This window comes from Hordeum vulgare, chromosome 7H (genome assembly GCF_904849725.1).
Source record: "Hordeum vulgare subsp. vulgare chromosome 7H, MorexV3_pseudomolecules_assembly, whole genome shotgun sequence".
Lineage (NCBI taxonomy): Eukaryota > Viridiplantae > Streptophyta > Magnoliopsida > Poales > Poaceae > Hordeum > Hordeum vulgare.
Window position 1 is genome coordinate 210388700 of NC_058524.1, and position 144179 is coordinate 210532878.

Here is a 144179-nt window from a genome sequence, read left to right on the forward strand (position 1 = left end):
TCTCTATTGCCGCCGATGAGCCTCGCTGCCCTATGGCAAGGGGTTGACAACGAACCCGACAAGTGCGGTCCATTCATGAGTCTCTCGCACTCCTCCCACTCCTCTCTCTCTCATTGGCCCCCGGGCCCGCCCGTCAGGTTTAAACCTGGTGCGGCGTGGATACCCGACTCGCCTGGGCTGGTTGGCCTCTGGACGGACCCAACTGCTGGCCGACTCTCGCCCAGGCACTATGGCCCTTTTCCTTTTTTTGTCTTGCTAAATTCCAACATAAATGAATATTTATCCAAATCCAAATATTCTTCTACCTAAAATCTTGTAATATCATGTAGTATTTTATAATGCCACTTGTGTAATTTTCACACAAAGTTTGAGGCATTGTTTCATTTTAAAACCCTGTTTAGGGCATTTTAACCTTCTGTTAAAATGTTTTTTCATAAATTTTTGCACTTCAAAAATAAATCCCAACAATTTTCACAATACCTATACTCACCCTAGTATTTTTCAAAAATAGGTTGACATTTTTCTTAGTGTGTTATTTTTCCTAGTTTTGCCGTTGTCTTATTATTTCTGTTATATTTGCAACGTTAGATTGTGTTGTTGACGAAGGGCTTGGAGCAGAAGACTTTGAAGACCCTGGAGACTTTGTTGAGCCAGGCAAGCAGCCCTTTGACCATGCCTGAGAAACTATTTTTATGCATGTCATGTAGTACTCCATTCGATGCTCCTTGTTGATATTTGCACTTGGGCATGACTCTACCTTCCTATGAGGGTTGTGCGGGTGGGAAGTAGTTAGGGAGCAAAGTAGTTTCTGCGCAAATGGGATGGAGTATGCATGGTGTCGGGAAGGAAAGTGATTCCAAAGGTTTTTATCAAAAAACCCGTCGGGTGCCACTAATGCCCGATGGAGATGGTGTGACCTAGATAGCCACTTGAGAAAGAAGTGGTGTACCGAGGCTAGTGAGTGTCTGGTTTTTGAAATTGGATTGGTTTAAGTTGCCCTTACATGTACAACCACGATACTCCTTATGGGATGGGGCTTTACTGATTACTATGGTTGGTGCTAGTAGAGAGCCCGCATTACTAGTGGACAGAGTGACGTGGTCACTCTCGAGACGGGGTCGTGCCGAGAAAGGACGACCATGGGTTGTTTTCACAGACACTAGGCACACCGTTGCATGCCCTCATGGATGATACGTGTGATGTACATCACGAGGGGTTGTCACCAATGAGTGGACTCTTTTCTAGTATCATCATGGGAAAGGTAATGTTTGGGTACTTACCTCAGGTATGATAAATACCGCGAGTCGTGGAATGACATGAAAGTTTCCATAGTCTTGTGGGTAAAGTGTGCAACCTCTACATAGTGTAAAACTATTTGAATAGCCGTGTCCATGGTCAAGGAAAGTTGGATGGCCGATCTTGGGCTACGTCCATGTTTACCAAACAGTGTGCGTGTGTCTGAGAAAAATGATACCTGAGCTAAGTCGGACGACTTGGCATGATGGGTGAACATGGGATGTTCAACCCTCAAACGATATTGATATCTCTAACATGTTCACATGGATATCGCTCACCTCATGATGCATGCACTCACGAGAAGTTGATCATGTCATTGCACTCGAAAATCTGCTTTCCGCAAATTACCTGTGAGTGTTATACCATGCTTTATTATTGCCTTGTTCCACAACATGGGTTGCTTGCGAGTACATTCAAAGTACTCATTGGCTTGCCATTGGTTATTTATTTGGCCATGCATGGAAGAGCTGGAATATGGAGAAGAGTTCGCTGGTGACGAACATCCGAACTAGGACGCTTCCCAGAGAGAATGCTTGTATGTTAAGGCAAATGGCATGGGTTCACGCTTTCGTTCAAGATTTCCTCTGCTAGTTATGTTTGGTGTGTCGGCCTTCGAGGCCCTATCTATGTAATACTTGACCATAATGGCCCCTATTTGCATCAGACGGTATGTATGGATGTAAGACTCTTGTAATCCAGCTTCTGTGTGTTCAGTGTGCATTGATCTCTAGGAACACTATACACGTGCATGGTGATCATGACTTATAAGCAGGGGTCCCCACAGCGCTGGTAACAGAGCCATCCTGACTACAGGAAGCCTTAGTTAGCATGGACGTTAGTTAGGATGAACCCATTTCCAAAAAAACATACCTAGCATCTATACTTAGGAGTTTCTGCACTTCCTGCCTCTTCCACTCTATTTTCAAAAGCTTTACTGACACCCTCCCCTTAAACCTTGTAGATGGTCGTTGTACCCGAAGACCTCCTAGCGGATTTCCCCTACTCCTTGAGGACGGCTTGGAGAAGTGCGAGTTCTGCTGATCACCTGTTTTCCTCTACCACGAGCACTGGGTTGATGCCACCATGAAGGAGTCCCACATTGATCTGGTCGTGAAGGGAAATGACTCCCCCCACGAGTTGGTTCTTTGAAGGACCACACCTGGAGACTCTGGCATTAGCAGTTGAGACAGTTACGCGGAAGGCGCTCATCCACCTCCGAGACATCATTCCAGAGATGGCCGACGAGTTGGCTAATCACCACTTCCCTTTCAGGAAGATGATGTTGGCAAGATTTGGAGGTTGATCCCATCCCTAGAGGATGGAACACCGCTCAGGTTCCATACCTACTTCAGCCTCTCCACCAACACTCTATCTCACAACCTGATTAAGGAGTCTGTGAAGCTCCGCAAGGAACTTCACCACACCCGTGAGCTACTCCGATGAGCCAAGATGAAGCCAGACAAGATCAAGAAGGATGGAGCCTCCGAGGGACAACCTGCTATCGCTTGCAAAGGAGGAGTAGCCCCAGCTAGACATGCATCCACATGTCATCATTGCATCAGTGCAAAGGAGTATCGTGCGCTCTTCACCGCTCCACGACGAAGCATCGTCGGGATGGACCTCCCAGTTCTCCGGTCCCCTCGACGGGAGACGATGCCCATACATATGATGACTAGGAGGAAAACCTAGAGGAGCATGAGTACGAGACTGAGCACTTCACTACTTGAGTCTGAGAACACCTAGGGTTGGATAAGTTATGTATCCCTCATGCGAAGTCGTGTCCATGTAATGGTTCATATGAAACCATGAGTTCTTGTTGTTTGTTTTACTGTTTGTGTTTGGATGCAAGTCGCTCTTTTGCCTTAGGCAACATGTAAGCGACTACATCGCCTATCTTATCTTAATATTATGTGTTTGGTCTTTCGACCTTTGATTGTCACACTTGCACTATACCAACCCCCTTAGGCATGTTTTCCTCTTATTGCCATTTCTTTCATCTATTCAAGTTGTTTGACTTGGCTGCTCCAAGCAGGATGGTGACCTCTACCCGCACCAGTACTTTTGGAAACCCCAACACCGACAACTCTAGCCAGCAGCCGGGGGCCGGTGGGTCTACTCAAGCTGGAGTCACCAGGATCAGCCACAAGGCGACCTTCCCCCGCCACCGCCTCCACCGGAGAACATGACCATAGCTCAATTTCTCCAAGTTCTCTGGGAGGAACGCCAAGCCAACACTGCCGCTATCGAGCAGATGGCTAAAGTTCTTGTGAATAACCAGCAGCAAGGCGGGAATGGCAATGGTCATTCCACTATGTCGAAGTTCATGAAGAGTTCGCCCCCGACCTTCACTGAGACAGATCAAGCTTTGGATGTTGATGACTGGATCCGCACCATCGAGGACCTCCTTGCATTAGTCAACTGCAATGAGGATCGTGAGAAGATTCTCTATGACCCTCACTGCCTCAGAGGTACCGGTAGATCTTGGTGGGATGGATTCAAGGTCATGCAAGGCAAGCGTGTGATCATATGGGCTTATTTCAAGCAAGGGTTTCGCACTGCCCACATCCCTTCTCGGATTATGTCCATCAAGAAGCGGGAATTTCGAGCGTTGAAGCAAGGAAGTGGTCGTGTCAAGGAGTACCTGCAGAATTTCAACCTCTTGTCAAGATATGCGCATGATAACGTCAACACTGAGGCAGCCCAGATAGAACACTTTGTTGGGAAACGTATCATGGGAAACAAAAAAATTCCTACGCACACGCAATACCTATCCATGGTGATGATCATCTACGAGAGGGGAGAGTGAATCTACATACCCTTGTAGATCGCTAAGCAGAAGCGTATATAACGCGGTTGATCTAGTGGAACATCTTGGCGATCCAAATTGAAGTCCATCCTGCGATCTCATCACGATCCGTCCCACGATCCCATCATGATCGTTCCCGATCTAGTGCCGAACAGACGACACCTCCGCGTTCAGCACACGTACAGCTCGATGACGATCTCCACCTTCTTGATCCAGCAAGAGGGGGCGGACAGGTAGATGAGTTCTCCAGGACGGTGGCGTGGTGGTGGTGGTGGTGGTGCTATTCCAGCAGGGCTTCGCCTAAGCATCGCTGAAACTAGAGGAGAAACAGATCTAGAGAGAGAGAGAACATCACATGGTTGTTTTCTGTTGTCTCTAAAACCCTCAAAACCCTTAGTATATATAGGAGGAGAGGGCTGCGCCCTAGGGCTGCCCTTTCTTCCCTTACACAAGGAAGAGAGGAGGAGTCCTCCTCCAATCCTAGTAGGAGTAAGATTCCTCCTTCCCACTTAGAAACTCTTTCCACCTTGTGTTTTTTCCTTCTCAAACCTTATGGGCCTTAGTGGGAACTTATTCCAGCCCACTAGGGGCTAGCTTATCTCTTCCCACAGCCCATGAGGCCCCTTGGGGCGTGACACCTGATGACCCACAAGTGTAGGGGATCTATCGTAGTCCTTTCGGTAAGTAAGAGTGTCGAACCCAACGAGGAGCAGAAGGATCTGACAAGTGGTTTTTAGCAAGGTAATCTCTGCAAGCACTGAAATTATCGGTAACACATAGTTGTGTGGAAATAGTAACAAAGGTGCAGCAAGATGGCCCAATCCCTTTTGTAGCAAGGGACAAGCCTGGACAAACTCTTATAGGAGGTAAAGCGCTCCCGAGGACACATGGGAATTTTCTGTCAAGCTAGTTTTCATCATGTTCATATGATTCGCGTTCGCTACTTTGATAGTTTGATATGTGGGTGGACCGGTGCTTGGGTGCTGCCCTTACTTGGACAAACCTCCCACTTATGATTAACCCCTCTCGCAAGCATCCACAACTACGAAAGAAGAATTAATACAAAGTCTAACCATAGCATTAAACTAGTGGATCCAAATAAGCCCCTTACGAAGCAACGCATAAACTAGGGTTTCAGCTTCTGTCACTCTAGCAACCCATCATATACTTACTACTTCCCAATGCCTTCCTCTAGGCCCAAATAATGGTGAAGTGTTATGTAGTCGACGTTCACATAACACCACTAGAGGAAAAACAACATACAACGCATCAAAATATCGAACGAATACCAAATTCACATGACTACTTATAGCATGACTTATCCCATGTCCTCAGGAACAAAAGTAACTACTCACAAAGCATAATTATGTTCATGACCAGAGAGGTATTGAATAGCATCAAGGATCTGAACGTATAATCTTCCACCGAGTAATCCAACTAGCATCAACTACAAAGAGTAATTAATCACTACTAGCAACCTTACAAGTACCAATCGGAGTCGCGAGACGGAGATTGGTTACAAGAGATGAACTAGGGTTTGGAGATGAGATGGTGCTGATGAAGATGTTGATGGTGATGAGTCCCCTCCGATGAGAGGAGTGTTGGTGATGATGATGGCGACGATTTCCCCCTCCGGGAGGGAAGTTTCCCCGGCAGGACGATCCTGCCGGAGCTCTAGATTGGTTCTGCTCAAGTTCCGCCTCGTGGCGGCGGCGATTCCTCCCGAAAGCCTCGTCGTGATTTTTTCTGGAATGAAACCTTCCTTATAGCAAAAGAGGGGAGCCAGAGGTCCAACTGGGAGCCCACAAGCCCCCTAGGCGCGGCCAGGGGGGGTAGGTCACGCCTAGCAGGCTTGTGGCCTCCTGGTGGCTCCCATCTGGTACTTCTTCCACCCGGTATTTTTTGTAAATTCCAAAATAAATCCTCGTTGATTTTCACGGCTTTTGGAGTTGCGCAGAATAGGTATCTCAAACTTGCTCCTTTTTCAGGCCAGAATTCCAGCTGCCGGCATTCTCCCTCTTCATGTAAACCTTGCAAAATAAGAGAGAAAAGGCATAAGTATTGTACCGTGAAGTGTAATAACAGCCCATAAAGCGATAAATATCAACATAAAAGCATGATGCAAAATGGACGTATCAACTCCCCCAAGCTTAGACTTCGCTTGTCCTCAAGCGGAAACCGAGATCAATAAATATGCCCACATGTTTAGAGAGAGAGATGTCGACAAAACAAGATATGGACATGCACGCATCGTGATCAGTTGGAACAACAATATCATCATATCATCTCTTATGCTAAAGTGATAATTCCTTCACAAAGTAAAGTATGGATCAAGAACCTTATTGAGAATTAACAACCAATAGCCTATAGTCATTGAAGCAATTGCAATTTATCATAACATCGGAAAGAGTCAAATAAGAGCTTGTAAAGCAAATCCACATACTCAATCATCCTTTTCTCTTCTACAATTGCTACAACTCACGTGGTACTCATGAGATCAAAGTTTCAGTCGGACACAGAGAAAGATAGGGGCTTATAGTTTCGCCTCCCAACTATTTACCTCGAGGGTAATGTCAACAATAATAATTCATGAGTACTTACTTCCAAGTTGACATATGAATATAGATCTTTCCCTAGCATATGACGTTAGCCAAGATAAAGGCAAAATAAGGAATTGGTGTAGATCACCATGACTCTTCCAAGGGCAAAAAGTAAAGGTACAAGATATGCCATTCGCAGAGGGAAGCAGACGTTGTCATGCGCTTTTGAGGTTTGGATGTGTGACCTCTTAGTGTGAAGGAACGTCACTTTATATTGCCTCCTGTGATAAAGAACTTTATTATGCAGTCTGTCGCTTTTATGTCTTCGTCATCACAGGTTCGTACAAAGCTTATTTTCCACACACTAATAGATCATACATATTTAGGGAGCAATTTTTATTGCTTGCACCGATGACAACTTACTTGAGGGATCTTATTCAATCCATAGGTAGGTATGGTGGACTCTCATGGCAAAACTGGGTTGAAGGTTTATGGATGCACAAGTAGTATCTCTACTTGGTGCGGGAGTTTTGGCTGATATGGGGTGGAAGAAATTGTCATATGGTAAGGGATCTCTAGTCATATAATCATTGTTCGGAACCAAGCAAACATAATTCATTATGTTGTCTTCCTTGTCCAACATCTACTTCTAAGCATGTAATAGTTTAGTGAGTGTAAAATCATAGATGGTGTCAAAGACGATATGTTTATATGTGAACCTCTCCTTCTTTATTACTTCCTATTAATTGCAACAATGACCAAGATCTACGTTTGTCCACCCACAACAAGTTTCAATCAACATTCTTTTTATATGTGGAGTCATCACTTCCCATAAGATCATTACATGATCTTTCATGCTTTTGTTCTTTTATCATTCTTTTCTTTCAGATCATGGCATGAAGCAAGGCCCTTAACTAAAACACTATTTATTATATGACTCACGAACTCGAATACATCGGGGGTGACACAAAGCAAAACTCAAGCCTAAAACACTGAGGACTTTATTCTACTAGAGAAAGACAAAACCAAAAAGGATCGAACTAAGAAAAGGTAAAGGCAAAAGATGTGATGGTGATACGATACCGGGGCAACTCCCTCAAGCTTGGCACAAGCAAAGGGGATTGCCCATACCCGTGCTTAGTTGTCTTCCTTCGGAGGCGATGGTGGTGGAGTTGTTTTGTCTTTTGATTCCAAGAGGGCCATCAATCTTTGATTTATACCTTGGAGTTCTGTGATATGTTTCTCCAGCAAAACAACTTCACGGGTAAGATAAGTATTATGAACACGAGTTATTTCACATAACCTCAAGAGCTCGATCAAGGATGGAGGTAAAAGGTGGAGGTAGGGTTGAAGAAAATCCTCTTCCTCAGCTTCTTCCTTATTGAGCACAGATTGCCCTTCGTCCAACGCCGGATTTTTCTCCTTGCTTTTGCCCTTAGTTTCTTTAGGTAGCCTTTCCTTGGCCTCCATGACCTCCATTCTTTTCAGATCAGGATTTACTTCTTCATAGGCTTGAGGAAGATCGTTCTCCCCTACAGATTCCTGAGACGACATCTTGCCTTAAATCTGCGGAAGAAAACAAGCTCGAAATGAAAACAGAGGAAATTTGCGTGATACGAGGGTCAAACCTTTCGGGAGAATATATAATGATTTTTTTCGACCAGAAGGAGTACTCCGCAAGAAAATGGAGTCCGGGAGGCACACGAGGTTGTCACAAGCCCCCTAGGCGCGGCTAGGGGGGGTGGGCCGCGCCTGGTAGTCTTGTCGCCTCCTCGTGCGCTTTCCGGACTACGTTAAATTTTTCTATTTTTCTAAAAATTCCAAAACGGAGAAAAATTCCTAGTGGAAAAGTTTTGGAGTCGGTTTACTTACCGAATCACATACCTCTTCGTTTTCGGAGTTTGAAACAAGCTGATAAATATCCCTTATGTACTCCTCCGGAGTTATGGTATTGATAATATTGCTTTCAACATTTATGGGAGTACCTGAGATATAATGCTTGATTCTTCGCCCATTTACCACTCTCGGAAAATTACCTTCCGTGTCGTTAATCTTGATGGCACTGGAACGATATACTTCCTCAACAATGTAAGGACCTTCCCATTTAGAGAGAAGCTTGCCTGCAAAAAATCTTAAACGAGAATTATATAGCAAGACATAATCACCTACATTGAACTCACGTTTTTGTATCCTTTTATCATGCCACCTCTTAACCTTTTCTTTGAACAACTTGGCATTTTCATATGCCTGAGCTCTCCATTCATCAAGCGAGCTAATATCAAATAACCTCTTCTCGTCAGCAAGTTTGAAATCAAAGTTGAGCTCTTTGATTGCCCAATAAGCCTTATGCTCTAGCTCAAGAGGTAAATGACATGCTTTACCGTAGACCATTTTGTACGGAGACATGCCCATGGGATTCTTATAAGCAGTTCTATAAGCCCACAGTGCATCATCGAGCTTCTTAGACCAATTCTTTCTAGACCTATTGACAGTCTTTTGCAGAATTAGTTTAATCTCTCTATTACTTAGCTCTACTTGACCGCTGGACTGAGAATGATAGGGAGATGCAACTCTATGGTTGACATCATACTTAGCAAGCGTTTTACGGAAAGCACCATGAATAAAATGTGAACCACCATCAGTCATTAGATATCCAGGGACTCCAAATCTAGGGAAAATAACTTCTTTAAGCATCCTGATATAGGTGTTGTGATCAGCACTACTAGTTGGGATAGCTTCTACCCACTTAGTGACGTAATCAACAACAACTAGGATATGAGTATACCCGTTGGATTTTGGAAAAGGTCCCATATAATCAAAGCCCCAAACATCAAATGGTTCAATGACAAGTGAATAGTTCATAGGCATTTCCTGACATTTACCGATATTACCTATTCTTTGACATTCGTCACAAGACAAGACAAACTTACGGGCATTCTTGAAGAGAGTGGGCCAATAGAAACCTGATTGCAATACCTTGTGTGCAGTTCTGTCTCCCACATGGTGTCCTCCGTAAGCCTCGGAGTGACACTTCTATAGGATCTGTCCCTAATCGTGTTCAGGTACACAACGTCTAATAACACCATCTACTCATTCCTTATAAAGGTGAGGATCATCCCAAAAGTAATGTCTCAGATCAAAGAAGAATTTATTCTTTTGCTGGTATGTGAAACTAGGTGGTATATATTTGGCAACGATATAATTTGCATAATCAGCATACCACGGTGTACTACGTGAAGTATTGATGACATTCAATTGCTCACCAGGAAAGTTATCATCAATAGCTTGTGGGTCATCAAGAACATTCTCCAACCTAGACAAGTTATCTGCTACGGGGTTGTGAGCACCCTTCCTGTCGACAACATGCAAATCAAATTCTTGTAGCAAGAGAACCCATCTGATAAGTCTAGGTTTAGCATCTTTCTTTTCCATGAGGTACTTAATAGCAGCGTGATTAGTGTGAATAGTGACTTTGGAATCAACTATGTAAGATCTGAACTTTTCACATGCAAACACGACTGCTAAAAATTCCTTTTCAATAGTAGCATAGTTTCTTTGGGCACTGTCTAGAGTTTTACTAGCATAGTGAATAACATTCAACTTCTTATCAACTCTTTGTTCTAGAACAACGCCAACAACATAATCACGAGCATCACACATGATTACAAAAGGTAAGTTCCAATCAGGTGGTTGAACAATAGGTGAAGTTATCAATGCCTTCTTAAGTATTTCAAAGGCTTCCTCACAATCATCGTCAAAAACAAAAGGAATATCCTTTTTGCAAGAGATTGGTAAGAGGCCTAGAAATCTTAGAGAAGTCTTTAATGAACCTTCTATGGAAACCAGCATGACCAAGGAAACTTCTTATACCTTTGATATCTGTAGGGCATGGCATTTTCTCGATCGCATCAACTTTAGCCTTATCGACTTCAATACCTCTTTCAGAAATTTTATGTCCTAAGACGATGCCTTCATTAACCGTAAAGTGGCACTTCTCCCAATTCAAGACAAGGTTGGTATCTTTACATCTCTGCAATACTCGATCAAGGTTGCTGAGGTAATCATCGAAAGAAGACCTGTAAACGGAGAAGTCATCCATGAAAACCTCAACAATCTTTTCACAAAAGTCAGAGAATATAGCCATCATACATCTTTGAAAGGTAGTAGGTGCATTACATAAGCCAAAAGGCATACATCTGTAAGCAAAGGTACCGAAAGGGCATGTGAAAGTGGTTTTCTCCTGATCAGATTGTGTAACTGGTATTTGGGAGAAACGAGAATAACCATCTAGAATGCAGAAGTGTGTATGTTTAGACAATCTTTCTAGCATTTGGTCAATAAAAGGCAAAGGGTAATGATCTTTCCTAGTGGCTTTATTCAATTTCCTAAAATCAATCACCATCCTATAGCCAGTAATAATCCTTTGTGGGATCAATTCATCCTTATCATTAGGGACAATGGTAATACCTCCCTTCTTAGGGACACAATGCACCGGACTCACCCAATCACTATGAGCAATAGGATAGATAATACCTGCTTCCAGGAGCTTTAGTATTTATTTTCTTACTACCTCTTTCATCTTACAATTTAATCTCCGTTGATGATCGGCAACTGGTTTGGAATCAGGATTGGTTTTAATCTTGTGCTGGCATAGAGTGGGACTAATGTCCTTAAGACCATCAAGAGTATATCCAATAGCAGCACGGTGCTTCCCCAGAGTTTCTAGTAACTTCTTTTCTTCATGCTCTCAGAGGCTAGCACTAATTATAACAGGATATATCTCTTTTTCATCAAGATAAGCATACCTAAGAGTATCAAGCAACTGTTTGAGCTCGAACACAGGATCACCCTTTAGTGGGGGTGGATCTCCAAGTAGTTCAACAGGCAAATTATTCTTAAGGATAGGATATTGTTCAAAGATAACTCTATCTATCTCATCTCTTTCATCCATATGCATATCATTTTCATGCTCAAGCAAGTATTGCTCTAAAGGATCAGTAAGAGGCACAACGATAGAAGCTAGAGCAATAATTTCATCCTTACTAGGCAACTCTGTTAGGGCAGATTCATGCCTAAGTAATTTTGGTGATTGATGACAGTACTGTAAAGGACTAATCGTGTGCATTAAGCTTTCACATAACACATGTCAACGGCACAAGACGATTCGGCACCCTCCGTGGAATAGAAGCACGGTGTCCTCTACGATTCTCTTTCTTTGGTTCGTAGGAACACCGTACTATTAAGAGGGGATCCGTAGTGGAAAGGTTTGGGTGGAATCAATTTCGCATGCACACACTTTATCTCCTTCCCCTTTCCCTGCAACTTTGGAGCAGTTCCCGCCTCTGGTTTATCTCCTCTTGCAAAAAGGTCTCCCAACGGTAGTACCACTGCCCCTAGCGGTAGTACCGTTGGAGCTGGCGGTAGTATCGCTATGCCGGTGGTAGTGCAACCCCTGGTCAGCGGTAGTACCGTTCCAGGAACTTAGTACCGCCTTCCTAGCGGCTGTACTTCGTCAGACTTTTTGCGAAGACTTTCTTGGCGGTGGTTGGCCCGATAGTGTCTCTGCACTACCATGGGCTCAGCGGTAGTACTGCTGCAGCCAGCGGTAGTACCGCTGGGCTCGGGCTGTGAGTGGGAAAACAGTTGGATTCCCCCCACTATATAAAGGGTTCTTCTTGCTCTAGAAACCTACCTTTGACCCTCCCAAGATCCATTGTTGCTCCCTAAGCTCAAAAGTGCCCGACCTCTCTCCCTAGCCAATCAAACTTGTTGATTTCCTAGGGATTGGTTGAGGAGGCCTAGATCTACACTTCCACCAAGAGAAAATTGATTCCCCCCCACTAATCCCTTGCGGATCTTGTTACTCTTGGGTGTTTGAGCACCCTAGACGGTTGAGGTCACCTCGGAGCCACATTCCATTGTGGTGAAGCTCCATGGTCTTGTTGGGAGCCTCCAAGCTTTGTGTGGAGTTTGCCCCAACCTTGTTTGTAAAGGTTCGGTCGCCGCCTTCAAGGGCACCTATAGTGGAATCACGGTACCTCGCATTGTGTGAGGGCGTGAGGAGAATACGGTGGCCCTAGTGGCTTATTGGGGAGCATTGTGCCTCCACACCGCTACAACGGAGACGTACTTCCTGTCAAAGGGAAGGAACTTCGGTAACACATCCTCGTCTTCATTGGTTCCACTTGCGGTTATCTCTAACCTTTACATTGTGTATGCTTTTGTTGTTGTCTATCTCTTACTTGTCTTAGTTATCTTCGTTGGTAGCATCATATAGGTTCACCCCCTTGTTGACATTTTAGAGAACCTTTATGCTGCTAACCCTAACTTGCTAAGATTAATTAAAAAGTGGTCATTGCCTATCCCCCCCTCTAGTCAACCATATCGATCCTTTCAATTGGTATCAGAGCCACGTCTCTTTATTAAGGGTTTCACCACCCGAAGAGTATGGAAGATGATGAGGGAGTTCCCCGTGCGCAAACCGAGGCCATGGACTTGACTTCGATCACAAGGGACGACTTGAATACGGCTATGGCCGCACTCAAGACGTCCGTGACGGACGAGGTCAAGACCATGCGTAAAGAGTTAATTGAGGGAATTAAAAGTTCTCCCGAACCAGCGTTGGTGGTTAAACCCACCAACATAGATTCGGAGGCCAATTCCTCTAAGGAAACGGCTAAAGGTATGCAACCTTCTCCTCCTCTCGAAAATGATGGGAATGGAACTTATGCCTCAGTTCCACCACCCATGGTCTATGGAGGACCGGTTCCCACACCGCGTCTTAACCCTGTTGGTCCTCCTCCTAAGCTTGTAAAGGGTGATTTTGCTAACTGGGTATTTTCTATTAAGTCTCATTTGAATCACAACTCAACAAATTTGTGGAGAATCATCGAGCAAGGCTACTATCCCCATGACCCAAGAAACCTCACTCCAAGAGAAGAAGAGGACAATCAATATAATCACCCCGCATTGTTTATTCTCCAGTCCGCAGTACCACCTGAAGATCTTCCTCACTTGCACCCCTTCACTCTGGCTAAGGACTGTTGGGAGCACATTATGGTGTTGTACAAGGGAAGCTCAAGCATTCAACGGTCCAACTATGAAGTGGTACTTGACAAGGCCGATGAGTTTGTGATGAAGGAAGATGAGGACCCTCGTGATCTCTATCGAAGGGTGACTGCTATTGCTGTGGCTCTCAAGGACCATGGGAGCAAGGATGTGGATGATACATGGGTCAACCGGAAGTTTCTCAAGGCCATCATGCCTTTCAATAAAGCCATGTCATCTGTCATTCGCCAACGACCAGATTTCCACTCCTTGTCTTCCAGTGAGGTGTTGGACGAATTCATTGCAATGTCAATCATGAACGAGACAGCTGACAATGCACTTGCTCGAGTTCGCTCAAAGACAACTTCACCCAACCTTGCATTAAAGACAAAAGCTGCTTCTGAAGAAGAAGAAGAAGAGGATGAGGAAGAGGGGAGCTGCCCTAAAGACACGAAGTATGCTTATCACGAGCACATGGCTCTTGCGTCAAGGTAATTCTGGGGCAACAAGAGGAACTCAAGACCCAACTTCACCAAGAACAACTCAAGTGGGTTCAAATCCAAGCAACGAGTGAGGACATGCTATAACTGTGGTAATGTGAGTCACTTCGTGGCCGAATGTCCCTATGAGAAGAGGGAGTACAACGGGGGCATGCTCATTCGCAAAGACAAAACCAAGTCATTCCCAAACAAGAACAACTTTGTGAAGAAACCCCACCCAAAGGGTATGGTGGCTCTTGAAGAGTACCCCTCCGATGATGATGACGATGACGATATGGTGGCAACTACAACTATCGCCATTGCCACCCCTTCTCCCAAGAAGGTGTCTCTCTTCAACGCCCCCAACGAGAATCACATCGCCAAGTGCCTCATGGCCAAAGGTATCGATCAGGTAACCCCCATCATTAAGACCAACATCGCTACTGCTCCTTCATTGTTGAATTGTGTTGATGATAGTGATGTTGTGGAACTTAATGAGCATGATCTTGACAAATTTCTGTGCACAATCAAGGGAGAACCCAAGAAGCACTTTGTTGCTCTCTTGGAACAACTGGGTGAGGCTAATGACCTCATCGAGTCTCATGAGGAGACCATCTCCGAGCTTCAAGGACATAGTCGTGACTATGCCGATGAGATTGCTGAACTATCTATTGCACTAGAAAAGGAGCGCACTCTTTGTTTGGCTCTTGACGAGTCATACAACGATGACTGTGCTAAAATTCAAAAGAAACTAGATCATGCTACCGTTCTTACTCGTATGCTTAAGTCTGAAAAGGATGCTCTTGGAGTTGGCCATGACAGACTCAAAGTGGAGTTTGACACACTTGACAAGGCTCACAAGGTCTTGAAAGGTGTTCGTTTCTCCCTGAAAGAGTCTCATGATCAACTCCAAGCAAAGCTTACCAAGGAAATCTCTACTTGTCCTCCCTTCATTTTAATTGATAATGCTTGTACAACTAACCCTTGTTGTGAGCATGTACATCTTGTGGAGGAAAATGCCAAGTTGAAGGAGAGACTTGAGAAGGGCCTTGTGTCATGCATCCAAGGCGAGAAGAGCCTGAACGACCTCTTGAGAAATCAAAAGGGTGTGGTTGGAAAGGAGGGACTTGGACTTACATCCAAGTCAAAAAGAAAAAGGAGTTACAGGAACAAACGATCCCCTACCCTCATGGACATCTTTATCAAAGAGGGCGAAGGGACTCAGGAGGTGAACAGGAACAAGGTGGACGATGGTAGCGTCAAGAAGGGCAAAACCATTCCTACCAACACAACCGGCAAACTCAATCCTTCCTATGTTTTATGTCGTGCTGGTGATGGGCATGTTTATGCCAGATTTGTTGGTTCTTACTATGAGTCCATTGAATGGGCTATTTGGGTTCCTAAGACCCTTGTCTCTAACATTAAAGGACCCATTCAAAAATGGGTACCTAAAGCCAAGCCTTGATCTATTGCAGGAGTTTGCTTCCGGTGGGGTGTCATGGTTGCTCGATAGTGGAGCAACAAATCATATGACCGGAAGCAAGGACTTAGTGGTGGATGTGCATCCTTCTCCATCTATGCCCACCCATGTCCAATTCTCCGATGCATCCTCGTCAAAGGTATTGGGATTTGGTAAGGTGGTCATCTCTCAAGATTTATCTATTGAGAAGGTCATGCTTGTTGAGTCTCTTGCCTACAATTTACTTTCGGTTCGTCAACTTGCAATTATGGGTTTTTCCACATTCTTTAATCTTGATATTGTGGTCCTCTTGTGGAGCAAGACTCTTAAAGTAGCCTATGTTGGATATGTCGAAAATGGTCTCTATGTGGTGAACTTTTCAAAGCGACCCACTAAGACTGCGACTTGTCTAATGGCTAAAGTTGATGTGGGCTGGCTTTGGCATCGCCAACTAGCTCATGTCAATATGAGATCTTTGCAAAGTCTCCTCAAAGGGGACCATATTCGTGGACTAACGAATGTGAGTTTTTCCAGAGATCGTGTTTGCAGTGCCTGCATTGAAGGAAAGATTCATGAAACTGCTCATCGTCCAACGACTCTCATTTACACTAAGAGGCCATTGGAGCTTCTCCATATGGATCTTTTCGGTCCTCCATCATTTGATAGTCTTGGAGGTAGAAAGTACTGCTTGGTGATTGTTGATGACTACTCAAGATACACATGGGTATATTTCTTCAAGAGGAAGAGTGAGACTCAACAAACTGTCATCAGCTTTGCTAATGAAGCTCAACGTCAACATGAAGCAAAGATTTTGATGATTAGAAGTGACAACTGCACCGAGTTCAAGAACTACACCTTGGATGAGTTTCTAGGTGATGAGGGAATAAAACATCAATATTCAGCACCATATACCCCTCAACAAAATGGTGTGGCAGAAAGGAAGAACCAGACATTGATGGATGCTGCAAGAACAATGATGGCGGAATTTAAATCTCCATATAACTTTTGGGCTGAAGCCATCAACACAACATGTCATGCGTCCAATCGGCTCTATATCCACAAAGGCTTGAACAAGACCCCATATGAGATTCTCATCGGAAACAAAACCAATCTCAAGTACTTCTGTGTATTCGGTTGTAAGTGTTTCATTCTCAAGAAAGGTGCACGTTTAGCTAAATTTGATTCTAGAGCACAAGAGGGCATCTTTGTTGGTTATGCTACAAACTCTCATGCTTACCGTGTCCTCAACAAGTCCACCGGGCTCATTGAGGAGACGTGTAACATGGAGTTTGATGAAAATAATGGCTCCCAAGTGGAGCAAAGTGGTCTTTGTGATGTAGGTGATGAAATTCCTCCCCAAGCCATAAGAAGAATGGGGATTGGTCAAACACTCCCCATTGAGGAACCCCTTGTGGCCGAAGGAGAAGGACAATGCTCTACTCAAGTGGAGCATCATCCTCACAAGCCCCACACGCTTCCAATGAACAAAGAGAAGACCCTCAACAAGTTGAACAAGCTCAAGTACAAGATCAATTGCCCAAAGATGGTGATGTGTCCCATGATGTACAAGCACTTACCCAAGGTTCCGAACCTGCTCAAGATCAAGATCAAGTGCAACTACAAGATCCAGACCAAATAGAAGCACAAGATCAAGATCAAGAGCAACCACAAGAACAAGGACAAACCAGTGAACCTGCTCAAGTCAAAAATCAAGTTGATCAGGATACTGTCTCTCAATTCCCTTCTACAGCGCCAAAAAGGGCTACTGGTGCCAAGGGAGGTTCAAAACGCAAGGGAAAGAAAAGTAATCAAGTCGATGCTCCCCAGTTATCCAATGCAGAACTCTTGGAGCGTCGAGCAGCCAAGATTGCGAACAAGCTAAGAGTCAAGTCACATCTTATGAAGAATGTGCTTGGCAGTTTGAAAAGGGGAGTATCCACTCGTCAACAGATTTGGAATTATTGTGAGCATCACGCGTTTGTTTTGTATTGTGAACCTCAACAGGTACAGGAAGCGCTAGATGATGAGGATTGGCTTATGGCCATGCATGAAGAACTCAACAACTTCGAGCGTAATCAAGTTTGGGATTTAGTGCCAAGACCAAAGGAGGAACATAATGTCATCGGGACCAAATGGATTTTCAAAAACAAGCAAGATGCCAATGGGATTGTGATTCGAAACAAGGCAAGATTGGTGGCTCAAGGCTACTCCCAAGTCGAGGGTATCGACTAAGGTGAAACCTTTGCCCCTGTTGCTCGTCTAGAATCTATTCGCATGCTGCTTGCATTTGCTTCTCATCATAATTTCAAATTACAGCAAATGGATGTGAAAAGTGCTTTTCTTAATGGTCCTTTAAATGAGTTGGTCTATGTCAAACAACCCCCGGGATTCGAACATCCCAAGCTCCCCAATCATGTGTACAAACTTAATAAGGCACTCTATGGCCTTAAACAAGCCCCACGTGCGTGGTATGAGTATCTTACTGAGTTGTTACAAGATCGTGGGTTTGAAATTGGGAAGATAGATCCCACTCTTTTTACTAAGAGGGTTAAAGGGGATTTGTTCATATGCCAACTATTTGTTGATGATATCATTTTTGGTTCTCCTAACATTTCTTTCAATGAATAATTTGCTGCACTAATGACCGAGAAATTTGAGATGTCTATGATGGGTGAGTTGAAGTTCTTCCTCGAATTCGAGATTAAATAAGGCTTAGAAGGGACCTTCATCAAACAAGCCAAGTACACTCAAGACATGCTCAAGAGGTTCGAGCTCGAGGATGTTAAGCCGGTCAAGTTCCCCATGCCAACAAGATGCAAGCTTGACACTGATCCCAATGGTAAAGCAGTGGACCAAAAGGTATACTCTCCATGATTGGATCCCTCCTTTACCTTTGTGCATCTAGACCCGATATTATGTTGAGTGTAGGGATTTGTGCACGGTTTCAATCCGCACCAAAAGAAAGTCATTATATGGCTGTTAAGCGAATCTTTCGATATTTGGCTCATATCCCAAAATTCGGTCTATGGTATCCCAAAGGAGCAAACTTCAACCTAGTGGGCTATTCTGACTCAGATTGGGCAGGAGATTGTGTGGAGAGGAAGTCAACTTCTGGAGGATGCCAATTCCTTGGTCGCTCACTGGTAAGTTGGTCTTCAAAGAAGCAGAATTGTGTCTCACTATCATCCACCGAAGCTGAGTATGTGGCAGCTGCAAGTTGTTGTGCACAGTTGCTATGGATGAGGCAAACTTTAAAGGATTACGGTGTCACTTGTGACAAAGTGCCTCTTCTATGTGACAATCAAAGTGCTATCAAGATTTCCCTCAATCCGGTGCAACATAGCAAGACCAAGCATATTGATATTCGTCATCACTTCATTCGTGAACACATCAAGCAAGGTGATATTGAGATTCACTTCATCAACACTGAAGAGCAACTTGCAGATATTTTCACTAAGCCCCTAGATGAAGCAAGGTTCCGGGAGTTAAGGCATGAGCTAAATATCATTGATTCAAGTAATGTGGATTGAAACTAGGCACTTTGCACCTCACTATGCATTACATCCTGTTCTAGATGTAGGCATGGACATAGGGGGAGTGTTGTTCTCTCAATGAACTTTCCCTCCCCCCATTATGCATAAATCGATCAAGTCTTTCACTTTGGCCATTACTAAATGTCACTTGTGCTTCAAAGACGAGCGTTGGTCATGAACCCAAGGATAATTCTTCGCAGTGTCATACCTTTGTCTCAAACATAGGTGGCCTCGGCCACCGCCCCCACCTTTCTCTCATATGAAAGAAAGGATACAAAATGACTAGTCAGTATACCTTGCTCGTGTTATCTTGTTATTACACTGACTAGTCGTTGCCCATGTCATTTCCACGAAATCCTATGTCACGTTGTGCCATTTTGAGCGGTACTACCGCCAGGGGTAGCGGTACTACCGCCAGGACCCCAGTGGTACTACCGCCAGGGGGAGCTGTACTACCGCCCGGACCCTAGCGGTACTACCTCCAGGGTGAGCGGTACTACCGCTGGGCATGTACCCCTTGGGCTATACAAAGGAGGGGGAGCCCATTTTTCTTGCCCTATTTCTTCTTCCTCATGGCTCTCCCTTCCTCTACTCCGAACTCCCCCCGTTTGGATCTCTATCTGCGGAGCCCCTTCTCTCCCATGAGTTGGAGGGCTTGCTCCTCTCCTCCTTCCTCCGTCAAGTGCCATGGACGCCGGTAAAGCTCCTCACTTTATTCTCTTGGTTGGTGTTTTCTTGTTCTAGGGTTAGGAGCTTGATGATTTGGATCCATGGCTATGGTTTGTGCTTAGTCTTTGGATGGAACGAAGGAGATATCCTAGGGGAGTTTAGGTTCTATGTTCCATTGCATTTATTTTGACATGCCCTAGTTCTTCATGTTTTAGATCAAGTACTTCTTCTCATACTTCTCTTGGATTCGATCTAAAACTTGAATCCCCTTGACTAGGCGTGTCTCCATCTAGATGTTCTTGAGTTTCCCATGTGTTAGTGCTATGGTGTTTCTTGTAGTGGGTTTATGCAGTAGCCGTGGACCTCTTGAATCAAATCTAGCCGTTCTGATGGGTTTCTTTATATTCAGATCTGAAAGTCAACCCCCTAGCGGTACTACCGCTAGCCTGGCGGTACCGCCAGGACCCCAGCGGTACTACCGCCAGGGGTAGCGGTACTACCGCCAGGAAGATATTTTTCTGTGTGTTTGGCAATGTGTGTTTATTCTTATGTTTCTTTTGACCATTGCCTTGACTCCTCCTGTCGCTCTTTTTGGGTGTGTGTCTTGTGTGTCACAGGTGGTGCTCGCCGCTCCAATCCCACACGTAACACCCAACCCAAGCAGTATCGCTCTTCAGAGGCTCCAGAGGGTTCCACCACCTCCACTCTGAATCCCAAGAAGAGGTCCTTCAAGAAGCGTGCTACCAAGAACAAAGGGATCAACGTTCGCACTATGCCCCCTCGGGATTTTCTGGCATTTCGCACCCTCAATCCCTATCTTGAAGACAAGGCACAGATCAAGAACATCGAGCATGTTTGGTCACAGGATCACCGCATGATCTATCGTGACATCATCAAGCCCTTCAAGAAGATGTTTGTCCCAGTACAGTGGATTGACCTTGCTCACCTTCAGCGTAATCCGGACTACTTTGGTGAGGCGCTCTCCTTGATTGAAAAGCTTGGCCTTAAAGAGATCATCACCTTCAGGCAAGACTTTGATCCAGATGTTGTGGCCCAATTCTATGTCACTCTTCACTTTGCACCCGATGACGTGCGCACCATGACTTGGATGACTGGTACTCAGAAGATGACTCGTTCTTGGGCAGAGTTCATGCAGTTTCTCAAAGTCGACTTTCAGGGGGACGAAAATGCTCTTGGGATGCGTCCTCATGGTCCTGCTCCATCTACTCCCACCCCCAAGGACAGACTGCAACAACATTACGTCAAGAAAGGTGTGCTCCACACGCATCTGGGTATCATGCATCGGGTCTTCCGCAACACTCTTTTTCCCCATATTGGCAACTTTGATGAGGTGCATGGGCATCTAGCTGAGATGCTTCTGCTATGTGAGGAGGCTAGGAGTAAGGATACTGCGCCTCTCGATATTGCCCATGTGATGTTCAATGAGCTCTGGAACTGTATCATGAACCGCAAGGTTCCCATCTACGGGCCCTACTTGTTTGCCTATATTCAAAAGAGGTGGCACGAGGTCTATCTGATAGATCCCTTCCCTATTCAGGCTGACTATTTTGTGCATGATCCTATCAGGCTCCATATCAAAGACAAATGGGCCAACCCATCAACTTCTTCTCAGCACATGGACACGGACACAGAGACTGCTGCTGGAGGAGGACCTGCTTCACAGACTCGCTCTTCTGTATGCCATCTTGGGCAGTGAAACTGAAGGATCAAATGAAGACTCTCTTCTGTATGCAGGCCAAGGGACAATATCAGTCTCATGTGGCCCAGAAGGAGAACCGTCAGAGGCACAAGCATGTCTTAAGGACCCTTGATGTAGATATCTCAAGTGGCTCAGAGGACGACATCACTCCAGAGTCTGATTGGATGCGGGCTCAAGGTTATCAGTGGACTGGGTTTGATGCTGAGGAGGAGGCTTCTGAGGAGGACATTGAGGAGGAGCAGTACGAGAAAGATCCGGATGCCACAGAAGCGTCTGGGGATGATGAAGATGCGGAGTGACCACCTGTGTCGTTAGGTGTGCCCCTTTTTGGTGTCTTGTGCCAAAGGGGGAGAGAGTCTAGGAGCTGGATTTGCGTTTTGATTTAGCTTTGCTTATCTTTATCGTGTTTGCTCTGAACTTGGTTGTGTTTGCTATCTTTGCTTTGTGTGATGTGAGACTTATTTCTATCATATGTTGTGAGTCATATGCTCTTCAATCATCTCTATTATTTATTCTGATGTTCACATGCTATCTACTGTGCAAATCCGGTATTGTGATCAATCCACCAAAAAGGGGGAGATTGTTAGGGCATATTCACGCCTAAGTAATTTTGGTGATTGATGACAGTACCGTAAAGGACTAATCGTGTGCATTAAGCTTTCAGATAACACATGTCAACGGCACAAGACGATTCGGCACCCTCCATGGAACAGAAGCACGGTGTCCTCTACGATTCTCTTTCTTTGAGTCGTAGGAACGCCGTACTATTAAGAGGGGATCCGTAGTGGAAAGGTTTGGGTGGAATCAATTTTGCACGCACACACTTTATCTCCTTCCCCTTTCCCTGCAACTTTGGAGCAGCTCTCGCGTCTGGTTTATCTCCTCTTGCAAAAAGGTCTCCCAGCGGTAGTACCGCTGGAGCTGGCGGTAGTATCGTTGTGCCGGCGGTAGTACCGCCTCTGGTCAGCGGTAGTACCGCTCCAGCAACTTAGTACCGCCTTCCTAGCGGCTGTACTTCGTTGGACTTTTTGCGAAGACTTTCTTGGCGGTGGTTGGCCCGGTAGTGTCTCTGCACTACCATGGGCTCATCGGTAGTACCGCTGCAGTGCTAGCGGTAGTACCACTGTAGCTAGCGGTAGTACCGCTGGAGTGCGAGCGGTAGTACCGCTGCTGCCAGCGGTAGTACCGCTGGGCTCAGGCTGTGAGTGGGAAAACGGTTGGATTGCCCCCCACTACATAAAGGGTTCTTCTTGCTCTAGAAACCTACCTTTGACCCTCCCAAGCTCCATTGTTGCTCCCTAAGCTCAAAAGTTCCCAATCTCTCTCCCTAGCCAATCAAACTTGTTGATTTCCTAGAGATTGGTTGAGGAGGCCTAGATCTACACTTCCACCAAGAGAAAATTGATTCCCCCCACTAATCCCTTGCGGATCTTGTTACTCTTGGGTGTTTGAGCACCCTAGACGGTTGAGGTCACCTTGGAGCCACATTCCATTGTGGTGAAGCTCCGTGGTCTTGTTGGGAGCCTCCAAGCTTTGTGTGGAGTTTGCCCCAACCTTGTTTGTAAAGGTTCAGTCGCCGCCTTCAAGGGAACCTATAGTGGAATCACGGTACCTCGCATTGTGTGAGGACGTGAGGAGAATACGATGGCCCTAGTGGCTTATTGGGGAGCATTGTGCCTCCACACCGCTCCAACGGAGACGTACTTCCTGTCAAAGGAAAGGAACTTCGGTAACACATCCTCGTCTTCATTGGTTCCACTTGCGGTTATCTCTAACCTTGACATTGTGTATGCTTTTGTTGTTGTCTATCTCTTACTTGTCTTAGTTATCTTCGTTGGTAGCATCATATAGGTTGACCCCCTTGTTGACATTTTAGAGAACCTTTATGCTGCTAACCCTAACTTGCTAAGATTAATTAAAAAGTGGTCGTTGCCTATCCCCCCCTCTAGTCAACCATATCGATCCATTCAAACTCTTTTTCATGAGGTTGTCTACCAAACTTGGAGAAATTGAACTCATGTGACACACCTTCAAAGCCAATAGTGAGAGTTTGCTTCTCACAGTCAATATGAGTATTGACAGTACTGAGGAAGGGTCTGCCAAATATGATGGGAAAAAAGCTATCTTGTGTGGTAGCAAGAACGAGAAAATCAGCAGGATACTTCGTTTTACCACACAAGACTTCAACATCCCTAACAATCCCAAAGGGCAGATATTATCTCTATTGGCATGCTGAATAGTGACATCAATAGGTTCTATCTCAACAGGTGCAATATCATCTTTAATTTCATCATATAAGGATTGAGGTATTGCACTAACACTAGCACCCACGTCTGTCGGGACCCCGATCCTAAGCCATAGGAATCCAGCCCGTAACACATCGCATCCCTTTGTGGTCTCACGCACGGTTAACTCCACGGCTGCAGCCTTACCTTAGCCGGGACCGTTTGTGTCTTTTGACTCACGTATGCGATAGTGTCGCTAGCAATCCAATGTCAAAGAACCCGGATCGACATGTCTAGTCATAAACCAAAGTGGCAGTACCGCACAAGGACAGGCATACATGACCCAACAAAGCAGGTGTCGGTCATCAGCGAATGTAGACGAGTCGTAGCAAGCTACAAGGACTCCATTACATCGCGTGACATTTCCCCAAAAGGGGACAGACACAACAGCTAAGAAGGACACATGCCGGTCAACCAATGTGTCCGGAGCAGTAGCGAACTACCAAGGCTCGTTGGACCACAAAGGGGCATTTCCTTGTAAGGAGTGCTACTAAAGTTCACGACTAGGTAATCGAACCCCATACATATCAAGTACGACACACGTACGCATGGCATACCGATATGTATAGATACATCGATGGCATCACAACATAATCATAACCATACAAGCTTTATTTAAGAGGCTCGGAAGAGCCACACACATAATATTACACATTAAGGGTCTCACGACCCATAATAGCAGTCATACAATACAAGCCAGCGGAAGAGTTATAAACTGTCTGGGTACAGACAGAGCAACTAGAAGGCACATGGCCTGACTATACTACAGAGCCGACGTAGGGCCAGATTGTAGCTGGGACACCAGCTACTCGTCGTCGTCGATGTCTACGAAGAACCCTCCATTAGGGTCATTGGCAACCTCTGCAACATTTATTAAGCAAACATGAGTACGAAGGTACTCAGCAAGACTTTAGGAGAACTAACTACTCATGCAAGGTATCAAAAGGTATTGTGGGGTTTCATGCGGAAAGCCAGCATTTGACTCGTGGCTAGACAACTTGCATTTTGAAATTAGTTTTGACAACTTGATTTCTCGCACACGAGTCCACTAACACCACAACAATACACTATCGTGGAGTCATTCCGTCTCCATACGGAAATGCCGTCGACGACACTCATGCTTATCTTGACAATTTTATGAGTAGCCATTGAAGTTATCTATGAACAACATATGTCTCCAAGTAGTCCATATCCGCGGACGCGGGTATTCAAATAGATCATAACCCTGCAGGGGTGTACTTCGTCACACACGCTCCCGCCACTTATCGCCATGTGCACGTCATGCACCTCGGCAACCTTCAAGCAGAAGCCCAGCGAGGGAGTCGGCCACGACCGTTAACCACACTAGTACCTAGTCCAGGTTTATCGCCTATCTGAGAGTAACCCGTACGGAAGTCCGGCCGAGGTTTCCGCCACGGCCTCAAACGATGTGCGCAGGGTTCCCAAGCCCACCATCCGGGTGCCACTTGGTACACCGTGCCACTGCCTACCGCATCACGGTCCACCTCTCAGGTCAGCACCATGCACGGCCTCCAGCATTACTATAAACACCAGAAACTACTTGCAACTCCTAGACCGAGTACTACGCGATTAATAGGCCGAGCGGGGTCATATTTCAGGGCCCAGCATGTGGTAGTATCTAGTCTTGGATTACATACACGGAACTCAGTTCCTAAGGACGGTTCCAATGAAACAACCCGCCATGTACTCCTACACAGCCTTTCACCGGTACCTTTACCAAATCAAGTTCAACACACGACCTTTGCTCACCGAACGCATTCCACATTTCTGTTCATCTCCCAGATGACAGACCATACACAACTCTAAGCATAGCATGCATAGTAGGATAAGGCACATCATAGCTCAAGCAACTACCAGGTATGCTAGGTTGCAAGGTTCGGCTATTTACTGTGACAAGGTTAAGTCATGCAAAGGAAGTGGGTCCAACTATCGTGGCAAAAACAGTTGAAGCATTTGATCCTAATGCAATAACTAGGTGCAGGAGCAAGAACATGGGATTTATCGGGATGATCAAAATGGTTGCTTGCCTTGTTGCTCAGAGGAGGAACGATATCCGTTAGACGGATATTCAGTGGAATCCGGGGGTGCGGAGCCTACCGAAATGAATGGCAACATTCAATAACAATCATATGCAATCAAAATGATGCATGAGCATGGCATGAGAATGCAAAGTGATAAGTTATTATAATCAAGATGTTTTAGGTTTAGAGTTGATTTGAATCACATTCGAATAGCAATTCAAACGGGTATTCTCGGATACTGGTTTAATTGATTCGACCTGATGCTCAGATCAACCTAATGTTAACATGCATGAAATGTCATGTTATGGTACTGATTTATATCTAGGGCAGTGTGTGATCATTGTATTTATAATGAAATTTGGATATTTTTGCAAATTCCATTTATAAAGTGATTAAAGAATTGAATTATTCCTTATTTCACAATTTAGGGTCCTGTAACTTTTTCAAACATAGTTTAAAATAGCATAATCAGAATCCTTGAATTTTTCTGATACTTTTTCATATATAATTTATTTTCATTTGAGTTACAGATTAATTTCTATGATTTTTGCAATTTTTAGCAATTTCCTGAATTAGTTTTAAACTGGAAATTCCATTTATTGCATCAGGCTGACGTCAGCAGGTCAGCCGGCCTGTTCAGGTCAAACCTGACAGGGGGCCCCACTGGTCAGCCTCTCTGGGATTAATCCCGCGCTGACCAGCCCCTAATTGGGGTTTGACCAGGCGTGGGGCCCTCTGGTAGCGACTGAGGGGAGGGTGATTACGCCCTAATGGTCAGCCACGTCGACGACCACCGGAGGGTGGTCGCCGGCGACCAGACCCGCGGCGGAGGGCTCGCCGGAGGCGACCTAGACGGCGCTGCGCAGCACCAAAACGCACGCGGTTTGCAGCTACAGCATGCTCGGGAAGTGGCCGATCTGGCAGGACCATCTGGGGAGGCTAGGGTCGCCGGAAAAGGTGTCGGCGACGAGCCGGAGCGGCAGCCGAAGCTCGGGCGTCATCGGGGGCTTTGAATCAGAGGGATCCACGCTCAGTTCTTAGCTGCTACGACATCTACGCGTCGTCCTGGAGCTGCTGGTGCCATCGGAATGACGAGCTGGACATCGGAGGGCTACCGGCGACGAGCGGCAGCGGCGGTCCTCGTCGGGCTCCGGTGAAACTAGGGCTAGAGGAGGGGATCGACGGGGAAAACCTAGGGAAAACGTCCGCATGCTCACAGGGAGTGCAGAGCAGAGCTCAGACGGCTCAGGGAAGGCCTGGGGGCGACGAATCGACGGGAGAGGTCCGGCGGCCGGAGGAGGAAGACGACGACGTTGCGGGCGTTGCAGGGCTCGAGGAGGCTTCGGCTTCTGCAGAGACGACCAGGGCGACGAGGCAGAGCTAATGGCGTGCTCTGGGAGGGGATCCTATGGCCAGGGGCACGGGCAGCTCGAGCTCGAGCTCGGCTCTAATGGCGGCAGCAGGGAGAAGGAGGGGATCCGGGAGGAGGGGAAGAACCGAGGCGGGGAATGGATAGGGGAAGCTCTGGGGAGCTTATCCCCGTCATCGCCAGCGCGAACCGGCGGCCAGGCAAGCACGCAGGTGCGTGGCCGCGCCGGAGGAGGCGGCGACCACCTCCTGCTGCCTACTGGCGCGAGGGAGGGGACGAGCGGGGAGATGGGCCGGGCCAGGCTTAGGCGACAGGTAACTCTTTTCCTTTTTCTTCAGCTTTTGTTTTTCTGTTTTGCTATTTATTGCTTTGCTAATTATTTCAGCTCCAAAACAAAAAGTAAAAACTATTTTAGACCTCCTGAAATATTTGTTATAATATCCCCACTCATTTCCAAGACTTTCAACATTTTTGGAAAATTATAGTTTCTGATTTCAATTTTTAAATTTGAAACCAGTGGCTTTTGCATTTATTTAAAATGCTTAAAGTGTCAAGAAAATAGTTTTCTCCAATGCTCATTTACTTTCATGATTATTCAGAAAGTTTGAACATTTCTTGAGGCCATTTTGGGTTCATTGATTTTGAACTAGTTGAGATTTCCTTTAATTGAAATGGTGGCTAGGGTTTTGAGTTTTTCCTTTGCCACTTTGTTGTTTTTGTTGAAACTTCTTAGATGCAAATGCAAAGAAGACATGAGCACAAAGCTATCTTGCTTAAGGGTTAGGGATGTGACAACGTCACATAAACCATGATAACAATGATCTCCTATCTTAACAGAAACAACAAGCGTGCCAACAACATGCCTATGTTTGTCTCTAGCATGTGGTTTAGCAATTCTAGCAGCATCTTCACAGAAGTGAATATCATGGCCGTCAACATTGTCGGACAGGAGAACTTTGATAATAGCAATGCTAGGTTCAACTCTAATTTTCTCATGGGGTGTAGGTGTTCTAATGTAGCCCCTACGTATCACAGTTGAAACTTTAGAATGATCCTTTATCCTTACAGGGAAAGGTGGTTTCTCAATGAAAGCACTGGGAACAATAGGATCATTATAAGAGATGACTTTCTCTTCAACTGGATTGGGTTTAACTAAATTGAATTCTAAGGGAGGATGATATTTAAACCACTTCTGTTTAGGGAGATCAATATGAGCATCAAAAGATTCACACAATGAAGCTACTATCTCAGAGTCAAGTCCATATTTAGCGCTAAAATCACAAAAAAGTATTTGTTTCAACAAAGGATTTAACGCAATCAAACTTGAAATTCATACCTGACACCTTACCTTCATCAAACTCCCAATCTTCAAAGTTGCGTTTAATTCTTTCCAATAAATTCAATTTGAAGTCAATATCTCTCTTCATAAAAGAACCGGTACAAGAAGTGTCAAGCAGGGTGCGATCATCATGAGAAAGCCGAGCATAGAAGTTCTGAATGATAGTTTCTCTCGAGAGCTCATGGTTGGGGCATGAATATAACATTGATTTATGCCTCCCCCAAGCTTGAGCGATGCTTTCTCTGTCACGAGGCCAAAAATTATAAATATAATTCCGATCACGATGTACTAGATGCATAGGATAAAACTTTTGATGAAATTCCAATTTCAACCGGTTGTAGTTCCATGATCCAGTATCATCACATAGCCTATACCATGTCAATGCTTTATCCCTCAAAGATAAGGGAAATACCTTCTTCTTGACCTCATCCTCGGGCAAACCTGCAAGCTTAAATAAACCACAAACTTCATCTACATATATTACATGCAAGTCGGGATGTGATGTTCCATCTCCTGTAAAAGGATTAGCCAGCAGTTTCTCAAGCATACCCGAAGGAAATTCATAGCAAATATTTTCAGTAGGTGCAGAAGGTTGAGGAGAAACTCCTTGTGCTTCCGTTCGAGGTGAAGATACCCCGAACAAGCTCCTCAAAGGATTAGTTTCCATAGTGACAAGTGACAATAAATTTTAGCACACTATATAAATGTTTCCTTACCAAATTCCACTTACCAAAGGCGCTTCACTCCCCGGCAACGGTGCCAGAAAAGAGTCTTGATGACCCACAAGTGTAGGGGATCTATCATAGTCCTTTCGATAAGTAAGAGTGTGGAACCCAACGAGGAGCAGAAGGATCTGACAAGTGGTTTTCAGCAAGGTAATCTCTGCAAGCACTGAAATTATCGGTAACAGATAGTTGTGTGGAAAGATGATTCATAGCAAGTAGCAAGTAACAATAGTAACAAAGGTGCAGCAAGATGGACCAATCCCTTTTGTAGAAAGGGACAAGCCTGGAATAACTCTTATAGGAGGTAAAGCGCTCCCGAGGACACATGGGAATTTATGTCAAGCTAGTTTTCATCATGTTCATATGATTCGCGTTCTCTACTTTGATAGTTTGATATGTGGGTGGACCGGTGCTTGGGTGCTGCCCTTACTTGGACAAACCTCCCACTTATGATTAACCCCTCTCGCAAGCATCTGCAACTACGAAAGAAGAATTAAGACAAAGTCTAACCATAGCATTAAACTAGTGGATCCAAATCTGCTCCTGACGAAGCAACTCATAAACTAGGGTTTAAGATTCTGTCACTCTAGAAACCCATCATCTACTTACTAATTCCCAATGCCTTCCTCTAGGCCAAAATAATGGTGAAGTGTTATGTAGTCGACGTTCACATAACACCACTAGAGGAAAAACAACATACAACGCATCAAAATATCGAACGAATACCAAATTCACATGACTACTTATAGCATGACTTATCCCATGTCCTCATGAACATAAGTAACTACTCACAAAGCATAATTTTGTTCATGACCAGAGAGGAATTGAATAGCATCAAGGATCTGAATATATAATCTTCCACCGAGTAATCCAACTATCATCAACTACAAAGAGTAATTAATCACTACTAGCAACCTTACAAGTACCAATCGGAGTCGCGAGACGGAGATTGGTTACAAGAGATGAACTAGGGTTTGGAGATGAGATGTTGCTGATGAAGATGTTGATGGTGATGAGTCCCCTCCGATGAGAGGAGTGTTGGTGATGACGATCGCGACGATTTCCCCCTCCGGGAGGGAAGTTTCCCCGGCAGGACGATCCTGCTGGAGCTCTAGATTGGTTCTGCTCAAGTTCTGCCTCGTGGCGGCGACGATTCCTCCCGAAAGCCTCCTCCTGATTTTTTCTGGAACGAAACCCTCCTTATAGAAAAAGAGGGGAGCCAGAGGGCCAACTGGGAGCCCAGAAGCCCCCTAGGCGTGGCCAGGGGGGTAGGCCGCGCCTAGCAGGCTTGTGGCCTCCTGGTGGCTCCCTTGTGGTACTTCTTCTGCCCGATATTTTTTATAAATTCCAAAATAAATCCTAGTTGATTTTCACAGCTTTTGGAGTTGCGCATAATAGGTATCTCAAACTTGCTCCTTTTTCAAGCCAGAATTCCAGCTGCCGGCATTCTCCCTCTTCATGTAAACAATGCAAAATAAATGAGAAAAGGCATAAGTATTGTACCGTGAAGTGTAATAACAACCCATAAAGCGATAATTATCAACATAAAAGCATCATGCAAAATGGACGTATCAATACCCCTCCACATGGTCCCCGACACCCCTCCCGGCACTCCCGGTACACTACCGATGAGCCCAAAACTTATCCGGTTACCAAAACAGGACTTCCTATATATCAATATTTACCTCCAAACCATTCCGGAGCTTCTCGTGATGTCCTGGATCTCATCCGGGACTCCGAACAACCTTCGGTCACCAACACATATAACTCAACTATACCGAAACGTCACCGAACCGTAAGTGTGCAGACCCTGCGGGTTCGACAACTATGCAGACATGACCTGAGACACTCTCCGGTCAATAACCAATAGCGGGACCTGGATGTCCATATTGGATCCACATATTCTACGAAGATATCTATCGGTTGAACCTCTATGTCAAGGATTCAATTAATCCCGTATGTTGTTCCCTTTGTCCTTCGGTATGTTACTTGCCCGAGATTCGATCGTCGGTATCTCCATGTTGGGGAACGTCGCATGGGAAACAAAAATTTTCCTACGCGCACGAAGACCTATCATGGTGATGTCCATCTACGAGAGGGGATTTCCGATCGACATACCCTTGTAGATCGCGCAGCATGAAGCGTTAAGAAATGCGGTTGATGTAGTGGGACGTCCTCACGTCCCTCGATCCGCCCCGCGAACCGTCCCACGAACCGTCCCGCGATCCGTCCCATGACCCGCTCCGATCTAGTGCGGAATGGACCGCACCTCCGCGTTCAGCACACGTACAACTCAACGATGATCTCGGCCTTCTTGATCCAGCAAGAGAGACGGAGAGGTAGATGAGTTCTCCGGCAGCGTGACGCCGCTCCGGAGGTTGGTGGTGATCTATCTTAGCAGGGCTCCGCCCGAGCTCCGCAGAAATACGATCTAGAGGAAAAACCATGGAGGTATGTGGTTGGGCTGCCGTGGCAAAGTTGTCTCAAATCAGCCCTAATACCTCAGTATATATAGGAGGGAGGGGGAGGGACCTGCCTTGAGGCTCAAGAGAGCCCCAAGGGGTCGGCCGAAGGGGGGGGGGGAGGAGGATTCCTCCTCCAATCCTAGTCCAACTAGGATTGGACGGTGGAGTCCTTCTCTACTTTCCCACTTCTCCTTTTTTCTTTTCTCTTTGATTTTCTTTATCTCCTACGCAAAGGCCCTCTTGGGCTTGCCCACCAGCCCACGAAGGGCTGGTGCAGCACGCGTAAGGCCTATGGGCTTCCCCCGGGTGGGCTGCCCCCCCTCGGTGAACATCCGGAACCCATTCGTCACTCCCGGTACATTCCGGGTAATGCCGAAAACTTTCCGGTAATCAAATGAGGTCATCCTATATATCAATCTTCGTCTCCGGACCATTCCGGAAACCCTCGTGACATCCGATCTCATCCGGGACTCCGAACAACATACGTTAACCAACCATATAACCCAAATACGCATAAAACATCGCCGAACCTTAAGCGTGCAGACCCTGCAGGTTCGAGAACTATGTAGACATGACCCGAGGGACTCCTCGGTCAGTATCCAATAGTGGGACCTGGATGCCCATATTGGATCCTACATATTCTACAAAGATCTTGTCGTTTGAACCTCAGTGCCAATGACTCATATAATCCCGTATGTCATTCTCTTTGTCCTTCGGTATGTTACTTGCCTGAGATTCGATCTTCCGTAGCTTTACTCGTTTACCGGCAAGTCTCTTTACTCGTTCCATAATACAAGATCCCGTGACATACACTAAGTCACATTGCTTGCAAGGCTTGTGTGTGATGTTGTATTACCGAGTGGGCCCCGAGATACCTCTCCGTCACACGGAGTGGCAAATCCCAGTCTTGATCCATACTAACTCAACGGGCACCTTCGGAGATACCTGTAGAGCATCTTTATAGTCACCCAGTTACGTTGTGACGTTTGATACACACAAGGCATTCCTCCGGTGCCAATGAGTTATATGATCTCATGGTCATAGGAATAAATACTTGACACGTAGAAAAACAGTAGCAACAAAATGACACGATCAACATGCTACATCCATTAGTTTGGGTCTAGTCCATCACATGATTCTCCTAATGATGTGATCCCGTTATCAAGTGACAACACTTGCCTATGGTCAGGAAACCTTGACCATCCTTGATCAACGAGCTAGTCAACTAGAGGCTTACTAGGGACATTGTTTTGTCTATGTATCCACACATTCATTGTGTTTCCGATCAATACAATTATAGCATGGATAATAAACGATTATCATGATAAAAGAAATATAATAATAAATAATTTAGTATTGCTTCTAGGGTATATTTCCAACAGTCTCCCACTTGCACTAGAGTCAATAATCTAGTTCACATCACCATGTGATTCTAACGAATCTAACACCCATATAGTTCTGGGGTCTGATCACACGTTGCTCGTGAGAGAGGTTTTAGTCAACGGTTCTGAAACTTTCAGATTCGTGTGTTCTTTACAAATCTTTATGTCATCTTATAGATGTTGCTACTACGTGCTATTCGGAAATACTCCAAATATCTACTCTACTATACGAATCCATTTCACTACTCATAGTTATTTGGATTAGTGTCAAAGCTTGCATCGACGAAACCCTTTACGACAAACTCTTTAACCACCTCCATAATCAAGAAAAATTCCTTAGTCCATTAGTTACTAAGGATAACTTTGACCGCTGCTAGTGATTCAATCATGGATCACTCTCTGTACCTCTCAACATACTTGAGGCAAGGCACACATCAGGTGTGGTACTCAGCATGGCATACTTCAGATTCTACGGCCAAGTCATAGAAGACGACCTTCATCTATTCTCTTTATTCTACCGGGGTTGGGTTTTGAGTCTTACTCAATTTGACACCTTACAACACAACCAAGAACTCCTTCTTTGCTGATCTATTTTGAACTCCTTCAAAAACTTGTCAAGGCATGCATTTTGTTGAAACTTCTATTAAGCGTTTCGATCTATCTCCATAGATCTTGATGCTCAATGTTCAAGTAGCGCAATCTAGGTATTCCTTTGAAAAACTCCTTTCAAACAACCTTTTATGCTTTACAGAAATTCTACATTACTTTTGATCCACAATATGTCAACCACATATACTTATCAGAAATTCTATAGTGCTCCCACTCACTTCTTTGGAAATAAAAGTTTCTCACAAACTTTGTATAAACCCAAAAGCTTCGATCAACTCATCAAAGCACAATTCCAACACCGAGATGCTTGCACCAGTCCATAGAAGGATCGCTGGAGCTTGCATACTTGTTAGCATCCTTAGGATCGACAAACCTTTCCGGTTGTATCACATACAACCTTTCCGTCGAGGAAAACAATGTTTTGACATCCTATGTGCAATATTTCATAAATAATGCAGCAACTGCTAACATAATTCCAACACCTTTAGCATCGCTATGAGTGAGAAAGTCTCATCATACTCAACTCTTTGAACTTGTCGGAAAACATCCTTGCGACAAGTCGAGCTTTTCTTAATGGTGACGTTTCACCATCATCGTCTGTCTTCCTTATAAAGATCCATCTTTATTTAATAGTCCTACCATCAAGTAGTTCTTCCAAAGTCTACACTTCGTTCTCACACATGGATTCTCTCTCAGATTTCATGGCCTCCAGCCATTTGTCAGAATCCGGGCCCACCATCGCTTCTCCATAGCTCGCAGGTTCATTGTTGTTCAACAACATGACCTCCAAGACAGGGTCACTGTACCACTCTGCAGCAGTACGCGACCTTGTCGACGTACGAGGTTTGTAGTAACTTGACCCAAAGCTCAATGATCACCATCATCAGTTTTCTATTTCAATTGGTGTAGGCGCCACACGAACAACTTCCTGCGCCCTGCTACACTCTGGTTGAAGTGACGGTTCAATAACCTCATCAAGTTCCACCACCCTCCCACTCAATTCTTTCGATAGAAACCTTTCCTCGAGAAAGGATCCATTTCTAGAAACAAACATTTTGCTTCCGGATCTGAGATAGGAGATGTATCCAACCGTTTTGGATATCCTATGAAGACGTATTTATCCGCTTTGGGTTCGAGCTTATCAGACTGAAACCTTTCCACATAAGCATCGCATCCCCAAACTTTCAAGAAACGACAGCTTAGATTTCTCTAAACCTCAGTCTATACTGTGTCATCTCAATAGAAATACGCGGTGCCCTATTTAAGGTGAATGCGGTTGTCTCTAATGCATAACCCATAAACGATAGTGGTAATTCGATAAGAGACATCATAGTATGCACCATATCAAATAGGGCGTGGCTATGACGTTCAGACACATCGTCACACTATGGTGTTCCTGGTGGCATGAACTGCAAAACAATTTCCACATTGTCTTAACTGCGTACCAAAACTCGTAACTCAGATATTCATCTCTATGATCATATCATAGACTGCTTATCCTCTTGTCACGACGATCTTCACTCTAAAATAGCTTTGAACTTTTCAATATTTCAGACTTGTGATTCATCAAGTAAATACTCGTGTATCTTCTCAAATCGTCAGTGAAGTAAGAACATAACGATATCCACTGCGTGCCTCAGCAGTCATTGGACTGCACACATCAAAAATGTATTACTCCCAACAAGTTACTCTCTTGTTTCATGTGGCATGATCTGCATGTCTCAAGTGATTCAAAATCAAGTGAGTCCAAACGATCCATTCGCTTGGAGTTTCTTCATGCGTTTTATACCAACATGTATGGTTTGCATGTCTCAAACGTTTCAAAAATGAGTGAGTACAAAGATCCATCAGCATGGAGCTTCTTCATGCATTTTACACCAACATGACTCAAGTGGCAGTGCCACAACTAAGTGGTACTATCATTATTACTTTGTATCTTTTGGCACTAATATTATGAACATGTGTAACACTACGATCGAGATTCAATAAACCATTGAGGGTAATTATTCAAGCAAATAGAATAACTATTATTCTCTTTAAATGAATAATCGTATTGCAATAAACACGATCCAATCATGTTCATCCTCAACGCAAACACCAAATAACAATTATTTAGGTTTTACCACCAATCCCGATGATAGAGGGAGCGTGCGATGTTTGATCATATCAACCTTGGAAACACCTCCAACACGTATCGTCAACTCGCCTTTAGCTAGTCTCTGTTTATTTTGTAGCTTTCATTTCGTGTTACTAATCACTTAGCAACCGAACCGGTATCCAATACCCTCGCGCTACTAGGAGTACTAGTAAAGTACACATCAATATAATGTATATCAAATATACTTCTTTCGACTTTGCCAGCCTTCTTATCTACCAAGCATCTAGGGTAGCTCCGCCTCAGTGACCGTTCCCCTCATAACAGAAGCACTTAGTCTTGGGTTTGGGTTCAATCTTGGGTCTCTTCATTAGTACAACAACTGTTTTGCTGTTTCATGAAGTATCCCTTCTAGCCCTTGCCTTTCTTTGAAACTTAGTGGTTTTACTAACCATCAACTATTGATGCTCCTTCTTGATTTCTACTTTCGCAGTGTCAAACATCGCGAATCGCTCAAGGATCATTGTATCTATCCTTGATATGTTATAGTTCATCACGAAGCTCTCGCAGCTTGGTGGCAGTAACTTTGAAGAACCATCACTATCTCATCTGGAAGATTAACTCCCACTTGATTCAAGCGATTGTCGTACTCAGACAATTTGAGCACACGCTCAACGATTGAGCTTTTCTCCTTTATTTCGTGGACAAAGAATCTTGTCGGAGGTCTCATACCTCTTAACAAGGGCACAAGCATGAAATCACAATTTCATCACTTTAGAACATCTCTTATGTTCCGTGACGTTTCAAAACGTCTTCGACGCCTTGCTTCTAAGCCATTAAGTATTTTGCACTGAACTATCGCGTAGTCATCAGAAACGTGTATGTCGGATGTTCACAACATCCACAGACGACGCTCGAGGTGCAGCACACCGAGTGGTGCATTAAGGACAAAAGCCTTCTGCGCAGCAACGAGGACAATCCTCAGTTTTACAGACTCAGTCCGCAAAGTTTGCTAGTATCAACTTTCAACTAAATTTTCTCTAGGAACATATAAAAAACAGTAGAGCTATAGCGCAAGCTACATCGTAATTCGCAAAGACCATTAGACTATGTTCATGACAATTAGTTCAATTAATCATATTACTTAAGAACTCCCACTCAAAAAGTACATCTCTCTAGTCATTTGAGTGGTTCATGATCCAAATCCACTATCTCAAGTCCGATCATTACGTGAGTCGAGAATAGTTTTAGTGGTAAGCATCTCTATGCTAATCATATCAACTATACGATTCATTCTCGACCTTTCGGTCTCTTGTGTTCCGAGGCCATGTCTGCACATGCTAGGCTCGTCAAGTTTAACCCGAGTGTTCCGCGTGTGCAACTGTTTTGCACCCGTTTTATGTGAACGTTGAGTCTATCACACCCGATCACGTGGTGTCTCAAAACAAAGAACTGTCGCAAAGGTGCACAGTCTGGGAGAACACAATTTTGTCTTGAAATTTTAGTGAGAGATCACCTCATAATGCTACCGTCGTACTAAGCAAGATAAGGTGCATAAAGGATTAACATCAGATGCAATTCATAAGTGACATGATATGGCCATCATCACGTGCTTCTTGATTTCCTTCACCAAAGCACCGGCACGATCTTCTTGTCACCGGCGCCACACCATGATCTCCATCAACGTGTCGCCATCAGGGTTGTCGTGCTACTTATGCTATTACTACTAAAGCTACGTCCTAGCAATATAGTAAACGCATCCGCAAGCACAAACGTTAGTTTAAGGACAACCCTATGGCTCCTGTCGGTTAGCGTACCATCGACGTGCAAGTCGATATTAACTATTACAACATGATCATCTCATACATCCAATATATCACATCACATCATTGGCCATATCACATCACAAGCATACCCTGCAAAAACAAGTTAGACGTCCTCTAATTGTTGTTGCATGTTTTACATGGTTGCCATGGGTATCTGATACGTCCATTTTGCATCATGCTTTCATGTTGATATTTATTGCTTTTTGGGCTGTTATATTACTTGTGGTACCATATTTATGCCTTTTCTCTCTTATTTTGCAAGGTTTATTTGAAGAGGGAGAATTCAGGCAGCTGGAATTCTGGACTTGAAAAGGTGCAAATCCTAGTCCACTATTCTGCACATCTCCAAATGCCCTGAAAAGTTACGTGGATTTTTTTGGGATTATATAAAAAGTACTGGGCGAAAGAACTACCGGAGGGTGGCTGCCAGGGCGCCACAAGCCCTGACACCGCCACCCCCCTGGTGGTGGAGTGGGGGCTTGTGGGCTCCCTGACGGCCCACTAGCCCCCCTCTTTTGCTATATGAAGCGTCCTAGTCCAGAAAAAATCAATCGGGAGCTTTTTCGTGCTTTCGCCGCCGCCACGAGGCGGAACTTGAGCAGATCCAATCTAGACCTCCGGCAGGACGATCCTGCCGGAGAAACTTCCCTCCCGGAGGGGGAAATCGTCGCCATCGTCATCACCAACACTCCTCTCGTCGGAGGGGAGGCATCTTCATCAACATCTTCATCAGCACCATCTCCTCCCCAATCCCTAGTTCATCTCTTGTAACCAATCTTCGTCTCGTGACTCCGATTGGTACTTGTAAGGTTGCTAGTAGTGTTGATTACTCTTTGTAGTTGATGCTAGTTGGATTACTTGGTGGAAGAGTTTATGTTCATATCCTTGATGCTATTCATTACACCTCTGATCATGATTATGATTATGTTTTGTGAGTAGTTACTTTTGTTCCCGAGGACATGGGATAAGTCATGTTAATATTAGTCATGTGAATCTGATATTCGTTCGGTATTTTGATATGTTGTATGTTGTCTTTTCCTCTAGTGGTGTTATGTGAACGTCGACTAGATAACACTTCACCATATTTGGGCCTAGATGAAGGCAATGGGAAGTAGTAAGTAGATGATGGGTTGCTGGAGTGACAGAATCTTAAACCCCAGTCTATGCGTTGCTTCGTGAGGGGCTAATTTGGATCCACTAGTTTAATGCTATGGTTAGACGTTGTCTTAATTCTTCTTTTGTAGTTGCGGATGCTTGCGAGAGAGGTTAATCATAAGTGGAATGCTTGTCCAAGTAAGGGAAGTACCCAAGCGCCGGTCCACCCACATATCAAACGATCAAAGTAACGAACGCGAATCATATGAACATGATGAAACTAGCATGACAGAAATTCCCATGTGTCCTCGGGAGCGTTTTTCCTCCTATAAGACTTTGTCCAGGCTTGTCCCTTGCTACAAAAGGGATTGGGCCACTTGCTGCACCGTTGCTACTAATTGTTACTTGTTAATTTTTTCTCGCTACGTTTCACCTCGCTACACAATCACTTATTACCGCTACTTTCAGTGCTTGCAGTTATTACCTTGCTGAAATCCGTTTATCAGAGCCTTCTGCTCCTCGTTGGGTTCGACACTCTTACTTATCGAAAGGACTACGATTGATCCCTTATACTTGTGGGTCATCAAGACTCTTTTCCAGCGCCGTTGCCGGGGAGTGAAGCGCCTTTGGTAAGTGGAAATTGGTAAGGAAGCATTTTTATAATGTGCTGAAATTTATTGTCACTTGTCACTATGGAAAATGTTCCTTTGAGGAGTTTGTTCGGGGTATCTTCACCATGCACAGAACCACGAGGAGTTGCTCCTCAACCTGAGGTACCTACTGAAAATATCTTCTATGAAATTCCTTCGGGTATGCTTGAGAAACTGCTGGCTAATCCTTTCACAGGAGATGGTTCTTCACATCCAGACTTGCATCTGATCTATGTAGATGAAGTTTGTGGTTTATTTAAGATTGCAGGTTTGCCCGAGGATGAGGTAAATAAGAAATTCTTTCCTTTATCTTTGAGGGATAAGGCGTTGACATGGTATAGGCTATGGGATGATACTGGATCATGGGACTACAATCGGTTGAAATTGGAATTTCATCAAAAGTTCTATCCTATGCATTTAGTACATCGTGATCGGAACTTTATTTATAACTTTGGGCCTCGTGACAGGGAAATCATAGCTCAAGCTTGGGGGAGGCTTAAATCAGTGCTATATTCATGCCCCAATCATGAACTCTCGAGAGAAATCATCACTCAAAACTTTTATGCTCGACTTTCTCATGAAGATCGTACCATGCTTGACACTTCTTGTGCCGGTTCTTTTATGAAGAAGGATATTGATCACAAGTGGAATTTATTGGAGAGAATCAAATGCAACTCTGAAGATTGGGAGCTGGAGGAAGGTAAGGAGTCAGGTATGAATTTCCAGTTTGATTGCGTTAAATCTTTTGTTGAGACAAACACTTCTAGACATTTTAGCGCTAAGTATGGACTTGACTCTGAGATAGTAGCTTCTCTATGTGAAACTTTTGCTGCTCATGTTGATCTTCCCAAAGAGAAGTGGTTTAAATATCATCCTCCTGTAGAAAGCAACATAGCCAAAACCAATCTAGTTGAGGAGAAAGTCATTGCTTTTAGTGATCCTGTTGTTCCTTGTGCTTACACTGAGAAACCACCATACCCTGCTAGGATAAAGGATTATTCTAAAGCTCCAACTGTGATACGTAGGGGTTACATTAGATCATTGCACCCCCTGAGGAAATTAGAGTTGAAGCTAGTGTTGCTATTATCAAAGATCTCTTAGCCGAAGACATAGATGGGCATGTTATCAAATTCTGTGAGGACTCCGCTAGAATTGCTAAACCTCACGTGAAAGACAAACACGGACCTGTAGTTGGTCTGCCCGTTGTTTCTGTTAAGATAGGAGATCACCGTTACCATGGTTTATGTGATATGGGAGCTAGTGTTAGTGCAATACCCCGTTCTCTATATGATGAAATCAAAGATGAGATTGCACCTGCTAAGTTAGAACCCATTGATGTCACTATGACGCTAGCTAATAGAGACACTATCTGCCCTCTGGGGATTGTGAGAGACGTAGAAGTCCTGTGTGGTAAGACGAAGTATCCTACTGATTTCCTCGTCCTTGGTACTACACAAGATAGCTTTTGTCCCATCATATTCGGTAGACACTTTCTCAACACTGTCAATGCTCACATTGATTGCATTAAGCAGACTGTCATAGTAAGTTTTGAGGGTGTGTCTCATGAATTTAACTTCTCCAAGTTTGGAAGACAAACCCATGAAAGAGAGTCGTCTGGTAGAGATGAAATCATTGCTCTTGCCACTATTGCCGTACCTCCTACGGATCCTTTAGAGCAATATCTGCTTGAGATTGAAAATGATATGCATATGGAGGAGAGAGATGAGATAGATAAAATTGTCTTATAACAATATCCTATTCTCAAGAATAATCTGCGTGTTGAACTGCTTGGGGATCCTCCCCCACCAAAGGGTGATCCTGTGTTCGAGCTTAAACAGTTGCCGGATACTCTTAAGTATGCCTATCTTGATGAGAAGGAGATATATCCTGTCATTATTAGTGCTCTCCTCTAAGAGCACGAAGAGAAGAAGTTACTAAAAACTCAGAGGAAGCACCGCGCTGCTATTGGATATACTCTTGATGATCTTAAGGGTATTAGTCCTACTCTATGTCAGCACAAGATTAAAACCGATCCTGACTTTAAACCAGTTGCTGATCATCAAAGGAGATTAAATCCTAAGATGAAAGAGGTCGTTAGAAAAGAAATATTAAAGCTTCTGGAAGCAGGAATCATTTATCATGTTGCTCATAGTGATTGGGTAAGTCCAGTACATTGCGTACCTAAGAAGGGAGGTATCACCGTCGTTCCTAATGATAAGGATGAACTAATCCCACAAAGGATTATTACCGCCTATAGAATGGTGATAGACTTCCGGAAACTGAACAAGGCAACCAGGAAAGATCATTATCCTTTGCCGTTTATCGACCAAATGCTAGAAAGGCTATCAAAGCACACACACTTATGATTTCTAGACGGTTATTTAGGTTTCTCGCAAATACCTGTTGCACAATCTGATCAAGAGAAAACCACTTTCACCTGCCCTTTCGGTACCTTTGCCTATAGACGTATGCCTTTTGCCTTATGTAATGCACCTGCCACCTTCCAAAGATGTATGATGGCTATATTCTCTGACTTTTGTGAAAAGATCGTCGAGGTTTTCATGGATGACTCCTCCGTTTACGGGTCATCCTTTGATGATTGCCTCAGCAACATTGATCGAGTCTTACAGAGATGCGAAGAAACCAACCTCGTCTTGAATTGGGAGAAGTGCCACTTTATGGTTAATGAAGGTATCGTCTTAGGACACAAAATTTCTGAGAGAGGCATTGAAGTTGATAAGGCTAAAGTTGATGCAATTGAGAAAATGCCTTGCCCCACAGATATCAGAGGTATACGAAGTTTCCTAGGTCATGCTGGTTTCTATAGAAGGTTCATTAAAGACTTCTCTAAGATTTCTAGGCCTCTTACCAACCTCTTGCAGAAGGATGTTCCTTTTGTTTTTGATGAGGATTGTGAGGAAGCTTTCGAAATACTTAAGAAGGCTTTGATAACCGCACCTATTGTTCAACCACCTGACTGGAACTTGCCCTTTGAAATCATGTGTGACGCTAGTGATTATGCTGTTGGTGCTGTTGTAGGACAAAGAGTTGACAAGAAGTTGAATGTCATTCACTATGCTAGTAAAACTCTAGACAGTGCCCAAAGGAACTATGCCACTACGGAGAAGGAATTTTTAGCAGTCGTGTTTGCATGTGAAAAGTTCAGATCTTACATAGTTGACTCCAAAGTCACTATTCACTCTGATCATGCTGCTATTAAGTACCTCATGGAGAAGAAGGACGCTAAGCCTAGGCTGATTAGATGGGTTCTCCTGCTACATGAATTTGATTTGCACGTCGTTGTCCGAAAGGCTGCTGACAACCCTGTAGCAGATAACTTGTCTAGGCTAGAGAATGTCCTTGATGACCCACTACCTATTGATGATAGCTTTCCTGATGAGCAATTAAGTGTCATCCGCACTTCACTTAGTGCACCGTGGTATGCCAATTATGCAAACTATATCGTAGCCAAATACATACCACCCAGTTTCACCTATCAGCAAAAGAAGAAACTCTTCTTTGATTTGAGACACTACTTTTGGGATGATCCTCACATTTATAAGGAAGGACTAGATGGTGTTATTAGACGTTGTGTGCCTGAACATGAACAGTGACAGATCCTGCAGAAGTGTCATTCCGAAGCCTACGGAGGACACCATGCTGGAGATAGAACTGCCGATAAGGTATTGCAATCAAGTTTCTATTGGCCCACTCTCTTCAAGGATGCTCGTAAGTTTGTCTTGTGATAGGGAACATCAGTAAGCGTCAGGAAATGCCTATGAACTATTCACTTGTTATTGAACCATTTGATGTCTGGGGCTTTGATTATATGGGATCCTTCCCGAGTTCCAATGGGTACACTCACATCTTAGTTGTTGTGGATTATGTTACTAAGTGGGTAGAAGCTATCCCCGCTAAAAATGCTGATCACCACACCTCTATTAAGATGCTTAAAGAAGTCATATTCCCAAGATTTGGAGTCCCTAGATACTTGATGACTGATGGCGGTTCACACTTCATTCATGGTGTTTTCCGCAAGATGCTAGCTAAGTATGATGTCAACCATAGAGTTGCATCTCCTTATCATCCTGAGTCTAGTGGTCAAGTTGAGTTGAGTAATAGGGAGATCAAGCTGATCTTACAAAAGACCGTCAATAGATCTCGAAAGAACTGGTCTAGCAAACTTGACGATGCACTATGGGCCTATAGGACTGCTTATAAGAATCCCATGGGCATGTCACCGTATAAAATGGTTTATTGTAAGGCCTCTCATTTACCTCTTGAGCTGGAACACAAAGCTTATTGGGCAATCAAAGAGCTCAATTTTGATTTCAAACTTGCCGGTGAGAAGCGGTTGTTTGATATCAGTTCGTTAGATGAATGGAGAGCCCAGGCATATGAGAATGCCAAGTTGTTCAAGGAAAAGGTTAAGAGATGGCACGATAAACGAATACAGAACGAGAGTTAAATGTAGGTGATTATGTCTTGCTATACAATTCTCGTTTGAGATTCTTTGCAGGCAAGCTTCTCTCTAAATGGGAAGGTCCCTATGTTGTCGAGGAAGTATATCGTTCCGGTGCCATCAAAATCAATAACACGGAAGGAAATTTTCCTAGAGTGGTAAATGGGCAAAGAATCAAGCATTACATCTCTGGTACTCCCATAAATGTTGAGACCAATATCATCAATGTCATAACTCCCGAGGAGTACATAAGGGATGTGTATCAGCCTGTTTCAGACCTTGAAAACGAAGATGTATCTGTCTCGGTAAGAAATTGGACTCCGACACTTTTCCAATAGGAAATTTCTTCCGTTTTGGAATTTTTGGAAAATTAGAAAAATAAAAAGCAGTCCGGAGAGCGAACGAGGCGGCCACAAGCCCTGCCACCGCCCCTACCCCCTGGTGGCGGAGGGCAAGCTTGTGGGCACCTCGTGTGCCTCCCGGACTCCGTTTTCCTGCGGAGGACTCCTTCTGGCCCAGAAAAAATCAATATATAGTCGCCCGAAGGTTTTGATCTCCGTATCGCGTAGTTTTCCTCTGTTTTCGTTTCGAGCCTGTTTCTGTGACAGACCTAGATCATCATGACTTCCCCAAACGCTCCTAAGGACAAGATCTTTGAGAAGGTCATCAATCCCTACCTCACGGAAGTGCTGAAACGCCCTCAATCTATCAAGATGAGCGAGGGGATGTTGCACATCCGTGATGTTGAGGGGCCTAAGAAGACCGGAAGCATGGAGACGAGGCTCGAAGCAATGGAGCAACAAGTCTTCAAGTGCCAAGGGATGGTGGAGCGTGGACTCAACGCCAACCACACGATGATCACGGAGTTCACTAGTAATCACAAGATGGATGCCATTGATATCGGGAAACACCTCTCCAGGCTCTACGATAGGGTTGACCAACTTCAGGGCCAGATCTATGACCTGCAGAATCAAAACTGTGAGTATGAGTACAGATTTAAATCAATAAGGTTGGCTGCAGATTTGAGGATTCCTGCGACTCGTTCATCCTGCCATGATGGAGCACCTATGCCTTGGAAGACGGAGGATCAGACTACTCCGACAACAACACCACCATCACCACCAAAGGAAGACAACTAAGCATTGGTATGGTTAATCCCCTTGGCTTCTGCCAAGCTTGGGGGAGTTGCCCTAGTATCGTATCACCTTTATATCTATTGCTTTTACCTTTGTTTTAGTTCTTTCCTTTTCAGTTTTTATTTCTTCTTTTAGAGGAATAAGTCTTTAGTTTTTAGTTTGAGTCTTTTGCTTTTGTCTCTCCCCCGATGTATTCGAGCTTACGAGCTATATAATAAAGAGTATCTTAGTCAAGGGCTTTGCTTTGTGCCATGATCAAAAGTATGAAAAGAACGATGGCATGAAAGATCATGAGATGATCTTATGGAAAGTGATAACTTCACATTTGACACGTATGATGATTGGAACTTGTTGAGAATAAATCAACATAGACCTCAGTCATTGTTGCAATTAATAAGAAGTAATAAGGAAAGAGAGGTTCACATATAAATATATCATCTTAGACACTTTTTACAATTGTGAGCACTCACCAAACTATTACATGCCTAGGAGTAGATGTTGGACAAGGAAGACAACATAATGAATTGTATTTGCTTGGTTCCAAACAATGTTATATGATTAGAGATCCCTTAGCATGTGACGATTGCTTCCACCTCATATTAGCCAAAACTCCCGCACCAAGTAGAGATACTACTTGTGCATCCATAAACCTCCAACCAGTTTTGCCATGAGAGTCCACCATACCTACCTATGGATTGAATAAAATCCTTCAAGTAAGTTGTCATTGGTTCAAGCAATAAAAATTGCTCTCTAATATGCATGATCTATTAGTGTGTGGAAAATAAGCTTTGTACGAACCTGTGATGAGGAAGAAATAAAAGCGACAGACTGCATAATAAAGTTCTTTATCACAGGAGGCAATATAAAGTGACGTTCCTCCGCACTAAGAGGACACGCATTCAAACCTCAAAAGCGCATGACAACCTCTGCTTCCCTCTGCGAAGGGCCTATCTTGTACCTTTAATTTTTGCCCTTGTAAGAGTCATGGTGATCTTCACCAATTCCCTTTTTGCCTTTGTCTTGGCTACCGTCACATGTTTGGTAAAGATCTATATTCATATATCAACTTGGAGTTGAGTACTTATACTTTATTGTTGTTGACTTTACCCTTGAGGTAAATGGTTGGGAGGCAAAACTATAAGCCCCTATCTTCCTCTGTGTCCAGCTGAAACTTTGACACCATGAGTACCACATGAGTTGTAACAATTGTGGAAAACAAATAGATGATTGAGTATGTGGGTTTGCCTTACAAGCTCTTATTTGACTCTTTCTGATGTTGTGATAAATTGCAATTGCTTCAATGACTATGGACTATTGTTGGTTACTTCTCGGTAAGGTTTTTGCTTCATGCTTTGCTTTGTGAAGGAATTGTTACTTTCCCATAAGAACCTTTATGATGTATTGCTGTTCTATGTGTGATCAAGATGCCCTCATGTCCGTATTATGTTTTATCGACACCTTCATCCCCAAACATGTGGACATGCTTATGGGACTTGGTTTTCGCTTGAGGACAAGCAAGGTCTAAGCTTGGGGGAGTTGATACGTCCATTTTGCATCATGCTTTCATGTTCATATTTATTGCTTTTTTGGCTGTTATATTACTTGTGGTACCATATTTATGCCTTTTCTCTCTTATTTTGCAAGGTTTATTTGAAGAGGGAGAATTCAGGCAACTGGAATTCTGGACCGGAAAAGGAGCAAATCCTAGTCCACTATACTGCACATCTCCAAATGCCCTGAAAAGTTATGTGGATTTTTTGGGATTATATAAAAAATACTGGGTGAAAGAACTACCGGAGGGGGGCTGCCAGGGCGCCACAAGCCCTGACACCGCCACCCCCGGGTGGCGGAGTGGGGGCTTGTGGGCTCCCTGACGGCCCACTAGCCCCCCTCTTTTGCTATATGAAGCGTCCTGGTCCAGAAAAAAATCAATCGGGAGCTTTTTCGTGCTTTCACCGCCGCCATGAGGCGGAACTTGAGCAGATCCAATCTAGAGCTCCGGCAGGACGATCCTGCCGGGGAAACTTCCCTCCCGGAGGGGGAAATCGTCGCCATCGTCATCACCAACATTCCTCTCGTCGGAGGGGAGGCATCTTCATCAACACCATCTCCTCCCCAATCCCTAGTTCATCTCTTTTAACCAATCTTCGTCTCGCGACTCCGATTGGTACTTGTAAGGTTGCTAGTAGTGTTGATTACTCTTTGTAGTTGATGCTAGTTGGATTACTTGGTGGAAGAGTTTATGTTCAGATCCTTGATGCTATTCATTACACCTCTGATCATGATTATGATTATGTTTTGTGAGTACTTACTTTTGTTCCTGAGGACATGGGATAAGTCATGTTAATATTAGTCATGTGAATCTGATATTCGTTCGGTATTTTGATATGCTGCATGTTGTCTTTTCCTCTAGTGGTGTTATGTGAACGTCGACTACATAACACTTCACCATATTTGGGCCTAGAGGAAGGCATTGGGAAGTAGTAAGTAGATGATGGGTTGCTGGAGTGACAGAAGCTTAAACCCCAGTCTATGCGTTGCTTCGTGAGGGGCTGATTTGGATCCACTAATTTAATGCTATGGTTAGACGTTGTCTTAATTCTTCTTTTGTAGTTGCGGATGCTTGCGAGAGAGGTTAATCATAAGTGGGATGCTTGTCCAAGTAAGGGCAGTACCCAAGCGCCGGTCCACCCACATATCAAACTATCAAAGTAACGAATGCGAATCATATGAACATGATGAAACTAGCATGACAGAAATTCCCGTGTGTCCTCGGGAGCGTTTTTCCTCCTATAAGACTTTGTTCAGGCTTGTCCCTTGCTACACAAGGGATTGGGCCACTTGCTGCACCGTTGCTACTACTTGTTACTTGTTACTTTTTGCTCGCTACGTTTCACCTCGCTACACAATCACTTGTTACCGCTACTTTCAGTGCTTGCAGTTATTACCTTGCTGAAATCCGTTTATCAGAGTCTTCTGCTCCTCGTTGGGTTCGACACTCTTACTTATCGAAAGGACTACGATTGATCCCCTATACTTGTGGGTCATTAGTATCTAGTAGGATCGCATCTACTTACGCAAACACCACAACGGAGATGTATGAATTGCTATTTAACCTCTCTCCAAGGACCTCCTCGGTCTAATACGATTCAACTAAAGTTGGAGAAACCGACACTCGCCAGTCATCTTTGAGCAACGGGGTTGCTCGTAGCGATGAAACCAGTCTCTCGTAAGCGTACGAGTAATGTCGGTCCGAGCCGCTTCGATCCAACAATACCGCGGAATCAAGAAAAGACTAAGGAGGGCAGCAAATCGCACATCACCACCCACAAAAACTTTTATGTTCTACTCGAGATGACATCTATGCTTGAACCTAGCTCATGATGCCACTCTTGGGGAACGTCGCATGGGAAACAAAAAATTTCCTAAGCGCACGAAGACCTATCATGGTGATGTCCATCTACGAGAGGGGATTTCCGATCCACGTACCCTTGTAGATCGCACAACAGGAAGCATTAAGAAATGCGGTTGATGTAGTGGAACGTCCTCATGTCCCTCAATTCACCCCGCGAACCGTCCCACGAACCGTCCCGCGATCCGTCCCACGATCCGCTCCGATCTAGTGCCGAACGGATGGCACCTCCGCGTTCAGCACACGTACAGCTCGACGATGATCTCGGCCTTCTTGATCTAGCAAGAGAGACAGAGAGGTAGATGAGTTCTCCGGCAGCATGACGGCGCTCCGGAGGTTGGTGGTGATCTATCTCAGTAGGGCTCCGCCCGAGCTCCACAGAAATACGATCTAGGGGAAAAACCGTGGAGGTATGTGGTCGGGCTGCCGTGGCAAAGTTGTCTCAAATCAGCCCTAATACCTCAGTATATATAGGAGGGAGGGGGAGGGACCTGCCTTGAGGCTCAAGAGATCCCCAAGGGGTCGGCCGAAGGGGGGAGGAGGATTCCTCCTCCAATCCTAGTCCAACTAGGATTGGAAGGTAGAGTCCTTCTCTACTTTCCCACTTTCCCTTTTTTTCTCTTTGATTTTCTTTATCTCCTCCGCAAGGGACCTCTTGGTATTTCCCAGCAACCCACTAAGGGCTGGTGTGGCACCCCTAAGGCCTATGGGCTTCCCCCGGGTGGGCTGCCCCCCGGTGAACATCCGAACCAACTCGTCACTCCCGGTACATTCCCGGTAATGCCGAAAACTTTCCGGTAATAAAATGAGGTCATCCTATATATCAATCTTCGTCTACGAACCATTCCGGAAACCCTCGTGACGTCCGTGATCTCATTCGGGACTCCGAACAACATTCGGTAACCAACCATATAACCCAAATACGCATAAAACATCGCCGGACCTTAAGCGTGCAGACCCTGCGGGTTCGAGAACTATGTAGACATGACCCGAGGGACTCCTCGGGCAATATCCAATAGCGGTACCTGGATGCCCATATTGGATCCTACATATTCTACAAAGATCTTATCGTTTGAACCTCAGTGCCAAGGATTCATATAATCCCGTATGTCATTCCTTTTGTCCTTCGGTATGTTACTTGCCCGAGATTCGATCATCGGTATCCGCATACCTATTTCAATCTCGTCTACCGGCAAGTTTCTTTACTCATTCTGTAATACAAGATCCCGTCACTTACACTAAGTCACATTGCTTGCAAGGCTTGTGTGTGATGTTGTATTATCGAGTGGGCCCTGAGATCAAATCCGAGTCTTGATCCATACTAACTCAACGGTCACCTTCGGAGATACCTGTAGAGCATCTTTATAGTCACCCAGTTACATTGTGACGTTTGATACACACAAGGCATTCCTCCGGTGCCAGTGAGTTATATGATCTTATGATCATAGGAATAAATACTTGACACGTAGAAAAACAGTAGCAACAAAATGACACGATCAACATGCTACATCCATTAGTTTGGGTCTAGTCCATCACATGATTCTCCTAATGATGTGACCCCGTTATCAAGTGACAACACTTGCCTATGATCAGGAAACCTTGACCATCCTTGAGCAATGAGCTAGTCAACTAGAGGCTTACTAGGGACAATGTTTTGTCTATGTATCCACACATGTATTGTGTTTCCAATCAATACAATTATAGCATGGATAATAAACGATTATCATGAACAAAGAAATATAATAATAACTAATTTATTATTGCCTCTAGGGCATATTTCCAACACTCCATACCTAGTTCAATCTCGTTATCGGCAAGTCTATTTACTCATTCCGTAATACAAGATCCCGTGGCTAACTCCTTAGTCACATTTCTTGCAAGGCTTGTTGTGATGTTGTATTACCGAGTGGGCCTCGAGATACCTCTCCGTCACATGGAGTGAAAAATCCCAGTCTTGATCCATGCCAACCCAACAGACACCTTCGGAGATACCTGTAGAGCACCTTTATAGTCACCCAGTAATGTTGCGATGTTTGATACACACAAGGTATTCTTCCGGTGTCCGGGAGTTGTATGATCTCATGGTTATAGGAACAAATATATTGACATGCAGAAAACAGTAGCAATAAACTGACACGATCATATGCTACGTTTATAGTTTGGGTCTTGTCCATCACATCATTCTCCTAACGATGTGATTCCATTATCAAGTGACAACACTTGTCTATGGTTAGGAAACCTTAACCATCTTTGATCAACGAGCTAGTCAACTAGGGGCTTACTGGGGACAGTGTTTTGTCTATGTATCCACACATGTATTTGTGTTTCCAATCAATACAATTATAACATGAATAATAAACGATTATCATGAACAAAGAAATATAATAATAACTAATTTATTATTGCCTCTAGGGCATATTTCCAACAGTCTCCCACTTGCACTAGAGTCAATAGTCTAGTTCACATCACTATGTGATTGCAATGAACCTAACACCCATACAATTATGGGGTTTGATCATATATTGCTTGTGAGAGAGGTTTTTAGTCAATGGGTGTGAAACTTTCAGATCCATGTGTGCTTTACAAATCTCTATATCATCCTATAGATGCTGCTACCACGCACCATTTGGAACTATTCCAAATGACTGCTCCACTATACGAATCCGGTTTACTTCTCGTAGTTATTCGGATTAGTGTCAAAGCTTGCGTCGACGTAACTCTTTACGAAAAACTCTTTAATCACCTCCATAATTGAGAAAAATTCCTTAGTCCACTAGTTACTAAGGATAGCTTTTGACCGCTGTCCAGTAATCCATTCCTGGATCACTTCTGTACCCCTTGACAGATTCATGGCAAGGCACACATCAGGTGTGGTACACAATATAATATACTATAGAGCCTACGGCTAATGCATAAGGGAGGACCTTTGTCCTTTCTCTTTATTCCGCCGTGGTCGAGCTTTGAGTCTGATACGTCTCCATCATATCTACTTTCCCAAACTCTTTTGCCCTTGTTTTGGACTCTAATTTGCATGATTTGAATGGAACTAACCTGGACTGACGATGTTTTCAGCACAATTGCCTTGGTGTTATTTTTGTGCAGAAATCAAAGTTCTCCAAACGTCCTGAAAATCTACGGGGAGCAGTTTTGGAAAATAGAAAAAATATCTGCGCCAAGTTCCACCTGAGGGGGTGGGCCAGTGGGCCACAAGCCCTGGCTCCGCCACCACCCCCCTAGTGGCGGTGGGCAGGCTTGTGGGGCCCACACGGCTCTGCCGCCCCCAACCTCAGGTCTATAAGTCCCCTTTCGTCCTAGAAAAAAATAAAAAGAGAAGTTTTCGTCGCGTTTGTGATACGGAGGCACTGCCACCACCATCTGGAGGGCAGATCTGGAGTTCGTCTTGGGCTCCGGAGAGGGGAAATCGTCACCATCGTCATCATCAACCTTCTTCCCTCTCCAATTCCTTGAAGCTCTTCGTCGTTCGTGAGTAATCTATTCGTAGGCTCGCTGGGCGGTGATGAGTAGGATGAGGTCTATCATGTAATCGAATTAGTTTTGATGGGGATTGATCCCTAGTATCCACTATGTTCTGAGATTGATGTTGCTACTACTTCGCCATGCTTAATGCTTGTCACTAGGGCCCGAGTGTCATGATTTCAGATCTGAAATTATCATGTTGTCACCAATATATGTGTGTTTTAGATCTGATCTTGCAAGTTATAGTTACCTATTATGTGTTATGATCCGGCAACCCCGGAGTGACAATAACCGGAACCACTCCCGGTGATGACCATAGTTTGAGGAGTTCATGTGTTCACCAAGTGCTAATGCGTTGGGCCGGTTCTTTATTAAAAGGAGAACCTTAATATCCCGTAGTTTCCTTTTGGACCCCGCTGCCACGGGAGGGATGGACAATAGATGTCATGCAAGTTCTTTTCCCTAAGCACGTATGACGACACACGGAATGCATGCCTACATCACATTGACGAACGGGAGCTAGCCACATATCTCTCCGTGTTATAATGTTGCATGATGAATATCATCCAAACAAATTACCGACCCATTGCCTACGAGTTTGTCCTACTGCTGCTGTTACTTGTCTTGCTCTGCTGCTGCTACTACTGTTGCTACTGCTGCTACTACTGTTGCTACTGCTGTTACTTGTCTTGCTCTGCTACTACTGTTGCTACTACTGTCGCTTGCTACTATTGCTACTTGCTACTGCTGTCACTACCGCTGTTCCTTGCCTCTGCCGTTACTCGCTACTTTGCTGTTACTACCTTGCTTGCAGATACTAATCTTTCAGGTGTGGTTGAATCTGATAAATTCAGCTGCTAATACTTGAGAGTATTCTCTCACCTCCCGTCGTGCGAATCAACAAATTTGGGTCGAATACTCTACCCTCGAAAACTGCTACGATCCCACGCGCTGGTGGGCGTCAACAAAATTCTTCTAGTTTCGATTGCCGGAGAGTGCTAACAACATTCTTCTGGTGCCGTTGCAAAGGGGAAGAACAATTGACATCAGAGTCTTAATCAAATTCACACCTTACAACACAGCCAAGAACTCCTTCTTTGCCGATCTATTTTGAACTCCTTCAAAACTTGTGAGGGCCATTTCATTGAAAGTTCTTATTAAGCGTCTTGATCTATCGCCATAGTTCTTCATGCACAATGTTCAAGTAGCTTAATCCAGGTTTTCCTTTGAAAAACACCTTTCAAACAACCCTTTATGCTTTCTAGAAATTCTACATTATTTCCAATCAACAATATGTCTACCACATATACTCATCAGAAATACTATAGTGCTCCCACTCACTTCTTTGGAAATACATGTTTCTCACAAACCTTGTATAAACCCAAAAACTTTGATCATCTCATCAAAGCGTATATTCCAACTCTGAGATGCTTGCACCAGTCCATAGAAGGATCGCTGGAGCTTGCATACTTGTTATCATCCTTAGGATTGACAAAACCTTCTGGTTGTATCACATACAACCTTTCCTCAAGGAAACCGTCAAGGAAACAATGTTTTGACATCCATCTGCAAGATGCAACAACTGCTAACATAAATCCAACACAATTTTAGCATCACTACGAGTGAGAAAGTCTCATCATAGTCAACTCTTTTGAACTTGTCGGGAACATCTTTGCGACAAGTCGAGCTTTTCTTAATGGCAACTTTTCACCATCATCGTCTGTCTTCCTTTTAAAGATCCATTTGTACTTAATAGTCTTACGACCATCAAGTAGTTCTTCCAAAGTCTAAACTTTGTTTTTATACACGGATCCTCTCTCGGATTTCATGGCCTCCAGCCATTTGCCGAATCCGGGCCCACCATCGCTTCTCCATAGCTCCTAGGTTAATTGTTGTTCAACAACATGACCTCCAAGACAGGTTTACTGTACCACTGTGTAGCAGTACGCGACCTTGTCTACCTACGAGGTTTGTAGTAACTTGATCCGAAGCTTAATGATCACTATCATCAGTTTCCACTTAAATTGGCGTAGGTTCCACAAGAACAACTTCCTGCGCCCTGCTACACACTGGTTGAAGTGACGGTTCAATAACCTCATCAAGTTCCACCACACTCCCACTCAATTCTTTTGAGAGAAACTTTTCCTCGAGAAAGGACCCGTTTCTAGAAACAAGCACTTTGCTTCCGGATCTGAGATAGGAGGTATACCCAACTGTTTTGGGTGTCCTATGAAGACGCATTTATCCGCTTTGGGTTCAAGCTTATTATGCTGAAACTTTTCCACATAAGCATCGCAGCCCCAAACTTTTAAGAAATGACAACTTAGGTTTTTCCAAACCATAGTTCATACGTGTCATCTCAACGGAAATACGTGGTGCCCTATTTAAAGTGAATGCGGTTGTCTCTAATGCATAACCCATAAACGATAGTGGTAATTCGATAAGAGACATCATAGTATTCACCATATCAAACAGGGCGCGGCTATGACATTCGGACACACCATCACAGTATGGTGTTCTAGGTGGCATGAGATGTGAAACAATTTTCACATTTGTCTTAGTTGTGTACCAAACTCGCAACTCAGATATTCATCTCTATGATCATATCGTAGACTTGTTACCCTCTTGTCGCAACGATCTTCAACTTCACTTTGAAACTACTTGAACCTTTCAATAATTCACACGTGTGTTTCATCAAGCAAATACACTAGTATCTACTCAAATCATCTGTGAAGTAAGAACATAACGATATCCACTCCGTGCCTCAGCACTCATTGGACTGCATACATCCAAATGTATTACTTCCAATAAGTTACTTTCTATTTCCATCTCACTAGAAAACGAGGTCTTCAGTCATCTTGCCCATGTGTATGATTTGCATGTCTCAAGTGATTCAAAATCAAGTGAGTCCAAACGACCCATCTGCATGGAGTTTCTTCATGCATTTATACCAATAGGTATGGTTTGCATGTCTCAAACGTTTCAAAAGTGAGTGAGTACAAAGATCCATCAGCATGGAGCTTCTTCATGCATTTTATATCAACATGACTCAAGCGGCAGTGCCACAAGTAAGTGGTACTATCATTACTACTTTGTATCTTTTGGCATCAATGTTATGAACATGTGTAGCACTACGATCGAGATTCAATAAATCATTGAAGGTATTTATTCAAGCAAATAGAATAACCATTATTCTCTTTAAATGAATAACTATTGCAATAAACACGATCTAATCATGTTCATGCTCAACACAAACACCAAATAACAATTATTTAGGTTTAACACTATCCCGATGGTAGAGGGAGCGTGCGATGTTTGATCACATCAACCTTAGAATTACTTCCAACGCACATCATCACCTCACCCTTGCTAGTATCCATTTAATCTGTAGCTATAATTTTGAGTTACTAACACTTAGCAACTAAACCGATATCTAATACCCTGGTGCTACTAGGAGTACTAGTAAGGTACACATCAATATCAGGTATATCCAATATACTTTTGTCGACTTTGCCAGCCTTCTCATCTACCAAGTATCTTGGGTAGTTCCGCCTGAGTGATCGTTCCCCTCATAATAGAAGCACTTAGTCTCGGGTTTGGGTTCAACCTTGGGTTTCTTCACTAGAGTAGCAACTGGTTTGCCGTTTCATGAAGTATCCCTTCTTGCCCTTGCCTTTCTTGAAACTAGTGGTTTTACTAACCATCAACAATTGATGCTCCTATTTGATTTCTACTTTCATGATGTCAAACATCGGGAATAGCTTAAGTATCATCATATCTATCCTTGATATGTTATAGTTCATCACGAAGCTCTAGTAGCTTGGTGGCGGTGACTTTGGAGAACCATCACTATCTCATCTAGAAGATTAACTCCCATTTGATTCAAGCGATCGTAGCACTCAGACAATCTGAGCACATGCTCAACGATTGAGCTTTTCTCCCTTACTTTCTAGATGAAGAATCTTGTCGGAGGTCTCATACCTCTCAACAAGGGCACGAGCATGAAATCCCAATTTCATCTCTTGTAACATCTCGCATGTTCCATGACGTTCAAAACGTCTTCGGTGCCTCAATTCTAAGTCGTTTAAGCATTACGCACTGAACTGTCATGTAGTCATCAAAAAACGTGTATGTCAGATGTTCGCAACATCCACAGACGACCCTCAAGGTTCAGCACACCGAGCGGTGCGTTAAGGACATAAGCCTTCTGCGCAGCAATGAGGACAATCCTCAGTTTACGGACCCAGTCCGCATAATTGCTACTATCATCTTTCAACTAAATTTTCTCTAGGAACATATCAAAAACAGTAGAGCTACAACGCAAGCTACAACATAATTGGCAAAGACCTTTTGACTATGTTCATGATAATTGAGTTTAGCTAATCATATTACTAATTATTCCCACTCAAAATAGACATCCCTCTAGTCATTCGAGTGGCGCATGATCCAAATCCACTAACTCAAGTCCGATCATCACGTGAGTTGAGTATAGTTTCAGTGGTGAACATCTCCATGTTTCAGTGGTGATATTCATGCTCGACCTTTCGGTCTCTTGTGTTCTGAGGCCATGTCTGTACATGCTAGGCTCGTCAAGTTTAACCCGAGTGTTCCGCGTGTGCAACTATTTTGCACCTGTTGTATGTGAACATTGAGTCTATCATACCCGATCATCACGTGGTGTCTCGAAACGACGAACTGTCGCAACGGTGCACAGTCGGGGAGAACACAATTTTATCTTGAAATTTTAGTGAGGGATCACCTTATAATGCTACCGTCGTTCTATGAAAAATAAGGTGCATAAAAGGATTAACATCACATGCAAATCATAAATGACATGATATGGCCATGATCTTGTGCTTCTTGATCTCCATCGCCAAAGCATCGACATGATCTTCAACGTCACCGGCGCCACACCATGATCTCCATCATCATGATCTCCATCATTGTTCTGCCGTCGAGGTTGTCATGCTATCTATGTTATTACTACTAAAGCTACTACCTAGCAATATAGTAAATGCATTTGCAAGCACACACATTAGTTTAAAGATAACCCTATGGCTCCTGCCGGTTGCCGTAGCATCGACGTGCAAGTCGATATTTAACTATTACAACATGATCATCTCATACATCCAATATATCATATCATGTCTTTGGCCATATCACATCACATGCATACCCTGCAAAAACAAGTTAGACGTACTCTAATTTGTTGTTGCATGTTTTACGTTGCTTCTATGGGTATCTAGTATGATCGCATCTTACTTACACAAATCCACAACGGTGATATGCAATTTGCTATTTAACCTTCTCCAAGGACCGCCTCGGTCAAATCTGATTCAACTAAAGTTGAAGAAACAGACACCCGCCAGTCATCTTTATGCAACAAGTTGCATGTTAGTTGATGAAACCGGTCTCTCGTAAGTGTACGAGTAAGGTTGGTCCGGACCGCTTTAATCCAACAATATCGCCGAATCGAGAAAAGACTAAGGAGGGTAGCAAATCGAACATCAACGCCCACAAAACTCTTTTGTGTTCTACTCGAGATATCACTACACATGAACCTAGCTCATGATGCCACTGGTAGGAAACGTTGCATGGGAAAAAAAAATCCTACGCACACGCAATACCTATCCAAGGTGATGATCATCTACGAGAGGGGAGAGTGAATCTACATACCCTTGTAGATCGCTAAGCGGAAACGTATATAATGTGGTTGATGCAGTGTAACATCTTCGCGATCCAAATCGCAGCCCGTCCCGCGATCTCATGACGATCCATCCCGCGATCCTATCACGATCCTTCCCGATCTTGTGCCGAATGGACGGCACCTCCGCGTTCAGCACATGTTCAACTCGATGATGATCTCCACCTTCTTGATCCAGAAAGAGGGGGTGGACAGGTAGATGAGTTCTCCAGCAGGGCGGCGTGGTGGTGGTGGTGGTGGTGCTATTCCAGCAGGGCTTCGTCTAAGCACCGTTGAAACTAGAGGAGAAACAGATCTAGAGAGAGAGGGCAGGACATGGCTGTTTTCTGTTGTCTCTAAAACCCTCAAAACCCTTAGTATATGTAGGAGGAGAGGAGGGAGAGGGCTGTGCCCTAGGGCTGCCCTTTCTTCCCTTGCGCAAGGAGGAGAGGAGGAGTCCTCCTCCAATCGTAGTAGGAGTAGGATTCCTCCTTCCCACTTGGAAACTTTTTCCACCTTGTGTTTTTTCCTTCTCAAACCTTATGGGCCTTAGTGGGAACTTATTCCAGCCCAATAGGGGCTGGTTTATCTCTTACCACAGCCCATGAGGCCCCTTGGGGCCTGACACCCCTCCCGATGGTCCCCGACACCCCTCCCAGCACTCCCGGTACACTACCGATGAGCCCGAATATTTTTTCGTTGACCAAAATAGGACTTCCTATATATCAATCTTTACCTCCAAACCATTCTGGAGCTTCTCGTGACGTCTTGGATCTCATCCGGGACTCCGAACAACCTTCGGTCACCAACACATATAACTCAACTATACCGAAACGTCACCGAACCTTAAGTGTGCAGACCCTGCGGGTCCGAGAACTATGCAGACATGACTTGAGACACTCTCCGGTCAATAACCAATAGCGGGACCTCGATGTCCATATTGGCTCCCACAAACTCTACGAAGATATCTATCGGTTGAACCTCTATGTCAAGGATTCAATTAATCTTGTATGCTGTTCCCTTTGTCCTTCGGTATGTTACTTGCCCGAGATTCGATCGTCGGTATCTCCATACCTAGTTCAATCTTGTTACCGGCAAGTATATTTACTTGTTCCGTAATACAAGATCCCGTGGATAACTCCTTAGTCACATTGCTTGCAAGGCTTGTTGTGATGTTGCATTACCGAGTGGGCCTCGAGATACCTCTCCGTCACATGGAGTGACAAATCCTAGTCTTGATCCATGCCAACCCAACAGACACCTTCGGAGATACCTGTAGAGCACCTTTATAGTCACCCAATAATGTTGCAACGTTTGATACACATAAGGTATTCCTCCGGTGTCCGAGAGTTGCATGATCTCATGGTCATAGGAACAAATACATTGACATGCAGAAAACAGTAGCAATAAACAGGCACGATCATATGCTATGTTTATAGTTTCGGTCTTGTCCATCACATCATTCTCCTAATGATGTGATTCCGTTATCAAGTGACAACACTTGTCTATGGTTAGGAAACCTTAACCATCTTTGATCAACGAGCTAGTCAACTAGAGGCTTACTAGGGACAGTGTTTTGTCTATGTATCCACACATGTATTTGTGTTTCCAATCAATACAATTATAGCATGGATAATAAATGATTATCATGAACAAATAAATATAATAATAACTAATTTATTATTGTCTCTAGGGCATATTTCCAACATGCTTCATGGAAGGACTTTAACAATCATTGTAGTATCAACTTGTTGTCTGTGACTGTCGAACTTTATTCGAGCTGGTGAACAAGGCCCTCATGCTTGAAGACAAGGGTCATGCCATGGAAGACACAGGCAAACGCAAGATGATCAACAACAGTGGTTCTAGCAACCAGAAGACTCGCCCCTGGCAACCAGCCCGAGCGAAGCCAAACTATCAGCCTCAGCAGGCTAGGACTCCTACACCTCGTCCGAGCTACCAGCCTCATCAGTATGCCAACCCCAGTCTGGCATACAACAACCCCAATAACAACACTGGTGGCAAGTCCAGCAACTTCAGGCAGGTTACATGCTTTGGGTGTGGTCAGCCTGGACACATCTCGAAGCAGTGCCCCAACAAGAAGCTTGATGCACTACGCCCCAATGCGCCAAACCAAGGACAAGGCCATAGAGCACCACCCAGGAATCAAGCTCCCCACAACGTGCCCAACAATGGCAACGGTCATGTGAATCACATCACCGCTAAAGAAGCCCATGAAGACCCGGATGTCATACGGGGCATGTTCCTTGTCAACTCAACCCTAGCAACAGTTCTGTTTGATTGTGGTGCTTCGCATTCTTTTGTTACCCAAAAGTTTGCGCTAGAGAGTGCTATGGAGCCTACACCTTTGGGTAGTCATATGATGGTAGAAACCCCAAGTGTAGTATTAAGGACCAAGATAGGGTGTAAAGGAGTCGCGATTAACATCAACGGGGTAGACTTCTTAGCAGATCTCATCATCCTGAAGTCGCATAGCTTGGATGCGATCCTTGGCATGGATTGGTTAACTAATCACCAAGGCTTATTGGACTATGCCAAGATGAATGTTACCATGACCAACAGCCAAGGAGTCAAAGTCAAGTATGTTCCCAACCCTACCTCCAATCAAGGCCCTCAGGTTAATTGTCTGTCAAGAATTGAGTTGTCTCAAGTGCGAGTGATATGTGAATACCCAGGTGTCTTTCCCGATGAGCTGCCCAGAATGCCTCCTAATCGTGACATTGAGTTCATTATTTAGATAATGCCCGGAGCAGGACCCATCTATAAGAATCCCTACAGAATGGGATCCGAATAGTTGGCTGAACTGAAGAAGCAACTAGCTGAGAAGCTCAGAAAAGGATTTCCTCACCCTAGTGCCTCTCCTTATGGATCGCCCATTTTATTTGTGTCAAATAGGGATGGAACTATCCGACTTTGCATCGATTACCGTTCTCTCAATGAGGCCATGATAAAGAACAAGTAACCAGTTCCCAAGATTGAAGACCCGTTCGATCAACTAAATGGTGCCAAGGTGTTCTCCAAGATCGATATGAGGTCTGGGTACTACCAGTTGAAGATCACACCCTAGGATATTCTGAAGACGACATTTGTAACCAGATATGGCATGTATGAATACACGGTCATGTCCTTTGGACTAACTAATTCCCCAGCCTACTTCATGTACCTCATGAACAAAGTCTTCATGGAGTATCTGGACAAGTTTGTCGTTGTCTTCATCGATGACATACTCGTCTTCTCCAAGTCCGAAGAAGAGCATAAGCAACACTTGAGGATGGTTCTTGATAAGCTTTGAGAGCACCAGCTTTATGCCAAATTTAGCAAGTGTGAATTATGGCTACATGAAGTTGGATTCCTGGGCCACATGTTGACATCAGATGGACTATGAGTGGATCCTGCCGGCAATCTCCGACCAATGTGAAGGAAGTTAGAAGCTTCCTTAGACTCGTGGGATACTGCCGCAAGTTTGTCGAAAGATTCTCAAGCATCGCCCGACCAATGACTCAACTCTTGAAGAAGGACAAAAAGTTCGAGTGGATGCCAAAGTGTGAGGAGAGTTTCCAAGAGCTCAAGAAGAGATTGACAATGATCCCCATTCTGGCCACTCCCGATATTCACAAGGAGTTTGTGATATATTGTGATGCATCGAGGACCGGGCTTGGTAGTGTTCTAATGCAAGAAGGTAGAGTCGTGGCATATATGTCCTCACAACTACACCCTCATGAACAGAACTACGCCACTCATAATCTTGAGCTCGCAGCAGTGGTTCATGCCTTGAAGACATAGCGACATTACCTTCTGGGAAAGCAACGTGATATATGCACAAACCATAAGAGTTCGAAGTATATTTTCACTCATAAGGAATTGAACATGAGGCAACAAACATGATTGGAGTTTATCAAAGACTGCGACCTAAGTGTTCAATACCACCCTGGGAAGGCCAATGTGGTAGCTGATGCCTTGAACAGAAAGGCTTGTTCCTTAAATGCCATGATCAAGGAAAGGCTACCTGCCTTGTATGAGGAACTTGAAAGATTTGGGTTGGAGCTCGTCACACGAGGATTTCTGGCTAACCTCGAGGGGAAGCCTACATTGATGGATGGCATCAAGGAAGCTGAGAAGGGACACGAGAGCATCGAAGCCATCAAGAGGAAGATCAAGAATGGCAAGGCTCCAGGATTCTTAGTGGATGAATGGTTCGTCTGAAACGTATCAACTTTTTCAAACACTTTTGCTATTGTTTTGGCCTCATTCTTGCATGATTTGAATGAAACTAACCTGGACTGACGCTGTATTCAGCAGAGTTGCCTGTATGGTTTTCTTGTGTGCAGGAAAATGGAATTTTAGGCGTCCCGAAAAATTCCAATAAAAAATAGAGAAAATACACGCACCGGGAGGAACCATTGACCAGAAGATGGGCCAGAGGGGGGCCACCAGGCCTCGAGGCAACATGGTGGTGCGGCCTGCCCCCTGGCCGCGCAGGGAGGCCGCTTTGGTGGGGCCCACCCCCTCTGGTGCCCTACCTTGGCTCCTATTTTTAACCGTTACAGAGAAATTCCAGAACAGAAGTCGTTTTGCAAGTTCTCGATGCGGAGCCGCCGCCACCCTCGGTTCTTCTCTGGGAGAGCTAATTTGGAGGCTGCCTTGGCCTCCGGAGAGGGAAAATCGTCGCCATCGTCATCACCATCACCACTCCATCACCCTTCCATGGCTTCCCCTTTCATGTGTGAGTAATTCCCTACTGTAGGTGAAGGGGATGGAAGGGATTGGATGAGTTAGATCATGTAATAGTTCGTCAAATTGTTGGGGGCATGCTGCCTATCATCTACTATGGTGTTTATCATCTTTGCTACTACTTGTTACTCTTAATGCTTGTCACTTAGGGCCCGAGTGCCATGATTTCAGATTTGAATACCTTATGTTTTCATGAATATATTTGTGTTCTTGATCCTATCTATGAGTAGTATGCACCTATTATAGTCCGAAACCGGCGATCCCAATGGTGACAGCTTGGGACACCAATGGGGATAGACTATAGTTTGAGGATTCCATGTATCCATTGATTGTTAATGCTTTGTTCCGGTGCTCTTAGAGAGGAGCACCTTAATCTCCATAAGTTCCTTTTGGCCCCGTTGGTAGAGGGATGGTAGGGCAAAAGATGTTGTGCAAGTTCTTATTGCAAGCACGCACGACTACCTTGTGATACATGCCTAATGTTTGATATTTGCCTAGATGATCATTACTTTTCTGTGTGCCTTGCCCCAATTTAAATACATGATATCTCTCATCCATGACCAACCATCCATCTCCCTAGCCTGTAGTGTTTTAATCCTGTTGGTTACAAGTTGCTTTACTTTTGTTGTTTTACTTTTGTTGCTTTGCCACCCTTATTTCTGTTGCCACCATCACTTCCATATCACCGTTGATACTAATATTTCGTTCCCAAGCAAGCATCTTTCAGGTGCGGTTGAATTGACAACTCAACTTTTAAAGCTTATAAATATTCTTTGGCTCCCCTTGCGTCGAATTAATAAATTGGGTTATCTTACCAGCGAAGACTGTTGTGATCCCCTACACTTGTGGGTTATCAAGACTATTTTCTGGCGCTGTTGCCGGGGAGCACAACTTTATTTACAAGTATACTTGGAGTTATTTTTCTTGCTGCGATTTATCTGCTATGGGTAAGAAAGGAGACCCCAAGGTTCCGATTTTACCATTTACAACAAGAAAAGGTATTGTTCGTAGCACTAGTGCTACGCTTGATTCACCTTCCGTTATGAGTAAGTTTGCTTCACCACCACCACATGCTGCTTCTACCGAGTCCGTCACTATGTATGATACTTTTGATGATGCTTCTACTGCTTTTGCTGAGACTGGTTTACTTGGTTATTTTACTGAGTCTCAGATTGCTATGGTTGTGAAGCAGTTTGGAATTGAAATTCCTCTTACACAGTACCCCATTGGTAGATCCTTTGGTTACCCAGACTTGAGTGGTCTCAGGGAAAGAATTCTTGATGATGATTATATTGAACTTGATGATGATTTATGCAGGGAGCTTACAGAGTGTGGTGACTCTGACCCTACTATTGTTAATAAGCTACTTTAAAAGCATTCTATGAAGAACAAATTTACTCCTGATCCAAAATTTGCTTCATCTCCTATTTGCATTGAGGATAATGATTTTGATTTCTCTGTCGATCTTTCACTTATATCCGCAGTTGAAGCTGACCCCTTTTATGGCAGAGAAAATGACGACGCTATTGCACACCTTACCAAACTCACTGAGTTGGGTGGTTTATTCACTACAGAGGACAAGAAGAGAAATTATGATGTTACTAAGCTACTTCCTTTCTCTTTGAAGGGAGATGCTAAAGCATGGTATGATGCACTACCATGTGGTTCCATTAAGAGTCCTCAAGATTTAGCTCAATCTTTTGTTTCTAAATATTTTCCTGCTCATAAGCAACATGCTGCTTTACAAAGAATATATAACTTTAAACAGTTGCAGGATGCGCATCTCCCTAAAGCTTGGGGGAGGTATTGCACTTTACTCAAGGCTAGACCGGGACATGGAGTCCCTAAGAATGAATTGCTTGATATATTTTATGCTGGTCTCATTGATGAATCTAGAACCTATTTGGATAGTTGTTCTGGTTGTGTTTTCAGGGAAAGAACACCGGATGATGCTGAAGAACTAATGGGAAAGATAGATAAGAATCATGATGATTGGTCCGTTCCTGAACCACCTCCACCACCAAAAAAGAGCCATATTACTTTGTCTTCTCCTTTGTGTTTGCCTGCAGATTCCAGCTTTAGTCCAATGCACGAGCACTCTTATTATTGTTCACATCATTCGGTCATGCAAGTGAAAGGCGATAATGACGATATATGATGAAGTGATTGAGCCTGGAAAAGCTCGTATGAACTCGATCTATTTTGTTTTTGTAAATATGACTAGCTCATCATGCCCGATTCAGCTTTGTTGTGAGAGAAACATGTTTGCAATGACAACTTAGAGATCGTAGTTGCTTATGCCATGCTTATTTAGCTAGGAGCTTATAATGGTTTGTCTTGGTTGCCAACATGAATGTTGAGATGACTATGATGTAGTATGATAGGATGGTATCCTCTTTTGAATGTTTCAAGTGGCTTGACTTGGCTCATGTTTACGCATGTAGTTGAAACAAAATCAACATAGCCTCTATGATATTCATGTTCATGGTGATTTATGTCCTACTCATGCTTGCACTCAGTGTTAGTTAATCTCAATGCATTTCGATGACTGTTGTCGCTCTCTAGTTGGTCGCTTCCCAGTCTTTTGCAAGCCTTCACTTGTACTAAGCGGGAATACTGCTTGTGCATCCACCTCCATAAACCCAAAGTTGTGCCATATGAGTCCACCATACCTACCTATGTGTGGTATCTACCTTCCGTTCCAAGTAAATTTGCATGTGCCATTCTCTAAATCTTCAAGAAATAATCTGTTTTGCATGCCCGAACCGCTCATGTGGTGACAGGGGGCTATTGGTATGTTCCATGCTAGGCATGTTATCCTCTATATGTGTTTATTCACTATCATTCACGAGAAAGGGGCCGGTAATTGGAATTCCCAGTTCCATGCTCGAATCGAAAAGATAATTGCAAACAAAACTCCCCCAGGATTGATGTTGGTTTGGACGGTACCCGAGGATTCGGCTAGCCGTGGAGTGTGATTGGTTGGTGGTGGGGGAGTCAAAACTTTACTTTTCTGTTTGGGAACCGCCTATAGCATGTGTAGCATGGAAGATGTTGAGAACTCTTAGTCATTGCGTTGACAATGAAAGCATGCCACCCAAAATTATTATCTCTGTTTTCAAAGCTTGAGCTCTGACACCTCTGCAAATCAATGCTTCCCTCTGCGAAGGGCCTGTCTATTTATGTTCCTGTTGAGTCATCCTCCTCTTACAAAAGCACCAATTAGAGAGCACCTCTGTCATTTTTATGCTTTGCTTTTAAGTGTGTTGAGTATGACTATGACTGGATCTTCATTGCCATGAATTACAATGTTTAGTCAGCCCTTGGTCTTTGAAGGTACTCTGCATTTATGTTTTGCGGTCTCAGAAAGAGCTAGTGAGATACCATCTATTCGTACTGCTTCATGTTGTTTTGATTGAAGTGTTGACACTTGAGGCTTATTATTATTTGCTTGCTAGTTGATTATGCCATTGATATGAGTTTACCGTGAGGCCTAGATGTCATTTTCTTATGTGGTTTGCTTGTGATGTTGCTGAAATTCTGGTTGTGAGTTAGACATAGTTGCAACAACAAGATCAAACAGAGTTCGTCAAAGTTTTTCTTTTGTCTCTCTCAGTTTGTCAACTAAGTTGCTTGAGGACAAGCAAGGCTTTAAGCTTGGGGGAGTTGATACGTCTCCGTCGTATCTACTTTTTCGAACTCTTTTGCCCTTGTTTTGGACTCTAACTTGCATGATTTGAATGGAACTAACCCGGACTGACGATGTTTTCAGCAGAATTGCCATGGTGTTGTTTTTGTGTAGAAATGAAATTTCTCGGAACGTCCTGAAAATTGACGGAGATTTTTTCTGGAATAAAAGAAAAATACCTGCGCAAAGATCCACCGGAGGGGGCGTGCCAGTGGACCACAAGCCCCTGAGCCGCGGCCACCCCCTATGGCCGCACCATGAGGTCTTGTGGGGCCCATGTGGCACCACCGCCCCCAATATCAGCTCTATATCTTCCGTTTCGCCTGAAAAAAATCAGAGAGAAGGTTTCATCGCGTTTTGCGATACGGAGGCGCCGCCACATCCTGTTCTTCATCTGGAGGGTAGATCTGAAGTCCGTTTCGGGCTCCGGAGAGGGGAAATCGTCGCTATCGTCATCATCAATCTTTCTCCATCGACAATTCTATGATGCTCTTCATCGTTCGTGAGTAATCTCATTGTAGGCTTGCTGGACGGTGATGAGTTGGATGAGATCTATCATGTAATCGAGTTAGTTCTTGACGGGGATTGATCTCTAGTATCCACTATGTTCTAGATTGATGTTGCTACTACTTGGCTATGCTTAATGCTTGTCACTAGGGCCCGAGTGCCATGGTTTCAGATCTGAACCTATTATGTTGTCGCCAATATATGTGTGTTTTAGATCCTATCTTGCAAGTTGTAGTCACCTACTATGTGTTATGACCCGACAACCCCGGAGTGACAATAGTCGGAACCACTCCCGGAGATGACCATAGTATGAGGAGTTCATGTATTCACCGTGTGTCAATACGTTGGTACAGTTCTTTATTAAAAGGAGAACCTTAATATCCCGTTGTTTCCATTAGGACCCTCCTGCCACGGGAGGGATGGACAATAGATGTCATGCAAGTTCTTTTCCCTAAGCACGTATGACTACATACGGAATACATGCCTACATTAGATCGATGAATGGGAGCTAGCCACATATCTCTCCGTGTTATAGCTGTTACATGATGAATCACATCCGTAATACTCATCCATCACTGATCCACTGCCTACGAGTCTTTTACTATTGGTTCTCGCTACGTTACTTTGCCTAGGCTTGTCCCTTGCTACAAGAGGGATTGGGCCACTTCGCTACTGTTACTTGTTACTTTGCTGCTGCTGCTATTACTGTTCCTTGCTACCTTGCTGTTACTTGTTGCAAGACTTTGCTGGCGCCGTTGCCGAGGCTAGGTAAGCGGTACTGACAATCCCGTCAACCAAGGCTTTTTCTGGCACCGTTGCTATCATACTACCTTGCTACTGATACTTTGCTTGCAGACACTAATCTTTCAGGTCTGGTTGAATTGACAACTCAACTGCTAATACTTGAGAATATTCTTTCGCTTCCCCTTGAGTCGAATCAATAAATTTGGGTTGAATACTCTACCCTCGAAAACTGCTGCGATCCCATACGCTTGTGGGACCTCAAGGCTTTTTCTGGCGCCGTTGCCAGGGAAGCACAGCTATATTCTCTGAGTCACTTGGGATTGACGTCTGCTGATCACTATGAGGCATCCGAAAGATCCAAGAACTAAAATCCTACCTTCCACTACGAGGAGAGGTAAGGAACTGCCATCTAGCTCTGCACTTGATTCACCTTCAGTTTTGAGTAAGCTTGCGACTTCGCCTCGTGCTAGAAATCTTGATATGTCGCCTGTGCTTGATGATTCTACTTCTGCTGCCCATGATACTATGCTTGATACTATGCCTGATGATGCTATGCTTGATACTATGCCTGATGATGCTATGCTTGATACTATGCCTGATGATGCTATGCTTGATACTATGCCTGCTATGCCTGATACTGCTTTGCCACTAGGTGCATTCCCTGATGCACATATTGCTAGAGTTGCTGCTAGACGTGATGATACTTCTGAAACTGCTGATAATATTGAAGTAGAACCTGCTACTATGCCTGAATTGCCTGCTACTATGATACTTCTGCTACTGCTGATAATACGCGCTATGTTATGGAGGGAGAGATAGCCGAGGATTTTCTTGCGTGTAAGGATAGCTATGATCAAAGTTGTCAGAATCGTGACTCAAGTCTTAGAATCTTACGACTTTAAGATCCAAACTAGCCCATCCGATTCTACGATTTTTCTCATAGAATCCAAGTTTCTACGATCCTAGTAGTTATGATTCTACGATTCATGATCCTACCAACAGAGCTCTGATCCGGTTCAGAATCGCGATTCTGACTACCTTGGCTATGATGTTGAGAAACTTCTGCGCAAGTGGAAAGAAAAATCTCTGAATGCTAGGATGAAATATGACCCGAAGTTTGCCACTTCGCCTATCTTTGTGACCGATAAGGATTATGAATTCTCTGTCGACCCTGAGTTAATGACTCTTGTCGAATCTGATCCCTTTCACGTTTATGAGTCTGAAACAGTTGTAGCCCATCTTACCAAACTGAACGACATAGCCACCCTATTCACTAGTGAGGAAAAGATCCGCCACTACTATATGCTCAAGCTGTTTCCTTTCTCGCTAAAGGATGATGCTAAGATTTGGTTCACTTCTCTTGCTCCTGGATGTGTGCGTAGCCCCCTAGATATGGTCTACTACTTCTCTGAAAAATATTTCCCTGCCCATAAGAAGCAAGCTGCCTTGTGGGAAATATACAACTTTGCTCAAGCTGAAGAAGAGAGTCTCCCACAAGCTTGGGGGAGGCTCGTCCAGCTACTGAATGCTTTGCCTGATCACCCTCTTGAGAAGAATGAAATACTTGATATCTTCTATAATGGACTTACTGATGCTTCCAAAGACCACCTAGATAGCTGTGCCGGTAGTGTTTTTAGGGAAAGAACCGTAGAACAAGCTAAGATTCTGTTGAATAACATCTTGTGCAATGAGAATGCTTGGACTATTCCCGAACCACCTCCTAAGCCAACTCCGAAGAAAAGAGGTATTCTATTACTTAGTCCCGAAGATATGCAAGAAGCTAAGAAATCTATGCGAAAGAAAGGCATTAAATCTGAAGATGTCAAAAATCTACCACCTATCGAAGAGATCCATGGTCTCGATAACCCGATACAGGTAGTAGAAGTAAATTATCCGCGTAGGTTTGATGAAAGTGATATTCCTTTTGATAAACCTGCTAGCTTATGCATGGATGAATTTGATAACTTTGTTGCTAAACAACAAAGTTTCAATGATTATTTTAGCAGACAATTGGAAAAGAATGCTCGGATGCTTAGTCATTTAAGTGCTTGTGTGGACAGAAACGTCAATGATCTTAAACTTCTGAGTAAGCATGCCTCAATGGTTACTACTCAGGTAGAACAAGTACTTAAAGCTCAGAATGACTTGCTCAATGAGTTGAATGACAATTCCGTCAGAGTCGTCACTAGAGGCGATAGGATGACCCAGGAACCTTTGTATCCTGAGGGTCATCCGAAGAGAGTTGAACAAGAGTCTCAAGGAGTTAGCACTGATGCACCTAGTCATCCTAGAAAGAAGAAGAAAGATGATAGGAACCTGCAGGCTAGCAACACTGTTGCTGCGACACCTCAAAGTCTCTGTCTCTGATGCTGAAACACAATCTGGTGATGAACATGAGCCTAATGATGATATCAATAGTGATGTTCATGTAGATGGTCAACCTAGCAACGATAAGGATGTGGAGATTGAACCTGATCTTGATAACCTACAACCGAAGAATAAGAGATACGATAAGAATGACTTCACTGCTAGGAAGCACGGTAAAGAAAGGAAACCATGGGTTCAGAAACCTATGCCCTTTCCTCCCAAACCATCCAAGAAAAAGGATGATGAGGATTTTGTGCGCTTCGTTGAAATGATCAGACACGTCTTTTTGCAGATGCGTTTGACTGATATGCTCAAGATGTATCCGTATGCTAAGTACATGAAAGATATTGTGACTAATAAGAGGAGGATACCTGATCTTGATATCTCCGCCATGCTTGCCAATTATACCTTCAAGGGTGGAACTCCGAAGAAACTAGGTGATCCCGGTGTACCCACTCTACTTTGCTCCAATAAAGGCAACTATGTTAGAACTGCGTTGTGCGACCTTGGAGCCGGTGTTAGTGTTATGCCTCTCTCTCTCTTTATCATACACTTGAACTGGATAAGTTGACACCCACTAAAATCTCTCTGCAAATGGTCGACAAATCAACTGCTTTCCCTATCGACATTTGCGAGGATGTGCCTGTTGTGGTTGCTAACACCACTATCTTAACATACTTTGTTGTCTTGGATATTCCTGAGGACGATGCCCTAGCTGTCATCCTCGGAAGACCCTTTTTAAACACTGCAGGGGCTGTTATAGATTGCAACAAAGGCAATGTAACTTTCCATGTCAACGGTAATGAGCATACGGTGCACTTTCCGAAGAAACAATATCGAGTACATTGCATCAATGCTATCGAAAAAACTTCATCGATTCTTATTGGGAGCTTTGAATGCCCTATTCCTCGTGTCAAGATGAAGTATGATTTGCTTGTTGGGGAGATACACATCCCCATTGAGGTGACTTAGTGACTATTCAAAAATTCTCCGTTCTCTTTTGTGATTCGAGAAAGTTTTGTCGAGGGGATTTGATCAACCCCATTGACGGATTTATTTTGATGACCATGAGATGGATGAATCGAGGAATCACAAACCTCTGTTCCAAGTTTTCACCTTCGGTTGCTTAGAAGAAAAATGATAGGTTTAGTTTAGTTTTCCCTATTTTCTGTCTTAGCATCCGGTGGAAAAGTACCCCGAAAATCAAAGTTCTCCGAACGCTGTGAAAATCAAGTATGATTTTTTTGGAATATTTGAAAAATACAAGGACAAAGAGTCTGTCTGGGGAGCACACCAGTGGGCCACAAGCCCTAGGGGTGCGGGCACCCCCCTGGCCACGCCACCCAGGCTTGTGGGGCCCACAGGCACCCCCTCCACTCATTCTTGCTCCCATCTCCTTCTCCTACCTCCAGAAAAAAAATCGTTTCGCAGCTCAAACCCGTGTTCTTGCTCCTCTTGCCGGGATTTTCGATCTCTTTCCTCAAATCACCGTTCTCCGAACTGTTTTGGGGAAATTACTCCTTGGTAAGTGACTCCTCCATTGGTCCAATTAGTTTTTGCTCTAGTGCCTTATACTCCGTGTATTTTTGCTGCCTTGGTGACCATGTTCTTGAGCTTTGCATGCTAATTCTAGCTGATCCCAAGTACTTTTGATGCGTGATATGGCCTCTAGGCACTTGTGGGAGTAGTTTCTACAAGTTTAGTTGAACCTTGTTCACCTTTCCTTTGGGTCACTAAAATATTCAGAAAAGAAAGATGTTCAAGAGAAAATATCATGGTGGTTCCTCAAGCAAGAGAGGTCCCCGTCTTGCAATTCGGGAGCCTGATCCTTACCAACCTAGGGACGCGCAGGTACAACCATGTGAATGGCCTTCTGATGAATTTATGTTTGAGGCAGGTTTCAAAGACGAGTTTGATGCATTTGTGCACAACGTCGGAATCGAAGAATTCATCTCCGATAAATGTGAACAGTATGTTGCTCTCACTGCTTCTTTTGTTTGTAGATTCAAATTTTCAGCTGGCCATGAGCCATCGGTACTGTTTAATCTCTATGATAAATCGTATACCATGGATTTAGAGGATTTCAGTAGAATTTGCAAAATACCTATTTGGGGTAACCTCAATGATCCTCCTAAATCTTCGGTGAGAGATTTTTGCACTGGTATTACGGTTGGAGAAACCAGAGACATTACGCAAGCTACCATGGGGAGTATTCATTTTCCTGCCTTGCATTACTTTGCCCTCTTCATAGGCAGATGCATTAATGGCAAGATTGAGCATTGTCACCTCTGCACACCCGACCTTAGTATCCTTAAGAGCGCAGTGACAGGTGACAAAAGCTTCAACATGGGAGCTATTATAGCAAGGAGGCTGAATAAGAATGCTATTGATGGGGATTTCTTTGGTGCTATCTATGCCACACGCATAGCAAATTTTCTTGGAGTACCCATCCGCGCAGGAGATCCCCCGCTCCATACAACTTTCCTTGACCGCGTCTCTATGACATGCTACCAGTTCCTTGAGAGGGATGATGAATCCCTCCTATACCGATTGATATTTAATCGGCAGCGTGTTTTCCATATTACCCTTCCTGCTCCTGCCTTCTTTGACTTTCAGGTAAAAGAGATATATTACATAACCACAGGAGAGGCAGAGGAGTATGAGAGGGAGGCGAAGGCTGCTCGTCTTCGTGAGGCAGCTATTCAGGCAGTGGCTGCAGCGCTCCCGTATAACCCCGATTATTATTTTGGGTTCCGCCAGGACCGTCCTTGGGAGTAGACCAAGTTAGGCCAAAAGCCTAAGCTTGGGGGAGTACGTGTTCTCGCCGACTTTACATTCTTTCTTACGCTTTCACTTTGTTAGCCGGTGTTCACACTTTGCCACTGTATCATCCATGTTAGTTTATTTTTCTTTTTCTCGTTTTCTTTTCGTGTGTCTGTCTAGTTTGAGAAAAAACCAAAAAAAATTATTTTCTTCTTTTGCTTGTTGGGAGCTTTCCCGTGTAGATAGTTTTCTTTTTCTTTGGGTCAAGGTAGAAGATATTGGTTACAATGTTTAGTGGCTCTTGCATGCATACGTGTTTAGCTTTCAAAGAGCCATATTACTTTGTCTTCTCCTTTGTGCTTCCCTGCAGATTCCAGCTTTAGTCCAATGCACGAGCACTCTTATTATTTTTCACATCATTCGGTCGTGCAAGTGAAAGGCAATAATGACGATATATGATGAAGTGATTGAGCCTGGAAAAGCTGGTATGAACTCGATCTATTTTGTTTTTGTAAATTTGACTAGCTCATCATGCCTGATTCAGCTTTTATGTGAGAGAAACATGTTTGCAATGACAACTTAGAGATCATAGTTGCTTATGCCATGCTTATTTAGCTAGGAGCATATAATGGTTTGTCTTGGTTGCCAACATGAATGTTGAGATGACTATGATGTAGTATGATAGGATGGTATCCTCCTTTGAATGTTTCAAGTGGCTTGACTTGGCGCATGTTTACGCATGTAGTTGAAACAAAATCAACATAGCCTCTATGATATTCATGTTCATGGTGATTTATGTCCTACTCATGCTTGCACTCAATGTTAGTTAATCTTAATGCATTTCGATGACTGTTGTCGCTCTCTAGTTGGTCGCTTCCCAGTCTTTTGCAAGCCTTCACTTGTACTAAGCGGGAATACTGCTTGTGCATCCACCTCCATAAACCCAAAGTTGTGCCCTATGAGTCCACCATACCTACCTATGTGTGGTATCTACCTTCCGTTCCAAGTAAATTTGCATGTGCCATTCTCTAAATCTTCAAGAAATAATCTGTTTTGCATGCCCGAACCGCTTATGTGGTGACAGGGGGCTATTGGTATGTTCCATGCTAGGCGTGTTATCCTCTATATATGTTTATTCACTATCATTCACGAGAAAGGGGCCGGTAATTGGAATTCCCAGTTCCATGCTCAAATCGAAAAGATATTGCAAACAAAACTCCTCCAGGATTGATGTTGGTTTGGACGGTACCCGAGGATTCGGCTAGCCGTGGAGTGTGATTGGTTGGTGGTGGGGGAGTCAAAACTTTACTTTTCTGTTTGGGAACCGCCTATAGCATGTGTAGCGTGGAAGATGTTGAGAACTCTTAGTCATTGCGTTGACAATGAAAGCATGCCACCCAAAATTATTATCTCTGTTTTCAAAGCTTGAGCTCTGAAACCTGTGCAAATCAATGCTTCCCTCTGCGAAGGGCCTGTCTATTTATGTTCCTGTTGAGTCATCCTCCTCTTACAAAAGCACCAATTAGAGAGCACCTCTGTCATTTTTATAATTTGCTTTTAACTGTGTTGAGTATGACTATGACTGGATCTTCATTGCCATGAATTACAATGTTTAGTGAGCCCTTGGTCTTTGAAGGTGCTGTGCATTTATGTTTTGCGGTCTCAGAAAGAGCTAGCGAGATACCATCTATTCGTACTGCTTCATGTTGTTTTGATTGAAGTGTTCACACTTGAGGCTTATTATTATTTGCTTGCTAGTTGATTATGCCATTGATATGAGTTTATCGTGAGACCTAGATGTCATTTGCTTATGTGGTTTGCTTGTGATGTTGCTGAAATTCTGGTTGTGAGTTAGACATAGTTGCAACAACAAGATCAAACAGAGTTCGTCAAAGTTTTTATTTTGTCTCTCTCAGTTTGTCAACTGAGTTGCTTGAGGACAAGCAAGGCTTTAAGCTTGGGGGATTTGATACGTCTCCGTCGTATCTACTTTTCCGAACTCTTTTGCCCTTGTTTTGGACTCTAACTTGCATGATTTGAATGGAACTAACCCGGACTGGCGCTATTTTCAGCAGAATTGCCATAGTGTTGTTTTTGTGCAGAAATGAAAGTTCTCGGAACGTCATGAAAATTTACGGAGATTTTTTTTGGAATAAAAGAAAAATACCTGCGCAAAGATCCACCAGAGGGGGCGTGCCAGTGGGCCACAAGCCCGTGGGCCGCGACCACCCCCTATGGCCGCGCCATGAGGGCTTGTGGGGCCCATGTGGCACCACCGCCGCCAATCTCAGCTCTATATCTTCTGTTTCACGTGGAAAAAATAAGAGAGAAGGTTTCATCTCGTTTTGCGATACGGAGGCGCCGCCACATCCTCTTCTACATCTGGAGGGCAGATCTGGAGTCCGTTTCGGCCTCCGGAGAGGGGAAATCGTCACCATCGTCATCATCAACCTTTCTCCATCGACAATTCCATGATGCTCTTCATCGTTCGTGAGTAATCTCATCGTAGGCTTGCTGGACGGTGATGAGTTGGATGAGATCAATCATGTAATCAAGTTAGTTCTTGACGGAGATTGATCCCTAATATCCACTATGTTCTAGATTGATGTTGCTACTACTTGGCTATGCTTAATGCTTGTCACTAGGGCCCGAGTGCCATGATTTCAGATCTGAACCTATTATGTTGTCGCTAATATATGTGTGTTTTAGATCCTATCTTGCAAGTTGTAGTCACCTACTATGTGTTATGACCCGGCAACCCCGGAGTGACAATAGCCGGAACCACTCCCGGAGATGACCATAGTATGAGTAGTTCATGTATTCACCGCGTGTTAATGCGTTGGTCCGGTTCTTTATTAAAAGGAGAACCTTAATATCCCGTAGTTTCCATTAGGATCCCGTTGCCACGGGAGGGATGGACAATAGATGTCATGCAAGTTCTTTTCCCTAAGAACGTATGACTACATACGGAATACATGCCTACATTAGATTGATGAACGGGAGCTAGCCACATATCTCTCTGTGTTATAGTTGTTACATGATGAATCACATCCGTAATACTCATCCATCACCGATCCACTGCCTACGAGTCTTCTACTACTGGTTCTCGCTATGTTACTTTGCCTAGGCTTGTCCCTTGCTACAAGAGGGATTGGGCCACTTTGCTGCTGTTACTTGTTACTTTGCTGCTGCTGCTATTACTGTTCCTTGCTACCCTGTTGTTACTTGTTGCAAGACTTTTCTGGCGCCATTGTCGAGGCTAGGTAAGCGGTACTGACAATCCCACTAACCAAGGCTTTTTCTGGCACCGTTGCTATCATACTACCTTTCTACTGATACTTTGCTTGCAGACACTAATCTTTCAGGTGTGGTTGAATTGACAACTCAACTGCTAATACTTGAGAATATTCTTTCGCTTCCCCTTGAGTCGAATCAATAAATTTGGGTTGAATACTCTACCCTCGAAAACTTCTGTGATCCCATACACTTGTGGGACATCAATATACTAGAGAAGACTTTTGTGACAACGCGATGCCGAGGCCCCAGAAGATTCCCCTTTTAATCCATTTTCGTCGTGTGGTACGTTTGTCTGTCACATTCATCATCGCATCATTCACATAATATGCATTGCATCGGCATCTCCGTTGCCGCCAGTTTTCAAACTTGCATCTGTTGTTAGTTCCCGGTTCACGTCGTTGTCCGTTCTGAGCCCGACCGCACACGCACGCGCCCGCGGCATCGTCAAAACCCTGTTTTAAAAGTGTGTTGAAAACTTTCCGTGATCGGTGTGAAACTTGGCATGCGGTCATAATTAGTTATAGCTAGGCCGCCTCTCAAATTTCGTCGCGATCGAAGTCCGTCTGGTACCTGAACGGTCGACCGTAGCGGCACCGTATTCGGTCCATCGTCGGACGTCTTCCGGTGTTTTAAAAATCGTTGCCGCGTTGCCCGTTTTCCCTCTCGTCTCCGGTAAACTACTCTACACAGCCACTTAACCGTTCCCGCGTTCGGAATTATCCGAATCCGACCGCACGGTTGGATCCGGAACGGAATTCCGGTTAACCTAGCCCCATTTTCTCTATAAATAGGCCCTCATCCTATTATTTTTGGACAACAACCCCCATGCCTCGAGAACCGCGCCCACCTACCCCGAAACCCTAATCCTCCTGCAACCTCTCTCCCCCATCGCCGCGGGCCCGCGGAGCCCATCGCAGGCCCGCCAGGGCCCGAACCGCCGCCGCCGCCCGTTCTGCCTCCCCCGTGCCCCGGCCGCCCCAGGCTCCCCCGTGCCCCGCCGCCGGCTGCACCTCACCGGAGAGCCGAGCCGCAGCACCTCGCCGCTGTACGCCGCCTCGATCTGGGCAGCAGCCGCGCCGCCCTCTAACTGCAACGCCGACCACCTCCGCGCCATGGCCTCCAAGCTCCGATGCTCCGCCGGCCCTCTCACCGGGAACGGATCCGAGAGGTCCGGATCCGCCCTAGGCCGCCGGGATCCGGCCTCCCCTTGCCCCCGCCGCCGGGATCTGGGCTCCCCTACCCCGCCGTCGGCACCTGTTGCTATGCCGCCAGATGCGCCTGCCCGCGAGGAGGACGACGCCCATCGCAGCGCCCAACCGCCTCGGCAGCTCCTGGGCCGCGCAGGAGGGGCCAGTCAGGCCGAGCAGGCCGAGGCCAGGGCGCCCCTCCAGGCCCAGCTAGCTCCATACCCCCTCGGCCCACTACACCAGGCCGGCCCATGGTAAGCCTCCGCCCTATCCCTACTTCTCGCCCGCGTGCATTTTTAATTATGTAGTGCCCATGCCACTGTAGGCCCAATTAGTTAAATTCAGCCCGTTAGATAATATAGATGATTTTCGGAATTATATAAATTCCAGAAAATAGACGAATATTAATATGCACGTAACTTTTATTTTGTAAGTCGGATCGCGACGTGTAGTATATGGTTTTTGTGTAGTTTTGCGCGGAGATTATGTTTTTGCAACTTGCATATTTGTTTGACGTTGTTTGACGTGTCGTATGCCTAGATTAACGTGTTGTTCCAATAGGATACGTCCCGTATTTTATTTCTCGTGCATGTCCGTATTGCTCGAATGCCGTAGTAGAAATGTTCATGTTTTAGGAACCACTTTTACATGTATTTTAGAGCGGTCATTGGTATTTTTGCGTGTAGGGATTTGCCGCTAGCTTATTTCCCGTGTTTAGGGCATTATCTCACATTTACGTGTGGCAATATTTTCGTGTTGCAACCCCACATATTTATTTTTAGCTTTTGAGCAAGTTAGTCCGCGCGATATTTTGCCATGTTGCCCTCTTGTCTATTTCGTAGGATTTATTCCGTGCTTCGTTTGGAGGAGTTGTCAACTAGGGAGTTGTTCTTTGATGTTTAGTCTAGCCCCTGGTATTTTTAGGTGCAATAGAAATGCATATTTATGTGTGGTTTGCGTGCTCTCAAGTTGCTAGAAATAGTGCTGATTTGGAGGTGCTGAAATATTTCTAAGTCTGGAATCTGTTATATTTTGTTGCTGTCTTTGCATGAGTGTATCTTGTGATCTGTTGCTCTTTTGAGGTTGGTCCAATGGAGTTAGTTGTAGACTTTGTGATTCTCTAGCATGCAGTGAATTTCGATGCCATTTGGAGTCCTGTAGCTTATGGTTTTGCTGCTGTCATTATGCCTTCAGATCGAAAATTGCAGCTTCATAAAATGCTATTTTCACTAAGTCTGAAATAGTGTGTGCGATGCCATTTTGTGACTTCTTTTCCTAGTGTTCCATGCTTCCATGCTAGTTGTTGTTAGTTGTTTGTTGTAGTGCTTCTTGCCCTCTATCGTTTCATGCCTTGGTTGAGTTTATCGGAGTTGTGTAGCTCGTAGTTGTGGGGTGTAGAAAATGCTATGTGGCTGATTTTGGCAGATTGTAGTGATATCTTGTTTTGCTCGTAGTTGTTGAACTGTAGCTCCGATTTGATCGTGTCCTATATGGAACTTGCTTAGAATCTCATGTAGTTTCATTTTCTCTTGCTGGTTGTATGTTTTGAAGTGCTCATGACCGTCGTTGCACACATATTGCATTCATGCCATCATATTTTGCGGTGTTCGTATCTTTTGAACCGTAGCTCTGTTGGAGATGATCTCTATGTGTAAATTGCTTGTAATGACGCGTAGAACCACGTGAACCTATTTTTTCTGTTTAACAACCTATTAAATGTGTTAGTTCAGATCTGGACAGAAATGTAAATTAACATGTGAGGTCATTTCGGAGGTGCTATAAGTCATTTCCGACCTCATTTAAAATGCCTAGATAGGTAGTTTAATTACGCTTCACCTCTTGCCATGTTTAACCACATTTAATGTTGTCGTGTACCTAATCGGGGTATAACTAAATAACTCATACGTGGAGTTTCGTCAATATGCAACTCGTTGCATATTGAACTTCACTTAAGGTGTAGTGTTTGTTTGTGTGAATTGTCATGCCGTGACTTGCATGTATTCAGCTGCTCATGCATCATATGTTTTGTGCATAGTGTGGTGAGTATCATGTGTTGATGCTTATTTCCGGTTGGCTTCGTCTCGATAGAGTTCTGCAAGCGTGTCGGATGTGAGGACCCGTTCGACTACATCGGTTCGTCTCCTTGACGGAGTCATTCTTCTTCCAAGCGGGATCTCAGGCAAGATGACCATTTCCCCAGATACCATTACTATCATTGCCATGCTAGTTTTATCGCTTCTATCGATTATGTCTCGTTGCCTACCACATGTTAAACATCAGTCTCTCAACAATGCCATGAAAAACCTTCAACCTGTTCAACCTAGCAAACCACTGATTGGCTATGTTACCGCTAGCTTAACCTTGTGTTAGCGTTGCTAGTTGCAGGTTCAGTTGCTTCCATGTGATAACATGGGTTCCTTGTTATATCACCCTATTAAATGCTATTTAATTTAATGCACCTATATACTTGGTAAAAGGTGGAAGGCCCGGCCTTTCTAGCCTGGTGTTTTGTTCCACCTTTGCCCCCTTAGTTTCGGCTACCGGTGTTATGTTCCATATTCGAGCGCTCCTAACACGACTGGGGTTGTTATGGGGACCCCCTTGATAATTTGTTTTAGATTAAAGCTGGTTTGGCAAGGCCCAACATTGGTACTACATTTGCCCAACATAATAGTTCTGTTAAACTGAAATGCACAGGGAGTTAGCGCTACCCGAGGAGTAATTCTACATAATACATGGGGGCCAGTGCTGATGGTGCTGGTCGAAAACAAAGCACTGTGCGGGGCCAACCCAGGGAAACTTGGGTGATTTCTATCAGGCCCCCGTACGCGTAGCTTATGCATCGTGTCCTGAGAACGAGATACGCGGCTCCTATCGGGATCGTCAACACGTCGGGTGGCCTTGCTGGATTAGATTTACCTTTGACGAGATATCTTGTGCATCGGGATTCCAGTGATGCTTTGGGTAATCTCAGAGTTGAGGTTTTCCACTAAGGAGTCCGACGAGATCGCGAGCTTCGTGATCGAGGATTTCTATGCGGCTTGTGGTAATTTGTGATGGACTAGTTGGAGCACCCGTGCAGGGTTAAATCTTTCGGAAAGCCGTGCCCGCGGTTATGTGGCAACATGGAAACTTTGTGTAACACTGGTTCTAGATAACTTGAAGTAACTTAATTGAAATATGCCAACTGTGTGCATAACCGTGACTGTCTCTTTCGTGAGTTCCTTGTCCGATCGAGGACACGATGGGGTTATGTCTGACGTAGGTAGGTGTTCAGGATCATTCATTTGATCATCAGTAGTTCACGTCCTCTATGCGTAGATCTTCCCCCCTCTTATTTCTTGTACTCGTAAGTTTAGCCACCAAATATATGCTTAGCCGTTGCTGCAACCTCACCTAATAAGCTTTGCTAGTCTTGATACCTTTGGAAATGAGATTGCTGAGTCCCCTGTGGCTCACAGATTACTACAACACCAATTGCAGCTACAGGTAAAGATTACTTGACGCGAGCATGTTGATTGTTCATTTGGAGTTGCTTCTTCTTCTTCATCATCATCCATCTAGGATGGGTTCGAGGCCGGCGGCCTGGGATAGCAAGGATGGACGTCGTTCTTCTCTTCTCGTTTGTTTTCGTCCATAGACGGACCCTGCTCTTCTTCATGATGATTATGTATTGTACTGTTGTGACTCTGATGTAGCTTGTGGCGAGTGTAAGCCAATTCTATATATATATATATCTTCTTTTCAGTACATGTACTTGTAACGATATCCATTCTTACGACACGACGAGATGCGCTTCTATCCCTGACGAGGCCCTCGTGCCAAATTGAGGATAGGGTCGCATCTTGGGCGTGACAACTTTTTTGCAAGAAGACATGGGAAGGAAAGAGAACCATGGGTACAGAAATCAATGCCATTCCTAGGTAAGTCTTTCAAAACCAAAGAAGAAGAGCATTACAATAATATTTGTGAATGCATGAAACCTCTTTTTCTTCAAATTCCTTTGACTGATGCAATTAAGTTGCCTCCATACTCGAGGTATATGAAAGATATTGTTACTAATAATAGAAAAGTTCCTAATGAGGCAATATCTACTATGCTTGCTAATTACTCTTTCAGTGGTAAGATTCCCGAGAAGCTTGCTGATCCAGGTATACCCACCATTCCTTGCTCCATAAAAATAATTATGTCAGAACTGCTTTATGTGATCTTAGTGCAGGAGTGAGTGTTATGCCTTTCTCTATTTACAAAAGGCTTTGTCTAGATAAACTAATCCCTACAAATATCTCTCTTCAAATGGCTGATAAGTCAACAGCCGTTCCTGTTGGTATTTGTGAGGATGTTTGTGTTGAAGTTGCTAATTGCTTGATCCTTACTGACTTTGTTGTGCTTGACATGCCCGAGGATGGGAGCATGTCTATTATTCTTGGTAGACCTTTACTTAACACCGTAGGTGCTATTATTGATTGCAATAAAGGAAAGGTGTCTTTCAGTGTTAATGAGAAGGAGCACACAGTATATTTTCCGAAGAAGATTGATAAAAGGCATGGCCTTAATTCTATTGAGAATATTGATACCGTGAAGGTTGGAGAGTGGGATTGTCCTCTACATGTGCACCACAAATACAAAACCATTATTGTGGGGACAATATCCATTCAAATAAAGGTACCATGATTGCTTTATAAGAAGTGAAACTTTTTGCTCGATATAACACTTGTTTGGTAGTAAGATTTCATCAATCTTGCTAACAAACATGTTTTATATGAGTAAAAAGAGAAGCTTGTCATGTTTTCATTTCCTTTATATTTCATCCTCCTTGTTGTACCAAAGTTTAATGTTTTTGAAACTTCATATGTTTAACCATTGCTTCGAGCTTTCCGGAAGTTTTGTAGCTTTCGGTACTTCATTTTTTTTTCAAAAGAGAAGTTTTCAGAAAAATTCCAGAAAAATAATAATAACAATTTCCATCGAAAAAGAGACACAAGGGCACCTGGGGCCAACCAGAGGGGGCCACCCCTTGTCCAGGCAGCCAGGTGGAGCGGCCTACCCACTGGTCGCGCCCACAGGTCGCCTGGACCCACCTGGTCCCCTTTCCACGTACTTCCTCTTCCCTTCTCTCTCTCTCACTCCAAAAATCCTGATTTTTCTCCTGGAGCTCGAGTTCTTGCTGTTCTTGGTGGAAAATTTCGATCTCTCTCTACAACCCATCATTTGCGTTGAGAATTTGAGCATTTGCTCCTTGGTATGTGACTCCTCCACTCCTCCAATTAGAATTTTGATTGGTAGTCTTAATTGTGAGTGTTTAGGAGTTCTTGGTGCTTTTCATATGAGATTGCATGCATCTTTAGAAATTTATTTATGAAGTTTTGATGCAATTTTATGCATCAGGGAAGCAATTAGAATAGTTTGCTCCAACTCATTTTGCATAAACCTTCATTTTTGTGTTGTACCAAAAAAAATCAGAAATGAGTTTGTTTGGAAAAGCAAAAGGATGGCTTGGGAAGAAGAGACCCGAGCCTACCGATGGACTAACTAGAGCTGTAGCTTCAGCCTCTACTGTGATGACAAGTTACAATGATGATATCGTGCCACCGGAGTTGCTCCACGAGATGGACACGGCACGTGCCATGACATACCTGTGTTCAGATTTCCTTGCGGCGGCAGGTATTAAGGATGAGTTTGATAACCTCTGTGCAGCTGCAGGTTTGACACGTCTCGTAACGCGACGTGTGCCACAATACCCAAAACTCACCTATTATTTTGTCAACTGGTTTAGATATAATGATAAAACTTCCATGATTGAATTCATATTATATGAGGATGTCTTTACCATGTATTTGGCAGAATTTTGTGACGCTATAGGTGTGCGGAGTGTCGGGAAGACGACCAAAATGAAAGTTCAGCCCTACCAGCTGAAATTCCTATTCGCCTCCCTTTATAGAAAGAATCCGCAAGACATTCACCGGGGGGAGATTTCCAGCATCTTTTTTCCCCACACGAGGTATTTCGCATACTATATTGCTCGATGGGTGTTAGCTCGTGACAACACGAGCAACATTTCGGCTCTGGATCTTGCTATCTTGGCAGCCGCCCTCTTAGGAGATAACACATATAATATTGGTGCTTTGATTGCTCGTCGCCTCGTCGCTAACAGCGGCAAAGGGCCTCACTTTGATGGCATTTATGCCACGCTTATCCTCGAGCACCTCAAGTGCACTGTACGCGCGGATGATACGCCTTTTTCATTCATAAGCTTTGATCTTACTGCTATGAAGAGGCATGAGTTTGTTACTAGTACTTCTGAGTTTGGTAACCTTGTTTATATTATGATGTTTAGTGAGTTGACTACTCGCGAGATCCGTCTACCTCCACCACTTTCGTTTGATTATACTAGCAGGAATGGATGGTCCTTCACCGCGATTGAGCTGCATGAGTTCGTGATCCAGCAGCAGTTCCACAACCCCATGGAGGGGATTGTTCCCGAGGAAGAGGAGCCTTCTTCTTGGGACGACAATAGGTCATTAGTCTGCGCGCCCAAGGCCCCATATGATTCTGGGAGCTACCAATACCACCCCGGAGCCGGAGGGAGCTCCTGGAGCCGGCAGTAGCCAAGCCCAATTTAGGCCAAAAGCCTAAGCTTGGGGGAGTACGTACCCTTCTCCCCTTTCATTGTATTATCCGTGGTTTCATTTTTAATCTTTTCGGGCTTTTTTCCTGTTCTTCTTTGTTCTTTCTTTGCAAAAACAACAAAAAGATTTCTATTTTCTTTTGCTTTCGTTTAACCTTTGGAAAACCCAAAAAGATTTATTTTCTCTCTTTAGTTTGCTTCGTTTGCAGAGTTTGGCTCACGTCCATGGTTGCAATTGCACTTGATTATATCTATCTACGTTCGATCGTGCAAGTGACGATGCAATAATGATAAAGATCGACGGAAGGGATGCAACAAGGAAAGCCGGTATGAACTCTATTTGTTTCTACTTTTGTATATATGGATGTAGTTATGATCTAGAGACTAGCTTGTAGCGACATAGTGCTATGTTTACAATGCTTTCCCGGTAGTTCATGTTTTCTTTGTGACTAGTCTCAAATAGCTGGAGTGCATAATGTGTTATTGAAATGATTTGCATGCATTGCATCATTCATCGTTTGGCATATTGAAGTGGTATTTCCCTTCGGAGAGTTTTAGGATTGACTTGGCACGTGCTTACACATGTTTATGACTAGAAGTCTATCAAGCCTTGATGATTTTTTTATTTCAGAAGTTATATCACTTTCATGCCCGATTCAATGTTGCTTTGTCTCTCTGCATGATTATGACCGTTATTGCTCTCTAGTTGGTCGCTTCCCCATCTTTTTCTAGCCTTGACCTGTACTAAGCGGACTGAGTGGTTGTGGATCCAAAATCCTTGAAACTAGTTGCGCCATATGATTCCACCATACCTACCTATATGCGGTATTTATGTGCCGTCCTAAGTAAATTTGCATGTGCTATACTCTAAATCTTCAAATAAATATTTTGTTTTGTATGCCTGGATCGCTCATGTAGTGTCTAGGGGCTATCAATATCTTCCATGCTAAGTGGGTTATTCTCAAGATATGTGTTGATTCACTATCATTCATGAGAAAGTGGTTGGTATTTGGGATGCCCAGTTCCATGCTCAAAAGTCAAATCAAATTTAATGAAACAAAACTCCCCCAGGATTGTTGTTTGTCTCGATGGTACCCGTGGATTCGGCCCGCCGTGGACTATGATCGATTGGTGGAGGGGGAGTAAAAACTTTACTTTTCTGTTTGGGAACTGCCTATAATGTATTTAGCATGGAAGATATTGAGATCTCTTAGTTTTTACGTTGACAATGAAAGCATACCACCCAAAATTTTGATTCATCCCTGTTTTAAAATCTCAAGCTCTGGCACCTATGCAAATCAATGCTTCCCTCAGCGAAGGGCCTATCTATTTTATGTTACCGTTGAGTCATCCTCTTCTTATAAAAAAGCACCAACTACTGAGAGCATAATTTGTTGGGGAACGTTGCATGGGAAACAAAAAATTTCCTACGCACACGAAGACCTATCATGGTGATGTTCATCTACGAGAGGGAGATCAGATCCACATACCCTTGTATATCACTAAGAGGGAAGCCTTAAGAAATGCGGTGGATGTAGTGGTACAGCTTCGTGATTCAAATCACCATCGTCCCACGATTCGTTCCGATCTAGCACCGAATGGACGACACCTCCGCGTTCAGCACAAGTACAACTCAATGACGATCTCTGCCTTCTTGATCCAGCAAGAGAGACATGGAATTATATGAGTTCTCCGGCAGCGTGACGGCGTGCCGGTGATGGTGATGTTCTATTCCTACAGGACTCCGCCCGAGCTTCGCAGAAAACCGATCTACAGGAAGAACTACGAAGTAGAGGTTTAGGGTTGCACGTGGAAAAGTTGTGTCTCAAAAAACCCTAAAACCTCTAGTATATATAGGAGGAGGGGAGGGGCTAGCCTTGGGGCTGAAGAGAGCCCCTAGGGCATCGGCCGAGTGGAGGAGGAGGGACTCCAATGCCAATTCGGGTTGGGAAGGAGGAGTCCCTTCCTCCCTTCCAACCTCCCTCTTTTTTTTCTCCTTGATTTTCTTTCCTTGGCCAAAATAGTCCACTTGGGCTGGCCTCACCAGCTCACCACGGGCTGGTGCACCACCCATGGGTATTAGGTTCACTCCCGGGTGGGTGGCCCCTTCCCCGTAAAAATCCGGAACCCATTCGTCACTCCCGGTACACTGCGGTAATGCCCGAAATCTTTCCGGAGGCCAAATGAAACAATCTTATATATCAATCTTCGTTTCCGGATCATTCCGGAAACCCTCGTGACGTCCCTGTTCTCATCTGGCACTCCGAACAAACCTTTGGTCACCAAGACCTATAACTCAACTATACCGAAATGTCACCGAACCTTAAGTGTGCAGACCCTGCGGGTTCGAGAAGTATGCAGACATGACCCGAGACACTCCCCAGTCAATATCCAACAGCGGGACCTGGATGTCCATATTGGATCCTACATATTCTACGAAGATCTTATCGGTTGAACCTTTGTGCCAAGAATTCATATAATCCCGTATACCATTCCCTTTGTCCTTCGGTATGTTACTTGCCCAAGATTTGATCGTCGGTATGCCTATACCTATTTCAATCTCGTTACCGGCAAGTCTCTTTACTCGTTCCGTTAATATAAGATCCTGTGACTAACACTTTATCCACACTGCTTGCAAGGCTTACAGGTGATGTTGTATTACCGAGTGGGCCCCGAGATATCTCTCCGTCACACGGAGTGACAAATCCCAGTCTTGATCCATGCTAACTCAACGGACACCTTCGGAGATACCTGTAGAGCACCTTTATAGTCACCCAGTAACGTTGCGACGTTTGATACACACAAGGTATTCCTCCGGTGTCAGTGAGTTACATGATCTTATGGTCATAGGAATGAATACTTGACACACAGAAAACAATAGCAACAAAATGACACGATCATATGCTACGTTTATAGTTTGGGTCTTGTCCATCACATCATTCTCCCAATGATGTGATCCAGTCATCAAGTGACAACACTTGCATATGGTCAGAAAACCTTAACCATCCTTGATCAACTGGCGAGTCAACTAGAGGCTTACCAGGGACATAGTTTTGTCAATATTGTTGGGGAACGTCGCATGGGAAACAACAAATTTCCTACGCGCACGAAGACCTATCATGGTGATGTCCATCTGCGAGAGGAGATTTGGATCTGCGTACCCTTGTAGATCGCACATCAGGGAGCATTAAGAAACGTGGTTGATGTAGTGGAACGTCCTCACGTCCCTCGATACGCCCCGCGAACTGTCCCACGATCCGTTCCGATCTAGTGCCGAACGGACGGCACTCCGCATTCAGCACACGTACAGCTCGACTGTGATCTCGGCCTTCTTGATCCAGCAAGCAAGATAGAGAAGTAGATGAGTTCTCCTGCAGCGTGACGACACTCCGGTGGTGGTGAAGGATCTACTCCTGCAAGGCTCCGCCCGAGCTCCGCAGAAATACGATCTAGAGGTAAAGCTATGGTGTCTAGATTTGAGTTGCACGTGGCAAAAGTTGTCTCAAATCAGCCCTAAATCACCACTATAAATAGGAGGGAGGGGGAGGAGGCTTGCCTTGAGTGCCAAGTCCTCAAGGGTGCGCCGGCCAAGGGAGAGGAGGAGTCCTACTCCAATCCTAGTCCAACTAGGATTGGAAAGTGGAGTCCTTCTCCTCCTTCCCACCTTTTTTTTTCTTTTTCTTTGGTTTTCTTTCTATGGCGCATAGGCCTTCTTGGGCTGGTGCGCCACCCATAAGCGCTGGTGCGCCACCCATATGTCCTTTGGGCTTCCCCCGGGAGGGTTGCCCCCCTTCCGGTGAACTTCCAGAACCCATTCGTCACTCCCGGTACATTCCCGGTAATGCCCGAAAACTTTCCGATAACCAAGTGAAGTCATCCTATATATCAATCTTCATCTACGGACCATTCCGGAAAACCTCGTGACGTCCGTGATCTCATCCGGGACTCCGAACAACATTCGGTAACCACACATATAACTCAACTATACTAAAACATCACCGAACCTTAAGTGTGCAGACCCTGTGGGTTCGAGAACTATGTAGACATGCTCCGAGGCACTCCTCGGTCAATATCCAATAGCGGGACCTGGATGCCCATATTGGATCCTACATATTCTCCGAAGATGTCAAGGATTCATATAATCCCGTATGTCATTCCCTTTGTCCTTCAGTATGTTACTTGCCCGAGATTCCATCGTCGATATCCGCATACCTATTTCAATCTCGTTACGTGCAAGTCTCTTTACTCGTTCTGTAATACAAGATCCCGTGACTTACACTTAGTCACATTGCTTGCAAGGCTTGTGTGTGATGTTGTATTACCGAGTGGGCCCCGAGATACCTCTCCGTCACACGGAGTGACAAATCCCAATCTTGATCCATACTAACTCAACGGACACCTTCGGAGATACCTGTAGAGCACCTTTAGAGTCACCCAGTTACGTTGTGACGTTTGATACGCACAAGGCATTCCTCCGGTGCCAGTAAGTTATATGATCTCATGGTCATAGGAACAAATACTTGACACGCAGAAAACTATAGCAATAAAACGACACAATCAATATGCTACGTTCATAGTTTGGGTCTAGTCCATCACACGATTCTTCTAATGATGTGATCCAGTTATCAAGCAACAACACTTTGCACATAGTCAGAAAACCTTGACTATCCTTGATCAACTAGCTAGCCAACTAGAGGCTTGCTAGGGACATTGTTGTGTCTATGTATCCACACATGTATCTATGTTTTCATTCAATACAATTATATCATGGATAATAAACCATTATCTTTAAACAGGAAATATAATAATAACTATTTATCATTGCCTCTAGGGCATATTTCCAATAGTCTCCCACTTGCACTTGAGTCAATAATCTAGTCCTCACATCGCTATTTGATTTACATTGTAATAAATCGAAGACCCATACAGTTCTGGTGTTGATCATGTTTTGCCCATGGAAGAGGTTTAGTCAGCAGGTCTGCTACATTCACATCCGTGTGCACTTTTGTGACAGCCCGAGACAGACGCCCTAGAAGATTCCACTTTTATTCCGTTTTCGTCGTGTGACTTATTTTATTTGTCGCATCATTCGCATCATCCGTATTGCATTGGCATACCGTTGCCGCCAGTTTTCAAACTTGCATCCGTTATTAGTTGCCGGTTCCCTCTGTGTTCGTCGTTGCCTGTTCTGAGCCCGATCACACTCACACGCGCCCGCGGCACCGTCAAAATCTTGTTTTTAAAAGCGTGTGTAAAACTTTCTCTGATTGGGTTGAAACTTGGTGTGCGATCTTATTTATATATAGTTAGGCCGCGTGTCAAATTTCGTAACAATCTGAGTCTGTATGGTACCCGAACGGTCGACCGTAGCGGCACCGTATTCGGTCTATCGTTGGACGTTTTTCGGTATTTTAAATCTCGTTGTCGGGTGTCCGTTTTCCCTCTCATATCTGGCTAGCCACTCTACACAGCCAGTTAGCCCGTCCCACGTTCGAGATCGTTCGATTCCTATCGTACGGTTGAAACCGGGGCAAAAAACTGCTAAACCTAGCCCCCCCATTGTTATAAATAGACCCCCATGCCATTATTTAGACACCCACTCTCTCTGTCCCTCGTTTTCCGTGCAAACCCTAGTCTCCCACCTCTCTCTCCTCCTCACCGCCGGGCCCGCCGAGCCCGCAATCGGCCCGCCAAGCCCATCTGGGCGCAGCAGCCCGCAGTGCCCGCGCCGCTCCTCCCACGGAGCCGCGCCGCCCGGCCTCTCCTCGTCGGAAGCCGACCCCGCCGCCGGACCTCACTCCGCCACCGGCCGACCCCAGCTGCAAGCCAGCCACCTGTGGCTCGTACCTCGTCGAACCTGCCGCCTCGTAGGCTCCCTGCACGTCGCCGCTGCGCCATGAACGTCGCCCGAACCCGCCGCCGCCTGATCTCCTCGCGCCGGTGTCGCCTCGAGCCAGCTCCGCCGGGAACGGATCCGTCGCGGCCGGATCTGCCTCACCCTTGCCCCGTCCGTGTCAGATCCGCTGAGAGCCAGCCGAAGCTCTCCGTTGACCTGCCCCGCCGCTCCTTCCTCCCGCTCGGGAACGAGCAGGGAGGCCGTGCAGCTCCCGCGTCGCCAGCGCCAGGAGGGCCACACGAGCGCTCCGCCCCGTGGGCCGCATGGGACACCATGCGCCTCGGCCAGCGCCTCCCCCGGACCTAGCATGCCCTGATCAGGTCTGGCGGGCACGCCCGCGTTGATGGCACCGTCGTGGACCGTGTGCGTGAAGGCCCAACAGGCAGCGCCACACGCCGGCCTCTGGCCCAAGGTGAGCCCGTGCTAGCCCCCTCTATATCGCGCCCTGAGCGCTTGTTTATTATCCCGCGCCTACCCTGTAGGCCCAATAGCACCAGATTCGTCCCGATAGTTTTTTCTTTTTAGGATTTCAGATTTATTAAATTTCAGGCATATAGATATTTTAAAACGCGCGTAATTATTTAACCGTGCACCGGATCGCGACGAGTTATATATGAAACTTGATTAGTTTTCTGCGTAGATTAATATTTTGCAACTTGCATGCATGTTTGAAATAGTTTGACCCGCCGAATGCCTAGAAACCTGTGCTGTCCTATTATGTTTTTGTACCATATTAATTTTCGTCCGTGTCCGGATTGTTCCAATCTCGTAGTTTAAATGCTCATGTTTTTAGGGGCCTTTTCCCATTTATTTTAGAGTGGTTGTTGGTATTTTTGCATGTAGGATTCCATCGCTAGTTTATTAAATCATGTTTATGACATTTTCTCGCATATTTGTGTGGCATTATTTTTATTTTGCAACCTCTCATGTTATATATATTTTTGGGGTAGACAAATCCATAGAATTTAACTGTGCATTTAGTTTTAGCTTTTGAGCAAGTTAGTGTTTGTGATATTTTTGACATGTTGCCCTTTTATTTATTTTGTGGGATTTAATACGTGCATGAATTGAATGAGTTGTTAACTAGAGATATGCCCTTGGATGTGTAGGCTAGCCTCTGGTAATTTTGGTTGCAATAGAAATACATGTTTAGGTGTTGTTTGGTTGTTGCCAATATGCTAGAAAATAGTGCTGATTTAGAGATGTTGAAATATTTCTAAGTCTGAAATCTGTTATATTTTGTTGTTGTCTTGTCATGAGTTTATCTGGTGACTTGTAGCTCTTTTGAGGTTGGTGTAATGGAGTTAGTTGTATACCCTAAGATTCTCTAGCAGGATGTCAATTTTCATGCCATTTGGAGTCCTGTAGCTCATGGTTTTGCTGCTGTCAATATGCCTTCAGATCGAAAACTGCACTGTCATAAACTGTTATTTTCACTAAGTCTGAAACTGTGTGTGAGATGCCATTTTGTGAGTTCTTTTCCTAGTGATCCATGATTCCATGCTAGATGTTATTAGTAGTATGTTGTAGTGTATCTTGCCCTCTTCTGTCTCATGCCTTGGTTGAGCATATTGGATTTGTGTAGCTAGTTGTTCGAGGGTGTAGAAAATGTTAAGTGGCTGAATTTGGCAGAATATGTTTATTTCTTGTTTAGCTTGTAGTTGTTGAACCGTTGCTCCGTTTTGGTTGTATCCTACATGAAACTTGCTTAGAATCTCGTGTAGTTTCATATTATCTTGTTGGTTGTGTGTTTTGAAATGCTTGTGACCGTCGTTGCACACATTTTGCATTCATGCCATCATATCTTGCGGTGTTCGTATCTTTTGAACTGTAGCTCCGTTGGAGATGTTCTCTATGTGTAAATTGATTGTAACGATGCGTAGAATCACGTGAACCTATTTATTTTGCTGTTTAAAAAAAAATTTAACATGTTAGTTCAGATCTGGACAGAATTATAAATTGACGTATGAGGTCATCTCGGAGATGCTATATGACGTTTCCGACCTCATTTAAAATGCCTAGATAGGTAGCTTAGTTACACTTCACCTTTTGCCATGTTTAACCACCTTTAATACTGCTGTGTACCTAACCGGGATAGAACTAAATAATTCGTATGTGGAGTTTCGTCAATATGCAACTCGTTGCATATTGAACTTCACTTAATGTGTAGTGTTTGATTGTTGTGAATTGCCATGTCATGCCTTGCATTAAAATGCTCATGCATCATATGTGTTGTGCATCGTGTGGTGAATATCGTGTGTTGATTCTTGTTTCCGGTTTGCTTTGTCTCGATAGAGTTCCGCAAGCGTGTCGGATTGTGAGGACCCGTTCGACTACATCGGTTCGTCTGCTTCACGGACTCATTCTTCTTCCAAGCGGGATCTCAGGCAAGATGACCATTTCCCCAGATACCATTACTATCATTGCCATGCTAGTATTATCGTTTCTGTAGCTATGTCTCGCTGCCTACCACCTGTTAAATATCAGCCTCTCAACATTGCCATGAAAACCTTCAACCTGTTCACAACCTATCAAACCACTGATTGGCTATGTTACTGCTTGCTTAACCATGTGATAGTGTTGCTAGTTGCAGGTGCAGCTGCTTCCATGTGACAACATGGGTTCCTTGTTATATCACCATATTAATTCTATTTATTTTAATGCACCTATATACTTGGTAAAAGGTGGAAGGCTCGGCCTTTCTAGCCTGGTGTTTTGTTGCACCTTTGCCACCTTAGTTTCGGCTACCGATGCTATGTTCCATAATTGAGCGCTCCTAACACGATCGGGGTTGTTATGGGGACCCCCTTGATAATTCGTCTTAGATTAAAGCTGGTCTAGCAAGGCCCAACTTTGGTTCTACATTTGCCTAATAACCTAATAATAATGCATAAGGACCCGCCGGCACCCGCGGAGTAATTTAATCAACCCCCGGGCCAGTGCTCCTCATGAGTGTTGGTCCCACCTGAGCGATGTTCGGCTCCCCCTGGTCACCCAGGGTTTAGCGAACCCGACGTCTAGCTCATCCGTCGTGTCCCGAGAACGAGATACGTGGCTCCTATCAAGATCGTCGACACGTCGGGCGGCCTTGCTGGATTAGTTTTACCTTTTACGAGATATCTTGTGCATCGGGATTCCGGTGATGCTTTGGGTAATCTCAGAGTTGAGGTTTTCCACTAAGGAGTCCGACAAGATCGCGAGTTTCGTGATCGAGCATTTCTATGCGGCTTGTGGTCATTTGTGACGGACTAGTTGGAGCACCCCTACAGGGCTAAATCTTTCGGAAAGCCGTGCCCGCGGTTATGTGGCAACGTGGAAACTTTGTTTAACTCTGGTTCTAGATAACTTGAAGTTAACTTAATTGAAATATGCCAACTGAGTGCGTAACCGTGGATGTCTCTTTCACGAGGTCCTTCTCCGATCGAGGACACGGTGGGGTTATGTTTGACGTATGTAGGTGTTCAGGAACATTCAGTTAATCATTAATAGTTCACGTCCGCTATGCGTAGATCACCCCCTCTTATTCTTGTACTCGTAAGTTATCCACCAAATATATGCTTAGTCGCTTGCTGCAATCTCATCACTTAACCATACCTCACCCATTAAGCTTTGCTAGTCTTGATACCTTTGGAAATGAGATTGCTGAGTCCCATGTGGCTCACAGATTACTACAACACCAGTTGCAGGTACAAGTAGAGGTTACTTGACGCGAGCGCATTGATTGTTCATTTGGAGTTGCTTCTTCTTCTTCTTCTTCATCGATCTAGGATGGGTTCCAGGCCGGTAGCCTGGGATAGCAAGGATGGACATCGTTTTCTTTTCTCGTTTGTTTTCGTCCGTAGTCGGGCCCTGCTCTTCTTTATGATAATTATGTGTTGTATTGATGTGACTCTGATGTAGCATGTGGCGAGTGTAAGCCAATTCCATATATCTCATATTTTCAGTACATGTACTTGTAACGATATCCATTCTTGCGAAACGACGAGATGCGCTTCTATCCCTGTCGAGGCCCTCGTGCCTAAATAAGGATAGGACCGCATCTTGGACGTTACAAGTTGGTATCAGAGCAGTACCGACCAAGGAGCCCCCTTGATTGATCGAACATGGCCGAGTCGAGTCTAGTGAAAAAACTGCTTTGAGTCTAGTTATATATTGCAGAGTAAGATTCTATTTTTGTCCTCTTCTATGCTCTGGTGAGGAATCATGGCATAATAATTTTAATTCTACTCCTCTTCTCACTCAATTTTTTTAGGATCACACGGATATTGTTGGAATCTATATGATGTCGATGTGATGGAGTTCTGTCTTGGTGCCTCCTGTCTGACTTGATTTCTTCCGGGGAGTTGAGCTCCAGGGGATTCTTGAGCACATCGCTATCATTCAGATTTCTTAGTATCTCAAAACGAAGGATGTTCGAAATTGCTTCAATACTAGTAGTGGCGAGAGGAGTCCGGCTTCACCAATACTGGTGCAGAGAGTTTCGGATGTATCGCGATACTTTGTATCGTTGTGATTACGAGTGTTTGATATAGATGAAGTTCCGAGATTCTAGTTATGTGTTGACGGATGTGATACACTGGATGGGTTAGTATAGTAGTTGAGTGATATATTACTCCTTGTATCCGTGGACCAGATTGCATGACAAGAAATTTCGGGAGTTCTTAGGTGGGAATTCAAGTAGATACTTATAGGACAATCTTCCAACAAATGCATGATGTTAGGTTGGGGTTCAACATCTAGTGGATTCTTTTGTTCACGGTCAACATACATCGGTTCTTGTTGGGTCTTAAAGAGTCCTTGTAGCTTGCTACCACTTGGGGACGCTTTGTATGTCGTGTGCACTGCCTTGCACAAGATGGCTACTGTAAGGATCGAGCCCGTGCGATCCTGTCCACGAAAATATCGGACGGAATCTCTCTCATGAATTTGTTATGGCTTGTTTCATAAGCCTCATCCCTTGTTTTTGTTGGAGTATGGTGATACGTCTCCGTCGTATCTACTTTTCCTAACTCTTTTGCCCTTGTTTTGGACTCTAATTTGCATGATTTGAATGGAACTAACCCGGACTAACGTTGTTTTCAGCAGAATTGCCATGGTGTTGTTTTTGCGCAGAAATAAAAGTTCTCGGAATGACCTGAAAGTTTACCGATAATTTTTGTGGAATATATAAAAAATACTGGAGCAAGAATCAACCGGAGGGGTGGAGCTGTGAGCCCACAATCCCACCAGGCACGCCCCCCGTGGCCGCGCCTGGCAGGCTTGTGGGGCCCACAACGCTCCACCGCCTCCAAATCCAGCTCTATTTAGTCTGTCTCGCCCGAAAAAAAAAATCAAGAAGAAGAGTTCATCGCATTTTACGATACGGAGGCGCTGCCACCTCCTATTCTTCCTCTAGAGGGCAGATCTGGAGTCCGTTTTGGGCTCCGGAGAGGGGAAATCGTCGCCATCGTCATCATCAACCTTCCTCCATCGCCAATTCCATGATGCTCTTTACCATTCGTGAGTAATCTCATTGTAGTCTTGTTGTATGGTGATGGGTTGGATGAGATCTATCATGTAATCGAGTTAGTTTTGACGGGGATTGATCCCTGGTATCCACTATGTTCTGAGATTGATGTTGCTACTACTTTGCCATGCTTAATGCTTGTCACTAGGGCCCGAGTGCCATGATTTCAGATCTGAACCTATTATGTTGTCGCCAATATATGTGTGTTCTTGATCCTATCTTGCAAGTTGTAGTCACCTACTATGTGTTATGACCCGGCAACCCCGGAGTGACAATAGCCGGAACCACTCCCGGAGATGACCATAGTATGAGGAGTTCATGTATTCACCAAGTGTTAATGCGTTGGTCTGGTTCTTTATTAAAAGGAGAACCTTAATATCCCGTAGTTTCCATTAGGACCCCGCTGCCACGGGAGGGATGGACAATAGATGTCATGCAAGTTCTTTTCCCTAAGCACGTATGACTACATACGGAATACATGCCTACATTAGATTGACGAACTGGAGCTTGTTACATATCTCTCCATGTTATAACTGTTGCATGATGAATAACATCCGGCATAATCATCCATCACCGATCCAATGCCTACGAGTCTTTTATTACTGGTCCTTGCTATGCTACTTTGCTGCTACTGTTGTCCTTGCTACTACTGTTACTCTATCGCTACTAATGTTACTTTGCTGCTACTGCTGTTACTCTGCTGCTACTGGTTACTGTTGCTACTGCTGCTATCACCCTACTTTGCTACTCATACTTTGCTGGAGATACTAAATCTTTCACGTGTGGTTGAGTTGACAACTCAACTGCTAATACTTGAGAATATTCTTTGGCTTCCTCTTGAGTCGAATCAATAAATTTGGGTTGAATACTCTACCCTCTAAAACGGTTGCGATCCCCTATACTTGTGGGTTATCAAGACTATTTTCTGGCGCCGTTGCCGGGGAGGCACAACTATATTCTCTGAGTCAATTGGGATTTACGTCTGCTGGTCACTATGAAGAATCTGAGAAATCCAAGAACTAAAGTCTTGCCCTCAACTACGAGGACAGGTAAGGAACTGCCATCTAGCTTTGCACTTGATTCACCTTCAGTTATGAGTAAGTTTACGACACCACCTCCTGCTAGAAATCTTGATATGTCGCCTGTGCTTGATGATGCTACTTTTGCTGCCCATGATGCTTATGATAATGCTATGCTTGATACTGCTTTGCCTGATGATGCTATGCTTGATACTGCTTTGCCACTTGGTGCATTCCTTGATGCACAAATTGCTAGAATTGTTGCTAGATGTGATGATACTTCTGAAACTGCTAGTACTATTGAAGTAGAACCTGCTATTTTGCCTGCTAGAACTAGCTCTCCTAGATATGAATTGCCTGATATGCCTGAGCGTTATGTTATGGAGGGAGAGATAGCTGGGGATTTTCTTGCGTGTAAGGATAGCTATGATGTTGAGAATTTACTGTGCAAGTGGAAAGAAAAATCTCTGAACGCTAGGATGAAATACGACCCGAAGTTTGCTACTTCGCCTATCTTTGTGACCGATAAGGATTATGAATTCTCTGTCGACCCTGAGTTAATCACTTTGGTCAAATCTGATCCTTTTGACGGTTATGAGTCTTAAATGGTTGTAGCCCATCTTACCAAACTGCACGATATAGCCACCCAATTCACGAGTGAGGAAAAGATCCGCCACTACTATATTCTCAAGCTGTTTCCTTTCTCGCTAAAGGATGATGCTAAGATGTGGTTCACTTCTCTTGCTCCTGGTTGTGTGCGTAGCCCCCAGGATATGGTATACTACTTCTCTGAAAAATATTTCACTGCCCATAAGAAGCAAGCTGCCTTGCAGGAAATATACAAATTTGCACAAGTTGAAGAAGAGAGTCTCCCACAAGCTTGGGGGAGGCTCGTCCAGCTACTGAATGCTTTGCCTGATCACCCTCTTGAGAAGAATGAAATACTTGATATCTTCTATAATGGACTTACCGATGCTTCTAGAGACCACCTAGATAGTTGTGCCGGTTGTGTTTTTAGGGAACGGACCGTAGAACAAGCTGAGATTCTATTGAATAATATCTTGTGCAATGAAAATGCTTGGACTATTCCAGAACCACCTCCTAAGCCAACTCCGAAGAAAAGAGGTATTCTATTCCTCAGTCCCGAAGATATGCAAGAAGCTAAGAAATCTATGAAAGAGAAAGGGATTAACTCTGAAGATGACAAAAATCTACCACCTATCGAAGAGATCCATGGTCTTGATAACCCGATACAGGTAGTAGAAGTAAATTCTCTGCGTAGATTCAATGTGAGTGATATTCCTTTTGATAAACCTGCTAGCTTATGCCTGGATGAATTTGATAACTTTGTTGCCAAACAACAGAGTTTCAATGATTATGTAGCAGACAATTGGAACAGAATGCTCGTATGCTTAGTCATTTAAGTGCTCGTGTAGACAGAAATGTCAATGATCTTAAGCTTCTGAGTAAACATGCCTCTATGGTTACTACTCAAGTAGAACAAGTACTTAAAGCTCAGAATGACTTGCTCAATGAGTTGAATGAAAATTCTGTTAGAGTCGTCACTAGAGGCGGTAGAATGACCCACGGACCTTTGTATCCTGAGGGTCATCCTATGAGAATTGAACAAGATTCTCAAGGAGTTAGCACTGATGCACCTAGTCATCCTAGGAAGAAGAAGAAAAATGATAGCGATTTGCACGCTAGCAACCCTGTTGCTGCTACACCTGAGAGTCCAAACGATGTCTCTATCTGTGATGCTGAAACACAATCTGGTGATGAACATGGGCCTAATGATAATATCAGTAGTGATGTTCATGATGATGCTCAACCTAACAATGATAATGATGTGGAGATTGAACCAGTTGATCTTGATAACCCACAACCTAAGAATAAGAGATAAGATAAGAATGACTTCGCTGCTAGGAAGCATGGTAAAGAGAGGGAACCATGGGTTCAGAAACCCATGCCCTTTCCTCCCAAACCATCCAAGAAAAAGGATGATGAGGATTTTGAGCGATTTGTTGAAATGATCAGACCTGTCTTTCTGCAAATGCGTTTGACAGATATGCTCAAAATGTCTCCGTATGCTAAGTACATGAAAGATATTGTGAATAATAAAAGGAGGATACCCGAGGTTGAGATTTCCACCATGCTCGCTAATTATACCTTAAAGGGTGGAACTCCTAAGAAACTAGGTGATCCTGGAGTGCCCACTATACCTTGCTCCATTAAAGGCAACTACGTTAGAACCGCTTTATGCGACCTTGGAGCCGGTGCTAGTGTTGTGCCTCTCAATCTTTATCGTAGACTTGAACTAGATAAGTTGACGCCCACTAAAATATCTCTGCAAATGGCTGACAAATCAACTGCTTTCCCTATCGGCATTTGCGAGGATGTGCCTGTTGTGGTTGCCAACGTCACTATCTTAACAGACTTTGTTATTCTGGATATTCCCGAGGACGATGCCATGGCGGTCATCCTCGGAAGACCCTTTTTAAACACTGCAGGGGCTGTTATAGATTGTAACAAAGGCAATGTCACTTTCCATGTCAACGGTAATGAGCATACGGTGCACTTTCTAAATAAAAAATATGGAGTACATTGCATCAATGCTATCGAAAAAACTTCATCGGTTCTTACTCGGAGCTTTGAATATCCTATTCCTCCTGTTAAGATGAAGTATGATTTTCTTGTTGGGGAGATTCACATCCCCATCGAGGTAACCTAGTGACTATTTGAAAATTCTCCGTCATCTTTTGCGATTTGAAAAAGTTTGTCAAGGAGACTTGATCAACCTCATTGACGGATTTATTTCGATGACCATGAGATGGATGAATCAAGGAGTCACAAACCTCTGTTCCAAGTTTTCACCTTCGGTTGCTTAGAAGAAAAATGATAGATTTAGTTTAGTTTTCCCTGTTTTCTGCTTTTAGTGTCCCGTAGAAAAGTACCCCGAAAATAAAAGTTCTCCGAACGTCCTGAAAATCAAGTATGATTTTTTCTGGAATTTTTGAAAAATACTGAGACGAAGAGCTAGTCTCAGGGCTGCACCAGTGTGCCACAAGCCCTGAAGGCGCGGGCACCCCCTGGTCGTGCCTACCTGGCTTGTGGGGCCCACGTGCACCCCCTCCACTCATTCTAGCTCCCATCTTCTTCTCCTACCTCCAGAAAAAATAGTTTCGTAGCTCAAACCCGTGTTCTTGCTCTTCTTGCTGGGATTTTCGATCTCCTTGCTCAAGGCACCATTCTCCGAACTGTTTTGGGGAAATTACTCCTTGGTAAGTGACTCCTCCATTGGTCCAATTAGTTTTTGCTGTAGTGCCTTGTACATCGCGTATTTTTGCTGCCTTGGTGACCATGTTCTTGAGCTTTGCATGCTAATTTTAGCTAGTCCCAAGTAGTTTTGATGCGTAATATGGCCTCTAGGCACTTGTGGGAGTAGTTGCTACGAGTTCAGTTGAGCCTTGTTCACTTTTCCTTTGGGTCAGTGAAAATTTCAGAAAAGGAAGATGTTCACGAGAAACTATCATGGTGGTTCCTCAAGCAAGAGAGGTCCCCGTCTTGCGATTCGGGAGCCCGATCCTTACCAACCGAGGAATGCACAGGTACAACCATGTGAATGGCCTTCTGATGAATTCATGATTGAGGCAGGTTTCAAAGACGAGTTTGATACACTTGTTCACAACGTCGGACTCGAAGAATTCATCTCCGATAAATGTGAATAGTATGTTGCTCTCACTGCCTCTTTTGTTCGTAGATTCAAATTTTCAGTTGGCCGTGATACATCTGTACTGTTTGATCTCTATGACAAATCGTACACCATGGATTTAGAGGATTTCAATAGAATTTGCAAGATACCTATTTGGGGTAGTCTCAATGATCCTCCTAAATCTTTGGTTAGAGATTTTTTTTTCTCTGGTATAACTATCGGAGAAACTAGAGATATTACACAGGCTACCATGGGGAACATTCATTTTCCTGCCTTGCATTATTTTTCCCTCTTCATAGGCGGATGTATTAATGGCAAGATTGAGCATTGTCACCTCTGCTCACCCGACCTTAGTATTCTTAAGAGCGTAGTAACGGGTGATAGAAGTTTCAACATGGGAGCTATAATAGCAAGGAGGCTGAACAATAATCCTAATGAAGGGGATTTCTTTGGTGGGATCTATGCCACCCGCATAGCAAATTTTCTTGGAGTACCTATCCGCGAAGGAGATCCCCCGCTTCATACAACTTTCCTTGATCGCACCGCTTTGACACGCTATCAGTTCCTTGAGAGGGATGATGAATCCCTCCTATACTGTTTGATATTTAACCGGCAGCGTGTCTTACATATTACCCTTCCTCCTCCTGCCTTCTTTGACTTTCAGGTAAAATGGAGATATTACATAACCAGAGGAGAGGCAGAGGAGTATGAGAAGGAGGCAGAGGCTGCTCGTCTCCGTGAGGCAGCTATTCAGGCAGTGGCTGCAGCGCTCCCGTACAACCCCCATTATGATTTTTGGTATCGCCCGGACCATCCTTGGGAATAGACCAACTTAGGCCAAAAGCCTAAGCTTGGGGGAGTACGTGTTTCTCACCGACTTTACATTCTTGCTTATGCTTTCACTTTGTTTGTCGGTCTTCACACTTTGCCACTGTATCATCCATTCTAGTTTATTTTCTTTTCTCGTTTTCTTTTCGTGTGTCTGTTTAGTTTGAGAAAACCCAAAAAGATTTTATTTTCTTCTTCTTTTGCTTGTTGGGAGCTTTCCCGTGTAAATAGTTTTCTTTTTCTTTGGGTCAAGGTAGAAGACCATGGTTACAATGTTTAGTGGCTCTCGCATGCATACCTGTTTATCTGTCAAAGAGCCATATTACTTTGTCTTCTCCTTTGAGTTTCCCTGCAGATTCCAGCTTAATCCAATGCACGAGCACGCTTATTATTGTTCACATCAATCGGTCGTGCAAGTGAAAGGCAATAATGACGATATATGATGAAGTGACTGAGCCTAGAAAAGCTGGTACGAACTCGATCTATTTTGTTTTTGCAAATATGACTAGCTCATCGTTCCTGATTCAGCTTTGTTGTGAGAGAAACATGTTTGCAATGACAACTTGGAGATCATAGTTTCTGATGCCATGCTTAATTAGCTGGGAACCTATAATGGTTCGTCTTGGATGTCAACATGAATTTTGAGATGACTATGATGTAGTATGATAGGATGGTATCCTCCTTTGAATGATTCAAGTGGCTTGACTTGGCGCATGTTCACGCATGTAGTTGAAACAAAATCAACATAGCCTCTATGATATTCATCTTCATGGTGATTTATGTCCTACTCATGCTTGCACTCAATGTTGGTTAATCTCAATGCATTTTGATGACTGTTGTTGCTCTCTATTTGGTCGCTTCCCAGTCTTTTGCTAGCCTTCACTTGTACTAAGCGGGAATACTGCTTGTGCATCCACTTCCATAAACCCAAAGTTGTTCCATATGAGTCCACCATACCTACCTATATGCGGTATTTACCTGCCGTTCCAAGTAAATTTGCATGTGTCACTCTCTAAATCTTCAAGAAATAATCTGTTTTGTATGCCCGAACCGCTCATGTGGTGACAGGGGGCTATCATTATCTTCCATGCTAGGCGTGTTATCCTCGATATGTGTTTATTCACTATCATTCACGAGAAAGGGGCCGGTAATTGGAATGCCCATTTCCATGCTCAAATCGAAAACATAATTGCAAACAAAACTCCCCCTGGATTGATGTTGGTATGGACGGCACCCGAGTATTCGGCTAGTCATGGAGTGTGATTGAACGGTGGTGGGGAGTCAAAACTTTACTTTTCTGTTTGGGAACCGCCTATAGAATGTGTAGCGCGGAAGATGGTGAGAACTCTTAGTCATTGCATTGACAACGAAAGCATGCCACCCAAAATTATTATCTCTGTTTTAAAAGCTTGAGCTCTGGCACCTCTGCAAATCAATGCTTCCCTCCGCGAAGGGCATGTGTATTTATGTTCCTCTTGAGTCATCCTCCTCTTATAAAAGCACCAATTAGAGAGCACATCTGTCATTTTTATGTTTTGCTTCTAACTGTATTGAGTATGACTATGACTGGATCTTCTTTGCCATGAATTACAATGTTTAGTCAGCCCTTGGTCTTTGAAGGTGCTCTCCATTCATGTTTTGCGGTCTCAGAAAAAGCTAGCGAGATACCATCTGTTTGTACTGCTTCATGATTGTTTTGATTGAAGTGTTGACGTTTGAGACTTATTATTATTTGCTCGCTAGTTGATTATGCCATTGATATGAGTTTACCGTGAGACCTATATGTCATTTGCTTATGTGGTTAGCTTATGATCTTGCTGAAATTCTGGTTATGAGTTAGACATAGTTGCAACAACAAGATCAAACAGAGTTCGTAAAAGTTTTTCTTTTGTCTCTTTCTGTTTATCAACTGAATTGCTTGAGGACAAGCAAGGCTTTAAGCTTGGGGGAGTTGATACGTCTCTGTCGTATCTACTCTTCCGAACTCTTTTCCCTTGTTTTGGACTCTAATTTGCATGATTTGAATGGAACTAACTCGGACTAACGTTGTTTTCAGCAGAATTGCCATGGTGTTGTTTTTGCATAGAAATGAAAGTTCTCGGAATGACCTGAAAATTTACGAAGAATTTTTGTTGAATATATAAAAAATACTGGCGCAAGAATCAACCGGAGGGGTGGAGCTGTGAGCCCACAAGCCCACCAGGCGCGCCCCCTAGCCGCGCCTGGCGGGCTTGTGGGGCCCACAACGCTCCACCGCCTCCTAATCCAGCTCTATTTAGTCCGTCTCGCCCGGAAAAAAATCAAGAAGAAGAGTTCATCGCGTTTTACGATACGGAGGCGCCGCCACCTCCTGTTCTTCCTCTCGAGGGCAGATCTGGAGTCCGTCTTGGTCTCCGGAGAGGGGAAACCGTCGCCATCATCATCATCAACCTTCCTTCATCGCCAATTCCATGATGCTCTTCACCGTTCGTGAGTAATCTCATTGTAGGCTTGCTCGACGGTGATGGGTTGGATGAGATCTATCATGTAATCGAGTTAGTTTGACGGGATTGATCCCTAATATCCACTATGTTCGGAGATTGATGTTGCTACTACTTTGCTATGATTAATGCTTGTCACTAGGGCCCGAGTGCCATGATTTCAGGTCTGAACCTATTATGTTGTCGCCAATATATGTGTGTTCTTGATTCTATCTTGCAAGTTGTAGTCACCTACTATGTGTTATGACCCGGCAACCCCGGAGTGACAATAGCCGGAACCACTCCCGGCGATGACCATAGTATGAGGAGTTCATGTATTCACCAAGTGTTAATGCGTTGGTTTGGTTCTTTATTAAAAGGAGAACCTTACTATCCCGTAGTTCCCATTAGGACCCCGCTGCCACGGGAGAGATGGACAATAGATGTCATGCAAGTTCTTTTCCCTAAGCACGTATGACTACATACGGAATACATGCCTACATTAGATTGACGAACTGGAGCTAGTTACATATCTCTCCGTGTTATAACTGTTGCATGATGAATAACATCCGTCATAATCACCCATCACCGATCCAATGCCTACGAGTATTTTACTACTCGTCCTTTCTACATTACTTTGCTGCTACTGCTCGCACTGCTGCTACTGTTACTCTGTCGCTACTGCTGCTATTGTTGTTACTCTGCTGCTACTGATTACTATTGCTTCTGCTGCTATCACCCTACTTTGCTACTGATACTTTGCTGCAGATACTAAATCTTTCAGGTGTGGTTGAATTGACATATCAACTGCTAATACTTGAGAATATTCTTTAGCTTCCCCTTGAGTCGAATCAATAAATTTGGGTTGAATATTCTACCCTCGAAAACTGTTGTGATCCCCTATACTTGTGGGTTATCATATGGTAATTCAAGTTGCTTCGATGTCAAATGGTGAATTCATATCTTTCCAAGAGGTGCTCTCATATTTCTATGGGAATACTCATTAATTATGTTGCTCAAATCAACTTGTCTTTTCAATTTCTTGTCAACCGGAGTCGTCATGTTAATTCCTTTCCAATCGGTGTGCTTCTCTTCAAGTGAATCCTATCCTCTCCAAATTTGCAAGATCGATCTCTCATTCCTTTCATCCTTTAAATTCTTTCCCGTGTTGGAAAGTATTATCAGTCTTCTTCTTGTCTTTTCTATCTATTCTATCTGGTGCAATATTTCAGAAGTTCTTGTTTTCAATCCTTCAATTATTTCGAGGGCCTCACCTCATCTAGTTTTCATTTGTACCGGTGCAATATCTCGCTTTCTAAGCAATCTTTTCAACGGTGGTTTCTTTGAGTGGGTCCATAACCCACAGGTTTTCCCACGATCTTGTCTGGCTCTTGTAATCTTTCTGAAGATCTTTAATTCTTTTTCAATGTGACGTAAGAATGATTTCCATCAGTCATATCCCTTCTCCAAGAAAAATTTGAATTGATTCTCATATTTGGCTCAACCTTTCTTTCTTCGTTATTCCAAAGTGTTTCAGTTATTCTTGGTGGTGCTCTCCTCATTATTTTCAGCTTGGAAGACCGAAGCAGTGTTTCTCTCAAATCTTGGTCCATTCTCTTGAAGATTCATCATTTCAGCTTTGTGCCATCATCTTGAAATGTTCCCAATCATGAGAATCTCTTTCTTGCTATTCGGTGAATTTCAATGTGGTGTTCATTTTTCGATCCTCCGAAGGCCATCATTTCAGAAGATTCTTCGTTATCAGCTTTCAGCTTTCATCCTCAATTCTTCTCAATTGTTGTCTCTTCGTTCGTCTCTCAATTATTATGGTGTCTTGTTTAAGTTTTTTTTCTCTTAGGTGGCTCATGATCTCTTCATTCTCATGTATCTCCATTCATTCATGGTTATCCCCATTCAATCCAATTCCTACCGGTGTCTCCTCAAGACTTCTTCAAGTTTGTGCTCATATATCTCCTCAATCTTTTAAGAAGAACAAGTGGTATGCTAAATTCGTTGCTTGTCATCAATTAAACTCGATGAAGGGTAAGCATAACACAATTTTATTCTTGCTACATCAAATGGTTTCAATTCTTCTTCCGGAGTGGCTCATGGTATCAATTCTTTTCTCAAGTGCTTATCTTTCTCTTCCGAAGTTCCAAGTTCTATCAAGTATCTCTTTGAGAAGCTTCATCTAAATCATTGGAAGACCTTTAATCTTATTCTTTCATCATTTCATTCCGGTGTTCCCCAAGAGGTTCGTCATGGTTGTTCATCAAGGTTTCAATTCTTTCTCAAGGTGTTCTTCAAGATTCTTGTTGGAGAACCTCAAATATTCTTTCTCTTGCTTTTCCAGTGCAATTCTCCCTCCTTTATCCGTTCAGGTGGTATTATAGCATTCTTGTTAGTGGAGGAGTCTCGAAGAGAAGTTGTTTCAAGAATTAAATATGTAAACCCACCAAATCCTTTGATCATGAGTTATTTTCAAACCATGATTTCTTCGTTCAGCTATCTTGGTTAAGATTCACCTAAAGCTTTTCATGTGGTTTGTTGCTACTATGGTGATTATCGTTGATCCAAGTTCTCAAAGTATCTTCTTGTTGAAAGAAGTTTCCCTTCTCTTGTTTCTCCCAATCATTCTTTGTTACCGTTAGTGGTTGCTTGTCACCTCATTAATTGAGATGGGTTTCCTTAAGTCCACTTCAGCTTATTCTCTTCGTTGTTGGTTGCCAAAAACTCCGCTTCTCAAAGTCAATTGTGGTAGTAGTTGTCTTTTTCTTCTTCATTCTATTCTTCTCGATGAGCTAGTTTCTATTCTTTTAACGGAGGCTTTGTGATGTTGCTATCTTCAATCTATCATCTTGTTCTATCAAGATCATGTTGTTCCCTTGTTCAATTTAGTTAGTTTGTTGTGAATCTTCTCAAGTTCTTCTATCTTATCGAATTTTTGTTCCCCTTTTCCTACCGAAGAGCTACCAAAATTTTCCTTGAATTCTTTCTTGTTTCTCATATCATTCCTCATCTCTTTGAAAACTTCTAGGATTGTTGGCTTCACTCGTTTCTCGAAGAAGCGACTAGGATTTACCTCTTGCTTTCTCATCCTCTTCCCCTTTCATTCTTGGATCTCGGGTCAAGATCCTCTTGTAGTGTAGGAGAGTTGTGATATCCTGAGACCGACGCCCCAGAAGATACCCCTTTTATTCCGTTTTCGTCGTGTGGCATATTTTATTTGTCGCATCATCATCGCATCATTCGCATCATCCGCATTGCATCGGCATCCCGTTGTCGCCAGTTTTCAAACTTGCATCCGTTATTAGTTGTCGGTTCTCTCCGTGTTCGTCGATGCCTGATCTGAGCCCGATCACACTCACACGCGCCCGCGACACCGTCAAAATATTGTTTTCAAAAGTGTGTGTAAGACTTTCTCTGATTGGGTTGAAACTTGGTGTGTGGTCTTATTTATATATAGGTAGGCCGCCTGTCAAATTTCGTCGCAATCGGAGTCCGTTTGGTACCCGAACGGTCGACCGTAGCGGCACCGTATTCCGTCTATCGTCGGACGTTTTTTGGTATTTTAAATCTCGTTGCCGGGTTTCCGTTTTCCCTCTCATATCCGGCTAGCCACTCTACACAGCCACTTAGCCCGTCCCGTGTTCGAGATCGTTCGATTCCGATCGTACGGTCGAAACCGGGGCGAAAAACTGCTAAACCTAGCCCCCCCCATTTATAAATAGACCCCCATGCCATTATTTAGACAACCACTCTCTCTCTCCCTCATTTTCCGTGCAAACCCTAGCCTCCCATATCTCTCTCCTCCTCAGCCGCCGGGCCCATCGAGACCGCAATCGGCCCGCCAAGCCCATCTCAATGCAGCAGCCCGCAGTGCCCGCGCCGCTCCTCCCGCAGAGCCGCACCGCCCGACCTCTCCTCATCCGAAGCCGACCCCGCCACCGACCGAGCCCAGCTCCAAGCCAGCCACCGGTGGCTCCTACCTCGTCGAACCTGCCGCCTCGTAGGCTCCCTGCGCGTCGCCGCCGTGCCATTAACGTCGCCCGAACCCGCCGCCGCGTGATCTCCTCGCGCCGGTGTCGCCTCGAGCCAGCTCCGCCGGGAACGGATCCGTCGCGGCCGGATCTGCCTCGCCCTTGCCGTGTCCGTGCCGGATCCGCCGAGAGCCGGCCGAAGCTCGACGTTGACCTACCCTGCTGATCCTTCCTCCCGCTCGGGAACGAGCAGGGACGCCCTGCAGCTCCCGCGTCGCCAGCGCCAGGAGGGCCACACGAGCGCTCCGCCCCGTGGGCCGCATGGGCCACCAGGCGTCTTGGCCAGCGCCTCCTCCACGCCCAGCATGCCCCGATCCGGTCTGGCGGGCGCGCCCGCGTTGAATGCGCCATCGTGGTCGTGTGCGCGAAGGCCCAACAGGCAGCGCCACATGCTGGCCTCTGGCCCAAGGTGAGCCCCTGCTAGCCCCCTCTATATCGCGCCGTGAGCACTTGTTAATTATCCCGCGCCTACCCTGTAGGCCCAATAGCACCAGATTCGTCCAGATAGTTATTTGTTTTTAGGATTTCGGATTTATTAAATTTCAGGCATATAGATATTTTAAAACGCCCATAATTATTTAACTGTGCACCAAATCGCGATGAGTTATATATGAAATTTGATTACTTATCCGCATAGATTAATATTTTGCAACTTGCATGCATGTTTGAAATAGTTTGACCCGCCGGATGCCTAGAAACGCGTGCTGTCCTATTATGTTTTTGTCCCGTATTAATTTTCGTGTGTGTCCGGATTGTTCTAATCCCATAGTTTAAATGCTCATGTTTTTAGGGGCCTTTTTCCATGTATTTTAGAGTGGTTGTTGGTATTTTTGCATGTAGGATTTCGTCGCTAGTTTATTAAATCGTGTTTAGGACATTTTCTCGCATATTTGTGTGGCGTTATTTTGATTTTGCAACCCCTCATGTTATATATGTTTTCGGGATAGAAAAATCCATAGAATTTAACTGTGCATTTGGTTTTAGCTTTTGAGAAAGTTAGTGCGTGTGATATTTTTGCCATGTTGCCCTTTGGTTTATTTTTTGGGATTTAATCCATGCATGATTTGAATGAGTTGTTAACTAGAGATATGCCCTTGGATGTGTAGGCTAGCCTCTGGTAATTTTGGTTGCAATAGAAATCCATGTTTAGGTGTTGTTTGCATGTTGCTAATATGCTAGAAAATAGTGCTGATTTAGAGATGCTGAAATATTTCTAAGTCTGAAATCTGTTATATTTTGTTGTTGTCTTGTCATGAGTTTATCTGGTGATCTGTAGCTCTTTTGAGGTTGGTGCAATGGAGTTAGTTGTAGACCTTAAGATTCTATAGCATTCTGCCAATTTTCATGCCATTTGGAGTCTTGTATCTCATAGTTTTGCTACTGTCAATATGCCTTTAGATCAAAAACTGCACTGTCATAAACTGTTATTTTCACTAAGTCTGAAACTGTGTGTGAGATGTCATTTTGTGAGTTCTTTTCCTAGTGATCCATGCTTCCATGTTAGATGTTATTAGTAGTATGTTGTAGTGTATCTTTCCCTCTTCTGTCTCATGCCTTGGTTGAGCATATTGGATTTGTGTAGCTAGTTGTTCGAGGGTGTAGAAAATACTAAGTGGCTGAATTTGGCAGATTATGTTTATTTCTTGTTTAGCTTGTAGTTGTTGAACCGTCGCTCCGTTTTGGTCGTGTCCTACATGAAACTTGCTTAGAATCTCATGTAGTTTCATATTATCTTGTTGGTTGTGTGTTTTGAAATGCTTGTGACTTTCGTTGCACACATTTTGCATTCATGCCATCATATCTTGCGGTGTTCGTATCTTTTGAACCGTAGCTCCGTTGGAGATGTTCTCTATGTGTAAATTGATTGCAACGACGTGTAGAATCACGTGAACCTATTTATTTTGCTGTTTAACAAACATTTAACCATGTTAGTTCAGATCTGGACAGAATTATAAATTGACGTATGAGATCATCTCGGAGATGCTATATGATGTTTCCGACCTCATTTAAAATGCCTAGATAGGTAGCTTAGTTACGCTTCACCTTTTGCCATGTTTAACCACCTTTAATATTACTATGTACCTAACTGGGTAGAACCAAATAATTCGTATGTGGAGTTTCGTCAATATGCAATTCGTTGCATATTGAACTTCACTTAATGCATAGTGTTGGATTGTTGTGCATTGCCATGTCATGCCTTGCATTAAACCGCTCATGCATCATATGTGTTGTGCATCATGTGGATAATATCGTGTGTTGATTCTTGTTTCCGGTTTGCTTCGTTTCGATAGACTTCCGCATGCGTGTCGGATTGTGAGGACCCGTTCGACTACATCGGTTCGTCTGCTTCACGGAGTCATTCTTCTTCCAAGCGGGATCTCAGGTAAGACGACCATTTCCCCAGATACCATTACTATCATTGCCATGCTAGTATTATCGTTTTTATCGCTATGTCTCGCTGCCTACCACGTGTTAAATATCAGCCTCTCAACATTGACATGAAAACCTTCGACCTGTTCACAACCTAGCAAGCCACTGATTGGCTATGTTACTGCTTGCTTAACCATGTGATAGCGTTGCTAGTTGCAGGTGCAGTTGCTTCCATGTGACAACATGGGTTCCTTGTTATATCATCATATTAATGCTATTTATTTTAATGCACCTATATACTTGGTAAAAGGTGGAAGGCTCGGCCTTTCTAGCCTGGTGTTTTGCTCCACCTTTGCCCCCTTAGTTTCGGCTACTAGTGTTATGTTCCATAATTGAGCGCTCCTAACACGATCGGGGTTGTTATGGGGACCCCCTTGATAATTCGTCTTAGATTAAAGCTGGCCTGGCAAGGCCCAACTTTGGTTCTACATTTGCCTAATAACCTAATAATAATGCATAGTGACCCGCCGGCACCCGCTGAGTAATTTAATCAACCCCCGGGCCAGTGCTCCTCATGAGTGTTGGTCCCACCTGAGCAATGTCCGGCGCCCCCTGGTCACCCAGGGTTTAGCGAACCCGACGTCTAGCTCATCCGTCGTGTCCTGAGAACGAGATACGCGACTCCTATCGGGATCGTCGACACGTCGGGCGGCCTTGCTGGATTAGTTTTACCTTTTACGAGATATCTTGTGCATCGGGATTCGAGTGATGCTTTGGATAATCTCAGAGTTGAGGTTTTCCACTAAGGAGTCCGACGAGATCGCGAGTTTCGTGATCGAGGATTTCTATGCGGCTTGTGGTAATTTGTGATGGACTAGTTGGAGCACCCCTGCAGGGTTAAATCTTTTGGAAAGTCGTGCCCGTTGTTATGTGGCAACGTGGAAGCTTTGTTTAACTCTGGTTCTAGATAACTTGAAGTTAACTTAATTGAAATATGCCAACTGAGTGCGTAATCGTGACTGTCGCTTTCGCGAGCTCCTTCTCCGATCGAGGACATGGTGGGGTTATGTTTGACTTAGGTAGGTGTTTAGGATCATTCAGTGGATCATTAATAGTTCACGTCCGCTATGCGTAGATCACCCCCCCCTCTTATTCTTGTACTCGTAAGTTATCCACCAAATATATGCTTAGTCGCTTGTTGCAGCCTCACCACTTAAAAATACCTCACCCATTAAGCTTTGCTAGTCTTGATACCTTTGGAAAGGAGATTGCTGAGTCCCCTGTGGCTCACAGATTACTACAACACCAGTTGCAGGTACAGGTAAAGGTTACTTGACGCGAGCGCGTTGATTGTTCATTTGGAGTTGCTTCTTCTTCTTCTTCATCGATCTAAGATGGGTTCCAGGCCGGCAACCTGGGATAGCAAGGATGGACGCCATTTTCTTTTCTCGTTTGTTTCCGTCCGTAGTCGGACCTTGCTCTTCTTCATGATAAGTATGTATTGTATTGATGTTACTCTGATGTAGCATGTGGCGAGTGTAAGCCAATTACATATATCTCATCTTTTCAGTACATGTACTTGTAACGATATCCATTCTTGCGAAACGATGAGATGTACTTGTGTCCCTGTCGAGGCCCTCGTGCCTAAATAAGGATAGGACCACATCTTGGGCATTACAACTTTGCAAATATTCACGTCCTCTCCTTCGACGTAGTCACGGATGAGGTTGAAGCATCGTTTGATATGTCTGGTCTTCTTGTGAAACCTTGGTTCCTTTGCTAAGGCAATGACAGCAGTGTTGTCACATAACATAGTCAATGGATCTAGTCCGCTCGGCACAACTCCAAGATCTATCATGAACTGCTTCATCTAGACACCCTCCTTTGTGGCCTCCGAGCCAGCCATGTACTCCGCTTCACATGTAGAATCTGCTACGACGCTCTGCTTGAAACTGCACCAGCTTACCGCACCCCCATTAAGAATAAATACGTATCCGGTTTGCGACTTAGAGTCATCCGGATCGGTGTCAAAACTTGCGTCGACGTAACCTTTTACGGCGAGCTCTTTGTCACCTCCATACACGAGAAACATTTCCTTAGTCCTTTTCAGGTACTTTAGAATATTCTTGACCGTCGTCTAGTGATCCACTCCTGGATTACTCTGAAACCTGTCTGCCATACTTATGGCCAAGCTGACGTCTGGTCTAGTGCACAACATTGCATACATTGTTCTCTATCTTCCGCAGTTGCTGGGCACTGAGTCTTACTCAATTTTATACCTTGTAATACTGGCAAGAACCCTTTCTTGGACTGGTCCATTTTGAACTTCTTCAAAACTTTATCAAGGTATGTGCTTTGTGAAAGTCCTATCAGGCGTTTTGATCTATCCCGATTGATCTTAATGCCTACAATGTAAGCAGCTTCTCCTAGGTCCTTCATAGAGAAACTTTTATTCAAGCAATCCTTTATGCTCTCCAAAAGATCCATGTTGTTTCCAATGAGCAATATGTCATCCACATATAATATTAGAAACGCCACAGAGCTCCCACTCACTATCTTGTAAATACAAGATTCTCCAACCACTTGTATAAACCCAAATGCTTTGATCACCTCATCAAAGCGCTTATTCCAACTCCGAGATGCTTGCACCAGTCCATAAATGGATCGCTGGAGCTTACACACTTTGTTAGCATTCTTCGGATCGACAAAACCTCCGGGTTGCATCATATACAACTCTTCCTTAAGAAAACCGTTAAGGAACGCCGTTTTGACATCCATCTGCCAGATTTCATAATCGTAAAAGACAGCTATTGCTAACATGATTCGGACGGGCTTAAGCATCGCTACCAGTGAGAAAGCCTCATCGTAGTCAACTCCTTGAACTTGTGAAAAACCCTTGGCCACAAGTCGAGCTTTATAAACGGTCACATTACAGTCTGCGTCCGTCTTCTTCTTATAGATCCATTTGTTCCTAATAGCCTTGCGGCCTTCAGGTAGTACTTCCAAAGTCCACACTTTGTTCTCGTACATGGATCCTATCTCAGACTTCATGGCCTCTAACCATTTGTTGGAATCCGGGCCCACCATTGCTTCTTCATAATTCACAGGTTCACTGTTGTCCAACAACATAATTGTTAAGATAGGATTACCATACCACTCAGGAGCAGTACGTGATCTTGTCAACCTGCGAGGTCCGATAATAACTTGATCCGAAGTTTCATGATCATCATCATCAACTTGCTCCTCAACCAGCGCCGCAGCAACAGGGCTTTCCCCTTTCCATGCGCAACCATCAAGAGGAATTAGAGGTTCGACAACCTCATCAAGTTCTATCTTCCTCCCACTCAATTCTTTCGAGAGAAACTCCTTCTCAAGAAAAGCTCTGTTTTTAGCAACAAACACTTTTCCCTCGGATTTGAGATAGAAGGTATACCCAACTGTCTCCTTTGGGTAACCTATGAAGACGCACTTTTCCGCTTTGGGTTCGAGCTTCTCAGGCTGAAGCTTTTTGACATAAGCATCGCATCCCCAAACTTTAAGAAACGACAACTTTGGTCTTTTGCCATACCACAGTTCGTATGGTGTCCCCTCAACGGATTTTGATGGTGCCCTATTTAAAGTGAATGCAGTGTCTCTAATGCATAACCCCAAAACGATATCGACAAATTGGTAAGAGACATCATAGATCGCACCATCTCTAATAAAGTACAATTACGACGTTCAGACACACCATTATGTTGTGGTGTTCCAGGCGGTGTCAACTGTGAAACAATTCCACATTGTCTTAAGTGAGCACTTAACTCGAAACTCAGATATTCACCCGCACTATCAGACCGTAGGAACTTGATCTTCTTGTTACGATGATTTTCAACTTCACTCTGAAATTGCTTGAACTTTTCAAACATTTCAGACTTGTGCTTCATCAAGTAGACATAACCATATCTACTCAAATCGTCAGTGAAGGTGAGAAAATAACGATATCCGCCGCGCACCTCCACACTCATCGGGCCGCACACATCGGTATGTATGATTTCCAACAAGTCACTTGCACGCTCCATTGTTCCGGAGAACGGAGTCTTAGTCATCTTGCCCATGAGGCACGGTTCGAACGTGTCAAGTGGCTCCAAAAGTCCATCGGTATGGAGTTTCTTTATGCGCTTTACACCAATATGACCTAAGCGGCAGTGCCATAAAAACATGGCGCTATCATTGTTAACTCTAACTCTTTTGGTCTCAATGTTATGTATATGTGTATTATCGCTATCACGATTTAATATGAACAATCCTCTCACATTGGGTGCATGACCATAAAAGATATTACTCGTAGAAATAGAACAACCATTATTCTGTGACTTAAACGAGTAACCGTCTCACAATAAACAAGATCCAGATATAATGTTCATGCTTAACGCATGCACTAAATAACATTTATTTAAGTTCATAACTAATCCTGATGGTAACTGAAGCGAAACTGTGCCGACGGCGATTGCATCAACCTTGGAACCATTTCCCACGCGCATCGTCACTTCATCCTTCGCCAGCCTTCGCTTATTCCGTAGTTCCTCCTTAGAGTTGCAAATATGAGCAACAGAACCGGTATCGAATACCCAGGCACTACTACGAGAGCTGGTTAAGTACACATCAATAACATGTATATCGAATATACCTGATTTTTCATTGGCCGCCTTCTTATCAGCCAGATACTTGGGGCAGTTGCGCTTCCAGTGACCCATACCCTTACAATAATAACAATCCATTTCAGGCTTAGGTCTAGCTTTGGGTTTCTTCATCGAATTGGCAACAGGCTTGCCGCTCTTATTTGAATTACCCTTCTTTCCTTTGCCGTTTCTCTTGAAACTAGTGGTCTTATTCACCATCAACACTTGATGCTCTTTACGGAGTTCTGACTCTACGACTTTCAGCATCACGAATAACTCGCCGGGTGACTTGTTCATCCCTTGCATGTTATAGTTCAACACAAAGCTCTTATAGCTTGGTGGCAGTGAATGAAGAATTCTGTCAGTGATAGCCTCTTGATGGAGTTCAATCCCCAGCTCAGCTAGACGGTTTGAATACCCACACATTTTGAGCACATGTTCACTGACAGACGAATTCTCCTCCATCTTGCAAGCATAGAATTTATCGGAGGTCTCGTACCTCTCGATTCGGGCGTTATTCTGAAAGATAAACTTCAACTCCTGGAACATCTCATATGCTCCATGATGCTTAAAGCGACGTTGAAGTCCCGGATCTAAGCCATACAAGACTGCACATTGAACTACTGAGTAGTCCTCCTTGCGTGCTAACCAAGCGTTCTTAGCATCTTGGTCAGCCACGGCGGGTGGTTCATCTCCTAGCGCAGCATTAACGACATAATCCTTCTTCCCAGTTGAGGATAGTTTCAGTGGTAAGCATCTCTATGCTAATCATATCAACTATACGATTCATGCTCGACCTTTCGGTCTCATGTGTTCCGAGGCCATGTATGGACATGCTAGGCTCGTCAAGCTTAACCCGAGTGTTCCGCGTGTGCAACTGTTTTGCACCCGTTGTATGTGAACGTTGAGTCTATCACACCCGATCATCACGTGGTGTCTCGAAACGACAAACTGTAGCAACTATGCAAAGTCGGGGAGAACACAATTTCGTCTTGAAATTTTAGTGAGAGATCACCTCATAATGCTACCGTCGTTCTAAGCAAAATAAGGTGCATAAAAGGATTAACATCACATGCAATTCAAAAGTGACATGATATGGCCATCATCATGTGCTTCTTGATCTCCATTACCAAAGCACTTTCAACTTAGCTTTCTCTAGGAACGTATTAAAATTCAGGGTGACTGTCGCATGAGCCATTGATCTACAACACAAATATTTTCAAAGTGGACTTAGACTATATTCAAGATAATTAGAGTTTAACTAATCAAATTACTTTCTAAACTCCCACTCAAAAAGTACATCTCTCTAATCATTTGAGTGGTACATGATCCAATTTCACTAGCTCAAGTCCAATCATCACGTGAGTTGAGGATAGTTTCAGTGGTAAGCATCTCTATGCTAATCATATCAACTATACGATTCATGCTTGACCTTTCGGTCTCATGTGTTCCGATGCCATGTAGGGACATGCTAGGCTCGTCAAGCTTAACCCGAGTGTTCCGCGTGTGCAACTGTTTTGCACCCATTGTATGTGAACATTGAGTCTATCACACTCGATCATCACGTGGTGTCTCGAAATGACAAACTGTAGCAACGGCGCAAAGCCGGGGAGAACACAATTTCGTCTTGAAATTTTAGTGAGAGATCACCTCATAATGCTACCGTCGTTCTAAGCAAAATAAGGTGCATAAAAGGATTAACATCACATGCAATTCAAAAGTGACATGGTATGGCCATCATCATGTGCTTCTTGATCTCCATGACCAAAGCACCGACACGATCTTGTTGTCACTGGCGCCACACCATGATCTCCATCAACGTGTAGCCATCGGGGTTGTCGTGCTACTTATGCTATTACTACTAAAGCTACGTACTAGCAATATAGTAAACGCATCTGCAAACACAAACGTTAGTTTAAAGACAACCATATGGCTCTTGCCAATTGTCGTACCATCTATGTGCAAGTCGATATTAACTATTACAACACGATCATCTCATACATCCAATATATCACATCACGTCATTGGCCATATCATATCACAAGCATACCCTGCAAAAACAAGTTAGACATCCTCTAATTGTTGTTGCATGTTTTACGTGGCTGTTATGGATATCTAGTAGATCGCATCTTACTTACGCAAAAACCACAACAGAGATGTGCAAATTGCTATTTAACCACTCCAAGGACCGCCTCGGTCAAAACCAATTCAACTAAAGTTAAAGAAACCGACACTCGCCAGTCATCTTTATGCAACAAGGTTGCATGTCAAGCGATGAAACCAGTCTTTCGTAAGCGTACGAATAATGTCGGTCCGGGCCTCTTCAATCCAACAATACCGCCGAATCGAGAAAAGACTAAGGAGGGTAGCAAATCGAACATCACCGTCCACAAAACCCTTTGTGTTCTAATCGAGATTACATCTATGCATGAACCTAGCTCATGATGCCACTGTTGGGGAACGTCGCATGGGAAACAAAAAATTTCCTACGCGCATGAAGACCTATCCTGGTGATGTCCATCTACGAGAGGAGATTTGGATCTACGTACCCTTGTAGATCGCACAGCAAGAAGCGTTAAGAAACTCGGTTGATGTAGTGGAACGTCCTCACGTCCCTCGATCCGCCCCGCGAACCGTCCCACGAACCGTCCTGCGATCCGTCCCACGATCCGTTCCGATCTAGTGCCGAACGGACGGCACCTCCGCGTTCAGCACACGTATAGCTCGACGGTGATCTCGGCTTTCTTGATCCAGCAAGCAAGATGGATAAGTAGATGAGTTCTCCGGCAGCGTGGCGGCGCTCCGGTGGTGGTGAAGGATCTACTCCTACAGGGCTCCGCCCGAGCTCCGCAGAAATACGATCTAGAGGTAAAACTATGTTGTCTAGATCTGAGTTGCACGTGGCAAAAGTTGTCTCAAATCAGCCCTAAATCACCACTATATATAGGGGGAGGAGGAGGAGCTTGCCTTGAGGGCCAAGCCCTCAAGGTTGCGCCGGCCAAGGGAGAGGACGAGTCCTACTCCAATCCTAGTCCAACTATGATTGGAAAGTGGAGTCCTTCTCTTCCTTCCCACCTTTCTTTTTTTATTTTTCTTTGGTTTTCTTTCTATGGCGCATAGGCCTTCTTGGGCTGGGCTGGTGCGCCACACATAAGTACTTTGGGCTTCCCCCGGGAGGTTTGCCCCCCTCCCGGTGAACTTTCGAAACCCATTCGTCACTCCCGGTACATTCCCGGTAATGCCCGAAAACTTTCCGGTAGCCAAATCAAGTCATCCTATATATTAATCTTCGTCTCCGGACCATTCTAGAAACCCTCGTGATGTATGTGATCTCATCCGGATCTCTGAACAACATTCGGTGACCACACATATAACTCAACTATACTAAAACATCGCCGAACCTTAAGTGTGCACACCCTGCGGGTTCGAGAACTATGTAAACATGCCCCGAGGTACTCCTTGGTCAATATCCAATAGCGGGACCTGGATTTCCATATTGGATCCTACATATTCTCCGAAGATCTTATCGGTTGAACCTCAGTGTCAAGGATTCATATAATCCCGTATGTCATTCCCTTTGTCCTTCGGTATGTTACTTGCCCGAGATTCGATCGTCGGTATCCGCATACCTATTTCAATCTCATTACCGGCAAGTCTCTTTACTCGTTCTGTAATACAAGATCTTGTGACTTACACTTAGTCACATTGCTTGCAAGGCTTGTGTGTGATGTTGTATTACCAAGTGGGCCCCTAGATACCTCTCCGTCACACGGAGTGACAAATCCCAGTCTTGATCCATACTAACTCAACGGACACCTTCGGAGATACCTGTAGTGCACCTTTATAGTCACCCAGTTATGTTGTGATGTTTCATACACAAGGCATTCCTCCGGTGCCAGTGAGTTATATGATCTCATGGTCATAGGAACAAATACTTGACACGCAGAAAACTATAGCAATAAAACGACACGATCAATATGCTACATTCATAGTTTGGGTCTAGTCCATCACATGATTCTCCTAATGATGTGATCCAGTTATCAAGCAACAACACTTTGCACATAGTCAGAAAACCTTGACTATCCTTGATCAACTGGCTAGCGAACTAGAGGCTTGCTAGGGACATTGTTGCGTCTATGTATCCACACATGTATCTATGTTTTCATTCAATACAATTATAGCATGGATAATAAACCATTATCTTTAAACAGGAAATATAATAATAAATATTTATCATTGCCACTAGGGCATATTTCCAACATATATATCCACATATGCATTTATGTTTTCATTCAATACAATTATAGCATGGATAATAAATGATTATCTTGAAACAGGAAATATAACAATAACTATTTTACCATTGCCTCTAAGGCATATTTCCAACATAATTGTCATTCTCAGTGTAATGTGCATTGTCCCAAAGTACCACATTGTCTTCTACATGATTGTGATATTACTCATTCTCAAATATTTATTTCTAGTCTCCTTTAAGACTCCGAAGGAGCGTCTGCATTTATGTTTTGCTTCACTCATGGGGGCTAGCGAGATACCACTCTAGTATGTCCAGGTCATGTGCATTGTGATCTCATCATGATTTCTAGTTGCATATTATTCATTCTTAGTTGATTGAAATTCTTCACATGATCGAAGGATTGCTTGGTGCATTGTCTTTGTAGCATTGATTCAATACTTGTTGGACCTGTTCGTAGTACATGTTTATATACATCTAATGAAGCAAAAGAGTTTGTCAAAGTTTTCTCTATCTTGTCTAGTTCGTTGAACTAAATTTCTTGAGGACAAGCAATATGTTAAGCTTGGGGGAGTTGATACGTCTCAAACGTATCGACTTTTCCAAACATTTTTGCTATTGTTTTGGCCTGCTTCTTGCATGATTTGAATGAAACTAACCCGGACCGACGTTATTTTTAGCAAAGCTGCCTGTATGGTTTTCTTGTGTGCAGGAAAATGGATTTTTAGGCGTCCCGGAAAATTCCAATAAAAAATAGAGAAAATACACGCACCGGAAGGAACCATTGATGAGAAGATGGGCCAGAGGGGGGCCACCGGGCCTCCACGCAACCTGGTGGCGCGGCCTGCCCTCTGGCCGCGCAGGGAGGCCTCCTGGGTGGGGAAAACCCCCTCTGGTGCCCTACCTTGGCTCCTATTTTTACCCGTGACGGAGAAATTCCAGAATAGAAGCCGTTTTGCAAGTTCTCGATGCGGAGCCGCCGCCACCCTCGGTTCTTCTCCGGGAGAGCTAATCTAGAGGCTGCCTTGGTCTCCGGAGATGGGAAATCGCCGCCATCGTAATCACCATCACCACTCCATCACGCTTCCATGGCTTCCCCTTTCATGTGTGAGTAATTCCCTGCTGTAGGTGAAGGGGATGGTAGGGATTGGATGATTTAGATCATGTAATAGTTCGTCAGATTGTTGGGGACATGTTGCCTATCATCTACTATGGTGTTTATCATCTTTGCTACTACTTGTTACTCTTAATGCTTGTCACTTAGGGCCCGAGTGCCATGATTTCAGATCTGAATACCTTATGTTTTCATGAATATATTTGTGTTCTTGGTCCTATCTATGAGTAGTATGCACCTATTATAGTCCGGAACCGGCGATCCCAATGGTGACAGCTTGGGACACCAAAGGGGATAGACTATAGTTTGAGGATTCCATGTATCCATTGATTGTTAATGCTTTGTTCCAGTGCTCTTTGACAGGAGCACCTTAATCTCCATAAGTTCATTTTGGTCCCATTGGTAGCGGGATGGTAGGACAAAAGATGTTGTGCAAGTTCTTATTGCAAGCACGCACGACTACCTTGGGATACATGCCTAATGTTTGATATTTGCCTAGATGATCAATACTTTTGTGTGTGCCTTTCCCCAAGTTAAATACATGATATCTCTCATTCATGACCAACCATCCATCTCCCTAGCCTACAGTGTCTTAATCCTGCTGGTTACAAGTTGCTTTATTTTTGTTGTTTTACATTCGTGGCTTTGCTACCCTTATTTCCGTTGCCACCATCACTTCCATATCACCGTTGCTACTAATACTTCGTTGCCAAGCAAGTATCTTTCAGGTGCGGTTGAATTGACAACTCAACTGTCAAAGCTTATAAATATTCTTTGGCTCCCCTTGTGTCGAATCAATAAATTGGGTTATCTTACCCGCGAAGACTGTTGTGATCCTCTACACTTGTGGGTTATCAATGAACAAGGAGTTGTATGGTTTGGGAATTGCATTTGCGTACCGAACAAAGTTGAGCTCAAGAACCTGATCTTGCAAGAAGCACATGACACTCAACATTCCATCCATCCTGGAGGAACCAAGATGTACCAAGACCTCAAGGAAAGATTCTGGTGGCATGGCATGAAGAGAGAGATAGCCTCTTATGTTGCTAAGTGTGACATATGCTAAAGGGTCAAGGCTGAGCATCAGCGACCTGCTGGACTGCTACAACCTCTCAAAGTGCGTGAATGGAAGTGGGACAAGGTCAGGATGGATTTCATCACCGGTCTGCCCATATCAAGTAAGGGACATGATTCCATTTGGGTCATTGTCGATCACCTGACCAAGGTAGCCCACTTCATTCCCATCAAGACAACCTACACTAGGAACCAGTTGGCAAATATCTACATAAACCGGATTGTAAGCCTCCATGGAGTCCCTAAGGAAATCGTGTCACATCAAGGTACCCAATTTACCTCGAGGTTCTAGTATAGGTTTCAAGAAGTCTTGGGAAATAAGCTATCCTTCAGCACCGCTTTTCACTCTCAGACAGGCGGACAAACGGAACAAGTAAATCAAATACTCGAGGACATGCTTTGTGCATGTGTTTTGGCATATGGAGCCAAGTGGGAAGACTGTTTGTCCTTTTCCGAGTTCTTCTACAACAACAGCTATCAGTCTAGTGTCCTGATGGCACCATTTGAGGTGATGATTGGGCCCAAGTGTCGCACTCCCCTCAACTGGTCAAAACTCGGAGAAGGGCTGGCTTTGGACCGGATGTTCTCCATCAAGTAGAGGAACAAGTTTAACTCGTCAGAGAATGTCTCGAGACCGCCAGGTCAAGATAAAAGAGCTACACCGACTCCTGTTGTCGAGACATGAGTTTCCGTGTTGGGGACTATGTCTATCTTCGATTTACGCCTCTCAAGGGAACAAAGCGCTTCCGCGTCAAGGGAAAACTAGCGCCAAGATACATCGGCCCCTTCAAGATCACCGGCACGCGAGGAGAAGTTGCTTACCAGCTGGACCTACCTTCCAAGCTCTTGGATGTGCACAACGTTTTCCGTGTGTCACAACTATGGAAGTGCCCCCAAGTTCCCAACCGCCCTCATCTCTACAAGAATATCGATCATCAAGACATCGATCCTCGGCTAGACCTCACATATCATGAGAGATCAGTCCGCATATTGGTTGAAGCCGGTCGCCGCACCAGAAGCTACACCATCAAGTACTTCAAGGTCTAGTGGAGCAACCACACCGAAGTAGAAGCAACATGGGAGCATGAAGGCTACCTTAGATTAGAGTTTCCTTCTCTTTTAGCACCTAGCCTAGGAACCTCGGGGACGAGATTCTCGTAAGGGGGGTAGGTATGTCACACCCTGTGTTTGTACCACTTTGCCACATGATGTTTTTATAAAAATTAGAGCCAATTAAAACTTTTTGCATGCTTGTGATGGTTGATTTGGTTGCTACTTGCTTGTGTGTGATTGAGTTTTGAATAACTAAAAAATTATTCTCCTCTTGAGAATTCATCTCCTTGACCCCAAACCTTTACCCAAATATCATGCCATCTGAATAGGACCAAAAACTATTTTTATAAATTATTATTTCAACAAAAGGCATTTATTTATTTTAAGCTTTCTAAAACCCCGAAGTTGATACTTGCACTACAAGTCCTCAATTCAAGAGAGATGCTTTACCCCAAAGATTTTATTTGGAACCTATTATCAAAAGGGTATCCCAACACCATACAATAATTATTTTAAAAGTTATTTCCCTATATTATTTAAATAATTCTTTCTGAGGCCACAAATGGTATTTTATAGGAAAAATATATTTTATCACTTCAAAAATATTTGAGAAAATTTAGGGAAATTCAATGAACCTATATTTTCCATATATAAGAGTTTCAACACATGGTCATGTTCAAAATATTGGGCAAACCCCCTTAAAACCCTTTCTATCTATTTCAAGCTTTTGAAATATTTCCATAGGAAATATTTTCAATAAATTCCAGGAAACTTCTAGCAAGTCACACATGCTATATGGGGTGATCTTGCCAAGTTTAATCCCAATCGAAGTTGTTTTCGTCCACCAAAATAGTCTGAAACCCTTTTTGTCCACAACCAAATTTGAGCAACTTTACATTGTGAAGTTTGTCCAATGGATCTCAAACTTTGCAGGAGTGATCTAAACGCCAAATAAGGATGCTAAACCAAGTTGTGCATTTGTGGGAATAGATTAGCCTAGCTTAACCTCCAGGAATATGATTTTGCCCATTTCTAGGGTTTTCATGTTTACATTGTAAAATTTGCTCAAATAAGCTCAAACTTGGTGATACCTCTTGAGTTTTCCCAAAAATCCATCATGTTAAGTTTCACATCAATTGGGCAAAGGAATCTTTCCCAAAACCGCATCAAACACCTTCTCACAGAATACCAAATCTATTGCTAGGGCATCAAAGCTATTCCCCTTCACCGCAAAGTTTTACTACAACTTCATAGAAACCTCTAGCACCCCCAGTAAGTTTCCTGGCGCCAAGCTCCATGATTGCAGGGGTAAAACCCCACTTGCAAGCCCATGGACAACCACTCCCCCCCTCTCTCACTTCTCTCTCTTCCCTGGTCAGTTTTTGGAGCATCCAATGCTTCCCCCCTCTTGTTTAATCCCCTGTTGCGAAAGGGCGCTAGTGGCCGCGCCAGAGCGCGTTAGTATAATCATCATGCCGGCCATACGTGTGCTCTGGAGCATGCTACGGACAACCGCTACGCATCACATGATTGACTTCTCGCGTCTGCCCTCGTCGAGCCCCTCCCGCGCGCTAGGAGCAGCACCCTGATGTCCGCAAGACGCCAGGGTAATGACCCCCTCCTTTCTACCCCTCTTATTGTACCCTCTCGCATGAGCATGCTACCGCCCGAGCCCCCCAACCGGTGAGCTCACATGCGTGGCGCTTCATGGCTTTCCCCTTTGTCCTCTCCCCCTGGCGCGTCCCTACTAACCAACTGACCTTGCATGCACCTCTAGTTCATGTCGCCGCAGCCTTAGAGCCCGGCCTCGAGCTTTCCCCCACGCGCCTGACCCACTTGCCTCGTCGCACGCCTATAAAGGGATCTCCCTGAGTCCCTCTCTCCCCTTAGGATCCTCTCCCCCTCACCAAATCGACCCACCGCACCACCTACTCCACCTCCGAGAGCGTGAGTGCTCGGGATCGAGCTCGACGCCGCCACCTCGGGTTGCCGTCGATCTCGTGGTAGGGAGCCGCTCCGGCCCTCTTTCTTCTTCCTCTGAACCTCCCTTGCTCTCCTAATGCGATCCCCTCTCTCTCCCATGCCTTTGCAGCTAAGGGTCGTCGGCAGCAACCTCCTCCTAAAGCACCTCCGCCGTGAGACATTGTCATCGGCAACTCCCTGCGCTCCGACGGTCCTCTCCACCTGATCAGCAACTTGCTCCTGAGCCCATCCCCATCGCCAGCTTGCCTCGTAGTGGTCCATGTGGCAGCCGGTGAGCCTCGCCACCCTGTGGAGATTGGTTGACGACAAACTCGACATGTGGGGTCCATTTGTGAGCCTCTCGCGCCTCTCCCATGCCTCTCTCTCTCTCTCACTAGCACCTGGGCCTCGCCCATCAGGTTTAAACCTAGCACAAAACATATGCTAGGCTAGCCTCGGCTGGTTGGCCTCTGGGTCGGCCATGCTGCTCGTCGTCTCTCGCCGAGGCACTCTGGCCCTTTTCCCTTTTATTTTTATTTATGTCTTGCTAAATTCCCGCACCAGTGAATATTTATCCAAATCCAAATATTCCTCCACCTACAATCTTGTAATATTATGTAGTATTTTATAATGCCAGTTGTGTGATTTTCATAGAAAGTTTCATGTATTGTTTTATTTTAATACCTTGTTTATGACATTTTAAACTTTTGTTAAAAAAAATTCACAACTTTTTGCACTTCAAAATAAAACCCAAAAATTTTCATAGTACCTACACTCACCCTAGTATTTTACAAAAAATAGGTTGACATTTTTCTGAGTGTGTTATTTTTTCTGCTTTTGTCGTAGTCTTATTATTTCCGTTATATTTGCAACAATGGATTGTGTTGTTGATGAAGGGATTGAACCAGAAGACATTGAAGACCTCTGAAAGAACGTGGATGTCGCCTAGAGGGGGAGTGAATAGGCACTTTAAAATAATTACGGTTTAGGCTTGAACAAATGCGGAATAAAACTAACGTTTAATTTGTCAAGCACAAAACCTAAAACAACTAGGCTCAACTATGTGCACCAACAACTTATGCTAAGCAAGATAAACAACTAAGTGATAGTAAGATCTATGACAAGAAACAATATGGCTATCACAAAGTAAAGTGCATAAGTAAAGGGTTCGGGTAAGAGATAACCAAGGCACGCTGAGACGATGATGTATCCCGAAGTTCACACCCTTGCAGATGCTAATCTCCGTTGGAGCGGTGTGGAGGCACAATGCTCCCCAAGATGCCACTAAGGCCACCGTAATCTCCTCACGCCCTCGCACAATGCAAGATGTCGTAATTCCACTAAGGGACCCTTGAGGACGGTCACCGAACCCGTACAAATGGTAACCCTTAGGGGCGGTCACCGATACCCGTACAAATTGCTCGAGGCAACCTCCACATCCTAATTGGTGACCCCAACGCTTGCCCAGAGCTTTACACCACAATGATTGAGCTTTGAGGCACCACCAAGCTTCTAGGACGCCAAAGCATCCACGAAGAACAATCTCTAGGGTACTAACTACCAAAAGATAATAAGCTTCCCAAACTTCACTTCCACGTATCACCGTGGAGAACTCAAACCGATGCAACTAATGCAATGGCAAGAACACACGAAGTGGCCAAGTCCCTCACACTCAAATCCCTCCACAACAACAAAAGCTATGCAGAAATATGAGAGGAAGAACAAGGAGCTCACAAAGAACTCCAAGATTCAGATCCAAGGGGTTCCCCTCACATAGAGGAGAAAGTGATTGGTGGAGATGTGGATCTAGATCTCCTCTCTCTTTTCCCTCAAGAAATAGCAAGAATCATTGGAGGGATGGAGAGTTAGCAAGCTCGAAGAATGTCAACAACGGGGGAAGAACACGAGCTAAAGAGATGGATAAGTCCAAGGGGGAAGAAGACCATAGTGGGGGAAGGAATCAGACCGTTACCCCCACTTACAGCCCGTGCACAGCGGTATTATCATTGGCGAGGCACGGTACTACGTTGCCTCTAGCGGTACCACTCCTGGCGAGGAGCGATACTACCGCTGCCCCTAGCGGTACTACCGCTTGGCCACGGTAGTTAAGATTTTACTGTCGGGCCTACCACCGCTTGGAAAATTATTCGCAAAAAGTACAACCGCTCAGAGAGAGGTACTACCGTCCTGAAGCGGTACTACCGCCCACCTGGGGCGGTACTACCGCTCGCAACTGAAACAGCCATAACTTTCGCATACGAGCTCTGAATCGAGCAAACCCAAGCTTGTTGGATTCAGGACAACAAGAGCTATCCAAACAGCTTGTGGAAATCTTAAGACCATGCACATAAGAAAAACCAATGGTATAGAGATGTGAGACCTCTATGAATGAAGAACCGACAAAAACTCCAACATCGAAAGCATCATAGAAGATGCATATGGACTCCATTTTCGATGAACTCGAGCTTTTCATGAAGATGACCATAAGCTCTAAAACTTACTAAGAGAAACACCATACAAGAACCAAGAAGTATGATGCAAGGATGCAAATGGTTTGAGCTCTCAACGAACGATACGATCGAGCTACTCACTTGAGAGCCCCCCTTGACAGTACAAAAATCTATCCTAAAACAGAAAACCTATCAAGGGCAAACCTATACCTTGCACCTCGTCCTCTTGAGCTAGATGACGATGATCTTGGCTTCCTCAAGATGGACCACCTTCTTGATTGCGTTGGCTTGATGAAGACTAGTTGATTGCTCCCCCATGAACAACATGGGTGAGCTTCTCTTCACCATATCTTCACAAGTCCATTGCCACTACAATGGATGGCAAGCTTCAAGCATGATATCTTCATGTTGATCCACTTGAACTTGCACACCGCAATCTTGATGACGATCACCACTTGACGTCATCATTCATGGGTTGTATGAGATCTTCCTCTAGACGCAAGCCCATGGAAACACACCTAACCCCACATAGAACTCCCACGAAGACCATGGGTTAGTACACAAACACGTAATGGACAATGCTTACCATACCATGGGATCACTTGGTCCCTCTCGGTACATCTTGTATGCTTTCTGTGTTGATCATCTTGATTTACTCTTTGTTTAACAATCTTGATCAACCTTGTGTCTCTATGACCATTCTTTGGATAATACCTTGAATACCACCTTGGTCATCATATAAACTCCTTGAACCCAACAGATGGACTTCAAGAAGTGTCTATGGACAAATCCTATAAATATAACGTAAGGCTCCATTAGTCCATAGGGATTGTCATCAATTACCAAAACCACTTATGGAGAAATATGCTCTAACAACCTCGGAGACTTTGTTGAGTCAGGCAAGCAGCTCTTTGACCATGTCTTAGATCTATTTTATGCATGTCATGTAGTACTCCATTCTGATGCATGGAAGCATATTGAATCGGTGCCCCCCTGGTGGGTTGTCCCCAAGAGACTCCTTGTTAATACTTGCACCTGGGAATGACACTACCTTCCTATGAGGGTTGTGCGGGTGGGAAGTAGCTAGGGAGCAAAGTAGTTGGTACGCAAATGGGATGGGAGTATGCATGGTTTGGGGAAGGAAAGTGATTTCAATGGTTTTTATCAAAAAAACGCCGGGTGCCACTAATGCCTGAGGGAGATGCTCTGATCTAGGTAGCCACTTGATAAAGAAGTGGTGTACCCAGGCTAGTGAGTGTGTGGTTTTTGAAATCGGGTTGGTTTAAGTTGTGACCGTTAATCCAACTGTACATCTACAACCATGATACTCCTTATGGGACGGGTCTTCGCTGATTACTATGTTTGGTACTAGTAGAGAGCCCACATTACTAGTGACGGGAGTGACGTGGTCACTTTCAAGATGGGGTCATGCCAAGAAAGGACGACCATGGGTTCTTTTCACAAACACCGGGCACACCGTTGTGTTCCCTCATGGTTATTACGTGTCATGTACATCACGAGGGATTGTCACCAATGAGTGGACTCTTTACTAGTATCGTCACGGGAAAGGTAATGTTCGGGTACTTACCTTGGGTATGAGAAATACCACGAGTCATGGAATGACATGAAAGTTTCCCGAGTCTTGTGGGTAAAGTGTGCAACCTCTACAGAGTGTAAAACTATCTGAATAGCCATGTCCACTGTCAAGGACAGTTGGATGACCACTCTTGGGATTCGTCCATGTTTATCAAACAGTGTGTGTGTGGTTGAGAAAAATGATACCTGAGCTAAGTCAGACGATTTGGCATGATGGGTGAACATGGAATGTTCAACCCTCAGTTGATATTGATATCTGCAACCTGTTCACATGGATATCGCTTACCTCATGATGCATGCCCTCACCAGAAGTTGATCATGTCATTGCACTGGGAAAATCTGCTTTCTGCAAATTACCTATGAGTGTTATACCATGCTTTATTATTTCCTTGTTCCACAACATGGGTTGCTTGCGAGTACATTTAAAGTACTGATTGGGTTTCCACTGGTTATTTAATTGGCCACGGATGGAAGAGCAGGAATATGGAGAAGATTTCATTGCCGACGAACATGTTGGGGAACGTAGCATGGGAAACAAAAAAATCCCACACACACGCAATACCTATCCATGGTGATGATCATCTACGAGAGGGGATAGTGCATCTACATACCCTTGTAGATCGCTAAGCGAAAGCATATATAACGTGGTTGATGTAGTGGAACATCTTCGCGATCCAAAACGCAGCCCGTCCCGCGATCTCATCACGATCTGTCCCGCAATCCCATCACGATCCATGTCGATCCAGTGCCGAACGGACGGCACCTTCGCGTTCAGCACATGTATAGCTCGATGAGGATCACCGCCTTCTTGATCCAGCAAGATAGGCGGAGAGGTAGATGAGTTCTCCAGCACGGTGTCCTGGTGGTGGTGGTGGTGGTGAACTAATTCAGCAGGGATTCGCCTAAGATGTGCCGAACAAGACTAGAGAAGAAACAAATCTAGATGAAGTAGAGGGAGCACGTGGCATTTAGGTTTAGGGGCTGCCCTCAAAATCCCTCAATATATATAGGAGGAAGGGGATAGAAGGCAGACTTGGCCCCTACTCCAAGGAGGTTTGGCTGAACCAAACAAGGGAGGAATCCACCTCACACAAGGGAGGTGGAATCCTATTTGGACTCCTTCCTAATTTGGCCCTTTTTGCCTTTTCCTTCCACTCCAGCCACATGGGCCCTTAGGGGAGGCTTCGGCCAGCCCACTAGGGGATGGTATGCCTCCTCTCACGGCCCATGAAGCCCTTGGGTCGTCACACCCCTCCCGGTGGTCCCCCGGTACCCCCCCCCCCGGCACTACCCGTACACTACTGATGAGCCCGAAACTTTTCCGATGGCCAAAACAAGACTTCCTATATATCAGTCTTTACCTCCGAACCATTCCGGAGCTCCACGTGACATCCAGGATCTCATCCGGGACTCCGAACAACCTTCGGTCACCAACACCTATAACTCAACTATACCGAACCTTAAGTGTACAGACCCTCGGATTTGAGAACTATGTAGACATTTCCTGAGACATTCTTCGGTCAATAACCAATAGCGGGACCTGGATGCCCATATTGGCTCCTACATATTCTACGAAGATCTTTATCGGCTGAACCTCTATGTCAAGGATTCAGTTAATCCCATATGATGTTCCCTTTGTCCTTCGGTATGTTACTTGCCCGAGATTCGATCGTCGGTATCTCTATACCTACTTCAATCTCGTTACCGGCAAGTGTCTTTACTCGTTCCGTAATACAAGATCCCATGACTAACTCCTTCGTCACTTTGCTTGCAAGGCTTGTTGTGATGTTGTATTACCGAGTGGGCCCCGAGATACCTCTTGTCACACAGAGTGACAAATCCTAGTCTTGATCCATGCCAACCCAACAGACACCTTCGGAGATACCTGTAGAGCACCTTTATAGTCTCCCAATTATGTTGCGACATTTGACACACACAAGGTATTCCTCCGGTGTTTGGGAGTTGCATGATCTCATGGTGATAGGAAAAAATACATTGACATGCAGAAAACAATAGCAATAAATTCACACGATCATATGCTACGTTTATAGTTTGGGTCTTGTCCATCACATCATTCTCCTAATGATGTGATCCCGTTAACAAGTGACAACGATTGTCTATGGCGAGGAAACCTTGACCATTTTGATCAACGAGCTAGTCAACTAGAGGCTCACTAGGGACAGTGTGTTGTCTATGTATCCACACATGTATTTGAGTTTCCAATCAATAAAATTCTAGCATGGATAATAAACGATTATCATGATCAAGGAAATATAATAATAACTAAATTATTATTGCCTCTAGGGCATATTTCCAACAGAACATGCAAACTAGGATGCTTTCCAGTCAGAATGTGTGTAGGTTAATACATATGGCACGGGTTCACGCTTTCGTTCAAGATTTCCGCTTCTAGTTATGTTTGGTGTGTCGACCTTCGAGGCGTTATATATGTAAGACTTAACCAAAATGGTCCCTATTTGTATCAGACGGTATGTATGGATGTAAGACTCATGTAATCCATATTTTGTGTGTTCAGTGAGCATTGATCTCTGGTGTCGGAATCGGGGCTCCGCAGACCCAGAGAAAGGTTCGAACACGGGGGTGCGCTCGCTCTCCAACCATGTTCAACCTCTCAGCCTCACGACGGTCCCACGGTAGCATGAGCTAGGAGGACAAATTGGAACACACGGCAGTTTACCCAGGTTCGGTCCACCTCGCGATGTGAAGCCCTACTCCTGCTTGTGGTGGGATTGCTTGAGGTGGAAGACAGGTAGAAAGGTGGGTTCTTGCCCTAGCTCGGGGGTGAGGTTCGATCCCTTTCTGCGGAGGCCGGGCCTCTCCTATATATGGGCCTTGGTCCCCTTCCCCTGAAAACATTGGCGTGAAGGGTTGCTACAAAGGCCATTTTTTGAAAGGGGACATGACTGTAGTCCGCCCTGACAAAGGTGGTCTTCGCCTGCAAAAGGTTCTCTTCATGACACACTGGTTGACTCGAGGATGACCTCCGTCCTGCGGAGCCTCTGACTTTGGTCTCTTTGCACTAAATGGGAAACCTTTGGGAGTCGCTTCGGGAGCATGCCGGTTGTCCTAGCTTACTTAGCACGAAAGGGGACCCCCGTATGCAATCGCTAGCACCGCTCCTATATTGCCTGCACGGTCCGCCTCATTCACATGAAGGAGCTAGGTCGTGGGACCCGACCAAGTCAACCTTGGCGGGCTTGCTATGCGTGGGGCATCAGGGGAGAACCTCGCGACGGACGCCCTCCCGAGGCCCTTGGCGGCGATCTTCAAGTGCTCACCTCGCAAGGCACAGTCCCTCACAAGGGTTCTCCTTGCCGGGCTCGACGATGGGCCGAACGAGGCTTATCTCGCCGCATTGCCTTTGGGGCCACAGGCCATCGGTCCTGGGTACCCCCGGTCCCAGGGGCCCGACATCTGGGATCACTATACATGTGCATCTGTGATCACAACTTATAAATCGGGGTCCCCACACACGCACACTTGGTTTATGCGAAAAGTTTTGGACGTAGTTTAAGCACAACCAACCAACTGTCCTTGACCGTGGACACGACTATTCAAATAGTTTTACACTCTGTAGAGGTTGTGTGCTGTACCCACAAGACTCGGGGAACTTCCATGTCATCCACGACTCGCGATATATTACATACCCGAGGTAAGCACCCGAACAATGCCTTTCCACTGGCGACACTAAACAAAGGGTCCACTCGTTGGTGACATCCCTCATTATGTACAATATATGAGCCTCGCTCAAGATTGTAACATCCATCGGGGCATGGAATGGTGTGCCCGGTGTGTGTAAAAGCAGCCCATGGTTGCCCTTCTTAGCACGGCCCCGTCTCGAGAGTGACCACACCACTCCTGCCACTGGTAATGTGGGCTCTCAGCTAGTATCGACCAAAGTAATCAGGAAAGCCCCGTCCCATAATGGGTATCATGGCCGCACATGTAAGGTTAGGATGGTCGACAAATCTTAAATCTCTCCTGTTTCGAAACCACACACACAGCTTGCGTCGGTACGCCACTTCTTTCTCAAGTGGCTACCTAGCTCAACACCATCTTCCTCGGACATTAGTGGCACCCGACGGTGTTTTCTAAAAATCTTTGAAACCTTTTCTTTCATCGTCACCATGCACATTTCCATCCCATTTGCATAGCATCTACTAGCAACCTAACTACTTCCGACCTGCACAACCCTCATAGGAAGGTAGGGTCATGCCCATGTGCAAGTATCAACATGGAGTTTCTCGGAGACATCCCACCAAGGTGGTCACTGATTCAACGTGAATTAAATACAACAAAGTGGAGTGCTATATGGCATGCAATAAAAATGGTTTCTTAGACATGGTCAAAGGGTTGCTTTCCTGGTTCAGCAAAGTCTTTGAGGTCTTCATAGCTTCTTGTCCAACTCCGAGCACTTCGTCTACTTTGTCAACTAACGTCACAAATACCCACAGTAAGCAACACAACAAGTAGAAAAAAAAGTGTTCTACAAATACGAGTTTTATTTTTCTTGAACATCTTTGGTCATAAGAACAATACCTAAAGTTTGTTCTAAGGGATTTGGATTACTAGAGATTTTTGAATGGTGGAAATGGAGGAATTTATGATCCTATAAGAAGTCTACACAGAACACTCTTTTTTTTGCTTTTTTTAGACCTACCTATACCTTTGCAAGAAACTTGAATTCCTTAACTTCAGAAAGAAAAAAGAATAAAAACACATATACATAACATAAAAAAAGAATAAATAAGACGAGATTCGACCTCCCCCTACATTTTTAATTATTTTTATAAAAATGAGTGGATGTGCCTATCAATTAGGGGATGATTTTAGAATAAATTTGGAAGTGGTTTCACTAGATTTGGTGTTGGGATGTTTTCCCTATGATTTTTCTAAGGTGGAAATAGTGGAAAAGGGAGCCATTTATTTGTCTTAGCATAAACAATGCATAAGAAAAATGTTAAATAAGTCTAGAGAAACATTGCATGATTTGTAGAGTCTTTGAAAATTTGAATCACTCCATTTGGAGTTGATATGGATCCTTTAGGAATTTTAAAAGGTGGAATTTGAATGATTCAAATTCAAATTTGAATTTGAACACTACAGTAAATACCTCTGGAAAAAAAATGTGCAATGCACATATTTTGATAGAACATGATTTTAGGAATCTATAGGAATTTGAATCATCAAATTTGGAGTTCATATGAATTTAATATGGATTTATGAATCTGTTTGAAAAAGAAAAAGAAAAGAGAAGGTTATACCCAATAGGCTATTCGGCGCTCAGGGTGCAGGATAGGCAGCTGGGCGCAACGGGCCGACCTAGCAGCTCTGGCTCACGACTAGGGTTGCCACATCAAAGGCGTACCACTCGGAGTGCGCCTCCCATGGAGGAAAACGGGGGCAGGCGATCCTGCCTCCACATGAACTGGAGGGCCCGGTCGATGGGAGGCTTACAGGAGGGCCCCGCCTATTGGATCCTTCTCCTTTATCACGCTCGAGCAGGGAGGACTTGGGGAGGACGCGGCCGTCGTGGTTGTGTCTGCCTCACTGCGGCAGAGACCAAGTCGGGGGCCTGGGCGGATGCCCCGCTCCACTCCGCCCTCAGGGGAGGCCCCGTTGGCCGGAGGAGAGGCCGAGAGTGAAGAGCTTGACGGTGAGGCGGATAATAGCGTCGACCATTGTTGGCGAGCGCGACATGATGGCGAAGGATGATGGTTGGGTTGCCGAGGAAGATTGGACCGCCACGGGAGTTCTCTGGTGAGGCTTGGAGAGGGAGGGAGCGATTGAGAAGCCCAAATTTGAGCTCGACCTAAGGCGGCAATGCCAATGACAAGAGGAGGAAGAAGGGCATGTGACGAGCCGCGGCTAGCCCAAGAGGTCTCTAGGAGGGAGAGGGAGCGATAAAGGGCACGAGGGGGGCTCGAGGAGGAGTGGGAACAGGCGAGCAACGAAAGGGGCTCGGGTGGCCGCCGTGATGCTCTTGAATGCCGAGCGTGCCTGGGCTCCTTTGTCCACTTCTTGGCATCGGGGACAGACTGTGGGGGCCAAGTCGGGATCCCTGCGTGACACGTGTGGACGCAAAGGGTCAAGGGAGGGTGCGTGTGTGGGCTCGGCCGTTGGCCCATCCATGGAGGCAGAACACGTGCTATGTCGGGCTGTGGAGAGAGGGGAAGGAGGGGGCCGACGATTGGCCGTGTCCCACACGGCCGAGGGCATCTTGCAGGCGTGGGGGAGGGGCTCGAAGTGGTCATGGCGTCAACACTTAAGTGTGATGCATCATGCTCGAGAGCGGGCTTTTGGCCGGCATGGGCGCGTCTGCACGCGCTCTAGCGTAGCCACTCGCATCCTGGGACGACCAACTTTCTCCATTAGCTGCAGGGGCGGAGAACAAGTGGGGACGAACCTTGGATGTTGTGGAAAAGCCATGAGTGGAGGAGAGCAAAGAGAGAGGAGGGAAAAGTGGTTGTCTAGAGAAGGAATCCTGGGGTTTCACCCCTCCCCCCCCCCCCCCCCCAAATAATCGTGCCAAGGCCATGAAGAGCTTACTCGAGGTAAAACATGACTAGGAGAAGACGTAGTAAATGTTTGAGCTCAAGGAGAATAGTGGAAGGGGTTAAAAGGTGGTTTTTACCAAATCACCAGAAGGTGTTTGATGTTGTTTTGGGCAAGCAAATGGAGTCCACTTGCCGTGATATTTAACAGGATCCTACGTTAGGTGAAAATGAGGTTGGACACCAAAATTGAGATTTGTTGAAGAAAGTTTCCAATGTAAATTTGATAAACCCTAGAAAATGTGCAGAAATGGTTTTCTGCAGATAAATCCATGCAAATTAATTCCCACTAATTCACGACTTGGTGTGCTAGCATTATTTGAGTATTAGAGCATACCCAAAAAGTTTAGGATCAATTTGAGAAACTTCATAATGTAAAGTTTCCCAATTCCAGAAATCAGCAAAAGAGGTTTTGAGGGATTTCGGAAAAGTCCATATGTTCTTCTTAATGCACCACTTTGTGTGGATGCATTATTAGAGTATTAGAATATGTCCACAAAATTTGAGCTGAAAAGAAGAAACTTGACAATGTAGAGTTGCTCAAATTTGGTTCTGGACAGATAGGGTTTTAGAATATTCTGGTGAATCAAATCAACTTGGATTGAGATGAAACTTGACAAGATCACCACATATAGCATGTGTGACTTGCTAGAATTTTCCTGGAATTTATTGAGAATACTTCTTATGGAAATATTTCAAATACTTGAAATAGACACAAAAGGTTTTGGAGAGTTTTGTCAAATACTTTGAACATGACCATATGTTGAAACTCTTATATATGGAAAATATATGTCCGCTCAGTTTCCCTGAATTTTCTCAAATATTTTGGAAGCAATAAAAATAATATTTCTTCATAAAAGACCATTTCTGTCCTCAGAAAATGGTGTTTAAATAAAATAGTAAAATAACTTTTAAAATAAAATTTTTGGTTTGGGAAGTCTTTTTGATAATGGGATTTAAATAAAATATTTGCAGAAAAACATCTTCCCCAATTTGAGGACTTGTAGTACAAATCCCAACTTAGGGGTTCTTGAAAGCTTAAATTAAATAAAAGATTTTTGGTAAAAATAGTTTTTGGTCCTACACATGGTATGGTCATTGGGCAAAGACCTGGGGCAAGGAGGTGAGTCTAAAGAGTAGGAGGAAGTTTTATGATTCAAAACACAAACAAACAAGCAAGCAAACAACAATCAGTTCAAGCATCACATGACACAGAAAAAGTTTTAATTGGTCCTAAATTTTTAGCTATGTTAACTTAGTGAGGAGAGTTAAAACACACGGTGTGACACGTTCGTCCACATCTAGCTAGCGGGTCAGGTGGCTCCAGGGTCGCCGGAATCATCGACGGCGTCGACGCCCGCGGCGGCCGGCTTTCGGGTGTCATCAAAAATGACGCTACAACGCACATAAGAGCTTGATCTCGGCCTCTACATCATCTACGCGACCTCATGAACCTTACGGGGGCACCAGATGGACCGGAGGACACCGGAGCATCGCCGACGTTGAGCTCACACGGCGGAGCTCCTCGGTCCCGATGCAATTCGCAACTACATCAAGCAATCGACCGTGTGAATAGGGGAGATAGATTTGAGAGCTCATGGCGGGTGCAACACCGTCGATAACGTGCTCAGGGATGGCCAAGCGATGACAAACGACATTGGCGATCTTAGGTGCCGGAGGTTGAAGACGACCTCGGGGCAGCGTTCTGCAGCGTCTATCCTCGCGTAGCTTGGAGGAGAAGTTAAGGGTGACGAGACAGAGCTCGTGGGCAACACAGGGGCCGAGGGCGCGGCTGAGGGCGTGGCATTACGGCGACGGCTTCGACGAGGTTCGGCCATGGCGGGCGGAGGCGAGGGAGAGGCACAGGGGAAGAATGGGTTAGATAGGAGGGACCTGGCTGCTCTCGGGAGTCTATCCTCAACATCGCGCTGGCAGAGGCAAGCAGGAGGTGGCGAAGGTGCTCGTTGAGCTCCCATTCTTCTCCTTTGCCTACTGGCGCGAGGAGGAAGACGACAGGGGAGCGACACTGGTGGGCTCGGCCACCTCTTTGCTCACGTAAGAGACCGAGGTTTTCCTTTTTTTATTTGTTTCTTTTCTAATTTTTGCTTTCCCTTATTATTATTTTGGGGAAAATCCTAAAGTAAATAATCCTAAAATAATTTCTGGGGTTTATACATATTATTTATAGGTCCCACAATAATTTCCGGAATTTTTGGAATAAATAAAATATTTGTAATCTGTTGTTTGTCATTTTCAGCAACTTTTATGATTTATCTACAATTCCAAAAGGTTTGATAGAAAGTGGATCACCCCTCATATGTTGTTGCCAACATTTATTAGAGAGGGTGAACATTTTTTAAGACCATTTTGGTTCATTGAAAATTTCAATTATTGGAATTATTTTATCAAATGAAGTGCTAGGATTTGTTAATCCCCATTTCAAGTTTAATCAAAATTTAGACATGATGCAACACCCATGCTAGCACAAATAAAGGGGTAAACTAGGGATGTGTCATGGTTGTACTAAATAAATGAGAAACAAATACAATTGCTATATTTCCAAGTTGTTAAGCATGCTTGGTTTGGTTAACTCTCTGATATTGTTTTAGGAGTATGTTATATTGTGCAATGTGGTGCTTAGTTAATGTTTGGTCTATTTGTTATGGTGTTTAGTTAACTGTTTGCTTCAATTCTGCATTGTGTTGTCCAATTGTTGTGGGTACAATTTTGTATTGTTATGCATGTCAGGAATAAATCAAATTTGTCTGCACTTAATACATGAGAAACATATACAATTACTATATTTCCTAGTTCTTAATCATGCTTGATTGGATGAATAGCTTTTACATGTGGCTCAAATTAATCTGTTGAATCTGCATTGTGTTTATTTTTCGTCAACATATTTTACTGATACCATGCCAACCCTCACTTAACCTGATCAATAACTACCTTATATGTGTTGCAGCAAAACAATGGGAAGCATTAAGGTTTACAGTCGAGGTTTAAATATGCATGGTCCTTTGTCTAATACTCCCTCCGTTCCTAAATACAAATCTTTCTAGAGATTTCACTATGAACTACATACGGAGTAAAATGAGTGAATCTACACTCTAAAGTATGTCTATATACATCCATATGTAGTTTGAAGTGGAATCCCTAAAAAGACTTATATTTAGGAATGAAGGGAGTAGCACATTATTGTGCAATTGAGGGAACCATAATATTTAGGTTTTTAACAATTTGGTCTTGCACATGTAGGTCCTTCTATCATGGGTTTTGACCCAATGTTCGGTCCTTTTTGCATATGGGGAAATGAGTTGTCCATGAATATTAGTCAAGTAAAGAAACTCAAAAAGATTGTTAGGATAAAGAAACTAGCAACAAAAACAAGAAGATCTTTTTGTGCACAATGAAGAAGACATCAGTGCACTACAAGATGGTACTAACTATTATACCTTGTCTATTATATTCCTTTGCACCGTTTCAAATCTAGAGAAGATATTTATGCATATCCATGTTTTCAGGCCTTTCCAAAGCAGTTCACTGATGATTACCTCTCAAACCACTTGTATGGTCAGGAGGCGAGGAAGGTATTCATACCACACCCACAGCACAATATTGAAGTCCTCCTGAAGAGGACAAAGGATGGACGATCAATCATCCACAGGCACTAGCCTAAAGTTGCAAAGACCTTCAACATCAATGAAGGGTCAATATCCGCCTTTCGCTTGAGCAGTCTTCTAGATGAGATTTATCTATCTATCTACCATCTGTGATGCTAATTTCCAAAGGTTATAGATGTTGCATGCGAAACTTGGTGCTGGTGCAGTTGTGTAATGGGGTAGATAGCTATATTCCTATATAGTGTAACTCAGTGCTGAATCTATATGATGTTGTACTCTGATGTATTTCAATTATGAAATCCTGGTTCCGTAATACGATAAAATATATTGTGTGCTTAATATAAAATGTCAATTTGATTAATAAATGGATTATTAATAATAGGCCAATTAGCCTGCTAATTAGGGTTTGCTATTGCAAACGGTTATTGAGAAAACACCGTGGGCGATGACCTAAGACAACGCACACAGTTTCTAGTAAGAAAACATGTTGGGTCAATGAACAATCAGCACGACTTCCTCTTCAAAACTGTTTGCATCATGCCACCTTGCGCAAATGTTTTCACATAAAAAGTGTGTGTGATGGACAGCCTATGCCACACAGTTTCTTCTACACACAATGCATGATGCATTCAATAACGCAAATGATAAAATTGTTAATATCGTCTGCAATGGCAACGCTATCACAAAATATTTGATTGGGAATTGTGTGTGATGTTCGTGCGAACGGAAACAATTCTCTGGGATTCATCGTGTGGGATGCACATACGAACGGAAACGCTCTTCTTGGATTGACTGCGTGGGATGTACATACAAACAAAAATGTATTCCATGGATTGACTGTGTGGGATATACATACGAACAAAAACGTTTCTCTAGTATTCACTGCGTAGGATGTACGTACGAACAATAATGATTGGGCATGTATGATTGTATGCGATGGCTAACCCGATCACACACGACCTCATTTTGTGCAACGTGTGTGACTCGAGGGCCTATCCTCGACGGTTTCTGGGTCGTGTGGGAAGGACCCCCCCTATCGCCCACACTCACTAGGCACCGGTTTAAAATGCCATCGCACAAAGGAGTTAAAAACCATTTGTATAGCACGTCGCTGCACCGGTGGAATCACACGACGATAATGGAATAAAATAGGAATCTTTTGGAGCGTCGGTCTTGGGCTATTACAACTCTCCTCCACTAACAAGAGATCTCGACCCAAGAATGAAGAGGTAGAACTTAGTTGCTTTTTCGACAAACAAGTGTAACCAACAAAACTTAGATGTTGCAAAGAGGTGAAGAATGACATGAGGCACAAACAAGAATTCAAAAGAAATTTGGGCAGCACTTCGGCAGGAAAGAGAGGGGAAGCTCGATAAGATAGGAAGAACTTGAAAAGATTTCACAACAATCCAGTTAAATGGACAAGTAAGGGAAGAATGTGTTATTAACAAAACAAGGTGATGGATCAAAGACATGAACCTTCGGAACAAAATAATGATAAAAAGAAATGAAGGTTGAAAGAATAAGATTAACCTTGCAAAGATTTAGATGAAACTTCACGAAGAGATACTTGAGAACACTTGAAACACCGGAAAAGAAAATATAAAGAACTTAGAATTGGGGATTTGATATCATGAACAACTCCGAAAGAATGATTGAAATCACCTTGATGAAACAAGAATAAAAATTATGTTATGCTTATCCTTCATCAAATTAAATTAATGACAAGCAACGAGTTTAGCATACCACTTATTCTTCTTGAAAGATTGAGGAGAGATAAGAGAACAAACTTGAAGAAGTCTTGGAAGAAACACTGGTAAGAATTTGGAATGAATGAGGATATTACAAATGAATGGAGATACATGAGAACGAAGAGATCATGATCCGCCTAATAGAAAATTTGCACAAAGCACCAGGATAATTGAGACGAACGAAGGGACAACAATTGAGAAGAATTGGAGAACGGAAGTTGAAAGGTGAGAACGAAGAAATCTTTCAAAATGTTGGCCATTGGGAGGACAGAGAAATGAAACAACTCTAAAACGATACAGATAGATATGGAAGGAAATTTTCATGAGCGAAAACAATTTAAGAGAGAGCACGAAGCTAAGATGACAATCTTCAAAATAATGGACAAACATTTAAGAGGAACTCTTCTTCGGTTTTCAACACTGAGAATGATGGCGAGAAGCACCACCAAGAATTAGTGAGATACTCTGGAACAATGAATAAGGAAAGGTTGAGCCAATGATGAAAATTAATTTCAAAACTATCTTATATGAGGAGTATGACTAATGGAATCCATTCTTACGTCATATTTGCAAAGAAGTTGAGATCTCCGAAAAAGATTAGAAGAGCCACATAAGATCCTCGGAAAAACATGTGGGTTATGGGCCCACTCAAAGAGAACACCATTTAAACGATTGCTTAGAAGGAGATATTGCACCAGTATAATTGAAAACTTGATGAGGTGAGAACCTGAAATAATTTTGAAAGGATTTGAATGAAACACAAATCTTCTATGATTTCTTCAACATTCTGGATATAATAGGGAGAGGTGAACACACAAGAGAGGCTTGGGCAATAATTTCCAACATGGGAAAGCATTTAACGAATATAAAAGGATATGATGAACACCAAGAGGTTAAATTCAATTCACTAGAGAAGAAAACAAGAATGAAGAAATGATGACCTTAGCACTGAGCATCTTCACAATGAATCACTGGATAACATACAAAAGAAAATATAGTGGAAGCAACAATGAAAGAAAGGCACTTGGACGATAATTTAATAGTTTAATAAAAAAGGTGGGAGGGTGGGGAAAACAAAGATAACTTGGGACAGATGAGACGAACTCTAGAAAGAAATATGAGGATGGATCTTGCAAATATAGAAAAGGGTCGAATTATCTTGAAGAGAAGCACTCCGCTTGAAAGAATTTCATGACAACTCCGGTTGAACCAACAGATTAGCATTCCCATAAAAATATGAGAACACCGCTTAGGAAAGATACGAAATCAACACTTGACATCGAAGCAACTCGAATTACCATACTCCAAAAAGACAAAGGATGTGGCTTGCAAATTAAGATGGAAACAAATAAATAACTCGTTATGCATTTGTTGGAAGGATAAAACTAGGTAACTATTTGAATTCCCACCTGAGAACTCTCGAAATCTCCCAGTTACGCAATCGGGTCCACGGATACAAGGAGCAAAACCTCACACAACTCCTAGCATGATAATACGCTCCAACGTATCACATATGTCAACACATAACTAGAGGTCTCTGAAACTCATCTACCTCAGACCCTCATAACCACAACGATACTCATAATGACAGTGCATCTGGACGCTCTCCCTGGTACTGGATGACGCCAAACTCCTCTTGCACAAAGAATATTGAAGCAATTCCGAACATCCACGTCCTAAGATACTAAGGAAACTGAACGATAACAATGTGTCGAGAACCCGTTGGAGATCTACTCCTAGGAAACAGGAAGCATCAAGTACAGAATTATGTCACATTGACATCATAGAGATTCCAAAATACCCGCGTGATCCTAAAAATAATTTTGAGTGAGAAGAGGGATAGAAATAAAATTCCCATGCTAGGATTCTCATGACAGCATAGAATAGCAGTAAAAAGAATCCTACTCTCTGATATATAACTAGACTCAGAATAGTTTTTTACTATGCCCGACTCGGCCAAGTTCGATCAATCAAGGGGGCTCCTAGGTCGGTACTGCTCTCGTACCAACTTGTAATGCCTAAGATGCAATCCTATCCTTATTTTAGCTCAAGGGCTTTGATAGGCATAAAAGCGCATCTCGTCGTTTCACAAGAATGGATATCATTACAAGTACATGTAAAGAGTAGATGAGTATATGGAATTGGCTTACACTCGCCACAAGCTAAAACATGAACATCTCAATACAACAATAATTAAATAACCATATAGATGTGTAGGGTCAGACTATGGACGAAATTAAACGATAAAAGCGACATCCATCCTTGCTAATCCCAGGCTGTCGGCTTGGAACCCATCCTATGATCGATGAAGAAGAAGAAGAAGAACTCCAAATCAAACAATCATTGCTCTCATGTCAAGGCATCACTTTACATGTACCTGCAACTATTGTTGTAGTAATCTATGAGCCACAGGGACTCAGCAATCTCATTTCCAAGGGTATCAAGACTAGCAAACCTTAATGGGTGAGGAGTGGTTAAGTGGTGAGGCCGCAACAAGCATTACTCATTTATTTGAGTGGCTAACTTACGAGTACAAGAATAAGAAGGGCGACCTACGCATAAATGTACGTAAACTAATAACGATCAAGAAGTGATCGTGAACACCTACTTACGAGTCAATCATAACCCCATAGTGTTCCCTTCTTGGTTCAAACCTCACAAGAAGAGACAGTCACGGTTACACACACAGTTGGTGCATTTAATTGAGTTTAATTCAAGTTTTCTACGACCGGGTGTTAAACAAATTTCCAAGTTGCCACAAAACCACGGGCACGGATTTGCGAAAGATTTAACCCTGCGGGGGTGCTCCAACTCATCCATCACAAACTAGCCACAAGCTGCGTGGAAAACCTCAAGCATGAAATAGTCTGTAGTCTCCACGGAATCCTGGTAGAAAACCTCAACCTCGAGATATCCCAAAGTTTTCTCGGAACCCTGGTGCACAAGATATTTCATAAAAGGTAAAACAAATCCAGCAAGGCCTCCCGACATGTCAACGATCTCGATAGGAGCCGCTTATCTCGTTCTCAGGACACGGGGGATGACCTAAGCATACAGTGGCCTAATAGAAATATCCTGAGTTTCCCCGGGTTGGCCCCGCACAGTACTCTATTTTGGACCAACACTCATGAGGAGCACTCGCCCGGGTTGTTGATTAATTATCCTTGGGTTAATTACTCCCTATGCAGGTTTATTAATTATTAGGCAAATGTAGTAGCAAAGTTGGGCCTTGCCAGAAGAGTTTTAATCTAAGACGAATTTGTTGGGGAACGTTGCATGGGAAACAAAAAATTTCCTATGCACACGAAGACCTATCATTGTGATGTCCATCTATGAGAGGGAGTCTGGTTCCACATACCCTTATAGACCGCTAAGCGGGAAGCGTTAAGAAACACGGTTGATGTAGTGGTACAGCCATCGGATCTGAGATAGAAGGTGTACCCAACTGTCTCCTTTGGGTAACCTATGAAGACACACTCTTCCGCTTTGGGTTCCAGCTTTTCAGGCTGAAGGTTTTTGACATAAGCATCACATCCCCGAACTTTAAGAAACGATAACTTTGGCCTCTTGCCATACCATAGCTCATATGGTGTCGTCTCAACGGATTTTGATGGTGCCCTATTTAAAGTGAATGTAGTTGTCTCTAATGCATAACCCCAAAACGATAACTGCAAATCAGTAAGAGACATCATAGATCACACCATATCTAACAAAATACGATTACGACGTTCGGACACACCATTACGATGTGGTGTTCCAGGCGGTGTCAACTGTGAAACAATTCCACATTGTCTTAAGTGATCACCAAACTCGAAACTCAGATATTCGCCCCCTCGATTAGAACGCAGGAACTTTATCTTCTTGTTACGATGATTTTCGACTTCACTCTGAAATTGCTTGAACTTCTCAAACGTTTCAGACTTGTGCTTCATCAAGTAGATATATCCGTACATACTCAAATCATCAGTGAAGGTGAGAAAATAACGATATCTGTTGCGCGCCTCCACACTCATCGGACCGCACACATCGGTATGTATGATCTCCAACAAGTCACTTGCATGCTCCATTGTTCCAGAGAACGGAGTCTTAGTAATCTTGCCCATGAGGCATGGTTCGCACGTGTGAAGTGATTCAAAATCAAGTGACTCCAAAAGCCCATCGGAATGGAGTTTCTTCATGCGCTTTACTCCAATATGACCTAAGCGGCAGTGCCACAAAAACATGGCGCTATCATTGTTAACTCTACATATTTTGGTCTCAATGTAATGTATATGTGTATCATCACAATCAAGATTCAATATGAACAAACCTCTCACATTCGGTGCATGACCATAAAAGATATTACTCATAGAAATAGAATAACCATTATTCTCTGACTTAAACGAGTAACCGTCTGGCAATAAACAAGATCCAGATATAATGTTCATGCTTAACGCAGGCACTAAATAACAATTATTTAAGATCATAACTAATCCTGATGGTAATTGAAGTGAGACTGTGCCGACGGCGATTGCATCAACCTTTGAACCATTTCCCACGTGCATCGTCACTTCATCCTTCGCCAGCCTTCGTTTATTCCGCAGTTCCTCCTTCGAGTTGCAAATATGAGCAACAGAACCGGTATCAAATACCCAGGCACTACTACGAGAGTTGATTAAGTACACATCAATAACATGTATATCACATATACCTGATTTTTCTTTGGCC